The 130,037-nt window shown below is 43.0% G+C and overlaps 3 long non-coding RNA genes across 6 annotated transcripts; 2 read left to right on the top strand and 1 right to left on the bottom strand.

The window, feature by feature from the left end:
- The first annotated feature begins 54,265 nt into the window (after positions 1-54,265).
- Positions 54,266-61,612, top strand: LOC129381347 (uncharacterized). The gene is made up of 3 exons (XR_008609542.2): positions 54,266-54,344; positions 54,808-54,886; positions 61,368-61,612. It is a non-coding gene; the product is annotated as an uncharacterized lncRNA (long non-coding RNA).
- Positions 61,613-67,097: 5,485 nt separating this feature from the next.
- Positions 67,098-102,244, top strand: LOC140214226 (uncharacterized). Of its 2 annotated transcripts, XR_011891157.1 has the most exons (3): positions 67,098-68,741; positions 98,698-98,887; positions 100,679-102,244. It is a non-coding gene; the product is annotated as an uncharacterized lncRNA (long non-coding RNA). The 2 variants fall into 2 exon arrangements; XR_011891156.1 differs by lacking the exon at positions 67,098-68,741 and having other exon boundaries at positions 98,364-98,887.
- Positions 102,245-104,570: 2,326 nt separating this feature from the next.
- LOC140214227 (uncharacterized) lies at positions 104,571-129,828 on the bottom strand. 3 transcript variants are annotated; one of them, XR_011891159.1, is made up of 3 exons: positions 128,320-129,828; positions 112,470-112,570; positions 104,571-107,834 (listed from the first exon to the last, which is right to left on the bottom strand). It is a non-coding gene; the product is annotated as an uncharacterized lncRNA (long non-coding RNA). The 3 variants fall into 3 exon arrangements; XR_011891158.1 differs by having other exon boundaries at positions 112,470-112,563; XR_011891160.1 differs by lacking the exon at positions 128,320-129,828 and adding an exon at positions 115,219-115,274 and having other exon boundaries at positions 112,470-112,563.
- Positions 129,829-130,037: the final 209 nt, after the last annotated feature.

Here is a 130,037-nt window from a genome sequence, read left to right as displayed (position 1 = left end):
GTGATAGTAAATTATTTAAGGTGTTCTGGGTCCAGTATTTCTTCTGGGCTTTGGACATCATGGACATTCATTTACAAACAGAAAAAGAAAACGAGAAGCGCCAAAGAAATCACGTCAGTAATAAAAAAACAAGAAACTGAAGCACGAAAGAATGGCAGGAATGACTACGACATACATGGAGTCAACGCTTCTCTCGTGAGCGTCCCCGTATTCTTTTTGCGCTTCAGCGCTACTCATTATGAAACCCAAATGGGGCCGCTCGTAAACCCTGCATAAGGAGAGTTTTTCGTCGAAAATGAACACAATGTGTATACGCACAGCCCTTCTGCATGGCCACTGAGGTGGCGGAGGTGAGTGCGCTGCCCCGCACCGAGCAGACAAAGGCTCCGAAAATGGCTCCACTTCCGTCGGTAGAGGGCCAGACCCTTTTGAACACACCTGTGGGTAGACGTCATGTGCAACGATCAGTACGCGGACGAAAGGGTGGAAAGAAGAAGGCAAAGGGAATGGCAAGACGGTAAAAATCCACGTTAAAAACTGCATGCATTTTGTCCTAAGCGCTATCCTGCGGTGTTACAGTAGCTTGAATGTGTTTATTTTTAGGATTCATTCATTCATTCATTCATTCATTCATTCATTCATTCATTCATTCATTCATTCATTCCATCTGCACACAAGCCCGCAGTGGGCATTACAGTAGGGGCGTTCATACAAGAAATATGCCTGTGTGATAGAAACAACCAAAGTACAAAGCACTGCTATAGTAATGCAGAAAGCTTTAAGACACGCAAAGAAACATTATTAGAGAATAACAATCAAAATCACAATGAAATGAACAAACTCTTATCTGTTTTGTTTGTGATATATTGCTCCCACCCCGTGTCCATTCTGCTCATCAATGTGTCGCGGCGTGAACGAAGGGTGCAAGTCAACGTTTACCTTTCAAGGCTATCGTTGCCCTGATAGCGAGCGCTAGCACCCAAGGCTGTTCTTGTTGTTATTGGCTTTGTAGTTTATTTGTCATTGAGGTTGACCTCAGAACTCCATGCACCATATCAAACTCAAGAAAATACGCACTCTATATAGTGACCTCTCCCTTGACAGTGCCCACTTCCAACTGTAAAACGTCTACAAAAACACGCGTTTCTAATCGTGTTGTAAAACTGCAGTAATTATTCTCCTATCCCAGTCTGCGTATTAATGCGCTGTAACAAGCTGTACAACAATACCTCTCCTTTGAGCAACATGTAAACCATTTCAGCTCGTGATGAACTTACTTATGCCCTTCTCACCGATAAATATTATCCAACAGCAACACTGTCTTTACCCGGCGCGCTCCGTTTCACCTTCAATGGTTTCAAACGCTTGTCATGACTGTGAAACCGCGTATGACAAGTGAAATGCGGCATACTCCCACTTCACTGTGAAATTCGACGCCGTTTGTCATAAGCTTCTGGTCCAAAAACTGCCTCGACATGATTTAGACATCCCTGTGACATTCAAAGACAGTAACTTGGGATTATTTTCCGAGACGAAGAAACAAGCATTATATCAGGCACAGTGCATTCGTCCAGGTAGCGACAGGTGGCGCAACCATTTGTAGTGGTGAGAATGTTTCATGTGACACCGCCGAAATGAAAAGGCGCTCTTGATCTTTGTTCGGGACAGTTGAGTGTGATAACGTTTCCCCAGCGAAATGAAAAGCTACTACTGTATACCCTTTCTCCAACACAATAGCTACTTGGCAAGGAACAGCGCTATATATCCTTATGTTAAGCGCGGTTATAACACAACTAGACGTTATCTGTCGGCATTATGTCTCTTGTAATTCATAATTACGAAGGAACAGATTAAGTGGGGTAAACAAGAATCGTACCATTAAACAAAGCTCACCACCAAACGTCACCTTCATGTTAAAATGTGAGCACAAAAATATAGGTCGTTTTATTCAGAAAAGTCACTACAAGGAAAGCCACTAAAAAAAAAAAGCCGCCAAATACAGCCTACTCTCAAACGAAGAAAATATGGGGTACTTACCATCGTACGCAAGAGTTCCCTCATACTGGCGGGCATTCCAGCCGAAGTGCGTGAAGTCAATCACTTGTCCCGGTGGCGCGAAGCATACTTGCGCGTGGTCTCCGTTTCGCTCGAAACGGTAACGCACGTGAACCGAAGTCAGGTCAAGTAGTGGCTCTGGAAAACGAAATTGGGAACGCCGATGTTGCGTACGCACTCCAGTTTTGCGCAGTCCCAAACGAGAGCAGCCGATATGCTGCGACAATTGTTCTTGCTGAATTTACAAGAAACAGGTTGCTTCTTTGAATAAGTGCTCTGACAGCGGCATGGCGCCGTACTTGTCATACAAACTTAAGAAATTCAAGGCTCACCTTGAATACGTTGGCTTACAAAGCGGTAGCTTCCTCTATAAGTGCGTAGGCTCCCGTAACTGAATCAAGAATATGAAAAATGAAAGCAGTTATTTATATTACCGTGGGAAGCGATTCGTTTTAGCAGAAAGTTTCAGAAATAGCGTACCCAAGAGGCTTTGCGTAAAGGCAAAAGCTCAAAGGCCATTATAGCCCGTTTGCGTTCTTTTGTAACCCTCACGGTTCGCGTTCCTATTCAAGTTGGATGCGTAAAAACTAAAACTACCTAATATTTCAAGTCCAATATGCCAGAACTTATTGTGGTCTCACAGTTTGTGCTTACAGTATGTATTCTCGTTACAGACCGACTACAGGTTTGCAGCTGCAACGTGCGTTCTTAACTTATTCAACATCCACCCGCGAAAAACGCCGATTGACTGGTTGGTTAGCTGGTTGGTTTTCCTCTACGTGTGGCTCATGCTCACAGTGGGGGTTTGATCAAGAATTGCTTGAGTTAGAAAAATAATTAGTCGAGTCACGAGAGAAACACTAACGAGAAATAGGCTCTTCCTGTGTTTATCGTCTACCCTGTTAGCATAACCCCCCCCCCCCCCCTTTCCTGCCCCGATTTGTGCGCAGGAATACTATAGTACAATCAAATCTCGATAGTGCTAGGAATTACAATGAAGCAGAGGCTCCGGATGGTTGGTGCAGCACAGTTATTTTTGAACCAGCATTTAGATGAAGCAGAAGGACAAAAATATTTTCCAGGTCTAGCACACATTTTCAAATCTACGGGAGGCGAAGCTTTCGTGGAGCGCGTAATTAAATGATGTAAATTTTCCCATTTCCCACCTGCGTCGTTGGCGTACAGGAAACTGGCTAGCGCACTTGTGCTTTCGCGCACTCTGCCTTGGCAATGTATTAGTGTGTTATATTGCTTTGTATTTCTTTATTTCTTATGAATTTTAAATGCACCGCCCACTTCCTGGCCATTCCTCATTGCTGTGTCATATTATGTAAATCATATCATCATGAACTTGCGATAATTGTCTCAAAGAGCTGATTGTCGTGACGCGATATATGTGCCGCCCGCTTCATGGCCGAAGCCCCGTGTCGGGTATGTGCCATATTATATGAAAACTATTATTGTCATCATCCTAAACACGCAGCAATCAGTTGGCACGACAAAGGTATACGTGCAAGCGGCGCCTACAATAACGAAGACAAAATCAGCCGGGACACTTTAGCCTGCTTACATGTGGGAATCGGAAAGCATTATACCGTTTGTAGGCCTCAGAACGTCATGAACGCACTCATTTTATGCACTCATGACGTGGCGCCACCTCCTCCCCATTGGTTGCGCCTTCACGTGCCCAGTGACGCACGCATTAGGCCACACCTTTAGTCAGCCAGAACCGCGGAGCCGCCGTTGGCGTCGGATAAGCCTGCGCGTCTCACATCGCGCAGGTCCGGGCTCGATTCCCCACCCAGACCGAGATGTACCAAATTTATGCACATATTTTCTTTTGCATGTTTCCCGATTGCGCGCGCTCTTTTGAGTCCTCGAGTTCCCAAGGTATTGCATATACAGTCTTTGAAATGCGAGCGCGGCTGTGGCGTCATGCGTGCATACAGGCAAATACAGCAGTCTACACTTGGTGTGTGTGTGCGCGTAATTACAGTATCTGATGGGGCTTTGTGGTGCGATACGCACCACCCTACCTGTACGTCTTGACCCCGTTTCGCCACGATCCCCGGTAACTTCCTGCATCCTCGTCTCGTTGGAAGGCAACTGTGCGATGGGTTCTGTTCCACGGAGACAGTCGGAGGTCGTGGATTGCGGCAACGCAGATGGCTGAGTCCTGTGTCCAAGAGCCAGTACATTGCATTGTGACGGATGGCGTCATTTACCGGCGTTTTCGTATGCAGTCTTTTTTCCTATACACGTCTACTTTCAAACAAGGCATTCGTTACCTGTCCTTTGTTCTGATCCATCACTCAGAGCAATATTTGGCTTACTATTTGCTACCGCTCTTGTATACATGAGCGTAATTTCACGTGCCTGTTCTGTTTGACAGTCTTGCCGCTGTCACGATATTCGTTGTACTATCGATATCAAATGAAACGTGACCAGCGGAGCGCCAAACTGTAGGTAAAGTACGTGCCGTTCAGTCATCAACATTGACAGGCGCGCACTTCCGTCTCGACTGCCCTACGCGATGATATTCCCTGTATACTTTGGTACTTTAGTTTCTGTTCTGGTTCTCGTTTATGTGAAAGCGAAAGAAGATGGCGGTGCAGTAATGATGACTACACAACCTTGCATCGTTATTCATTTGACGCCGTTATAGCACATACGGTTTTGCCGCACCGGGCCATATTACTTGCCCTATACTGCGATATTTTAGCTTCCGTTCTTTCTTTCGATTATTTTTTCCCTCCCTTTCAAATAAGAGAGAGCCAGAACAGAAACGAAAAGGGGGAGCATCATCGCGCAGTGCGTTCAAACCGCATGAGCGCGCCTGCCGATGGTGATGACGGACGGTGCGCGCTATACCTTCACTTACGCTGTGCGCTGTTCACGTTTCCTTCGACGCCGACAGGACATCGGACCTTCATATGACACGTTGTGGTTTTTATTTGGCACTTTGAATTATTCTGTTTAAGCGGCATTTCATTTTTAATATGAGCTCTGGGGCTTCAGGATTCCGCGGACTGCCAAACGACTCAATGTTTCGGTTCCTAAGTGATATTAAGGCAAAATGTTCCTTCGGAGCGAAAGTCATGCAAGTTTATTTGGTCAACTCATGTAAGCTACTGGTTTTATGAAACGTGAAGTATTACTCGCTAAAATTGAAGGTAATATAAAACGGGGACGGCAGCGCACTAATTGGTTAGAGGGGATTCTTCAGGCTACAGGCAGGCGTTTCAGGGAGCTTCTAAAACGTTAGAGCGTTAAACACTCAAAAGAACCTTAACAAATAAAGACCTTAATACTTTAAAAATAACTTTTAAATTTCACTATGCGCAATGGCGTTTGCATATTATCGGCTTATTGCACGCTGGTTGCGATATATTGTGACCCTTCGTGTAACCACTGTGCCCTACAGACACCTGCTCGTGCTCTAGGAGTGTTCGTGTTGAAGTAACATCTAAAACGGCAACGTGTCCCCATTACGCAGCTGTCAGAAAATTACACCTACAGCGAAGTAGAATACAAGTAATTACTAAAATAATAGCTATGTCTTTGTCTGGTTGAGCTCTGCAGCACCAGGTGGCGCTACCAACCTGGCCACTCGCCATTATGCCTCCGCTAATCGGATAAGCTGCAAACGTCATTGCGTATACAGGAATGCCGGACATGCTAAAGCTCTCTAATATCTTTGCTAACGGTTTTTGCATTTGCTGTCGTATTCACTTATTTGTTGCATTTTGTCTTCCTCTGTAAATTTGTTATGAACTTTGTTATGAGCTAATTTTGCTTTGAAACGTATGTGTTTGTGGAGCTTTTGCTATAGGCGTTAAATATCCGCAGGTGGTCTGTTATTCCCGAGATCATTACTGCGCTTCTTGCGACTTGAGCTCTGAATCAGAATGCTAGAAACCACCAATCAATGAATTAGGTTTTTCGCCATGGCTTGCAATTCTTTTAAATTGTTACTGATGTAGTGTGATTCTTTTAATGAGAATAAATTAAACTACACAGGTGTTTATGAGGCAAGCCGTTGTGTAGAGCTCCGGATCATTTTTGGACTAAAGTTACTGTATATGCTACTGTGTATGCTACCTTTGGTAGCATACACAGTAACTCTATTTTGGACCAGCTAGTGTTCTTTACCGTGTACCGAATGCATTCGGTACACGCTAAAGCATTCGGTACAGGCATTTCGGTACACGCATTCGGTACACGCATGCATTCGGTACACGCATTTTTGCCTTCCGCCCCAATCGTAATGCCGGGCTTTTCCTTTATAGCGATACGTTATCCATAACGTATGTAGAGTTATTGCTTCTCCAGATGAAGGTTTTCGTAATTCATTCATTAGGCGGATACCACGGGTGCTCCTATATAAATTATGAGAAAAATCGTGAGTGCTTCATCGCGTTATTTATGCTCTCGCCATGGAAACTTGGGCAGCAAGAACGTTATAAATGTGGCGAGCTGTTTGTCCGACACTTGTTTTCTTTCTTCTTTTACAGTTGTGGGTCAGACATTATCACGTGTCAGCATGTGTCAGACATTATCACTCATGAACATTCATTCATTCATTCATTCATTCATTCATTCATTCATTCATTCATTCATTCATTCATTCATTCTTTATTTACAACATATTTTACAATATACGAAAGCATTAATGGACCCATAGCCATTGGCTAGTCCTGGGTCCACATGAAAAGGCGATGAAAAGGCGATGGAAATACTTACGTATGTGTACGTCTCGGTGCCGTATAGCTTGCGGTCCAGCGGGCAAATTTGCGGACACGTCACCCTAAAGAATGAGGGGTGCGGGGAAGGACAAAAAAGAAAATAAACGTTCACTCGCAAAATCACACAAATTCACGCACCCGACAGACGGTCTCCACGTCTTACCCTCTTATACCAGGCAGGCATGTATACGTTTGCTATGCTGCAAAATGCCGTACGGCAAACGAACACCCTTACAGCATTTGATTAGCCGCTTCAGGAAGGCATCGCTTCGCAGAGATCGCAACATATGCGTTGAATGTGGTTATTTCTTACATTTTTTTTTTCGTCTGCCCTTTGATTTTCCTACTCGGGCGGAGTAGCCTGTAGGCGAAGACGTTTACGCCACAAACGTGTCTGCTTTCAAATGGAGTGATATGTCTCCTTCTCTCGCTCTCTCTGTCTCTCTCTTTATTATATATATATTGGAAGTGATTACTTTAACTGAAAATATATCTTTTGCCACATGGCACGTTTCCTCGGCTAATGGCAGCAGAGTGCCCGTGTGCTGTACATTTGGTGCACCTTATAGACGCGGCGGTCGAAATTTCCGAAGTCTCCACGCTAGGCCGTGCCTCATCGTCAGATCATGGTTTTGGCACCTAAACCTCCAGAATTTTCAACTAACGACAGAGTAGGTCATCACACTGGGATGAAGACGAAGTAGTGGTAATTCACTGTTAAACGCAGCGACATCGCGGAAGTTACATAACTTGTCTTCAGCCCTATAAAAAAACATTACGTTTGCACGTAATCGCCGATTAAAAAAAAATTGCGGTGTTACCTTTACGCTGCCATAACACCTAACAACGACAAAAATAACATGTTTTTTTTTTCATTTACAAAAATATATCATTGCAAGAGTGCATCGAGAAACTCGCGAAGCAAAGTAATTATTTCGCTTATCAGTTGTGTTGCACTTTTATGCCGTGGTGAGTTCAGCTTTCTTGGCCATTTTTCTCTGATACGCGTGATCCGTGCGATTATGACCAACGTTCTCTCCACGACGTTCCACGTACGTTGGCTCAAAGCCTTGAGGGCGAACCTTAAACTTGACCTCATTGTACGCCAATACAAGTCAAATGTGGAAATGCTCCCGCAAAAGAATTGTTCGAAGCAATTTCACTGCAACTTGTCGCGTCTGAAAGGTAAAACCCAAATTCATTGTTCCTCAGAGGACGAATTTCGATGTTCTAAATTCACTGATGGCCATTATAACATCCAAATTTCAAAGCGTATTTGGCCCTTGCGCCATTAAACATCAAGCATTCATTCATTCAAATTTCAAAACTAAAAGAAAATGGCTTTCAACAGCATTCTGCCTCGGCAACAAAGTTATGAATCATCGCAATGTGCTCCTTACAGAGTGAATCAAAGAATACCAGCACGCATATCTATAACATGGGTGAAAATTCGACTCTACTGACGTGAACATTATGAAAGCACTATTCAAAGAACTGCTGTTTGAGTATGTTCCTCCGGCACGTGGTACATGGAAATGGTAGTTCTTGTGAACTAATATTGTATTATCCACCCTGCATGGACTTCGTGTCCGCAGTACGTATAAAATAAATAAATAAATAAATAAATAAATAAATAAATAAATAAATAAATAAATAAATAAACATCAGTTTTACCCGCTTCAGACAGTCTAATGTGCCTTTCTGCTCTTTTCTTTTTACATATCATTTCGATTTTAATCTTGATGCTACCGGATATTGAGCCCAATGCACGAGACAGTTTTTGTTTATTTCCGAATTTCCTCAAATTCTTTCATATGCGTTCCGAGTTGGAGCGACAGAAAAATGAAAAAATTGTCGAATTGAATACAATTAAATAGCGTATATTTTATTTTTTTTTTGCTCCTGGAAGTAAGCAAACAAATAAGTTAACCCAAAAAGAAGGTGCTACAAATATTTTTTGTTACTACCATAAACGCAATGCCCTATTCTCCCATAGTGATCAGTTCGTAAATTGGTAAGAACTCAAGCACAAGGCAACAACCCTTTTGATACAGATGGAGGGGCGCGTGTAGAAAACTTTTGCCATAAATAGTTTCGATAATCTTCGTAGTAGCGTATATTCGATCGTAACCGAAGTTGTCAAATATCTGATTCCCCCCTCCCCCAAATAGAATGCTTCAAACAAAAAAAAGCAGCGTGTGACTCATACTTCACATTTCTAGCATTCGTCACCACACCCTTGCATTCCGACAGCACTAAAATTCGGAGCTTGTTTTGCTTTACAAAGGCGAGACATTTCATTTATATTATTTCCTCATTAGTTCAATGACCACCTAAAGAGAATATAGGCAGACATCAAGCAGAACACTACTGGCAGTGTTCTTTGATAAAGTTGACAAAGGGCTGTACTAACAGTTTAGACGGCCTCATTTCTATTCCGTGTTACGTGTTGGTCTTCAGCTTTGCCTATTTGTCAGAAAATCTGGAATTTCTTTTTTTTTTTTTTACCTTTGCCTATTGCGCAGAAAACTTGAAAGTTTCTCGCACGCCATCAGCTCAGTAATATTCGGCTCACTGTGCGTTGGAACAAATGAAGTTTAAAAAAAGATTATTATCTCAATATCACCCACATTCCGTGTGCTGTCTACTTGACGCATCATGTCGTGTCGACACAAGCGAAGACTATACTGCCTGCGCCGTTTTAGGACAACGGATATTCTTCACCTCCTACGATGCTAATTTTTGGAATATCGAGGATAGTGCGTTGTCAACTTTGTACAAGCACTAAGGAATACCAGACGCCAACACTATATCTTCGGCTACGGGGAATATGATTTGTGTGTATGCATGGAACCAAGAGAACATATTCTTACCAGCAAACGTGACCAAAATCGCAGTTCGAAGCAATAGCGTCGGTGTCGCAGGCAATCCTTTTTGCAGTGCCTATAATAGAAAGTAAGTTATTATGACCGCTTCCACCTTTTTCATTTTCTTTCATCGTCTTTTTTATCTGGCCATTAGCTTGCATTACGCTTAGAGACGCAGAGTTTAAATTATTGACCCAAGAAAAGAAAAAGAAAGCAAGGTGCTACGGAAGCAGGCTTTGATTGTGTAAGTTGCGATTACTGGGGATCGCGGTATTAAGACAGGTATCGTTTATTCTTGCTTTTACCTCGATGCTCTTATTCACTCCGGACTCAAGAATCCATTCCTTTGTCACAACGGTTTGGCATGTCTTGATAGTTTACTCGCAAGTTGTGGTGCTCAAATGACATTTCGCGAGGTCTCGGTACGTTTCGTGCGAGCGTGTGAGCGTATGATAGAGAGAGAATAATTGACAAGGCAGGATTTCCTCTTCTTTGTCCATCTTTCTCTTATCAGGTGACATGCACAGGGATAACGACACCTTATCGCGAACGTACGTCCAGACACCTGGCGCAAAGTCTGTTATATGAGGGCAGTAACTTGTACGAGTACACCGTGAAGACATGCCATAGCGTACTCACAAAGAGATAATTGAGCGCGCAGGGTAGAAGATAGCCAAGGGAGGAACGAGTGAATGGGACAAACTCTGTTTACTTGTTTCAGCCTTGGTATTTGTCCTAATTCTGCGAATAATAATTTTCAACATTTCAATACAAACCAACGAGCCCAACAATGAGTAATCGCCTCATATACCAACTAGCTGCCGAGATTCCCGCGCGGCTATTGGCAAGGCTCGTTTTTGCAGTTTGCTGCCGTGACTTATCAATATAGTTATTTTGCTGCTGCAGCATACCTTATGAGGAGCTCGAACACAGGCATACAATCAGCTTCTTCTGTTAAATAGGTCACCCACGTATGCGGTTAGTATGTAGTTATTACGCCTGTCTTTATCAGTCAACTGCATGCGCATCGCGTACAAGATGAACGTGTAATGTGACCAGCGTTTTCATCTTCAGAACATCAAAAACGAAATTTTACGTTTTCTAGTGCTTCGTCCTACCTCACGTTTCGCAACAAGATGTCGTGTTATGGTACCGATTGCTCAATATAACACTCGGTTTCGCTACTCGCTTGTTTGTTAAAAAAAATTGCAGCGAAGTTTCCTTTGTCCGCGCATGTCGCCGAGTCCACATGACACGCTCAAGGGGCGACAGCTTTAGAGCAGCGAAAAACCGATCTCGAAGGCGATGCTTTGCTCCACTACAGCAGCCGAAACCAAACGGTGACATCATGGCCGCCATTTTTGGTACTCCGCCTATGGCGGGCGTACGCAAATGAAGATAACGTCGTTTTGGTTTTCTCTCTTTTCTTTCGTTTTTGCCACACCACGTAAGTAATGGCGCTGACTAGCATGCTGAAAGATGTTAGGCTGGCAAAGCCACATTGCACCGAAATTTGAGCGAGAACAACGCAGGGGTACGTGAAATATATTTGAGGTTCTTACGGTAAGAACGCAAGTCATTATACGTTCGTTTCGGTAAATACCTCTTTTCATCTTACATTGCCGATCACTGGCCCATTGGTGGCATTTTGTACTCACTTTTGCTATCGCCATTAGACCCACCTTGCACTTGCAGAGAATACTTCACTTGGCGTATGGGGACAAATATAGACTAGCGTCTTTCTAGGGCCCAGGAACAGAAGTGGAGACGCAATCCGAGTCACGCAGACGCTGCTGTTATACTTTCGCCAATCGGGCGAGAGCATCCCTGTGCCCCTGTGATTGGTTCTTATGATTGGCGCTAACCATCTCCCACTGCAACAAACCTATATAAGCAAAGCTAGGAACTGGTGTCCACTGTCTCTAACTAGTGCAAACATCTCTTACAGCGCGTACATCGTTGTTTCGGTCCATCTGTCTATGCACGCGCTGTAAGTGATGTTTGCAATGGAATACCAACTAGCCCATACCCAAACACTGTCTCTAACTAGGCCAGGTGGGCGTAGAAATGGCGAACGCATCATTCGGTCTCGTCATAGTCGCAAATATAGTTTCACGTCCAAAGTGACTGACATATTCAGGTCGCGAACAATCAGTAAATACCTTACTGCGGCGCTTTTCTATCTGGAGGCGAAACTACGCCGCGTTCCTGACTTGGCAACAGTAAAAATATTTTGGAAGCCGACTCTACGTCTGCACTCCGTCTCACAAGTATTTCGCAGCAATACCGAAGGTACCATAGGCGAACACAGGCATTATCCTTGCGCAGCGGAATAGGCCGGGTGTTTCTGCAATGGCTGCTGAATATTCCCCAAGAAAGCGAGCACTCAAGATAAAAATTTGATTTTTGACAAACAGGATTATTGAGAACAGAGGGCACCTGCAAACAGATTAGTTGTTCTAATTTTCTTGCTAATTAGATAGATACACTGTGTAATCTAATTAATTAGCGCCGTTACGTGGCTACTGACAATGAGTTTGTAGCTACTGACAAAGTGATCTCGTATCCGTTTTCAAGCCGCACCAAAAGTCATTCCCCTAGGCCCTTCACTACGAGAAAGTTTTTCACTTTCTCGCTGGGAAACTGAAACGGAACCCTGCTTGAGCAGCGCACAAGAAGACGTCTACAAGAAACGGCAGCTGCTGGGCTCTTCTCGCGTCTCCCGGTCGACGCTGCGGGCACCGAACCATCTTTCTCATTTCGACGGGCTAATTATGGCTCGTGTCCTGCCCTTGGATTTCGTCGGCAGTAGAGACCATCGGCCATCAGATATCATTCCCAAGCCAGTTGATAACCTAAACAGCCACAAAGGGTCTGAATATCAGTTTATCAGAAGTGGCAGGCATGGGGGGCGAAAAAGAAAATCGCTTTAGAAAAAAACCAAGGAGCTCATACTAGTTTAGGCAGACCTTTAGGCAATTAAGTGAGGACAAGCACCTATATAGTCTGCCAGGGTTCGTCTTGGGGCACATCGATGATATGCGGTGAGGGAGGCGCCCACCTCGAGCCGTAATCACTACGTCGAAATAACAAAGGTTCTTCATTTCACTTGGCGCTGACCGTCAGACTTCAGACGACGTCAACAGCTGAAGTCTCTCGTACACGTGGCTGTCTCTGTGTCTCATCAAGCGCTCAGTTTGTTTCCCAACGAAAGAGTGCGAAACATTCTCGTACTGCAACTCGTCTTTGTTGCTTAGTGGTTATGGTGTTGGGCTGCTAAGGTTGAGGTCGCGGGATCGATTCCCGACCACGGCGGCCGCATTTCGTTGAGGGTGAAATGCGAAAACACCCGTGTACTTAGATTTAGGTGCACGTTAAAGAACCCCGGGTGGTCGAAGTTTCCAGAGTCCCACACTACGTCGTGCCTACTAATGAAATCGCGATTTTTTACGCAGAATTCCATAATTTAACTTTTCGTGCTGCAGGGTCTAGGAGAAGCAAACCTTAGCGTGATTTGAAACCTGTTATGCGATCGCGTCGTCAGTAACCAGAAATTGTGCAGTAGCAACGTAAGTGCGCAAATTAATTAGATGCATTTCACTAATTAGCGAGAAAATTGCATAACTTAGCCAGTTTCCTAGTGTCTGCTGCTCCTGATAATCTGGTTCGTAAAAAAAACGAATTTTTATATCGAGTGTTCTCTCTTTAGAAATTGTTGACAGTCTTCGCAGAAACACCCGATAGTTCCAGGTATAACTACGGTTAATGAGGGGATCAGGGAATATTGCTTTTACTTCGTTCACGATACCTTACAGCAATACCTTACATTTTAGGACCTTCGCGCATTCACGCCGTATACCGTGAATTACTGTGGTGGTTAACGCCGGTAAGAACCTAGCCAGCCTAACCGTGATTATACGTAACAATATGGCAGCGCTCATATCACACCGATCGCCCGCTTCGGTCCCAATTTGCGCTCATTACGAGCTCTCAGCCCAGAGAGCAACAAAATTATCCAACGCACATGTTGGAATCTACATGGCGCGAAGCTTTCTAAATGCTATAAACTAAATGCTATAAATTTGCCCAGTTAGCTGCATCGTCCTTAGGGTAAAGAAAACTGGCGCGCATGGGCTCTCACTTAACCGTGCTACGAAATGTGACAAACCTTATGTTCGTTTGTTTGTTTGTTTGTTTGTTTGTTTGTTTGTTTGTTTGTTTGTTTGTTTGTTTGTTTGTTTGTTTGTTCGTTTGTGGGTATGTGGCATAATACGGAAGTCCATCATATAACCGACATGCTTACATGCTTCTTGGCCGATTCTTTACCGTGGGTATACGCCATAGTATTCAAATCATAATCGTGAACACGCGGTGATCTTGAAGCGATAGTTGGCGTTGTTACAGTATGCACCACCCAAAAAGGCCACTTCCTGGTAAATGTCCTATTGGGGGCATGCGCCATTGCACCTCCTCTCATTGATTTTGCGCCATTGTATGAATATACAATGGCTCAAACAATATACAATTTCATCCTGTAGACACGCTTCTTGATCGCTCTCGTTGTGGGTATGTCGCAGGTAATCATAATCATCATACAGACGCGGCGATCGTCTCAAAGAGCTTCTTGGCCGCACTGCGTGTACCGCTATCATCTTGGCCAATCGATCGTTGTGGGTACATGCCCATAGCATGATAAATCGTCGTCATAATCAAACGGTACCTTTAGTGAAATTCCGCGAAGTATTTGTTTTACTGTTGCAGATGCTGCATTTAGAACTCACATGTTTGTGAGAAGTGCGTTCGCGTCGAAGGCATTCTAATCTAATATATATACTTGCGTTAAAAAAAAAAAAAAGAATCGCTGTTCCCACTTTGTGAGGACCCATTTTCAAATGTGACTTGGTAGAAGCAGTAACGCTGTGTAAACGCTGGAGTACGCTTATAGTGCATCTGTTGGCAAATTCTCATAGTAAGCGCAACAGTTGTGCGGCTGATGATACTCACGGGAGGAAAATTTTCAGAACATCAGGTCAGTAATATAAATAAACTTATTAATATATTTTTTCTAGTGCGGCCCTGCAACGTGCAATTGAAGGAACGCATTGAATTAATCGAACACGCGCGTGATGGCTTTACATTCCGCGTTCAAATAGTTCAAAACACAATTTCGTGCGATGCTTGGTCAACTTAGACATATCGAAACACATGGTCTACGGAGCCTTACACGGAACTACGGAACGCTAAATGCGCACTCTCGATGCGCGATGCAGATGGCGACACATCGTCTGCGGTATATCCGCGACATGAGTAGTCATTACTGAACCGTCTAGAGGTAGCGTGAGTAAACTGGATGCGTAACGCCATTTGTTTTTCTTTCTTTCTTTCCTCTTCTCTCGAGTCCGGTGTTCATTCTTATAAGAAGGTAAGACACGATTACTCGCACTTACCCTGACTCCCACTCGGCGTCACGCACACCACAAAAGCGATTAGCAGGTAACCACCCGGTGCCACACGTGTCCCATGCATGGGCGTTGAGGAAAGGGGCCCCGGGAAGCGAGGTAATCCTTCCGAAACCACTCAGCGCGTTGTCCCGATGGGCGCACAGAAATTTCCAGACGCGGTTATTCGGTGACAATTGATGTCGTCCGCATGGCGGCCGCGGCCAAGCCTTCGCCTTGCAAAGGGTCCTGTCGTGATTGCGAGCGTGCTCCACTTCCGGCGGCACAAGCAGGCGTTTGCGCGGATGTTGCCTCCGTCGCGAGGAACGGATACGCCGGGTGGAGGGTAGAGTCCGCGTGGTGACATCCCGGAAGCAACCGTCGCCCGAAGTCTGACTCCACGAGGGTTTGTGATCTCGAGGGCCTGCCACCGTGGCACGCCTTCCAAGAAGGAATCAAATATAGACCGTCTCTCTGGTATTGCCCAAAGTGTTTCTACGTGCTTGGCGTCCAAGTGTTACCTTGTGCGCTGTGTTTTGGTATCACAGAGAGAGAAAGAGAGAGAGAAATTACAGATGATGAACAGAGAGATTCACCAGAATTACTGCCCGTTGGCTAATCTGCACTGGCCGCCTGGCTAAGGGTAAGAAAGATGAGGAGAAAATAGGAAAGCGAAATGTGAAGAAACGTCTGTCCGCACAAACACAGTGAACGCACCTGACAGGGACTATGCTAGTCCTGACGCTCTTATATATACACTAGTGCCTTTAAGAGCCATTTGGGCTGACGATTCCTCGGATGAAGGTTCAAAAAAAAATTCTGTTTTCCGTAATGGGGTAAGGTTGTCAAGTTTGTCGGCCGTGGTGCTGCGGACTTTTCTCCGTGCAGTGAAACCAAAGCAAACAGCACAAAAAGTACGCAGTCGTCTCCTTGCGCCCGGAAACTTTGCATTCTGAACTTCTCGCCATTCCGATTCTGGAAGTTTGGTTTATCTTTGGAAAGGCACTAGGAGTGAGGCACAAGGCGAAGAAGGGAGACACAGGACACGTGTGTCCTTTCTTCTTTCTTCTGCTAAATGATGTTTTGGAACAACTTAAGAGTAACGTACAGTTGGCCACAAAGGTTTACGTGACATGCAGATTCCAAGATAAACTTCAACGTCTCTGTTGGTACATTCCACTGGTTTCTACCGCCCTAAAACTCTGTTTGCAGTGAGGCGGAAAGCTTTCGAGGCTTGAACTAGTGAAAACCTGTCCCAGCCGAACGTGCTATGTGCTCCCTAGCACGTACTATGGCTGCTCCCAGGAGGCCACACTTTATTGTACAAACGGTTCCTTGTACGAGCCATCGTCGTTGGTCGCTGATCATGTATTGCTTTGAGGTTGGGAAACTCCCAGAGTCACTAATTCACGCGCACGGAGAGTACTTAGTCGTCAGCGTGCGCTACCCATTTTCAACGGACCATGCAAATCCAATGGTCCATTATACTGTCTTTTTTTAAGCTTTGCAATTTTGTATGCCAGAAATGACGGCAAAACGAAACAGGAGCCGCGATAGCTGTCTTTAAATTCCCACACCACCTTGTCAATAACGTCGTATATGTTTAGAACGTTGCCTCGGAAGTGATTGTGATTGAAGCAAGATTACGCCGTGTTCGAAAGGAAGCGAAAGGTTTACGTGGCAACTTTTCATTAGCCATACCGCATAAAGACCCTACTGAAATGCTACGCCAAAATGTCTAAAAATCTGCGCTCCGCAATAATATCACTGGCGCTGCAGTTTGGGTGCGAAATTCCGAAATGAAAGTCGGGCCTTCAATTCCGCTGCTAAAGCCTAATCTTCTGCTGAAGAAATTTAAACGCAATATTAAAATAACATTCGGTTATAGAGCCCTAAGCTATATTATTGTATCTATTTGGTGCCTTTTTAAACCACTTCAACCTATAATTATTCAACAGTACCGACATTTGTAACATTCCCTTTGTGAACCGCCATTTCATTTTTGAACAGCAATTGCCGATCGAGACGGCCAGGCAAACCCTACCCGTAACTAGAACTTTAACCTGGTAATTCCCAAACATAGCTTCACATCAAATAAAGTTAGACCAACATGTTCGCCTTTATTTCTAGTCATGGATAATATATTCGTACAATAGAAATGTTATGGCAGCTCAAACATAAATGTTATATTAATTCATTAATTTTGCACGCTTTTGTGAATTGTACACAGCCAAAACTTCACTCCATTCTGAATATAAAAAACACTATTACAGGCTTTGCTTTAAGTTTCCCGCGCCTAATTTGGAATTTTCAGGTATAGAACCCCAGGTCATCAGGCCCAGTTTTACAAACCACCACGAGCCGCTTTTCGATATGGCTGTTACTCCTGTCGAGACCTTGGTTGAGCTCCTTTTAACTCAGCCGAGCCTTTCTGATATGTAGCCTTGATACGTAGCCGCCTTGACCATTGCATGGTCAAGGCTGCTGGATCAAAAAAAAAAAGTTCCGGCCTAAGCGGGCTGCGATTAAATCGAACTTCTTTTCGTAATCTAGCAGTTTAGTCGACATTGGCATGATCACTTTTCGAAAAACAATTAAAGTGAACAAAAGAAATCATTGTTGCCGAAATATAGGTGGTACTAACTACCACTAAGTTAGCGGGAAGCAAGGACTTAATATTGTGTTTCCACTGCCAACAACAACGCACTATGTTTCTTGAATGAACAATAAAGCGAAATTGACACTGAAACCAGCGCCAATCCCCAACTCGTGGGTACGGGCCATATATTGAGGCGAAGACAACAAAAACAACAATGAGAGTGAGCGGCGTCTGCCGCAGTTACACTCGAGGCCGTTTGGCTGGCCCGAGCAGCGCTAGCTGACGAAGCTGGGACGCATGGTTTTCCACGGGTGATCCTGGCACTTCTTCGAATCCGATCCCCGACAACCGTCCTCCACCGGTGGCACCTTGGTGGATGACACAATTCTCGCGCGCGCGTTAAGCGGCAAAATTTCCTTTTTAATCAGATTGGCTTGTAGACTGGTATCCCCGCCAGACCCAAAATTAAACAACAGACAAGCAGTCGCGTGGAGACGACTACAAACTTATACATATCCGCACCCGGTTATGGCGAACCACATGTTCCCCGAGGCCAGGAGCGATAAATGTTATCTTTGTGGGGCGAGAGGGACCCTCGACCACATAATATGGGAATGTCCGTACTCTCCCGGGGGAACGCACAAACTTGGTAGTAGAGACACCTGGGAGACCCTGCTGAGCAGCTCGGACTCTGAGCTCCAGCTCCGGCTCGTCCAACTGGCTGAATAGGCTGCTGGGACCCAAGACCTCCCAGCCTGCATCTGAGGCGGCGGCACTCGCCCCCTGACCTGCGTGTCGGGGGGTGGGTAGATCACCTTATCTGTTGGACATTAAAGTTTATTCTATCTAATCAATCGCGGTGGCATTGCCAACGAACCGATCGACGAACCACAATTTCGGCACGTGCGCTGCAAGTGTGCGAGCGAGGAAGAAAACGCGATCACGCGCTACCCGTAATAAAGAAGAAGAAGACGGCAGTCAAGATGGCTGCCAGCTGGATGTCTCCCCGTCTGTCCTCCGTCGCCTGCCTCCTGCTGGCGCTGACACTGACTCCTCGTAAGTGACTTGAAAGCTTTCACTGGGTCTCGCAGTTGCGATTCAATACACACGATCTCCGGGAGAGAGCAGAGTGAAAAAGACAGAGCATAGATGACGCGAGAATCGAGCAACCCTTACAGTAAAGGCAGCGAAGCCAAATAAGCTAGTTTTCGCGTCCTTCGATAGTAGAAGGGTGTCAAGCCAGGGCACTGGAAACGCTTTTCGCTCTGTCCGACCTCAGTGCTTCTTTATTATCCTCTGCTTCTGACGCTTGTTCCTGCATGAAGGGTCAGCTGATGCTCTGTAACTCGGGAATAGCGTGAAACGCCGGGACTGAGAAAGACAACACCTTGGAGCATGCGTTACCTTTCTTGTCGCATCGTTTCACGCTGTTCCGAGTTATCAGCAATGCACCAAGCTCAATTTTCAACCCTTCTGCTCTGTTCACTGCGTCTGGGCTTCTTCAGTACCACACACGCTAGCGGTTGCCGTCGCCAAACGAGCCGGAGCTGGTAAAGAAGGTCCGGACAGGACTACTGACAGCCCAACAGTTGCTCGTGGTGGTTAGCCAAAATAGGCCTAATGACCCGGGTGCTATTTTGGTGTCGATCTTCGTCATGTTGCCTTTCCTTGTTTCCTATATCTCCATTCATTTTATCATATTGCCGAATTCGGCCGCGTTTCCGTGTTGAGCCAGTCAGAGCTGGCCACATGGCGAGTTCGACAGTGTGGCGGAATTCGACAGACCACATCGTCAACTAATTTGCACCCTTAATTATGAAAAACGGTGTACACTTCTGTATAATTGTCACCTTTACAGCCTTTTTGGGTGTAAAGGCTTGAGTTAGAGACAGGTTTACACCGTTATTTACGTTTGAGGGCGTAACTTATTTTACAGTGCAGCGTAGCACCCTTGGCGCCCCATGAGTGGACGCGACGCCGCTAACGAACCGGAAAGGCGGGGCTATCTACGAACGAGGCAGAGCCATCGTTTAGAGTATCGCGTTCGTCTATAACAGTGTAGATTTGGTGTGATGTCAAATAGCGATGTCGAGACGTCATACTTTGCATCTGAAGCCTAGATACTTGGAACTGTTGGTGGTTCACGGCTAAAATCAGCGCGAGAAACAGACAAATGAAGGCTGTTCAATCGACCTCTGTGCGCGGAGCAGCCTTTGCTAATTCGTTCAACTTACATTCGAGGGCACTAAAAGCGCAGCGCGTTAGCAGGCCGTCACTTGGTATTTTTAAAATGTCGTGCACCTTAAAAAAACTGGAAAAGATCAAACAGGGCCGTTATCTTATCATAAATGAAATAATTTGATGTTTAAGCACGAGCATTAACACTTTTCTATTAAATATTTTTTCATGGAGGTTAACATTTGAAAAGTTAACTAAGCAATCTTTGTTAATTAGCCGGCTTAGCGGATTGGAATATATAATACCATGACGTATACTCCATATGGCTCAGGACAATACCAACGCAATTCGACATGCGTAGCGCCTCTGTTTCTTTTTTTAATACTTGCCCAAGTTAGCTAAAACACCCTGTATATACACGCAATAGTTTCTCTGGAAAGCGATGAGAAATTTCCAAAATAGTATTTTTTTTTTTTTTTTGAATTTGAGTTGTCTCTTCTTAAAACTGTGACCGGACGCCAACGACATTGGTTACTGAACGCGACGGCACTCTTGGAAGTCATGCATCAATGTGCCACTCCATTCACCGGGACTGAGCTGGTTTACACGAGGCATTTCCACCCGTGCCAGCTGGAAACGAGAAAGAATTTGCGGTGTCGTTCGAAGAAAACTACGCAGAAGCGCATTCAACGCAATTTCAGGCAATGCACTATTATATACAAGCAAAATTACTCTCGCTGCTCCAATTTTTTTTTTTTTTTTTTTTTTACATGACAGCACACACTAGGTGCCCTGTTTCACCGTCGAGCGACGCCACATGTAATTTTTTACACAACTTTCAGAGCCAGGACCGGGTGCCCGTCTGGTTGACCACCCTGCCTTTCCTGTCCTTGCTCTGTCTCTTTCTCTTTCTCTTAATCTCTCTCTCTCTCTATCTCTCTCTCTCTCTCTCTCTCTCTCTGAGAGCCAGAATAAAACGAGTAATTCCTTGTTAAGAAGATACAAGCATGCTCGCTTACTTTCATCAACTGCGGCATCCACTGCGACGTCTCTCGAAGTGGCCGGTGTCGGTTTGGGGCGCTAATTCAACCCCGTAAATCAATGAATCCATCAATCAATCAATCAATCAATCAATCAGTCACGAAGGGGGAAGTAAATATACATCGGTGCCGACTTTTCCATAATGCACGGGAATGCTTCTCTCGAGGACAAACGTTTTGTCGTTGTTCTCATCTCGGAGCGGCCGGGCCTGTAATCATTTCCAGCCGGGACCGTGCAGGCGCCGCCCAGGCGTTGACCTGCTCGGTGTGCAACTCGGTCTTCGACGAGGACTGCATCACCTCGCCGCAGAATTACGTCAAGGAGTGCGTGCCGCCTCCGCAGTACAACAACAGCGATCACCCGCCCTTTTGCCGGAAGAGCGCGCTCGTGGGCAAGTGGACCATTTTTTTTTTTTTTTGCGATATGGGGAAGGAACGTCGCGCTGTCATATGACGACACTATATGACACCGCTGCACACCCTTCCCTTCGTAATTTTCAATGGTTAGATTGCTTGACGCTGAACGGACGATACATCGTTGGTAGTAGTGCTATCACCGGGTTAGAGACGACCGATCAAGCTGGCAATTGCCACCGGAAAAACCACAAAACGCCTGCCTGCAGCTAAGAAAGGAGTGGGGAAGAAGCAGAAATGAAAGACAGAAAGAAGGCAAGAAAGAAAAATACGTGATACGCCACAAAGGCTAAAGCTAGGATAAAAAAACTAAGTATGACATTAATGGGTAAAAAAAGAAACATCACAAAAATGACCAGCCCCTAAAGGAACGCGAAATAGAAGAGAGGACACAGGCCTTCTTATTTATTAAATACAGCTGTCAATATCAGAATATGACTTCTACTTTATGGTGCTGTGAACTGCGCGATCTTTTAGTTAATAAATGATCATTAAAGGACAAGTCCTCGGAGGATTTGGGCTGAACACCACATTGAAGTGAAGCATGTGATGATCACGTGGGTTAAACGATTTTATACCTCCGAAAGCATAGTATACTCTAGCCCCATCGAAATTAATTTGGATATAGTCTGCAGACTTGAAGACAACGGCCAATATTCAATATACCACATATAGCCCAAACTAATACTTCTTGGCGCATCTTGTCTACGTGTAGCCTTTATACCTGCTAAAGTCTATAGTACGTCTAAAACTCCAAAAAGCGCACACAACATTGCGCATGAAGGAAAGTTAGAACGGTTTTTTCGCCGTTATTTCTGGCCGTGGAGAGTACATTCATACAAAAAAAAAACAATTTAGTAAGAATAGTACGTACGATGCAATGAAATGTTTGTCGAGTGAATAATTTAGAAATTAGCTTCCTGATCCACCCACAACTAAAACCTTGTACCACCGCATCAAACAACGTTACTATGGGGCTTGCACTAACATTCGTGTGCCTAAACACCAATTTAGCGGAGTCAACTCGACCGTATCAAAAGTCCTTCGTAGAACTATGCCAATGTGAGAAACTGATAAGATCATAGAGAGGTGGTATCAGCGAGTTCACGCGCCGTATACTGAAGCACTAAGGGTCTGCATGCTAGCAGTTTCTTAATGATAATTCATCATCGACGCCCGGGTCATGCGGCCGCTTCGAGGCCGTCGCGCAGGCTGCGTTGCTGGGCCACGCCGTAACCTTCCATTGCCGCTGCCGTACAAAAACACCTCCAATGTGAAGCCAGTCAAATTGGGCATGAGAAACAAATATGACGGGATTGCTGGCAAAAAAAAAAAGCTATTCAAAGAAGTTGATGCATATGCGAGTGAGGTATCCGGAAGATGACTTTAATTATATAATCATTGATAACTATATATTCGGCACTCCAGCGCAGCTTGCGCTGCTGGCTGAACTTTGATCGCCATTTCGTACCTAGCGTGCCGTTGCACGCCGGTCCTTCACCTTCGCAAGAAGACGCCTGCAAAACCCTCCTTATCGCTGAATAATGGCGTTCTCGGCGATGCTGGATTAAAGAAGGCAAAGGAGTCAGCCTCAAGCCCGTAAAAACTTTTTTTGTTTTGTTTCGTAAGGGACACTCCATTCGCTGCATGTCTTGTTGCGCAGTGTACAAGCCCGAAATGCCACTGCGGGTGTCGCGCTCCTGCGGCTACCTCAAGGACAAGCACAATAAGGACTGCCATGGTGTTTACCCAACGGGCATGTTCCTCGAGGTGTGCCAGTGCTTCACGGATGCATGCAACGCGGCGCCATCGTCATTGCCCTTCGGCGCCGGCGCCATCTGGCGGACGTGGTGGTGGCCAGCCGTGACCGTCATCTTAGCGCTGTTTCGGTGACGCCGAGTAAAACAGCGCGGCCCCCGTGTCAGTGTCGTTGAGTTCTTTGCACGGACGTAACAACTCGGTTGACGGCACGGCGACGATGACGCGAGAAAGGCCTCGTTGCTCGTCCCATTATTTGCGCTGTTCGCAACGTCGACTGCAAAACAAGCATCCCAACTTCGCGCTCTCGTCCCGCTGGTCAGAAATGTGTGCAGTTGTGAATGAAAAGTCGCAGTTTCGCCCAAAAGACGGAAGCATTGATTGCGATAACAATGTATTACCCAAGTGCACGAGGTAAGATTCGTAGTTATCTTTCTTTTTTTTTGGTCATGTAGTTTCATTAAACATTCGCCTGCTAATTAGATAGCATGGTGTTAAGCGCGCACAAGCAAGTATGAACCGATCTCACCCTATGAATGTGAAGCCACGCTGTCCATTCGCTGTGGCAGAAAGCTAAGTGTTATCACGACGTTGGCATTATGAAAGTTAACTTTTTGCTGTCTCTCCCGTGAACAAGTTTTATCACATTTAACGGCTCTGCTTTGCGAAGATTAGTTTGGTGGTATATACTACTCGTTCATAACAAGTTCACCCTAAGTGAAATTTTGTTGCCGTGGGCCTTTAAACGTACCCGTTAGCGTGTCTTTTTCAAACCTGAGAACACACTGACATGAGTGCAATGTTATAGTACGATTAACGCACGAATATGAGCAACCCAGCAGGTTGAATTCCTTTGTTTATTAATGCCACATAGAGCGCTGTCGGCTTGTTCGTCTTGATTGTACGTATGCACCACCTTCAAGTTTGCAAACAAGAAACCTGTGACGTCGCTAGCGCGCTGGCTCATTGGGAGAGTAAAAAAAAAAACTTTTTGTGATTTCTCGTTAAGCCTTTTCAATTCATGGCCACAGTAATGTGTACCTGAGTTCTTTTTATTTTCCCTGCACGAGAATAAAAGGCTGGGGACAATTAAAACCACACGTGCCTCGCAGAACCAGCTGGTTTGCGGTAGGCAGATACCTCCGTAACGTCATGACCTGGACGAGCTCCATAAGGGCCCTGGCAACGCCTTTCTTCTAAGCCTCAATAACGCACTGTAGTGCCCGAATAATGAACGAATGCAGGTGACCATGAACTGCATTGAATTGTCTGTTTTTATAATAGACGCAATCAGAAGTTGGCATATAAGAAAAGAAGAAAAACTGCGACAGTCCTTTTTTGTATTTTCTAGCATGCTCGAAGCCACGGAAAAGTCTCGCGAATTTTCCAGTTTTTTCTCTAGTAATTAGGTTTGGTGGCTGTGAATGGACGCAAGATGGCAATGGACGGCGGGAGAAGGTTCGAATTTTTTTGTCCACGGCCATCCAGCCGTCCAGCAAGCCATCGTTTACGCTAAACAGCACAACCTCCCGCTTCGTCCCGTTGACAGAGCGCCCACTAAGTTTCGTCGGCGAACGGTGCAGCATCCGCTCGCTAGCTCAAGGGATGTCATTAGTGGCGGTAGACCCTTCACAAGAAGAGCCGCAAGCTAAAAAGAGCTCGTTGCCATCTTGACGTTCAACAATCGCCGTCGAAGAGTTTCCACACAACCGCAGCTATAGGTGCGGGTCCCGCAAGCAGCACCTGGACCGTGAATCCTGAGGCTCGGCCACAAGTCTCTCGTCGGCGCCCAGAAACACCACGCAACAGGATGCCACCGAGGAGCGCAGCGCGCCGTCGCGGTGCCTCAGCGACATTGCCATCGCGTCCGAGACTCCAACGAGCGCCTTGGGGTCGTACCAGAACACTCCCCTAAATTATGGCGCCGAGAAATCGGCCATTGATTTAGCGGCGGCGAAAATATAAACAGTGACCTGCCGCGATCCTCGGGACCCGTACTACGCAGCCAAATTGGTCAGGTGTGCTCGGAGCTCACGCCGTTGACGCGCATGCGTGTCGTTACAGAATCCTTGTCATGGAGAGAGCTCGACAAACGACGCGTTTACGGTAATCCACGTGACTCGTAAAGTCTGAGTAGGGTGCGTAACTCCGTGTCAGTAACTGGCTTCAGCTTTTTCTTGTAGCCAGAACTCATTCCCGTATCGTACTATCCAGTTTTATTTTCTTGCCCCAAATTAACGAGCCTGGTCAATTCACCGATTGAAACTTGCATGATACCTCCCACCTTGTAGGGCACCCTGCGGACGTAACCGTGTAACGACCAGAACACCTCTGGTGGCATAACATATGTTGGTCTATAACTCGCATCCTTGAAGCGAACGGGTGCAAGACTGTGAAATATAGCCTGAATTACACACTTATTCACTTTTAAGGGTGTATTTTACAGTGTTAATGGCAGGGTTGTACTGGTATCGTTGTTAGGTTTATTGTTCACTCTTCCGTAGTCCGCGATCACAGAAAAACTGTAGTGTGCTTGGTTGCAACTGTGCTTACCAAAATTCGCTCGACGAAAATGGTCACCGGTTCGCAGAGAAGCAATATTAAATAGAAGTACGTGTTTTAGATGCGACGTATGTCGTGTCGGCAAAGATATGCTGCATTCCTTTCAATTTTTTCTTGAATTTGCTTCTCGTGCAATGTCGTCAACCGCTCAGAACTGCCTTGTAAAACTGTATAATGTGTGAGACCATCACATTTTCGCATGGCGTTCTGTTGACCATATTTAATTAGCGCATCGCTTTTCTTTCACTTGCGCAGTCCAGGATGGACTAACTGGCACACTATTTAGAGGGGCTGTGCGGCGACGATGGCTACGATATGGCCCCAAAGTAGCGCGCGTCACTGTGTTGAAACAAAGCGCTGCATGAGCGGAGGTTTGTCTGTCTGCGGCGGCTGCTCTGAATCGCACCCGCACGTCATCCACGCGCTGCCTCTTGCTATCTGCCGATTAGCGAGACAGACGCGTCCCACTTCGCTTCGTGCGGAACGTGCCGCACGAGATAGATTGTCCGCGCCAGCCAATATATCGTGAAATAAAGACACGTGTAGAGCTGGTGTCAAATTTCGCATTAGGGAGTATTGTAATCGTTGGTGCATTATTTTTATTGCTCCGTTATAGTGTTCTAAACGTGATACTCTTTTTTATTTCATTTGTGATTTTCAAGAATATAAAATGTACGGGATAAATGGAAGATCCACTTCCTGCAGTTATTATAGTTTACCTTTTGTCTATTAAATGCAGGCCTCATAAAATCGGGGCGGCGCTCATCGAGAAAAACAATTTCGCATTTAGCTAGCAGGTTCTGAGCGACGCTGCCTCCTAAATATGGACGCATTTTCCAATTTAAAGTATTTGTACAAAGTTCTATAATAGAATAAAATACGAACACGATAAATATTCCCTACAAAGGGCCTTTCCTATTACTTATCTAGAGGTAGAAAATCCACATTGATAGCGTGTTGACAGTACAGTGCCCCTGACCGCTGTATATAAAATAGGTTTTGCATGAGCATTTTATCAGTCACTTTAAGTAGCCTGTTAGGTGTGGCGGCAAGTAAAACCAATATATAGCTGTATATTTTAACTATGCAATGGGAGTTCTTTTTCTGATAAATAGCTGCATTTAAAATTATCAAGCTGAGCTTCGTATAGAATATTTTTTTTTTTTCTGCATCGACCTTTCAGCCAACAAGATAGGGATGGAAGGAAAGTTGCTGAACAGCTGAAACACGCACTATTTTCCTCGATCAGTGCTTCGACGGACCATTACAGGAACTCTGCAGCAGCCACGTCGTTTATAATGTCAGGTTGTAGTGACGGCGAAGAAGCAGAACATGGAACTACAACGGGGATTCACAAAACTAATGTCTTATTAGGCGAATCTACGGCCTCAATAACGCGCTACGCTCGGACAAAACGATTGAATTTTCGGCTTTTGTGTGCCCAAAGCACGATTTGATTATGAGGCACGCCATAGTGGTTGACTTCGGATTAATTCTGATCACCAGGCGATCATTAACGTGACCCCTAGCGCATGGTACACGGGCGTTTTTGCATTTCGCGCACATCAAAGTGCGGCCGTCGCGGCCGGGACTTGATCCCGCGACCTCGTGCTTGGCAGTTGGCTAAATGATATTGACGGGCACATGGATTTTTTTTTCTGCGGGTCAAGTGTGTCGGTTATTTATACACGACTTGTCGAAGATGCCAGCGTAATATCTGGTGCTCGCGTGCTTTCCAGAACGTACAGCGCTATTCGCGTCGCGTACGCATTCTGAATACACACGATTAGGCGATAAAGTAGACAGCTGAGAGAATCGGCTAGAACAACTGGGAATCTTCTGATACGTGCACGCGCGTCTCGAGTCGTTCGATAACATTTAACAGTTCTTAGCCGGTGACCGGAAAAAGATATGCAAGAACGCGTGTCAATAGAATCGACGGTGATCCAATCTCAACACTCGCCCTTCACGTTAACAAGCTATTCTCTACCAATTTTTTTTTCAGACGTGCAAATAGGTTGAATACTACGTTAACCCTCACTACCGCGTCCGCCCACCAACAACATATTATATCACGTATAGGTTGGGCATCTTAAGGCGTGTGACTAGGCGTGGTAATTGGGAAAAGGACACAGCGCGAAAAAGACAGGGAGACCAGAGAGCCACATGCACACAGCGCTGACTTAAAACAGTTTATGCAAGAAGCCATGAAGGAATAAATATATACGGTGCTACCATGCGCAATATGTGGATGATGGGAAAAAAACGTGGAGCATCATTTGCTGTGCTGATAATGATAGCCACGTGCCTTCAGAGCATGCGGAATGCTTGCCATTCAAACCTTGTCAAGATACGCCATTTCCCGAGATGAAAGTTCAATCGAAAGAGAACTGACGCACGAGTTATCAAACTTCCTATTGAAATCTGCCTCAGTAATTTCCCGTGTCAGCTGTGAACTATGTTTAGCCAGCACTTCGCTTTTTTTCCATGTAGGGCTTATCTCGGTGGTCGCGGCAATGGATACCGAGATGGCCTTGTACTGTGTTGTACACATTGTTATGGTGCTCCCTGAGACGCTCATTTAAGCACCTTTCTGTCTGTCCCACGTACTTTTTTCGACAACAGAGAGAAATCACGTACACCACGCCAGTGATGCAGGGCACCAAATCCTTCCTGTCTTTCACAGTGCAACGGACACGCCTGGCTTCGAAAGGAAACTTGAAAAGCTTTGCTAGTTTTTCCGGAGCGGAAAAAAGCCACCGCAACACCAGCGTGTTCCCCTACCATCTTCAGTTTGTGGGACCCATCATGCATATATGCTCATGTATATACTATATATATATAATATATACATCATGTACATATTATCATAACTAGTATATATCCATCGTGTATACAATTCACGGCTTCATGAACAAACTGTTGTAGGTCATCGCTCTGTGCCTGTCGCTCTCTCGTGTCCCTGTCTTTTTTACACTGGGTCCGTTTTTCAATGAATCACCAACAAGACCAAGCTTCCACTCTAAGCACGCGTACTAGTATGAACGTTACACTAATTGTTTCTGTTTCATAAGCGAGTTCAAGGCATGAGTGCATTCTTCTGCGTTTTCGTGTGAGCTCACTCGGGTTATTATTACAACGAGCATCTTGCATCAATACAATCACTTAGAGTGCGAAGGTTAATTGAGCCAAACGAAGTTTCTCTATCGAAAAGAGCACATCAATATTATATCAATTCTAAATGCTTCACGAAAGGAACAAATATTTCTTTGTTTGCGTAGCTATTCCAAACACACCGCTTATTCTATGCATAAAGTCGTAAAGTCGGGCAATTTTCCCTGCACCTTAGAAGGAAGGTCGAGCTCGGCTCGAGTTGGACTGAGCGGGCTGCAGAGACCGCGGCGGCCGCGCATTGCTCACAAGCTCTTCGCTCAGCTCGCTCTAGCGGGCAGAGCGACGCCCTTTCCCTTTTTCCTCCTTTCACTGGCGAGACCGATGCAGTGCGAGCGCAACGGTGCGAGCATCGCAGCTTCGGCAACGGCGTCCGTCTTTCAGCGATGCGGTGATGGGCACGTTTTTGCGCTTTGGTTGCGTGCCCGCAATGCCCGCCGTGAACCACGTCGACGCGTAGCAAATTTCCAACGGCTTCAAGTTTCGCTGAGGCATGGCTACGATGTGCGCCGCACTTCCAGGTGCCACGGAAACCACCGAGCCTAATGGTATGTTGGTTGCGTTGCGATCTCTGTAGTCCCGTGCTTGGTTAATTCTTCATAGTTCTCTTGTAATTTGTAAAAGTTTAGTTCTTGTCACATTTAAGACAGACCAAACAGCTTGAAGGCGACCGCACCCTTAACGCCAATCGTTTGCTTCTGCAAGAACATCTTAATTTTCGTAGCCAACATTATGTTGATGCCATTCTTGTTCTCACCACTACTGATTTGTAAGGCGCAGTAGTTGTATTCATTAGCCAGAAGATCAGCACATGAGGTCAGCTCTGCATGTTAAATGTAGGCTGCTGGGTGCTAGCTATCGATATTTTTTCGTTTGTGTGAATACTAGGTACATTCAGGCTCTGGTCATATCTTTTACAGAACAGTCGTATTTTTTGGCGACTTTGAAGAGTGTATGTGGCCGTGCCAACTTCTTGGCTGGAGACTGTACTACAAATCAATGGTTTTGGCCATGAATGTCGTAGCCTAAACCAACACATATTGCACGACGTTATTGACAAGTTCACGTCACGACATACGCGTGTAGTTCAAGCATGCATGGTGACACATTCTCGTTTAGCTCATCAAAAAAAATGCTCCTAAACGATTACACCGAGTTGTAAAAAATAGGAACCGCGTTAGTGCCTTCTTACAACGTCTTGCAGTGTCTTCATTTCATCGCCAATATTCAAAACGAATCTCTTGCCACGCTTACATTCTTTCCACAAAACGACATAGGTTTGTTAGTAAGTCTCCACGATTTCTGACTTCCGAAAGTCGGGACTGATTCAGATAGTTTGCCCCCTAGGCTCTGCTCTCAGTGTGTCGGACCATAAGTTGATGTTCTAATACTTGGCTTAACTCTGGCGGGTCACTCTGCAATTGATCATGAAAGGGTATATCATTGTTAGCTGCCGATATGCAACATTGTGCTTGCGAACACAAGTCACCTTTCTCGTATTTTATTGGGCTAAAATGGCGAAGGCTTCCAATTCTAGCAGGACGCCAGTGCGAAGCCTGCACCATGTTTTGCTGGCGATTTCGTATCGGAAGGCATGACCGCGCGCACCGTTTATCTCGCGTTCGCTGTGCAAGGATGCGATTAAGTGACAGGTCAGCGATGATTTCGCTTTCTTCAGTATGCGTTTTGCTATCATGGACCACTGCGCGCTTTCGTTCCACAAGCGAGCGAGACCGGCCGTTAGCGTGATTTGCGCCGCCGACACCTGCATCGCTGCCTTATTAATTTCTCTGCGGCAGCGCAGGCAGACTACTCCCTCTCCAAAAAGCCATACCTTAACCAGACTTACCCAGATAGCGAGAAATCTTCGAACACTATAGAATGGGCAGTAGAACCCTCCCTCCCCCCCTTAGATCTCTCACAAAGAAGAAGTAATGTGGCAAAAACTGCAAACGGGTACGTTCCCAAACCCGTATATCCTACACAAATGGCATCCTCAGGTGCACTCTTCCAAATCCAAAAACTGTGAAGGCCTAGCGACCCTAAATTACAAGCTCTGGGCTTGCCCAGCGCTAACCGGTCTACATGGGAACAAAGAGTCATGGGAATCCTTCCTCCGTAGCCAGAAAGAACAAGCCCAAAAACAAGCCATCGGTCAAACCCAGGCCGCCGCCCGAAGCCAACTGATTCCGGCCGACGTCTAGGGGGAGCTAGACGGTGAAAGGGGGAGCTGCGTCTCACCCCGATCAGCCATACTTTCTGACGGATGCAAATAAAGTGCTTCCTCTTTCTCGGCGGCAGAGCCAGAGATTACAAGAATGATAGGTCACGCCGCACTTTCAAGAGCAATGTTTTCGCGGTGCGCGAGCCTTCTGTCACGGGAGCTTTTTACGGCGAAGGTGTCTATGGCGACCCTCCGGAAAAATCATGGCGGCGAACAGAAGACGCCTTGCGGCCAAGCCAGCTTTCTCGCGTATCCTCTGTGGCTCTCAATGTAATATAGACATCTTGGAAAAAATACTGTTATTGACCCCTAAGACGGCTCTATATTGCGCCTAGTTTCATTTACTTGTTTTGATTAGTTCACAGTGAAGTTGTAAACGTTACAGAATTACCGTCTGCTGTCAATACGTCGGCATCTACGGGAGGCAAATGGACAGCCTCATTTTTGTCTGTTAAAATAAGAGTGTAGTCCTTCCAAGTTTCGTTCAGCTAATTAGCTAAGTATGCTCAATCGCAAATTACAAGCAAACGCGTTTTACTTCGTGCACTTCTTTGGCCTTCGCCCCGGTCATCGCATATCGTCGCTTACGTCGAGGCTCGGTTTAACGGTCACCTGCGTCTAAACGACGCTCGTCGCAGCTGCGTCTACAACACCTGCGTCTTTAGAGCGGCATCGTACAAGCACTTCCGCGGTAGCTTTGTTAAAAATTCTGTGTTACCTACCCCTGCGGCGTGCGCTAAACAGCTGGGCTGGTCATCCTCCTTCACAAAGTGGAACTGCTCACGATTCCTTTAGCAGGTTTTTTTTAAGCGAAGCAACCTTAAGCTGGTTTTGCGGCAAGACCCGTTACTCGCTTCACCGGTTATTCGAATTCGAAGACCAGATAACCGGACTAATCGGTTAGGCCGTCTCTTTGTTTGGTTATAGTATTCTTGCATTTATATTTCCGGGCATTCGTTTTCCTTTACGTGGCACCGAAGTTCTTTGAAAACCTGTACTCCATGGTGCGAAGTTCAACAAGAAAGCGACGAAATACTTCCAGCGTATGTCAGCCCTGCGCGTCGGTTTGAGCAGCCTGCCTTTGAAAGCCACTTGCAGAGCGAAAGCTTCCGGGAGAAAGTTATAGCTGTCTTCGCCTTCACGTCACCAACAGCATTCTTCAACTCGCCACTGCCATTATTTGAAGCGATATGGCGCCCCTGTCTCCATTGTTCGCCCGGTGAGGAAGGCGCATGTGATGAAACTAGAGCCTGAGTGCACAGTTTATTTCATTTACTACGGTTCGTATAGAGAAATTTCCCAGATTTTTTTTTCTTAACTGCGACGGCCAGCAGAGATCCGTGTCTGCTAGTTTGACAGCACTATACTTCTCAATCCCGGGTACAGAGGCCTCCATTATGAGCAACCATTTTATCACAACTCATTTGGGCAAATTGGTTTTTCAATCATGCAAGCTACTGTGAGTGCAATTGCATTTGCTGAGACAGTGTTGTATGCATCCAATTTGACCCCTTTCCGAGATATGTGTGAACAGCAGTGCGTTGACATTCGATCGCGTTTTTTTTTTTTTTTTTTCACGGTAAATAATTTGTCCAAATTTGTATATAAATCGTTTAAGTTATTGTCAGCAGATGTTTCTTTGCAGGCGGCTTAATGCATGCGTCGACATTCAGGTTTTCAGAGAAGCGAGGCAATAGGAGCGCGTTGCGGTTTTAATTGGCTATAAGCTGATGTTTTTTACCACAACTGATACGGGCAAATTGGTTTTTCAATCAGGTAAGTCACCGTGAGTGTAATTGCGTTTTCTGAGGCAGTGTTGTATGCATCCAATTTTAGCTTTTCAGAGATTTGAGTGAACAGCAGTGTGTTGAGATTCGAACAGGCTATAGCTTCGCTTTTTTTTACGGTACCTATTTTGTCCAAATTCCCCTATCAATCGTTTAACTTAGTGTCAGGATATCTTGATTTGCGGGTGGCGTAATGTATGCGTTGAAATTCAGCTTATCAGTAAAGTGAGGGAACAGGAGTGCGTTTATGCTTTAATGGGCTATAGGCTGATGTACTTTAGCACAACTCATACCGGCAAATTGGTTTTTCAATTATCTAAGTTAACGTGAGTACAATTGCATTTTCCGAGACAGTGTTTGCATCCAATTTGACCCCTTTCCGAAATATGGGTAAACAGCAGTGCGTTGAGATTCGAACAGGCTATAGTTATGCGTTTTTTTCCGCGGTAACTAATTTGTCCAAATTCGTTTATCAATCGTTTACGTTTACTCCAACCCACACTGCGCGAAATATCGCAAGACTTCCTGTTTATAATACAGCACCCTACATCGCCTCACTGCTTCGCATTATGGGCGAAACTGCCATTTGTTTCTTTTTTATTTATAAACTTCTTTCGAAACATTATGCAATTCCCGCGATGGCTGCCGGAGGACACCGGTGAACATCGCCAGTTATGATAACCATTGCAGTAGTGAGCTCATAATAGCTATCTATGTAAAGTAAAAGATGTCATGCTTTGCTTTATTAGCTAAAGTGCAAAACAGTTGAAGAATGCATGTATTTCCTTCAATTCACATATTCCATAAGCGACTGGAGCTCAGACTTTCTCTTCAGTGATCTTCGTTTTAAATTCGACGTTCACGTGTATCTTGCTGTCCCTAGTCTCAGCTTGAGCGAAATGGTTGGTACGCTCCGTCTGGGAGGGATAATCCAAGTAGCGACAAACGAGCAATGGAGCTGGCAACGTGACACTAATCCATTCAGCTATCGCTAGAGGGCTGCATGACTGCAGTAGGTGTGATGCAGCCTCAGTTTGTAGGCATACGTTGATGTTAAATTTGTAGGCATGAATATATAGTCCACTGGTCACTGTTGAGTATATATACTCTATGAAAAGCTTTCACCCTAATACAACAATAATAAACAATAATCGTCATCTGCTAGTGATGCCTGTCTCGCTACTTTTCAGCCAGACCTCGTGCCCTGTGCGCCGTTCCATTCACGCAAGAACGAGACGCTCGTATAAGCACGACATGGAATTCTTGACAGGAAAGTAGAAAGCGCAGAGTTTTAAAGAAATGAAATGCAAGGAAGAAGAGATGGTGATTATTGTTTGGGGACAACTTAAGCCCCAAATGAGGACAGTGTATAGATTGGGGGACATTGCCAAAAAGTAGATCAGGAAATCGCAAGGCGCAGGTTGAGCTCGGCTCACACAAAGCCGGAGCGACTGGAGATCTCTGGGAGAGCTCTTCGTCCCAAGGTGGACATAAATCGCCTAGTGATTATCATTGCGATGAAACACAAACGAACACAGATACTTCAAATGAAGCTAGCATGGAAAACTACTTGTGCAATGCGGGAAAATGCTAAATGTTGCGCTGAATAATGAACAAGCAGGTACAACTTTAATAAACGGAGATTGGGGCTTGTTGATGCGGTAGCACCCGGGAAGCTTATAATTAATCGCAAGAAGCCAATTGAATTGACTGTGGGAGGCAGTCATCGACATTCATGCTGGTTATCAGCAGTCGTCATAAAATGTATGGTCCCTGGAACCAACGTTTCGACAGGGGGACTTTTTTGTTTATCAGACTATGGACAAGCGCTCTTACCAAAACCTTGGTTCAAGCCGTGAGGCGTCTCTGGTTTGACCATTGTTGATCACTTCAAGTCCCCATTTGCGTGCGATATTCTGTCTTGCTTGACATTCGTGGTGGCGGGCCCCATAAATAGTTTGACAGCGCGAGTAGACAGACCGATCAGCAGTTATGAGAAACAGGTGTGTTCTCGGTAACATATAACAGAATCATGCCTATTTATAGCACATTTTCATACCCCTCTGTGTACGCTCCGCTTAAAGCACATAAAAAAATTGAGCACGGTCTAACTTTAAAAGTTGTTGATGAAACTCTTATAATGAAGCGATTATGTGTCGCAGCAGCGCAGACAACCTCTTGTGAAGTAGAAGTGACGCAAGCAGCCTGAGTAATTTTTCCCCTTTCCTTTTCATTCTAGCCTGGAGTATTGTCATGGCGGCTGCTGCGCCAGTACAAGTGAAATTTACTTGTGTAGTCTTCATACGTATATACGTATAACATCTGTCTGCGCCTAGATAATTTGACTATCTACGGTATTCAACAAACACCAAAAGACGGCTATGTATGGACCATTTGCATTTTCTTGGAAATTCATGGTTGTCGCAAGCTTCTGCTGTTTTATTTTCTCTAAAATTGGTATAAACGTGCGTCAAAAAAAGAATGAATGAAAAAAAGAAACGCTATGAAAAAGAAAAAAAAACTTGGAGAAGCACCAGAGGCAGGCGTTAACGCAGCTCAACATGTGCAACAGCATTCCTTATTATTCGAGTTCCTCAGTCAGTTTATGTTCCCAAGGTGAAGTTGGGCGCACACACCGTACAAGCGAACTTTACTGGGTCCAAGCACACCTGAAACAAAGAAAGCAAACACAGTGCGCGTTACGAACCGGCAAAAACAAACCAGATTTTGGCTTGCTGAAAGCAATAACTGTGCGTTTATTTTCCTTGTATGTGCCCTTTATTTTTGGAAGGTATATAGCTGCGGGCGGTTAGGACAGTAGTTAAAATGAACAGCTTAGAATTGTCCTGACTTTTTTGGTTCTTTCGGGGTGTTTTCGTGTTTGGTCAGCGGTGGATGGTCGGCGGTCGGACTCCGCAAAGAAATGGTTCGTTCACTCGTTCGTTCGATCATCGCCCATAGTTTCTGCACAATGTTTTCTTTTCTTTAATTTACTTCGCAGAGCACCGTGACCCCTCCGGTATAACGATTCCGCAATGTAGGTTATCTTACGGACAGACAATCGGGGGAAACGAAGCAGGTTTTTCCATCGTCCCTAGCGATTAGCTATCCATGCAGGTGTCTGACAGTGGCCCTATCACCACAATTAGCCTATGAGTAAAAAGAGCTGCACGTAACTGTTTGCAAAATAATTAATTGTGCACCCTCCGGAATTCACACTGCGAAGCGCTGTGTTTTCTGTACAGAGGGACACAGCACTCCCTTAATCACGCAGCTTCCTCCACGTTGAAAATATGCGTGTGTTAGCTGTCGGAAGAATTATAGAAATGCAACAAAACGATACGCAAGCTACACAGAGACGTTCATGACATTTCTGATGACCCTCGTCTTGCTTCCAGCAGTGAGTGCCGTGCAATAGTTTAGTTCCTTGAGGGTCATAATCCCTTAATTTCCACCGAATATATTTACAGTTACCTTAGCTTAAGGACTTTAGAACTGTAATTATGTAATTTCTAGAATAGTTAGAATCAAAGTGAGTGAGACCAAAACCGGTGTGATTCAAGGATTCATTTTGCTCGATTGTAGTCCTTACCATTCAGATCTCACGACCGATCGATCGTAGTCATAATGGAGGTGGAATCCCGCTTGGGCCAACGGCGAAACGCGAAAAAAGGCAATAATTGAAATGGCCCATTAATTACATTTGAGCGGCTCGGGGCCTGCACTGATTGCACATCTGTTTCATGAAAACGGTAGGCATTTGGTCACCGCGACGCCAATAGTTTCGTTTTCCCGCCGTTTGGTGAAATCAGTGACGGCCCAAGTGCTTGCCAATCAGCAGCACCACTTTTGCTTATAAGAGAAGTTTTCTGAAATACGCAAGCATATGTCGTCTGTCCCTTTGTTTTTCAAGAGAGTCAACATGACATCTGAGAGAAGTAGCAGTCTCAACTGCCTTAAGCAAGACGATTTCATTGTTGTGGCATCGTAAGCTTTACGGCAAGTGCGAAGGCAGCTCAGCTTTTGACATGCGCCATTTTGCTCAGTTTTCTTTAGTTTCTCGGGCAGCGTATAGTAATAAGGACCGTTTGGCGTTGGGCGGTACAAGGCAACGAAGAAAATAAGGGCTCCCGATATTTACATATGCTGCAAAAAGACTGCATGTGAAAACAAAATGGCGTTTAAATGAAAAAGATAAAGGTACCCCACCCTTGTCGAATTACATACTGTGCTGTCAGCGGCACGAGTATCCCAGCACTCCCAGTCCAAGCGGACGAACCGGCAACAGGACTGTGTGCAGTCTTTGGTAAGCTGAGACTGTCGTCGTTCTCCGCTGGATAGAAATTATAGGTTCACAATATCAGCCAAGCCTCGCGCCGGTACGCAAACATGTGCCACCAAATCTGCTGATCACATCATTAGCGGAAAAATAGTTTCAGCGCTTTGTGCTCGCACGTGTGAAATCTGGTAGCGGGGAATAACATATCTCACCATGGCTATTACTGTGCCTCACTGGCGTACGTGCGCTTTCGCTGGAGTTGAATTCGGTTCGTGGGGTGAGGTATTATGGGCGCACCACACATACGCCCCGGTTTACATAAAGTGACGCATCAGCTTTTCTGGGAGGCGTACTACCGGTCTCCTTATGTTTCACGAGTGCTAGCGCGTCCCTAACGGAGCTATGCGGAGCACTTACGCACATGGGAATGCGACCGCGCCGGGACTGTGTTGATACAGCGCCAGCAATGCCTCCGCTAAAAGTCGATGAAACGATTTGAATACCGGCCCCGGAGCATTAGTGGCTGTGGCTATGGATATGGCTTAGCACGAGGTTTTTAGTCTGCAGCAAGTTTTTAAAAATTGCCTGTGGCAGACAACACAATTGTAACCTTGATTCAATTGGCTCGATGAGCGGGCTATTACTTGTACGAGAAATAAACACGCTTAATTCATTAAGTAACATATTCGGCTTATTAGCTCTTTAATTAATTACAGCACATATTTCAGTTTACGAATTATGCCGGGTGAGTTCACAAGGGGTATCCACTCGGACCGTACTCTCAGTACTGCAGCAGTTTCGAGATAATTTTCAATGTGTCGAACGAAATCCATTGGCGTTCGCGTTACTTTTTTTATTTACCTTTTGAGAAAGGCTACCCGCCGTGGTTGCTCAGTGGCTATGGTGCTGGGCTGCTGAGTACGAGGTTGCGGGATCGAATCACGGCCACGGCGGCCGCATTTCGATGGGGGCGAAGTGCGAGAACACCCGTGTACTTAGATTTAGGTGCACGTTAAAGAACCTCAGGTGGTTGAAATTTCCGGAGTCCTCCACTACGGCGTGCCTCATAATCAGAAAGTGTTTTTTTTTTTTTTTTTTTGGCACGTAAAACCCCATGATTTTTCTTTAGAAAGGTTGTTTTATGTGTTGAAGCAGAAAGACGCGCTAGGCACACCGGTCGATGGCGGCGCCCGTCTTGAAACGTCATCGCAGAAGCGACTACGATTCTCCCATTGTTTTTCTATACGGACGTCGCACTGCCCCGTTGCACTAGACCATACCTCAAATAAAGTCAGGCCCGTCGGAGACGGAAATCGCGCCTAGCCCACAGATTCATCGCTCAGCTTGTCTTATCAGCAAGCAACGCCCTTTCCCTTTTTCCCTGCTTTCACCGCCGAGACTGACGCAGTGCAAGCATCGCAGCTTAAACAATGGCGTCTGTCTTTACGCGGTGCGGTCGTGTGCATATTTTGCGCCGTGGTGGTGGGCCCGTTGGATTCCCGTGAACCGAGTCAACACGTGTAGAATTCGCAAGAAATTTGACTTGGAACCCTAGACGTGGCTACGACGTATGCAGCACTTCCACGCGCTACGGACCGAGGTGCCTTTGAGAACAATCACCGAGCACCGAAGACGTAATGGTAGGGTGACTGCTTCGTGATCTCCGCTATCGTGTGCTTCATTGCCCTTTTATAGTTCGCTTAATTATGGTAAATCACATCTCAGTGTAGTTCTTGTCACCTTTAACACCACTTTAGGGTACCTTACGCGTGGAAGCAGCTTGAAAACGACCGTACTCTTAACGTCGATGGCTTGCTCCTGCAAGAATGTGATGTTACTTTTTGTAGCAGGCTTCATGTTGATGCCTTTTTTGTTCTCGCCACTACTGAGTCGTGTGGAGCAGTTTTCTCCGTCCGCCGGAAGGTCAGCGTATAAGTTCAGCACTGCATTTTCAATATAGGCTGATGGGGCCTAGCTATCAATTTTGCTCCTGAATGTTAGGTGCTAAGGGAGTTGTCATGTGCGCCCGCTGAGCGGCTAGTCTCTTTGGGGACGTTGAAGGGTTTATATTCACGTCGCCCAGAAAAACGACAGCCTCATAAACAGATTGTTGTCTTGGCACGTAAATATAGCAGGGTTCTTTAATGTCTATTCACGTTGGTAGGACGATACATTTACGTGAAACTGTAAGGCTTCGGCGAGATCTTTAATCCTTGGCTAACCTTTGGTGGATGGGCGGATCGGTTCCTAATCGAGCACGAAAGCGTAAAGAATCGGATGCCAATTTACAAAAGCATGTGTGAACGCGATCAGATTTCTGGTGGGATTCCATAAGCAAGAGCGGGGAACCCTTCAAGAGGGACGTTAGCGCAAAGCCTTCGCCGCCACGTCTGATAGCTTGCCCAAGGGCACTGCGCATCGCAAGGCATCGTTGCGTGAGCCGGTGATGTCGTTTGCACTGCAATACTGCGCTAAGTGACAAGGTAGTGGTGGTCTCAGTTTTTCAAGTCGGCTAGTCGCTATCACGATTCGTTCTTTCGGCAAGCGAGCCAGACCGATAGTCGGCGTGACTTTGTGTAAGTCGCCTCTTCACCAAATTATAAGTGGCATAACGATACGTGAAAACCATTAGTTGTTCACGCGGCACGTGTGAGAGCGAAGTTTTCGAGGAGCACAATGCTGTCGTCCCTGTCCTTTTTTTTTGTATGCTTTCTTTTTGAAGTACTGTCAGCGGCAAAAGTTTGCGGGATCTGAAATGCCTGACGGAGCGACTCAAAACTGCATTGCTGCGCCGTCTGCCGTCTCACATCGTGGTGCGGAGGCTACAGGCACTTCTGCGCCAGGGGCGCTTTGCGCATGCGTGTCCTTTCTCGCTCCTCGCTTCCACGCGATGCGCTTTTGACGCTTGCGGCAATCGCTGCAGCGCCGAGTCACCATTGCCGCATGTTTGCTTAGGCTGTTGCGATGGATTATGGAGCTGCCGGGCGTCTTCTGCGCAGCACGCAACAAGGACACGCGCGCACACGAACGACAATTTTACAGCCAAGCTGCATATAGCTACCCTCCAGTGGTGGTTGATGCCCGTACGTCTACGCGTCGCGTTTCACAAAAAAAAAGTTTCGTCTCTAGTTTCTCGCGAATGCTCTGTAGCTCTAAATCTAATTTAGGTATCTTGAAAAAAAAAAATCGAACACAAATTGCCCTCTCAGACGGCCCTATCATTACGTGCAGTTTCATTAGTTAGTTCACAGTGAAGTTGTAATTATTGTGGAATTACCGTCTGCCGTGGGGTGGTACTTATAATAACATATACACAGATGCGTCGACTGAGGCAAAACACAGCAGCTTCTCAGCTCGTCCTTCTTCAGAGAGTGGAAGGGCTGATTATTTTTTTTTTTTTTTTTTTCAAAGCCCAAAACGCGCCATGGTTGCTTAGTGGCTATGGTGTTGGAATGTGAAGCTCGAGTCGCAGGATCGAATCCCGGCCACGGAGGCCGCATATCGATGGGGGCGAAATGCGAAAACACCCGTGTACTTAGATTTAGGTGCACCTTAAAGATCTCCAGGTGGTCCAAATTTCGGTAGTCCCCCACTACGGCGTGCCTCATAACCAGAAAGTTGTTTTGGCACGTAAAAGTCCATTATTAAATTTAAAAAGTCAAAAGTTAGTCTTCGTCGTCTGCTTGGTGCGCTTGCCCCATATGAAGATGATCGAGACTAGCCCAACTGTATATCGGCTTTATTGAAATACATTTGTAGTTTTCCTATGTCTTGTATAAATTATGGTTTGAATGCGTATGTGCAAAGACTGAGCGCAAATCACGCATTGTGCACTGTGCGTATAAAATACGTTGAATTCTCGACTAGCGCTTTCCTACTCTGACGGTATTTGTTTCGTGCCTTCCAAGGTCGGTTGCTTACCTGGACCAGAAAGAGACAAGGCCTGCTTGCTCCTGCGTGACGTCAGCAGACAGATTTCATGGGAGCCGTCGACTGAGCATGCAAGTTTTCGGAAGCAGTGGTTTGCTGTTTATTACTTTTTTTTACGCTGGATGACAAAGCAAAACCTTACGCTGATTTAAGCGCTGAGCGTAGTGATATTAGATATTAATTAAGCCATGTACCAACAAACGATTGAGGACCTTAACAGAGAGTGTAAGACTGGTGTTAATTATTATGCATAAGACAAAGATAATTATCAATTGCCGCGCAAGGTAAAATAGTTCAGGAACGCCAGCCATCCTCTGGAGTCTTTGGAGGAGTACGTTTACCTAGGTCAGTTACAGAGATCCCTGATCATGAGAAGGAAATATACAGAATAAAAATGGGTTGGAGCGCATACGGCAGACATTTTCAGATCCTGACTGGAAGTTTACCATTATTACTGATATGAAAATTGTATAATCGGTGCATTTTACCGGTGCTTACATGCGGGGCACAAAACATGGAGGCTGGCAAAGAAGCTTGAGAACAAGTTAAGGACCGCGCAAGGAGCGATGGAACGAAGGTTGCTAGGCCTAACGATAAGGGACAGAAAGAGAGCGGTGTTGATCAGAGAGTAAACGGGGATAGTCAGTAATATAATTGACATTAAGAGAAAAAGATTGAGCTAGGCAGGTCATGTAATGTGTAGGTTAGATAACCAGTAGATTAGGGTTACAGAATGGGTGCCAAGAGACGGCAAGCGCAGTCGAGGACGGCAAAAGACTAGGTGGGGCAATGAAATGAGGAAATTCGCAGGCGCTAGTTGGAATTGGTTGGCGCAGGACAGGGGTAATTGGAGATCGCAGGGAGTGGCCTGTGTGCTGCAGTGGATATGAAATAGCAAGATGATGATGATGATGATGATGATGAAGCCATGTCAAGCCAATTTTAATGTATTGAGAGGGAACGGCCGTCATCGCTCGACTCGCGCGAATACACCCACTTGCCAGAGTCACAGCAGGCTGCACACAGTTGTCCGATTGTTCAGGCAGAGCAGTCTCACGCTAGAAAAACGTTGAAGGGCACGAAGTGCACGAACACGCTGTACGAACAGGTAAACACATCGGAGCGGCACATCTTCAGCACATTTTAAGGAACACGGCAGACATAAGTTATATAACCGTTAAAAAAATACCCCTAACCAAAAGTGGTCTAAGCCTCACCCATGCCCCATGTATCCCACTAAGGCAAGAACAATAAACCAAAGACAATGACCTTACATGACATTGGTTTGGTATTCACGTTTTGCCGAACACAGACACAATTTCATTTTTATTTTAGACTCAAACGTTGTTAAAAGCGAATTATTGTTTCTTGTGAACGTTTCGTTTGCCCTGTATTTGCTCCAAAGTGTGACTGAAAGGTTATAGGTCACGGCCAAGTGGATTGAAGTGGGACTACAACTGACTAATTTGTACTGCAGAAAATATTCACTGTCGCGATTGAATGAAGGGTGCAAAGGAAAAACTGCTACTTGCCTTTCCCTATTAGCGATTGTTTGCGATGTTGGTGTGATCTAACCGCGTGTGTTTAGGCTTTAGATTATGACACACACACAGCTTGATCATAGCTACATCACAAGTAATCTAGTTTTTACGCGTATGTGGTGCACTGAATTACTACTCGTTCGCGTTCCATAGCAATATACGCATTTTTTAGACGTTTCTTATAACTGCGCGAAAAAAACGAGGACACAAGAAAGAAACACACAACACCACGAGCGCAGACTGCCAACTGTTGATTTTCGGAAAGCAAGCAACATACATATTTCATTCGGGAACCTGTTCACGTGTCCGAATTGTCATTCTCGTGTGTGCCGATAAACATAAAAAGGTAAAATATTATCTGCTGGGTACCAGCGTAGCCCAAGATTACGACATGCGATCACCGAAATAACCGTGAGCAGTTCTTGCAGCATTATCAAGAAAGGGAGATGTAAAAAAAAAAGACGGAAGAAAAACAGTAAGAGACCTCGAGTATGTGAAGGAAACGGATATGTCACTTAATAAATAACCTGTGTAAAGGTGTAGGATGAGGCCATAAAATCGTTTGAAGAAAGCAAAAAGGCAAAAACAACAACCAGAAAACAACATAACAAACGGGGAACATCACACCGATCACCAAATGTGACAATGACGTTATGAAAGCATGAAGGCTCAAAGTATGCCTTAATAAAAGCAACCACGGAAAGTGGGGGTGACGGCGACTATTGTATTTACAAACGTGGCTGTGAAAAATGTGAGAACTGGTGAAAAAACCAACGCTCGGTGGCATTCGCAGCACAAAACACCTACAACGAAATATGCATGAGCGCGCCATCTGTCTCGTTGCTTTCAGAAAGAGTCAACTTTCTGGAATATGCCTTTTAAAAAATTCCTTTTGGCGGTTTAAGGTTTTTTTTTTCTTTTGGTTTTGTTTGTTGTAGGTGTTTCGTGCCAAGCGTTAGTTTTTGTCACCAGATTTCACTCTTTCCACAGCCACGTTTGTAAATTCAATAGTCGCCGTCACCCCCATTTTCCATGGTTGTTTTCATTAGGACATATTTTGAGGCTTCATGCTTTCATGACGTCATTGCCACGTTTGTTGATTGGTGTGATATTCCCCGTTTGTTGTTATGTTGTTCTTAGTTTTCTTAGCCTTTTTGCTTTCTTCAAACTATTTTATGCCCTCATCCTTCGCCTTTAACCGGTTATTTGTTAAGTGACATGTCCGTTTCCTGTCCGAGGACGACGCAACGAGCTATGGAAAGAAGAATGATAGGTGTACCGTTAAGGGATAAGAAAAGAGCAGATTGGGTGAGGGAGCAAACGCGGGTAAATGACATCTTAGTTGAAATCAAGAAAAAGAAATGGGCATGGGCCGGACATGTAATGAGGAGGGAAGGTAACCGATGGTCATTAAGGGTTACGGACTGGATTCCAAGGGAAGGGAAGCGTAGTAGGGGGCGGCAGAAAGTTAGGTGGGCGGATGACATTAAGACGTTTGCAGGGACAACATGGCCACAATTAGTACATGACCGGGGTAGCTGGAGAAGTATGGGAGAGGCCTTTGCCCTGCAGTGGGCGTAACTAGGCTGATGATGATGATGATGATGATGATGATGATGATGATGATGATGATGATGATGATGATGATGATGTCCGTTTCCTTCACATACTCGCGGTCTCTTCCTGTTTTTCTTCCGGTGTTCTTTTTAATGTTACCTCTCCTTTTCTTGATTATGGTGCAAGAATGGCGCACGGTTATTTCGGTGATCGCTTGTCGCAATCTTGGACTGCACTGTTACCCAGCAGATAAACTTTTACGTTTTTATGCTCATCGGCACATGTGAGAGTGACAATGCGGACACGTGCGCAGCTTCCCGAATGAAATATATGTACATTGCTTGCTTTAAAAAATAAACAGTTGGCAGTCTGCGCTTGTGGTTTGGTGTGTTTTTTTCTTGTCCTCATTTATTTCGCGCACTTATAAGAAACATCTAAAGCTATGAACCAACTAGCCCGCCAGAACGTCCTACTACCTATATACGCAACACGGACGAGCAGAGCAGGAAAAACTAGTCCCTTCTAATGGCATATGCGGTACTGCTATATCAGGCATCTCTTTTTATCCGGAAAACTGACATATCATGGTCACTGTAGTTCTTTCAGATAAGGTACATGGCTTGGCGAACATTTGCAGCAAGAAGAAATTCATCTATTTAAATGACATATGCAAATAACCTTCTTAATTAAAAACATTAGGGTGGACGCTGTAATTGAGAAATCGAAGCTGAGGTGTAGGGTCATATCTGCTTAGGTGAAATTCTAAGGGTAGCACCAATTTCAAGATATCCGTCCTCAAAATCCTTGACGTTTAAGTTTAGATTTATTTACTTACAGATTTCTTGCGTCGCCGTAGTGGCGTTACTGTGTGGGCGCGGGCGGGTATACAAAATCAACATAGTTTGTATAAATAGCTGGATAAATTAATGGAATGCATCATGTAACCGCACAAAAACAAGGGACAAAGAAGGAACACACAAGACAGGCGCGGAACTTCAACTAAGATTTACTCCGGGAAATCCCACATTTATACAAGTATCATAATCACACTTGCTAATCATCAAACAGCCATCACTCGACGTTGGCATGCGGGCGTGAGTGCCACAAATTTGCTTGTAAATATTTGAACCCTTTATCGCTCAATGACACTGAAGAGCTGCTTACGCAGCTGCCAGATTGCATTTTTATACAGTAAGCTTCATAGATTTCTCGGCTCAGTTGTGACGCAAACATCTTCAAGACTTTAGTATCGCGGAACCTAGGCGTGCAATTACGACAGTGGCGACAATGGTCAGTCAGTTTGGCACCCCCCGCCAATCCTTCTACTCCTGCGCGGTGCTCCTGCAGTCTGACGTTTAGGCACCGTCCCGTCTGCCCTATGTAGCTATTGCCACAAGAGAGAGGTATCTGGTACACTACCCCTATTCTGCATGGGACGAACCTGTCGACTTGCTTGATACCACATTCATTTCTTTTGTTCTTACCCTGCACCACGTTGCACATACCCGCCAGTGTGTTGAGCGCCGTGAAAACCAACGGTTTAGCCCGATAGGCGGAAGGGTGCAAAAGTTAGTGGCCTGTAGGGTGCAGCCACCTGTTGGCAAAGAGCTTAAACAGGCGAACACACAGCTAACCAAGCAGTAACGAATCGTATTATACTTTGCTGCTGGAGTAAAGTAGACGACACGACGTCACACTATGACGCCGAGTCAGGCAAGGCGGGCGGAGTAGCGCCGACCGCTTGGCTAAAGAGTTGAGGAGAACAAGCGTGGCTAGGGAGAGAGTAACTTGTAATGGGCCACAGATATCTTTATGTGAGGCGCTTCACTTACATTGTGGCGCGTACGTTTTACTGTTGCTGTACCATACCCGTCTGCAAGATGGTCCAAACTGTTTCAGGGACCCTTAAAGGATGTGCTATTCTAATGGCTATATCATCGGGCTCCTGTGCTAGAGGCCCTCTGTTCGAAACCTGCCATCAGACCATTTTAATTGTTATATTTACAAAATATAATATATAGATATACACGTATATGAGGAACATCACCGCGGCCAGTGGTCGCAGAGGTACATATCGGCCCACACTTTCAGGCTCCACAATCTCAGGGATCAGCCCACGGTAAGAGGCTGGGAACATAGCCGATACGGAAAAGTTGTGGTAGCTCGCTAAGAACAGCTATGTCTTTATAAAATGCGGCAGAAAGCATTCTCGGTGACCATCTAAGCCAATGCAAAGCATTTCTCCCCTGCACGTGACGCAAAGCCACAAAGAACTCAAGAACTCAAGCGCTCACCCGACCACCGCCACATGCACGGGCCGCGACACCCCGACGACGTACGATCGGAATCCGAGCCAGTCACAGACTGTACAAGCCGAACCAAATTTCTCTTCGGCAAAGTGCTTTTTGAAATAGGCGTCGGCGTCCCGCAAGTGGCGGGCCTCCGAACGGCGCCGCTCGATGTCGGCAGCCACTTCAGCGGCCGCTCACTCGGCGTGCCGCTGTTCTTCGGCCGCGCGTCGCTTCTACTCCGCGACTGCGTGTGTCTCGTCGGCCCGTGGCTTCACCTCCTGTCTCGTCACGTCGGTACGTCTCGCATACCTCTGTGGTCTCTGCAGAGCCTTTGTTCTTTTACGTGGCTCGTACAGTACTTACGCCCCTACCGTCGAGTGGAGCAAGGACAGGTAGCGCCAAGCGAGTACAGCCAACCCCACCTATAGACTATAGGTGGTGGTGGTGTAGCGGTATGCGAGCTGGCGCTTGGGGGTATGCGCGTATCGGCGAGAAACTCTATGACCTTGCACGTCCTCTCGTTTGACCGTGGCTCCGACTAGGCGAGTAAATGCTCCCCTTTAAGAAACACAAAGGAAAACAAACGCTATGAATTACGGACTAAAAAACTGAGCCACTGCAGTGTGCCACTCAATAACCTCTGTTCACTGTATACTTAACAAATAAATCAAAGTATCGCTCGCGCATGTGTTACCCCTGCATAAAAGCAATATGTAAATAGTTTCCACCAGTGCAGTAGAAGCTCTCCTTCCGAGGACGTTCACCTCTCGAAGACGGTCATGCAGAAGCGGCAATGAGCAGGTAAATGTGTAATACGGTTATTTTTGACACTCGCATTCTGCCAAAATTTCAAACGAATCACCGCGCCTGCGCTCATGCAAACGGCCTGCCTGAATGGCTCAAAACGCCAACATTGCTCAGTTTGGCAGCATTCACAATGGTACCACGGATCAGTGGCCATAGTTTGGAATTGACACAGCTAGTCGATAGGAAACGCAGCGGTCCGTAGAAAATAAACTGATACAGACGGCTGATGCTTTCGGAGCGGACCGGGAGCGTTTCACACGGTTGCATGCGTTCGTCTTTTTTTAGAGGGAATCTTTCTTTACACTTCTCCGAGGTTTGAAGCTCGTCGTCGTTTTCTCATCGGACATAAGTAACTTGGGCCATTGAGTATGTGCTGGATGTTCTCCTGCCGAATGCGCAGCTTGGGCCATCAGGGTATACGTGCTCGAACAAACATTTTGCTGCTGGCTCCTGCCTCGACTGTAGCAGACAACTTGGGTCACTGGTTTTCTATGTACCGCTGGGAATGTGCACGAACAGACAACTCCACGCGCTCAGTATGTGCAACTCGGAATGTGCCTACCGTGTATGTGTCCAGTTTTTGCCCAACTTCCTGGAATGTACGTGCCGAAGTTCCATAAGGAGTATGAAGACTATCTGTTTAGATACGTGTGGCACTTCTAAATACATTCAAGGCTTCAGATATGTGTGGCACTTTCTCGGGCCATTGTGGAATCAGTGGCAATGATTCCGCCGATAACGCTGCTCGCACAGCACATCAAGTAGAGGCGCTGTGCGTCCAATTCCGCTTTCGAGGACAGACGCCGTAAGGCAGCTTCGACACCTGGCACACACTCTCTTACTGACCGAGTGGAATTCGCCAAACTTAAGACTTACGCGACTTCATCGATTAAACCCCTCACTGCAACTCCCACCTCCAGTCGGACTTCCTTCGCATGAAGCTACGCTTCTCTGTCGCCTTTGGTTAGGAGTTGCCCTCACAAAGGCATACTCTACATTAATTGGAGTGACCGGCAGTGCAGCATGCGAGGTTTGAGGCCCCGAAGAAAATATCGACCAGCTGCTGTGCCACTGTCCACGATATGCCCCAGAAAGACAAGAACTTGCTAACGCTCTCCAAAAACTGGGCAATGGGCCGCTTTCTGTGCAGGTGCTGCTGGAACACTGCCCCCAGCGCTCGCTCGTCCGCCCATGAAGCGGTGAAGGCGCTTTTGTGCTTCTTGAGGACGATGTGTTTGGACGTCTGTGACTATTAATGCAATTTCTATTAAACCACACGCGTCAGTGAACTCACCGCTAATTTCCTTCTTTCCTTCCTTCCTCGCCCTGTCGTCTTTGTTTTCCCCTTTCCTATTCCCCGGTGTAGGCTAGCCAACCGGACGTTATTCTGGTTAACCTCCCTGCCTGCTGCTTTTCTCTTTCCTCCTCCTGTGGCACTTCTCTGTGTATACACCTTTCATCAATACTCTTCGCGCATCATGCACCGCCTTAGTTCGTACTCGTGACGCTGAGAGCTAAAATGTACTGGCGACCAGAGTATACACCCTTCATCATTTGTTCGTACTCGTGAGGATGAGAGCTAAAATGTACTGGCGACCAGGCTGCCCCGCTGTCAACCGCTGCTGCTGCTAACTCGATAGCTCATCAAAAGCGCTTTGTCTCATCTGCATCGAAACACTGCGTGGGATATCTGTGTGTTCTTTCGTCTGCTACTTCGTGATTAGGGGTTAAAGCGTAACACTAATATAGTATTGTTATCGTTTGTTAATCACCATTCCCGTGGCCGGCTGGCAAGAAACGCTGGTAGTCGCGGGGGTGGGAGGTGGCCAGGTTGGCTCTTGGCGCGGGATTCACGCGTTTCTCACGTCAAAGAGTTGGTGTGCCACCGGGTGGTACTGCTGGTATCTGTCCGGCCTCCTCAACAGGGAGAGATATATGGGCAGGTCGCGGGGCCGGACTGAAGCGCAGAAGCACGGTATCGGAATCCCGGGATACGAAGGGCTCCCAGCAGTTCCATCTTTTAGCAGCCGTTCTTTCGATCACGTCACAGTGACTTAGCTCTCGTACTTCCAGTCTCACGATCGACCTGTTAAAATGCCGCTCTTCGAGGGAATTGTAGGTTGCGAATGTTTTGCCTGCTCTCAGTCTGTTGCGAGACTAGAATTTCGGTATAGGAACAGGAACCCGCTACCCAACGTTCCGGATTTTGCAGAAGCATCTCATTAAATGGCTTTATTCCCGAAGTTGATTGGCAGGCGGCAATGCATAGATTGGGTTTGTCTACGCTACAACTTGGTAAGCATGCTGAAGCTTGATGGATTTTTTTAGTCTTCTGGTTTGCAACGGGTCAGTTGAGATTGCGTTTTCTCGTGTGTAGGCTGCGCCCAGAACTTACAGCAGGGCGCATTGATCCGGAAAGCTCAGACGAATGATTTATCAGACTAAAAAAAAAAGAAATATAGCGTGAGAAAACTCACGTGGAAAGCCGACTTAGAAGTGCAGAGAGCATTTTATGTAAACGTCGCGTCGCGTAACACATTGAATGTGACGTCCGCGAGGTCCCTAAGCATATGACGAATTTATAGCCTTGTCACACAGGCATGTTGAATCGCGATCGCGTACGATGCGGGTCGGGTCCTTCTGTACGGGCACTTTTCGACGACGATTTTGCACCATCCGCATCCAGTCGATCGCGATTTGTATTGCTGTCGTCTGCACCGTCGTGCTGTGAGCTTAGCGAACTCGACCCGGATTGCTGGACCACGCAGCGGCAACCATTCATGTTCGCGATGGAAAATTTGATCTGGATCGGGCTTGATCGCGATCGGGAGTGCCCGTGTTGCATTGGTATTCAAGAGCGGCCGAAGCCAAAGCGATTCAAAAACTCCCCTCGCAACACAACTTGCGTATTCAAGATGTCACACAGTACGGTCCGGATCCTTTTGACGAATGGGCTATACATGTAATCTTACACCTGTGCTAAGGCGCTCAAGTGCTTGCAATTTGCTACTGCAGAAATGTTACCGACGTCCACGCAGCCCGCACGCGCTGTCGTGCAAACAAGAAAACACCCAATGTGTGTCGCGGCGCAAATAACGGCGCTCGAGAAGACACGTCGAAGTAGAGCTGCAGCGGCATTCTCGCCGTCACGGTGAACTGCCATGGCTGAGCTGCAAGGTGAAGCAACAACGCTATCGCGAATAACAGCTGCCATTCAGGAAAAAGGCAAAAACCTTGGCATTCTATATTCAAGCGCTCCGAGTCCTGTTGTCGGAGCAGTCGTCGAGAGTGAAGTGTTTCCCACAACGTCATCGCAGCATAGCGTCGCCGTAACTTAGGCAGCCTAGGCCACTGCAAGCTGTCGTCTCTGCGAACGCCCGTCACACCGTCGCGTCCGCATGTTTTCCCGGCAGCGTCGGGTGCTTTCGTTACGCGAAATATCGGACGTTGACAGCAGTCCCGTGGTTATACATCTGCGATTTCCTCCTCCGAGAGCGAGTTGCACGTTCGGCTTGCGCGCTTGTCCTCTACCTATGGGTTCGTGACACGCCGGATCTGCCCGACTCAGCTTAGGGGTGGAGGCGACCAGCCGAAAGTACGATTACCCACCGGTTCATCGCTGAGCTCACTTTATCAGTAGAGCAACGCTCTTTCCCCCTTTTTTTTTCTTTCCCCGGCAAAACGGACACAGTGCGAATCTTTGAGCATCGCAGATTTGAAATGGCGTCTGTCTGTCCGCGATGCGGTGGTGTGCATGTTTTTCGTGGTGGTTGCGTGCCCACTGGCCTGCCGTGAACCACGTCGACACGTAGAGAATTCACAAAGGCTTTGACTTGAAGTGTCCCTGAGATGTGACTACGACGTATGCTGCACTTCCAGGCGCCACGGAGTGATGTGCCTTTGAGAATAATTACCGAGCACGCAAGACCTACTGTTATGGGGTAACTACTTCGTGATCTCCGCTATTGCGTGCTTCATTAATATTTCATAGTTCCCTTGTATTATGGTAAACGACAGCTCAGTATAGTTCTTGTCACCTTTAACAACACTATAGGTTTCCTTAAGAGCGCAGCCGCCTTCAACCTGCTGGTACTTTTAACGCCGATGGCATGCTTCTGCAGGAAAGTGATGCTAATTTTCGTAGGAGACTATGTTCGTGCCTTTGTTGTTCTCACAACTGCTGGCTCGTGTGACGCCGTTATTTTCTCCGTTCACCGGGAGGTCAGCACATGAGTTCAGCACTGAATTATCAACGTAGGCTGACGAGTGTTATCTCCATTCAGTTTTCGTGTGGATGTTAAGCGCGTTTGGTTCTTCTGATACGTTCTCCTGCCGAGCTGTCTGATTCCTTGGCGACTTTGAAAGGTTTCTGTTTCCGACCCAACTTCGTCATTGGAGACTGCAAACGTGTTCTTAATTCAGGGCGAGAAATCAATAGTCCTGCACTCTTAAAGAAGTTTCCACCCTTTGTAGCTTGTGACACAGCAATAATCATCTGCCTTGGTTGCGTTTCCGTTCTTGAAAACACTGCATTTGCTACTTTCCTGTCGAGGATATTGTGTCACGCTGATTACGCACATACCTGGAAATACCGGGTGTGCTGCACTAAAGAAAACAGATGCGCGCAAGGCATGACGCATTTGCTATGGCGTAGTTACTAGCGCTTGGGACACAAGCCCCGAAGGGTGCAAACTTTTTTTATGAGTGTGGTCATGAATACCATAGCCTATGGGCCAGAACGTTTCGCGTGACGTTGTTTTGACAAAAGCGTCACCGCGTGCGCGTGTAGTTCAAGCATGCATGGCGACACATTCTCATTTGGCCCATTGAGAAAAGGAAACGCTCGAAATACGCGTACACTGAGTTAGAACAAACAGGAACCGCGGTAATATCTTTTTATGGCCTCTCACAGTGTCCTCATTTCATCTTCAATTTTCAAAACAAATTAGTTTCTTCTTGGCGCATTTGCAGTGGTTCCACAGAACGACTGCAAATGGGCCATAGTGAAGCGGTAGTGAGGCTTCACCGCTTCTAACTTCCGAAAGCAGTGACTCGTATTCGCATAGGCGTCTATTCCAGTTGTCAGGCCGTAAATTCAAGAATTATCTGGTTAAACTGTGGTGCATGGCTTTGTAATTGATCACAAAAGTGTATAGCATACTTAGCTGCCCCTTTACAACAATGGTGTCGGGGGATGGGCGAACAACTGGTTCAGAAGCATTATTAATCAACTAGCGTTAACGCATAAGTGCAGATGAGAAGCATCAGGTGCACATGCAGAAATACATAAAAAATTGTTTTCCTATCTTATGTAAACAAATACGTAAACTAATTTGTAGATAGCAGGTAGCTAACAGATTTCATTCAAGCGGATGCATTGCATGCAACTGTAATACTTCTTAACGTTGCATGTGCACAAATGCTCACGCAATCCTACATAGAGATTGAGGGCTACATGCATTTGAGATTTTTCGACTGCTTGCATGTACATGCATGGTTTTCCCTGTACAGTTCCCTAGGTATGTTCGCATATGCATGCTGGATGCAATAAAATTCTATAGACATTTCGAGTAGACTGCATATTAGAAACCCCAGCAGCGAGTGTTTATATATAATTGAAACACAGTTGGCAATATATGGTTTGTATAACTTCTATATAGGCAGTCCATCCCGGTTATTTTAACCAACCTTAAAAAACACACAGTGCAAGATATACTATTATAAAAAGACCTACAGTTAAGATCTCTGACGGCTGGACACCATAGGTCTTAAATTCGGATCTTACTGCACCGTCTCTTTTTACATTATTCTTCGTTGAACATCTTCAGTAAATTTGTTAGCTGGGACGCCCTGTATCCGCAGTAGTGGATAAATAGTGTAAGGCTAATGTCTATAGATTAGCTATAGACTGGTCTACAGGAATTGTCCGTAGACAGTCTGTGGACTTATGGCCTTGCACTTAAAAAGTGTGAGTCTATAGGCTGTCTGCAGACTGTCTATAGATTAATGAAAATTCACGTTTGTTGGCAAATAAATGTCAGCAGAATGTCTATAGTGAAAAGTGCATAGGATGATACAGTTCTATTTTTCTAGACTGAAGTCTATGGAATGTCTATGGACAAATGTCTTTAGTCTAGACATTTGCTTAGAGATTTTATAGACTTCAGTCATGTTCTACTTTTGTGGACTGATGTTATAAAATCTCTATAAGCTAATGTTTGTAGACTATCTATAGACATTTGTCTATAGACATTCCATACACTTCAGTCTAGAAAAATAGAACTGTATAACCGTACACACTTTTATCTACAGACATTCTGCAGACAATTGTCTACAAACGCGAATTTTCATTAATCTATAGACAGTCTACAGAGCGTCTGTAGACTCCGAATTTTCATAGACTAGTTTACAAAAAATGTAAGGCCATAAGTCCACAGACTCTCATAGACTTGTCTAAAGAAATGTTTATGGACGGTCTATAGACTTAATAGACCAATGTCTATAGACTTTCTATAGACTTTCTATAAGACTTTCTGTAAGGGGTACCTACTCCCGTACCGGCGAGTGGAGCAAGTAGAGGAGGCGCCAAGCGAGTACAGCCAACACCACTAGGGACTAGGCATGCATTAGATGTCGGGGTGAGGTTCTTCTACGGATAGAAATAATGGTATAGCAAGACACAACACCTGACAATGAGCACAAGTCCACAAGGTTAAAACGAGCTGCCCTGCAATTGACAAAATAAAAACACAATCACCCATTAATTACCATCAATGCACCGGGGTTCAAGCCGAATACAGAACAGCGTCACCCTCTTCGTTTTTGTATCGCACCTTGCCGCAACATGTGGCCCACGAGGCTTTTTGCGTCGTGGGCTACAATCCTCGTAGAACACAATACTTTGTTGCTTTCGAAGTGAAATAATTGCGCTCAATGAACGTTTCATGTAGTGTTTATGTGATATATGACTTTGGCCAATTTTTCCTGAAATCATTCTTTACCCCTGTTTTCGAGGTTGTGACCTGGTGGCCAGCTGTTCCAGCTGCTTGGTGTCTCGATGCCCACCCTGTGGATCTGGTGGCCAGCTAATCTAGCGACATGGTAACTCGATTCCTGCCCTGCGGACCTAGTGGCCAGCTTTTCTTCAGGCCTCCTAGGTTGCTGGTCAGAAAATCGCGTGTGCGCTCAGGATTCAAAGGTGGCAATATGATTTTTTTTGTAATAATTTCTTTATCGAAAAGACATGTTGGACGCGTTTCTCGTAAGTATTCGCAAAATCAGCGTTTGTGTTAACCTCTTTCCTTTCGCGCTGTTTGATTTCTAATATTTCCTTGTAATTAAAGATTGTACTCGCTGCAATAATGGGCGATGTAGCCTGAAACGATATCGCAGGTTGCTGTCGCGTTGGCTGCCATTTTGCCTTCACAGTGCATGTGATTACGCGAAAGAGTGCTCACTTGCTTTCGTGAATACCTTCAGTCTATGACGCCAAAACACAACACGTGCCGCGTTTTTGAAGACACTACGAAGTATCTGGATTAATGCTGGCGACTCGTTTATGTAGGACATCACCGTGGCTTCTGGTGGAAACAACGCGGGGACGGACGGCCGGCCGTGCCAAGTTCCGCTTCATAGCATACGAGGTGAGCACAATCGTTTCTGCTGATTTCGAAGGGAACTAATTACGCTCAAAGAACTTTTCGCGTAGCCCCTGATCGACATGTTCATTCGGCTAATTTTTGCTGTAAAATGTTTTTATGTCCTGCTCGTGAAGTCGCCGTATCGACCGTTAAACAAATGCACCACAGCTACCAGTACACTGCAGCACGCCACTGAATTCAATGTATCCGCTTTATATTATTATATTATATTATTATATTATTATGATACCGCTTATTATAGTATCCGGACAGGCCGCCATTGGAATATGAACCTGGCAACGTTTAACGCTAGAACGTTATCTAGTGAGGCGAGTCTAGCAGTTCTATTGGAAGAATTAGAGGGCAGTAAATGGGATATAATAGGGCTCAGTGAAGTTAGGAGGCCAAAAGAAGTATATACAGTGCTCAGAAGCGGGCACGCCTGTGCTACCGGGGCTTAACGGAGAGACGAGAACTAGGAGTCGGATTCCTGATTAATAAGAATATAGCTGGTAACATACAGGAATTCTATAGCATTAACGAGAGTGTGGCATGTCTTGTTCTGAAACTTAATAAGAGGTACAAAATGAAGGTTGTACAGGTCTACGCTCCTACATCCAGTCATGATGACCAGGAAGTCGAAAGCTTCTATGAAGACGTGGAATCGGCGATGGGTAGAGTGAAAACAAAATACACTATACTGATGGGCGATTTCAATGCCAAGGTAGGCAAGAAGCCGGTTGGAGACAAGGCAGTGGGGGAATACGGCATAGGCTCTAGGAATAGCAGGGGAGAGTTATTAGTAGAGTTTGCGGAACAGAATAATATGCGGATAATGAATACCTTCTTCCGCAAGCGGGATAGACGAAAGTGGACGTGGAGGAGCCCGAACGGCGAGACTAGAAATGAAATAGACCTAATACTCTGCGCTAACCCTGGCATCATACAAGATGTGGACGTGCTCGGTAAGGTGCGCTGCAGTGACCACAGGATGGTAAGAACTCGAATTAGCCTAGACTTGAGGAGGGAACGGAAGAAACTGGTACATAAGAAGCCGATCAATGAGTTAGCGGTAAGAGGGAAAATAGAGGAATTCCAGATCAAGCTACAGAACAGGTATTCGGCTTTAACTCAGGAAGAGGACCTTAGTGTTGAAGCAATGAACGACAATCTTGTGGGCATCATTAAGGAGTGTGCAATAGAAGTCGGCGGTTACTCTGTTAGACAGGATACCAGTAAGCTATCGCAGGAGACGAAAGATCTGATCAAGAAACGCCAGTGTATGAAAGCCTCTAACCCTACAGCTAGAATAGAACTGGCAGAACTTTCGAAGTTAATCAACAAGTGTAAGACAGCTGACATAAGGAAGTATAATATGGATAGAATTGAACAAGCTCTCAGGAACGGAGGAAGCCTAAAAGCAGAGAAGAAGAAACTAGGAATTGGCAAGAATCAGATGTATGCGTTAAGAGACAAAGCCGGCAATATCATTACTAATATGGATGAGATAGTTCAAGTGGCTGAGGAGTTCTATAGAGATTTATACAGTACGAGTGGAACCCACGATGATAATGGAAGAGAGAATAGTCTAGAGGAATTCGAAATCCCACAAGTAACGCCGGAAGAAGCAAGGAAAGCCTTGGGAGCTATGCAAAGGGGGAAGGCAGCTGGGGAGGATCAGGTAACAGCAGATTTGTTGAAGGACAGTGGGCAGATTGTTCTAGAAAAACTGGCCACCCTGTATACACAATGCCTCATGACCTCGAGCGTACCGGAATCTTGGAAGAACGCTAACATAATCCTAATCCATAAGAAAGGCGACGCCAAAGACTTGAAAAATTATAGACTGATCAGCTTACTGTCCGTTGCCTACAAAGTATTTACTAAGGTAATTGCAAATAGAATCAGGAACACCTTAGACTTCCGTCAACCAAAGGACCAGGCAGGATTCCGTAAAGGCTACTCAACAATAGACCATATTCACACTATCAATCAGGTGATAGAGAAATGTGCGGAATATAACCAACCCTTATATATAGCCTTCATTGATTACGAAAAAGCATTTGATTCAGTCGAAACCTCAGCAGTCATGAAGGCACTACGGAATCAGGGTGTAGATGAGCCATATGTAAAGATACTGGAAGATATCTATAGCGGTTCCACAGCCACCGTAATCCTCCACAAAGAAAGCAACAAAATCCCATTAAAGAAAGGCGTCAGACAGGGAGATACGATATCTCCAATGCTATTCACAGCATGTTTACAGGAGGTATTCAGAGACCTGGATTGGGAAAAATTGGGGATAAGAGTAAATGGATAATACCTTAGTAACTTGCGCTTCGCTGATGATATTGCCTTGCTTAGTAACTCAGGGGACCAACTGCAATGCATGCTCACTGACCTGGAGAGGCAGAGCAGAAGGGTGGGACTAAAAATTAATCTGCAGAAAACTAAAATAATGTTTAACAGTCTCGGAAAGCAACAGCAGTTTACGATAGGTAGCGAGGCGCTGGAAGTGGTAAGGGAATACATCTACTTAGGACAGGTAGTGACTGCTGATCCGGATCATGAGAGTGAAATAATCAGAAGAATAAGAATGGGCTGGGGTGCGTTTGGCAGGCATTCTGAGATCATGAACAGCAGGTTGCCATTATCCCTCAAGAGAAAAGCTTATAACAGCTGTGTCTTACCAGTACTCACGTACGGGGCAGAAACCTGGAGGCTTACGAAAAGGGTTCTACTTAAATTGAGGACGACGCAACGAGCTATGGAAAGGAGAATGATAGGTGTAACATTAAGGGATAAGAAAAGAGCAGATTGGGTGAGGGCACAAACGCGCGTTAATGACATCTTAGTTGAAATCAAGAAAAAGAAATGGGCATGGGCAGGACATGTAATGAGGAGGGAAGATAACCGATGGTCATTAAGGGTTACGGACTAGATTCCGAGGGAAGGGAAGCGTAGCAGGGGGCGACAGAAAGTTAGGTGGGCAGCTGAGATTAGTAAGTTTGGAGGGTCAACATGGCCACAATTAGTACATGACCGGGGCAGCTGGAGAAGTATGGGAGAGGCCTTTGCCCTGCAGTAGGCGTAACCAGGCTGATTATTATTATTATTATTATTATTATTATTATTATTATTATTATTATTATTATTATTATTATTATTATTATTATTATTATTATTATTATGAACCTGCTCGTTCCTTGAAAGGGCAGTCAATGACTACTGCAGAAAACTTTTACGTTTGTCGACGTTTGGCCCATTTTTGTTGTCTTTTGTCGTGTCGCCATCAGGGGCAAACGTGCCGAGTGAGGGATACGCGAAGAACAAAAATGTTTCTCTCTCCCGCCGGGGTTGCTTAGTGGTTATGCCGTTCGGCTGCTAAGCACGAGGTCGCGGAATCGAATTCCTGCCTCGGCGACCGCATTGCGATGGGGGCGAATGGCGACAAAACCTACGTACTTAGATTTAGAGGCTGGTGAAGGAACTTCACGTGGTCGAGATTATTCCGTAGTCCCCCTCTACGTCGCGACTCATAATCAGATCGTGGTTTCGGCACGTAAAAGCCCGTACTTTTTAAAAATTGTGCCTAACTAGAATTTATACCCAGATAGAACGGACATGCCGGAATGTATTTGAAGGGAAATTTGTTTATTTAGATGCTATGCAACTAACCACGGTGCTTATAATTGCTTGATTTAATCTGTGCGATGAGAGAATTCACGCAATGTTTATGCATAACCTTCAATTCGTACAATTATATTTGTGCGCTCATTGTTCAGAAGCACCTTAGAAATGCACACACCAAATCATGTGGTGATATTTCTGCGTAGCGATATCACGAGGACGAAGGTGATGTGTGAGGCTTATCGAGGAATGTGTGCTGATGACAGGGGTATGCACAGATATATATAGAGAGATCTGCAATCACGCGTATTCGGGACCTATTGGGGGCAGTTGTAATCTTGAAAGAATGTGCGTAGACGGTCACCGAGGGTCATGCAACTTCTGCTGTGGCGGCTACGGGCTTATGTCCGCGAGTGTCCTTGAAGAGCGACCTTACACTTCTGGAAAAAATTTCTTCGGCATTGGCCAACGCACCTTGTTAAAATGAGAAATAGTGGCGTTTCCCATGCCTATGATCCGTTATTAGGAAGACCAGCGTTATAAGTTAATTCAATATGAGAAACATGTCTGTCATCTACTCTGAGCCAACTCCTAATGCAATAGAGAAACTACCTCCACACTTGCGCACGACGAAAAAAAAAATGGTATCTCTCTTCTAAAGTATTTATCGATTTATTTGGTTATTGCCCAAGATGAGCGCGTCGATTAATCTAATTAACCATAACCATCAGGCTACTAATGTCATCTTCCAGCGATTTTCATAACCCTTGTCATGCACCAGCTGATTCAATGTTATGTCTACGAACTTTCTCACTTGATCACAGCACCTAATTCCCTGCCGTTGTCGACAGCGCTTCCTTTTCCTTGGCGTTCATCCTGAAACTCTAATGCAACTTGTGTTATCTGCCCTAGGCATTACATGGTTCGTAAACTCTATATTTTACTCTTAATGTCAACTATAGTGTCGGCGACCCCTGTTTGCTCTCTAATCCACATCGCTGTCTTCCTGTCTCTGAGCGTTACGCCTAGCATTTTTCTCAAAGTTATTCGTTAATCCCGAAGTGTATGCTCCATATATTGGGACCTTTAGAAAGCTGTGATCGTACGGCTTTCAAGGAAGGCGGTAAGCTGCCGGTCATTATATGGTAATTCGTACCTTATGGAATCCAACCGATTTTATTTTCCTGCAAGTTAGGTTAGCATGATTAGTCAACATAGCTAGGCTATCAAATATTACCTTAATGTTATGCCTTCAACCTCACTCTTACACTCAGTCGGCTCAGTCAAACCATAGCACACATGCTTCACTTTACTTACGAATTTGCCATTCATCATCATCATCATCAGCCTGTTTTATGTCCACTGCAGGACGAAGGCCCCTTCCTGCGATCTCCAATTGCCCCTGTCCGACGCCAACTGATTCCAACTAGCGCCCGCGAATTTCCTCATTTCATCACTCCATCTAGTCTTCTGCCGTCCTCGACTGCGTTTCCCTTCTCTTGGTACCCATTCTGTAACTCTAATGGTCCAACGCTTATCTAACCGGCGCATTACATGACATGCCCAGCTCAATTTTTTTTCTCTTGATCTCAATAAGAATATCATCTATACCCGTTTGCTCTCTGATCCGAACCGTTCACTTTGTCTCTTAACGTTATGCCTAGCAATTGTCATTCCATCGCTCTTTGCGCGGTTCCCATTATAGACATATTACTCAGCGCAATGATATAGACGTTATAATTTCGGCAACAATAGTCTGGTAAGGTTATTTTATCCAGCAATTGATCCTTTTAGCAAAACAATCACAAGCACCGCCACCCTTACGTTGCGTTAGCGGAAGGTGAAATCTGACACTAGACACTCAATCATCAGGCATCACGTAGGCAAATTTGCACGCTGCGTTAAGGTAACGTCAAATGAGCATCAGCCAAATGTCAGAAGAACATCATGTTGGCCTCCACCTTCCATAAATAGTCATCACCGAGAATTCTATGAAAGTCACAGCCTGCATATTCGTAATATTAGCGAAGGCGAAAGCTGTACTTCAGGCGAAAGACTATGGCACTTAGGATTGTCATGTGTTAGCATCCCATGCGTTCGGTTGTCTTCCGTCAGGAATTGCGGTATCATGGCCTTTACGGAATCTGGGCCTAGGTCCTTTTACACAAGCTACCATTCTGCGCTTTGTTCCTGTGTTTTCCTTTTTCGCACTGATGAGACAAATTATTTTTGCTTTTTACGGAATTATTCATTTGTCGGACCTAAGCACTTTGTTTGTGTGTTTTGCTTGCGTTCGCCTGTTTTTGTACGCGACCGAGATACTTTCTGGCACTTTGACAAGCTGACTATCTTCACGCAAGGCAAAGAACAGTGCCGGCCATTTACATAATTGAGTCCGGTGCCGAGTCTCGCAAAATCTAGCGAAACTATCTCCATAAGTGGTCACCACAGAATACACGCCTGCTTTTGCAAGATGACGAAAAAAGAGAAGGCATGCTAGCGGTGGCCGGCACGAACGGGGTCTGCTGTCCTGTCGTTTTTATAACTAGATTGTACCTGACGCAGTCATAGTAAACGCCACAAGATAAACGCCACAAGTGTCGATGTATTTCTAACTCAAATGAGACCGCTTGTTTATATGCCTAACCTACTCGGGCCAAGCTGACTATACTAACTCAAATGAGAAGAGCCGAATGACCTAATGAGTCCTAATGTCCTTATACATATCTTTTTTCAATAGGTCATGGCTGTGGTTACGGTGTCAAGAACAGAACCCGAAGGCATCGCGTCCTCATTTCTTTCACCGTGTTTCTCACATACCCGTGCCATGTCTCTTTTTCAACGGTGCCATCAGCGAACGGGAGGAGATCGAACCGATCGTGGCGAGTACCCATCCCTCAAGCGAAGGCGATGCTGGCGTTTCGTGCATCGTCACCGGGACCGGTGTGGGAGGCCGCACTGTGACCGACTCTACTAGCAAGGCCACCAAGACGATCGCATCAAAGACGTGTCTTCTTGCGTCTTGATCTTTCCGTAGCCTTTCGCTCTACAAAGGTAATTACCTAAAAAATTATTTTACGCTCAATAAACTTAAGTAAACAAGCATTCCTTATAACCCTTAGCAATAAAGCGTAAAAAAAACAATAATAAGTGGCTATCGTTAGCGCACCGACAATTATGCCACCTCTTCTATGGTACAACGGAAAAGAAATGCAATCTGGGTAAATTGCAACTTATTCAGCGAAGTATCGCTTGAGGAAAAATCAAATGGCAGACGTGCGTTGAGTCAGAATGGAAAGTTCATTGAAAAAATTATAACGGTTTTGTCATAAGCGTCAGACGTCTGAGCAAACGTGTAATGTAAATGAAGATGTATTTTTTTTTTTTCAAGCTTGTGAGCCCCTAATGTAACGCCTTCAAGCACAGCGGAAAAATTTATCAATAAAGAATAAAGAGAAAGGGCGACCAAAGCAAGGAATGCGATTTAAAAATAATATTACACGAGGTATAGGAATCATAGATGCAGTGGCTGTATGAACTGAAGTAAACGTCAGCTAAATAAAAAGAGCTGTTGTGCTAGGGGTCCTCTGTTTGAAACTTGCCACTGGCCAATTTCACTTATGCTTATTAATTAAAGCCAACGCCCTTTCTTAGCGATTAAGTGATAGGATACGTGCATTTGCAGGGGAACTGCAGTCAGCGTCCAGTTCGAGCCTTTGAGAGAATTGAGTGAACAGGAGTTACCTGAGCTTCTAAGGGCAATAGGGTGATATTGTTTTTCTGCGAAAAGTAATTTGGGAAAATTCGTTTATCAATTATTCAAGTCAGTGTCAGTATACTTACATTTGCAGGGAGAGCGATGTATGCGTCGAATTTGAGCTTCTCAGAAAATTCAGTCGATAGGATTGTGGTGAGGCACTAACAGTCTACAGGCTGGCGTGTTTCGCACCGTAACTTGAGCAAATTCGTTTACTAATCATATATGTTAGTGGCAGTATTCATGCAATGGCAGGAGTAATGAAGTCATCGTCCAAGTTGAGCATTTCAGAGAATTGAGTCAACAGAAGCTACCTGAGCTTCTAAGGGCACTGTAGGGTGATATTTCTTCTGGGAAAGTAATTAGAGCAAATTCGTTTATCAATTATTCAAGTCACTGTCAGTATACGTACATTTGCAGGGAGAGTGATGTATGCGTCGAATTTGAGCTTTTCAGAGAATTCAGTCAATAGGAATGTGGTGAGGTAGTAACGGTATACAGGCTGGCGTGTTTTGCACTATAACTTATTTGAGCAAATTCGTTTACTAATCATATAACTTAGTGGCAGTATTTGTGGAATAGCAGGAGTAATTAAGTAAGCGTCCAGTTTGAGCATTTCATAGAATTGAGTGAACAGGAGTTACCTGAGCTTCTAAGGGCGCCATAGGGTATTTTTTTCTGCGAAAAGTAATTTGGGCAAATTTGTCTGTCAATTAGGCAAGTATGTTTCAGTACACGTACATTTGCATGGAGAGTGACGAATGCGTCGAAATCGAGCTTTTCAGAGAATTCAGTCAATAGGAATGCGGTGAGGTACTAATTGACTATAGGCTGGCGTTTTTCCAGCAATATTTTAGTTGAGCAAATTCGTTTACTAATCATATAATTTAGTAGCAGTATTCGTGCAATTCAAGAAGTAATGAAGTAAGCGTCCAGTTTAAGCCTTTCAGAGAATTGAGTGAAGAGGAGTTACCTGAGCTTCTAAGGGAAATAGGGTGATATTGCTTTTTTGAAAAAAGTCATTTGGACAAATTCGTTTATCGATTATTCAAGTCAGTGTCAGTATACGTACATTTGCTGGGAGGGTAATGTATGCGTCGAATTTGAGCTTTTGACAGAATTCAGTCAATATGAATGCGGTGAAGTACTATCTACAGGCTGGCGTTTTTTCCGCTGTAGCTAAGTTGAGCAAATTTGTTTACTGATCCTATAACTTTGTGGCAGTATTCATGTAATTGCAGGAGTAATGAAGTAAGCGTCCAGTTTGAGCCTCTCAGATAATTGAGTGAACAGGAGTTAGCTGGGCTACTAAGCGCGCTATAGGGAGATACTTTGTTTTCTGCGAGATGTAATTTCGGCAGGGTCGTTAATCCAATAGGCAAGTTAGTTACAGTATACGTAAATTTGCAGGAAGAGTGGTTTTATGCGTTGCTTTTGTGCTTTTCAAAGAATTCGGTCTATAGGAATGCGATAAGGTACTAATTGTCTACGGGCTGGCGTATTTTCCGCAATATGTTACTTCAGCAAATTCGTTTGCTAATCATACAAGTTAGAGGCAGTATTCGTGCAATTACAGAAGTAGTGAAGCGTCAAGTTTGAGCGTTTCAGTGAAATGAGTGAGCAGCAATACGCTGAGCTTCTAAGGTGTTATAGCCTGATGTTTTTTTCTGCGAAAAGTAAATTGGGCAAGTTGGTTTATCACTTAGGCAAATTAGTGTCAGCATACGTACATTTGCAGGGAAAGTGTTGTGTGCGTGGAACTTGAGCTTTTCTCAGAATTCAGTCAACAGAAATGCGGTGAAGTACTAACTGTCTACAGGCTGGCGTGTTTACCGCTATAAATAAGCTGAGCAAAATTCGTTTTCTAATTATATGATTCAGTGGCAGTATTCGTGGAAATACAGGAATAGTGATGTAGGCGTCCAGTTTGAGCCTTTGAGAGAATTGATTGTGCTGTATTACACTGAGCTTCTAAGGGGCCAATAGGCAAATTTTTTTTTCTGCGAAAAGTAATTTTGGGCAAATTCTTTTATCAATTAGGCAAGTTAGTGTCAGTGCACGTACATTTGCAGGGAGAGTGAGGTATGCCTGGAATTTCAGCTTTTCACAGAATTCAGTCAATAGGAATGCGGTGAGGTACTAATTTTCTACTGGCTGGCATTTTTGCCGCTATAACCTACTTCAGGAAATCGGATTACTAATCATACGTAGTGGCAGTATTCGTGCAATTGCAGGAGTAATGAAGTTATCGTACAGTTTAGCCTTTGAGAGAGTTGAGCGAACATGAGTACCCGGGCATCTAAAGGGGCTATAGGCTGATATTTTTCTGCGACAAGTTTTTTGGGCAAATTCGTTTATCCATTGCGCAAGTTAGTGTCGGTACACGTACATTTGCAGGGAGAGTGATGTATTCGTCGAATGTGAGCTTTTCAGAGAATTCAGGCAACAGTAATGCTGTGAGGTACTAATGTCTAAAGGCTGTCGCTTTCCCGTTATAGCTTTCTTGAGCAAATTCCTTTACTAATGATACAAGTTACTGGCAGTATTTCTGCAATTGCAGGAGTAATGAACGAAGCGTCCAGTTTGGGCCCTTCAGGGAATTAAAGGGAGCGGATTAGGCTGAGCTTCTAAGGGTGCTGTGGGCAGATCTTTTTTCTTCGAACAGTAATTTAGGCACATTCGCTTATCCGTTAGGCAAGTTAGTGTCAGTATTCGTACCTTTCTAGGGACAGTGATGTATGTGCGGAACTTGAGCTTTTCAGAGAATTCAATCAATAGGAATGCGCTGACGTACTGACTGTCTATATGCTGGCGCTTTTTCCGCTAACACTAAGTTGAGCAAGTTCATTTACCAATCACGTATGTTAGTGCCAGTATGCGTGCAATTTCAGGAGAAATGAAGTCAGCGTCATGTTTGAGCCTTTCGGAGAATTTAGCAGATAGGAGTATGCTGGAGCGTCTAAGAGGGATATAGGCTGATCTTATTTTCTCCGGTAAATAATTTTGGTAAATTCGTTTATCAACTGTGCAAATCGGTGTCAGGATTCGTAGATTGTCAGGGAGAGTGATGGATGTGTGGAATTTTTGCTTTTCAGGAAATTAGGTCAATTCGATTGCGGTGATGTACTGTCGACGGGCTGGCGTTTTTTCCGCTATAGCTATGTTGAGGAAACTCGCCTAGAAATCATATAATTTAGTGACAGTATTCGTGACATTGTAGGAGTAGTGAAGTAAGTTTCCAGTGTTTACCTGTCGGAGAACTGGGTGAACAGGAGTATCCCGAGCTTAGAACGGAGCTAACACATTTGAGCTGATGTACTAACATACCATTAAAGGCAGATTTTTTCCGTGTATAGTTCATTTACGCAAATTCGTTTATTATTCAAGTACCTTAGTGTCTATAAGCGGGCATTTGCAGCGGCAGTGATGGATGGGTTTGAATTTGAGCATCACATTGAACTGTGCTAACACGGCTGAGCTGCGGTTCTAACATACTTTTAAAGGCAGGTGTTATTTCCTCTATTAAGTTTTTGTGCAAATTCGTTTATTAATCAAGTATGTTAGTGTCTTTAAACGTGCATTTGCTCGGGGAGTGATGGATGGATAGAGTTTCAGCTTCACATAGGAATTTAGCTAACACTCTTGAGCTGAGGTACTTACATGCCATTATGAACTGATGTTTTTTCCTCTATAAGGTATTTGCGCAACTTCGTTTATTAATCAAGTAAGTTTCTCTGTGAACAGGAATTTGCAGGGCGAGTGATGGATGTGTGGAACTTGATGTTCACATAGAACTATACTATAATAGGCTGATGTTTTCTACCGTTTTAAATTATTTGCGCAGATTCGTTCATTAATCAAGAAAGTGTCTGTAAGCGTGCATTTGCAGAGGCAGTGATTGGTGGATCGAATTTGAGCGTGACATAGATCTGAGCTAACACTACTGAGCATAGGTTTTAACATATTAATATAGGCTGAAGGTTTTTCCGCTATAATTTATTTTTCACAAATTCGTTTTTATTCAAGCAAGTTAATGTCTGTAAACGGGCATTTGCAGGATCAGTAATGGATCGATCGAACTTGAGCGTGACTGAGATCTCAGCTTACATCAATGTGGGCAGGTTCTAACATATTATTACAGGCTGATGTTTTTTCCGCTATAATTTATTTGCAGAAATTAATTTATTAATCAAGTAAGTTTCCGTGTAAGCGGGAGATTTGCTGGGGAAGCGTTGGATGGGTCGAATTAGAGCTTCACAAAGAACTAACTATGCTATTATACGCTGATGTTTTCTTCCGTTTTAAGTTATTTGCGCAAATTCCTTCATTAATCAAGTATGTTACTCTGTGTAAGCGTGCATTTGTAGGAGCAGTGATGGATAGCTCGAATTTGAGCTTCGCATAGAACTGAGCTAACACGACTGAGCTGAGGTTCTAACGTACTATTATAGGCCGGTGTTTTTTCCCTCTATAATTTATTAGCGCAATTTCCTTTATAAATCAAGTATATTACTGGCTGTAAGCGTGTATTTGCATGAGCAGTGATGGATGGGTCGAATTTAACTTCACATAAAACTATTCTATTGTAGGCTCGTGTTTTTGTCCGGTAGAATTAGTTTGCACAAATTTGTTAATTAACCAAATAAGTTAATATCTTTAAACATGCTTTGCAAGGGTTTTTGTCCACTGTTAGTTATTTGCCCAAATTGGTTTATTAATGAAGTAAGTGGGTCTAAGCGGGAATTCGCAGGGGGAGTGATGAATTGGTGGAACTTGAGCCTCACATAGAACTGTACTATTATAGGCTGATGTTTTTGTGCCGCTACACTTTATTTGTACGAATTCGTTTATTAATCTAGTAAGGTAGTGCCTATAAGCGTGCGTTACCAAGGGGAATTATGGATGGTTCGTATTTGAGCTTCACATAGAACTATACTTTTAGAGGCTGATGCGTTCTTCCGCTATAATTTATTTGGGTAATTTCGTTCAATAATCAAATAAGTTAGTGTGCTTAAGCGTGCATTTGCAGGGGCGGTGATGGATGGATCGAATTCGAGCATCACATAGAACTGAGCCAACACGACTGAGATGAGGTTCTAACATGCTATATGCTTATGCGTTTTCCCGCAATATGTAATTTGCGCAAAATCGCTTCATAATCATGTATTTATTGTCTTTGAGCGTGCGTTCAAACGGTGGCATGGATGCATCAAGTTTCAGCTTCAGAGAAAAATAAGTTAGCACGATTACGCAGAGGTTCTATGGGGTATAGACTGATGTTCTTTCCTCGAACAGAAATTTCTGCATATTCGTTTGATTTTAACGGATGTTAGTGTCATCATACGGGCTTTTGCAGGGGGAGTGATAGATGCGTTGAAGTTGAGGTTTTCAGAGATTTGGGTCAGGCGACGTGGCTGAGGTTCTGTTGGGCTCTGTTTAGTTTTTTTTTTTTTCGAGATTAGTAATTTTTGCAAATTTATATAATAGTCATGTAACTTAGTAACTCCGTACGTGTGTTTGCAGGAGCAGTGATGGGTACGTCGAGATTAAGCTTTTCATGGAGGTGATTTACCACAAATGAGCTGGTTGCAGTTTTCCGCGACAACTAATTTCTTGAAACTCACTTAATAATCGTGTAGTTAACTTCTGTATATGTGCATGTGCAGCGGGAGTGAAATATGGTTGAAATTTGAGCTTTATATATAAGTAGTCCCGACAGCGCAGACGTTCTATCGGGCTATAGACATACGTTCTTTCCGCGATGATGTACTTCGCATATTCGTTAAATATTGGTGCAAGTTTGTATACGCGCATTTGCAGGGGTAGTGATGGATGGTTCGAATTTAGGCTTTACGGTGAAGTTAGTTAACACGACGTCGCAGAGGTTCTGACATGCTGTAGGCTGGTGTTTCTTCTGCGAATTGATGTATCTGTCATTTACGTGTCTGCACACGTGCATTTTTAGGGGTCGTGAAGGATGCGTTGAGTTTGAGTGTTACAGAGAACTGAGTTAGCACGACGTAGCGTAGGTTCTAACGGGCTAAATGCTTTTATTTTGCTCTATAAGTAATTTGCGCAAATGGATTTAATAACCGTATAAGTTAGTTTCTGTATAGGTGCATTTGTGCCAGCGATAGTAATAATGCTCATGTAGTGTCCATATAAATGTTACCGCAATTAAAAGAAAAGGTATGGCGGAATCTGAGAACAAGTTCGAGTTTGATGCTGACTAGGCTAGCAACCCAGTGTCTCGTATCATGAAATGTTTTTCCCGTTCCTGTCACATACGCAAACCGCGTTTTCTTTTGTTTGCTTTCGTCCATCGCTGCCGAGAACGGCCGGCACGACATGGACCCAGTCGTGTCGTGCACTCATCTGCTGGCCGAGGACGATGCCGGATTTTCTGGCTTCGTCACCAGGTGAAGCGTAGGAGGCAGCACCGGAGGCAGCTGTACGAGTCAGAGCAACAAGGTAAGCTCATCGAGCAGTTTTCTTGCGTCGTAATTTTTCCAATACCTCTCGCTCTGCACGGTGAATTGCCTGTAAAATTATTTCGGTAGCTCTATACTCGAGCAGCCCAGCGTCACAAGGTCGACTGCGGTGTGCAAAGTGTACTGCAAAGACCGTTATGCATCATTTTTTGTTTAATTCTTCCTTTTTAATGTGTTTTGTCGTTTCTTCCCGCTATCACTCGCTTTTTTTCTCTGGCTGGAGTGCTATAGTTCGCACTGATCCATCAGTCCTAATAGTGAGAATAAACTGCTTATTGGCTCCTATTCCATCATTTGTGCTTTTAATAAGCTTTACTTCGAAACTTGCAATATAATCACAGAAATTTCGGTATTGTTTCGAGTATACTGGGATGTGAAGACCTCTTTATATTCATGGAGAGAACGGCAGTTCCTCGTTCGAGAACTATTCTGAAAGTATTCGATATTCAATTCGTTTCGCTTTTGACACCATTCGATTCGTATTTGATGCAGTTTTGTAATATTGCACTCATACACCCTCAGCAAAATTGAAATACAAGCAAAATAGTGAATGTGAGTAATTACGGTGGGCGTTATGATGGTCCTCAAAGGATAGCAGGCGCCCAGCGTGCTCGATCAAAGTTCGTGCAAGAACGCCTTGTGACTGGTGCGCCATTTGCTTTCAGTGGCGGTGGTTTTCAGAGGCACATAATTTAATAGCGGGAAGCAACGTAGGCGTTCTGTTGTAGTCAGAGGGCTTCCTGAATCTCAGACAAAGTATGCCCCTGTAGGTCCAGTATTGAAGCAGGTCCCGTCGCTTGCCGTCGTACAACATGCGGCCAGTCGATGTAATCGCCACAAGACTAAGGAAGAAGGAAGATAGCTGCTATGAATGCCATTCAGATAGAAAAGTCTCATGACATGGAGGCTTTGTGTAAAACTGGTGCAACGTGATTTGATCGTTTAATCACAGCCGCAGCCTCATCTGCGTCTGTGATCCAGTGAGGTGGTCAGCTTTCATTGCATATTCGCCAACACAGTTGGCGGCATATTACCACAATATCCCGAATTTGAGCTTCACAAAGGACTGCGCTAACACAATCGAGCTGAGGTTCTAACATAGCTGATGTTTTTTTTTCTCTATAATTTATTTGCGCAAATTCGTTTATGAACCAAGTTAGTGTGTGTAAGCATTTGCAGGGGGAGTGATGGATGGGTCGAACTTGATCTTCACATAGAACTATACTATTGTAGGCTGGCGTTTTTGTCCGCTATAAGATATTTGCGCAAGTTCCTTTATCAATCAAGTAAGTATGTGTGAACATCCTTTGCGGGGGGATTCATGAATGGCGGGGGTTTGAGCTTCACATAGAACTATACTATTGTGGGCTGTTTTTATCCGCTATAAGTTCTTTCCGCAGATTTGTTTATTATTCAAGTAAGTATCTGTAAACGTGCATTTACAGGGGAAGTGATAGATGGGTGGTATTTGAGCTTGACACAGAACTATACTATATTAGGCTGATGTTCTTTCCCCTATAATTTACTTGCGCAAATTCGTTTATTAATCAGTTAAGCTAGTATCTGTAGACATGCTTTGCAGAAGTGATCGATGGGTGGTATTTGAGCTTCACATCCAACTATACTATTATAGGCTGATGTTCCTTCCCCTATAATTTACTTGCGCAAATTCGTTTATTAATGAGTTAAGCTAGTATCTGTAAACATGATTTGCAGGGGAAATGATGGATGGGTGGTAATTGAGCTTCACAATAACTTTACTATAATAGGCTGATGTTCTTTCCCCTATAATTTACTTGCGCACATTCGTTTATTAATCAGTTAAGCTAGTATATGTAAGCATGCTTTGCAGGGGCAGTGATGGATGGATGTAATTCAAGCTTCACATTGAACTATACTATTATGGGCTGATGTTCTTTCCCCGGTAATTTACTTGCGCAAATTCGTTTATTGATCAGTTAAGCTAGTATCTGTAAACATGCTTTGCAGGGCAAGTGATGGAGGGGTGGTATTCGAGCTTCACATAGAACTATAATATTATAGGCTGATGTTTTTGTCCGCTATAAGATATTTGCGCAAGTTCCTTTATCAATCAAGTATGTATCTGTGAACATGCTTTGCGGGGGGATTCATGAATGGGGGAGTTTGAGCTTCCCATAGAACTATACTATTATAGGCTGAGGATTTATTCCATTATAAATTATTTACCGAAATTCGTTCATTAATCAAGTAAGTTAGTTCCTCTAAGCGGGCATTTACCGGGGGAGTGATGCCTGGGTCGAACTTGAGCTTCACATAACACTGAGCTAACACGACTGAGCTGAGGTTCTTACATACCCGTATAGGGTAACGTATTTTCGTTTGGCTATAAGGTATTTACGCAAACTTGTTTACGAATCAAGTTAGCGTCTCTAACGAGTTGCACGGGGAGTCATGAATGGGTCGAATGTGTGCTTCACATAGAACTATACTATTGTTGGCTGGTGTTTTTGTCCGTTATAAATTATTTGCGCAGATTTGTTTATTATTCAAGTAAGTATCTGTACACGTGCATCTACAGGAGAAGTGATGGATGGCTGGTATTTGAGCTTCATATTGAAATATACTATTATAAGCTGACGTTCTTTCCCCTATAATTTACTTGCGCAAATTCGTTTAATAATCAGTTAAGCTAGTATCTGTAAATATGCTTTGCAGGGGAAGTGTTGGATGGACGGTATTCGAGCTTCACATAGAACTGTACTATTATAGGCTGATGATCCTTCCCCTGTAATTTCGTTGTGCAAATTCGTTTATTAATCAGTTAAGCTAGTATCTGTAAACATGCTTTGCAGGTGAAGTGATGGACGGGTGGTAATTGAGCTTCACTTAGAACTATACTATTATAGGCTGATGTTCTTTCCCCTTCAATTTATTTGCGCAAATTCGTTAATAATCAGTTAAGCTAGTACCTGTAAACATGGTTTGCAGGGGAAGTGATGGCTGGGTGGTATTTGAGCTTCACATAGAACTATACTATTATAGGCTGATGTTCTTTCCCCTATAATTTACTTGCGCAAATTCGTTTATTAATCAGTTAAGCTAGTATCTGTAAACATGCTTTGCAGGGGCAGTGATGGATGGGTGGTATTTGAGCTTCACATAGAACTATACTAAATTAGGCTGATGTTCCTTCCTCTATAGTTTACTTGTGCAAATTCGTTTATTAATCAGTCAAGCTAGTATCTGTAAACATGCTTTGCAGGGGAAGTGATGGATGGGTGGTATTTGAGCTTCACTTAGAATTATACTATTATAGGCTGATGTTCTTTCCCCTATAATTTGCACAAATTCGTTTATTAATCAGTTAAGCTAGTATCTGTAAACATGCTTTGCAGTGGCAGTGATGGATGTGTGGAACTTGAGCTTCACATGGAACTATACTATTATAGGCTGATGTTCTTTCCCCTATAATTTACTTGCGCAAATTCGTTAATAATCAGTTAAGCTAGTATCTGTAAACATGCTTTGCAGGGGAAGTGATGGGTGGGTGGTATTTGAGCTTCACATAGAACTATACTATCATAGGCTGATGTTCTTTTCCCTATAATTTCCTTGCCCAAATTCGTTTAATAATCAGTTAAGCTAGTATCTGTAAACATGCTTTCCAGAGGAAGTGTTGGATGGGTGGAAATTGAGTTTCACTTAGAACTATACTATTATAGGCTGATGTTCTTTCCCCTATAATTTATTTGCCCAAATTCGTTTATTAATCAGTTAAGCTAGTATCTGTAAACATGCTTTGCAGGGGCAGTGATGGATGTGTGGAACTTGAGCTTCACATGGAACTATACTATTATAGGTATGATGTTCTTTCCCCTATAGTTTACATGTGCAAATTTGTTTATTAATCAGTCGAGCTAGTATCTGTAAGCATGCTTTGCAGGGGAAGTGATGGATGGGTGATATTTGAGCTCCACTTAGAACTATACTATTAAAGGCTGATGCTCTTTCCCCTATAATTTATTTGCGCAAAATCGTTTATTAATCAGTTAAGCTAGTATCGGTAAACATGCTTTGCAGGGGCAGTGATGGATGGGTGGAACTTGAGCTTCACATGTAACTATACTATTATAGGCTGATGTTCTTTGCCCTATAATTTATTTGCGCAAATTCGTTTATTAATCAGTTAAGCAGGTATCGGTGAGCATGCTTCGCAGGGGTGGCGATGGATGGGTGGAACTTGAGCTTCACATGTAACTATACTATTATAGGCTGATGTTCTTTCCCCTATTATTTATTTGCGCAAATTCGTTTATTAATCAGGTAAGCTAGTATCGGTAAACATGCTTTGCAGGGGATAGGATGGATGGGTGGTATTTGAGCTTCACATAGAACTATACTATTATAGGCTGATGTTCTTTCCCCTTTAATTTACTTGCGCAGATTCGTTTATTAATCAGTTAAGCTAGTATCTGTAAACATGCTTTGCAGGGGCAATGATGGATGGGTGGCATTTGAGCTTCACATAGAACTATACTATAATAGGCTGATGTTCCTTCCTCTATAGTTTACTTGTGCAAATTCGTTTATTAATCAGTCAAGCTAGTATCTGTAAGCATGCTTTGAAGGGGAAGTGATGGATGGGTGGTATTTCAGCTTCACTTAGAACTATAATATTATAGGCTGATGGTCTTTCCCCCATAATTTGCGCAAATTCGTTTATTAATCAGTTAAGCTAGTATCTGTAAACATGCTTTGCAGGGGCAGTGATGGATGTGTGGAACTTGAGCTTCACATGGAAATATACTATTATAGGCTGACGTCTTTCCCCTATAATTTACTTGCGCAAATTCGTTAATAATCAGTTAAGCTAGTATCTGTAAACATGCTTTGCAGGGGAAGTGATGGGTGGGTGGTATTTGAGCTTCACATAGAACTATACTATTATAGGCTGATGTTCTTTTCCCTATAATTTACTTGCGCAAATTCGTTTAATAATCAGTAAAGCTAGTATCTGTAAACATGCTTTGAAGGGGAAGTGTTGGATGGGTGGAAATTGAGTTTCACTTAGAACTATACTATTATAGGGTGATGTTCTTTCCCCTATAATTTATTTGCGCAAATTCGTTTCTTAATCAGTTAAGCTAGTATCTGTAAACATGCTTTGCAGGGGCAGTGATGGATGTGTGGAACTTGAGCTTCACATGGAACTATACTATTATAGGCTGATTTTCTTTCCCCTATAGTTTACTTGTGCAAATTCGTTTATTAATCAGTCGAGCTAGTATCTGTAAACATGCTTTGCAGGGGAAGTGATGGATGGGTGGTATTTGAGCTTCACTTAGAACTATACTATTATAGGCTGATGTTCTTTCCCCTATAATTTTTTTGCGCAAATTCGTTTATTAATCAGTTAAGCTAGTATCGCTAAACATGCTTTGCAGGGGCGGTGATGGATGGGTGGAACTTGAACTTCACATGTAACTATACTATTTTAGGCTGATGTTCTTTCCCCTATTATTTATTTGCGCAAATTCGTTTATTAATCAGTTAAGCTGATATCTGTAAACATGCTTTGCAGGGGATGTGATGGATGGGTGGTATTTGAGCTTCACATAGAACTATACTATTATAGGGTGATGTTCATTCCCCTATAATTTACTTGCGCAAATTCGATTATTAATCAGTTAAGCTAGTACCTGTAAACATGCTTTGCAGGGGAAGTGATGGATGGGTGGTATTTGAGATTCACATAGAAATATGCTATTATAGGCTGATATTCTTTCCCCTATAATTTACTTGCAAATTCGTTTATTAATCAGTTAAGCTAGTATCTGTAAACATGCCTTGCAGGGGCAGTGATGGATATGTGGAACTTGAGCTTCACATGGAACTGTACTATTATAGGCTGATGTTCTTTCCCCTATAATTTACTTGCGCAAATTCGTTAATAATCAGTTAAGCTAGTATCTGCAAACATGCTTTGCAGGGGAAGTAACGGATGGGTGGTATTTGAGCTTCACATAGATCTGTACTATTATGGGCTGATGTTCATTCCCCTATAATTTACTCGCGCAAATTCGTTTATTAATCAGTTAAGCTAGTACCTGTAAACATGCTTTGCAGGGGCAGTGATGGATGTGTGGAACTTGAGCTTCACATGGAACTATACTATTATAGGCTGATTTTCTTTCCCCTATAGTTTACTTGTGCAAATTCGTTTATTAATCAGTCGAGCTAGTATCTGTAAACATGCTTTGCAGGGGAAGTGATGGATGGGTGGTATTTGAGCTTCACTTAGAACTATACTAATATAGGCTAATGTTCTTTCCCCTATAATTTATTTGCGCAAATTCGTTTATTAATCAGTTAAGCTAGTATCTGTAAACATGCCTTGCAGGGGCAGTGATGGATATGTGGAACTTGAACTACACATGGAACTATACTATAATAGGCTGATGTTCATTCCCCTATAATTTACTTATGCAAATTCGTTTATTAATCAGTTAAGCTAGTATCTGTAAACATGCTTTGCAGGGGAAGTGATGGATGGACGGTATTTGAGCTTCACATAGAACAGTACTATTATAGGCTGATGTTCCTTCCCCTGTAATTTAGTTGTGCAAATTCGTTTATTAATCAGTTAAGCTAGTATCTGTAAACATGCTTTCCAGAGGAAGTGTTGGATGGGTGGAAATTGAGTTTCACTTAGAACTATACTATTATAGGCTGATGTTCTTTCCCCTATAATTTATTTGCGCAAATTCGTTTATTAATCAGTTAAGCTAGTATCTGTAAACATGCTTTGCAGGGGCAGTGATGGATGTGTGGAACTTGAGCTTCACATGGAACTATACTATTATAGGTATGATGTTCTTTCCCCTATAGTTTACATGTGCAAATTTGTTTATTAATCAGTCGAGCTAGTATCTGTAAGCATGCTTTGCAGGCGAAGTGATGGATGGGTGATATTTGAGCTCCACTTAGAACTATACTATTAAAGGCTGATGCTCTTTCCCCTATAATTTATTTGCGCAAATTCGTTTATTAATCAGTTAAGCTAGTATCGGTAAACATGCTTTGCAGGGGCAGTGATGGATGGGTGGAACTTGAGCTTCACATGTAACTATACTATTATAGGCTGATGTTCTTTGCCCTATAATTTATTTGCGCAAATTCGTTTATTAATCAGTTAAGCTGGTATCGGTTAACATGCTTTGCAGGGGTGGCGATGGATGGGTGGAACTTGAGCTTCACATGTAACTATACTATTATAGGCTGATGTTCTTTCCCCTATTATTTATTTGCGCAAATTCGTTTATTAATCAGGTAAGCTAGTATCGGTAAACATGCTTTGCAGGGGAAGTGATGGATGGGTGGTATTTGAGCTTCACATAGAACTATACTTTTATAGGCTGATGTTCTTTCCCCTAAAATTTACTTGCGCAAATTCGTTTACTATTCAGTTAAGCTAGTTTCTGTAAACATGCTTTGCAGGGGCAGTGATGGAGGGGTGGAATTTGAGCTTCACATAGAACTACACTATAATAGGCTGATGCTCTTTCCCCTATAATTTACTTGCGCGAATTCGTTTATTAATCAGTTAAGTTAGTATATGTAAACATGCTTTGCAGGGGCAGTGATGGAGGGGTGGAATTTGAGCTTCACATGGAACTATACTATTATAGGCTGACGCTCTTTCCCCTATAATTTACTTGCGCGAATTCGTTTAATAATCAGTTAAGCTAGTATCTGTAAACATGCTTCGCAGGGGATGTGATGGATGGGTTATATTGGAGCTTCACATAGAACTACACTATAATAGGCTGATGTTTTTCCCCTATAGTTTACTTGTGCAAATTCGTTTATTAATCAGTTAAGCTAGTATCTGTTAACATGCTTTGCAGGGGAAGTGATGGACGGGTGGTATTTGAGCTTCACATAGAACTACACTATTATAGAATGATGTTTTTTTCGCTATAATTTACTTGCGCAAATTCGTTTATTAAACAGTTAAGCTAGTATCTGTAAACATGCTTTGCAGGGGAAGTGACGAATGGGTGGTATTTGAGCTTCACATAGAACTATACTATTATAGGCTGATGTTCTTTACCCTATAATTTACTTGTGCAAATTCGTTTATTAATCAGCTAAGCTAGTATCTGTAAACATGCTTTGCAGGGCAAGTGATAGATGGGTGGTATTTGAGCTTCACATAGAACTATACTACTACAGGCTGATGTTCTTTCCCCTATAATTTACTTTCGCGAGTTCGTTTATTAATCAGTTAAGCTAGTATCTGTAAACATGCTTTGCAGGGCCAGTGATGGAGGGGTGGAATTTGAGCTTCACATGGAACTATACTATTATAGGCTGATGCTCTTTCCCCTATAATTTACTTGCGCGAATTCGTTTATTATTCAGTTAAGCTAGTATCTGTAAACATGCTTCGCAGGGGATGTGAGGGATGGGTGATATTTGAGCTTCACATAGAACTACACTATAATTTCCTGATGTTTTTCCCCTATAGTTTACTTGTGCAAATTCGTTTATTAATGAGTTAAGCTAGTATCTGTACACATGCTTTGCAGGGGATGTGATGGATGGGTGGTATTTGAGCTTCACATAGAACTACACTATTATAAGCTGATGTTTTTTCCGCCAAAATTTACTTGCGCAAATTCGTTTATTAATCAGTTAAGCTAGTATCTGTAAACTTGCTTTGCAGGGGCGGTGATGGATGTGTGGAACTTGAGCTTCACGTGGCACTATACTATTATAGGCTGTTTGTTCTTTCCCCTATAATTTACTTGTGCAAATTCGTTAAATAATTAGTTAAGCTAGTATCTGTAAACATGCTTTCCAGAGGAAGTGTTGGATGGGTGCAAATTGAGTTTCACTTAGAACTATACTATTATAGGCTGATGTTCTTTCCCCTATAATTTATTTGCGCAAATTCGTTTATTAATCAGTTAAGCTAGTATCTGTAAACATGCTTTGCAGGGGCAGTGATGGATGTGTGGAACTTGAGCTTCACATGGAACTATACTATTATAGGTATGATGTTCTTTCCCCTATAATTTACATGTGCAAATTTGTTTATTAATCAGTCGAGCTAGTATCTGTAAGCATGCTTTGCAGGGGAAGTGATGGATGGGTGATATTTGAGCTCCACTTAGCACTATACTAATAAAGGCTGATGCTCTTTCCCCTATAATTTATTTGCGCAAATTCGTTTATTAAACAGTTAAGCTAGTATCGGTAAACATGCTTTGCAGGGGCAGTGATGGATGGGTGGAACTTGAGCTTCACATGTAACTATACTATTATAGGCTGATGTTCTTTGCCCTATAATTTATTTGCGCAAATTCGTTTATTAATCAGTTAAGCTGGTATCGGTGAACATGCTTTGCAGGGGATAGGATGGATGGGTGGAACTTGAGCTTCACATAGAACTATACTATTATAGGCTGATGTTTTTTCCCCTATAATTTACGTGCGCAAATTCGTTAATAATCAGTTAAGCTAGTATCTGTAAACATGCTTTGCAGGGGCAGTGATGGATGTGTGGAACTTGAGCTTCACATGGAAATATACTATTATAGGCTGATTTTCTTTCCCCTATAGTTTACTTGTGCAAATTCGTTTATTAATCAGTCGAGCTAGTATCTGTAAACATGCTTTGCAGGGGAAGTGATGGATGGGTGGTATTTGAGCTTCACTTAGAACTATACTATTATAGGCTGATGTTCTTTCCCCTATAATTTACTTGTGCAAATTCGTTTATTAATCAGCTAAGCTAGTATCTGTAAACATGCTTTGCAGGGCAAGTGATAGATGGGTGGTATTTGAGCTTCACATAGAACTATACTACTACAGGCTGATGTTCTTTCCCCTATAATTTACTTTCGCGAGTTCGTTTATTAATCAGTTAAGCTAGTATCTGTAAACATGCTTTGCAGGGGCAGTGATGGAGGGGTGGAATTTGAGCTTCACATGGAACTACACTATTATAGGCTGATGCTCTTTCCCCTATAATTTACTTGCGCGAATTCGTTTATTATTCAGGTAAGCTAGTATCTGTAAACATGCTTCGCAGGGGATGTGAGGGATGGGTGATATTTGAGCTTCACATAGAACTACACTATAATGGCCTGATGTTTTTCCCCTATAGTTTACTTGTGCAAATTCGTTAATAATCAGTTAAGCTAGTATCGGTAAACATGCTTTGCAGGGGATAGGATGGATGGGTGGTATTTGAGCTTCACATGGAACTATACTATTATAAGATGATGTTCTTTCCCCTATAATTTACTTTCGCAGATTCGTTTATTAATCAGTTAAGCTAGTATCTGTAAACATGCTTTGCAGGGGCAATGATGGATAGGTGGCATTTGAGCTTCACATAGAACTATACTATAATAGGCTGATGTTCCTTCCTCTATAGTTTACTTGTGCAAATTCGTTTATTAATCAGTCAAGCTAGTATCTGTAAGCATGCTTTGAAGGGGAAGTGATGGATGGGTGGTATTTCAGCTTCACTTAGAACTATACTATTATAGGCTGATGGTCTTTGCCCCATAATTTGCGCAAATTCGTTTATTAATCAGTTAAGCTAGTATCTGTAAACATGCTTTGCAGGGGCAGTGATGGATGTGTGGAACTTGAGCTTCACATGGAAATATACTATTATAGGCTGATGTCTTTCCCCTATAATTTACTTGCGCAAATTCGTTAATAATCAGTTAAGCTAGTATCTGTAAACATGCTTTGCAGGGGAAGTGATGGGTGGGTGGTATTTGAGCTTCACATAGAACTATACTATTATAGACTGATGTTCTTTTCCCTATAATTTACTTGCGCAAATTCGTTTAATAATCAGTAAAGCTAGTATCTGTAAACATCCTTTGAAGGGGAAGTGTTGGATGGGTGGAAATTGAGTTTCACTTAGAACTATACTATTATAGGGTGATGTTCTTTCCCCTATAATTTATTTGCGCAGATTCGTTTCTTAATCAGTTAAGCTAGTATCTGTAAACATGCTTTGCAGGGGCAGTGATGGATGTGTGGAACTTGAGCTTCACATGGAACTATACTATTATAGGCTGATTTTCTTTCCCCTATTATTTACTTGTGCAAATTCGTTTATTAATCAGTCGAGCTAGTATCTGTAAACATGCTTTGCAGGGGAAGTGATGGATGGGTAGTATTTGAGCTTCACATAGAACTATACTATTATAGGCTGATGTTCTTTCGCCTATAATTTACTTCCGCGAATTCGTTCATTAATCCGTTAAGTTAGTATCTGTAAACATGCTTTGCAGGGGCAGTTATGGATGTGTGGAACTTGAGCTTCACATGGAACTATACTATTATAGGCTGATGTTCTTTCCCCTATAGTTTACTTGTGCAAATTCGTTTATTAATCAGTCGAGCTAGTATCTGCAAACATGCTTTGCAGGGGAAGTGATGGATGGGTGGTATTTGAGCTTCACTTAGAACTCTACTATTATAGGCTGATGTTCTTTCCCCTATAATTTGCACAAATTCGTTTATTAATCAGTTAAGCTAGTATCTGTAAACATGCTTTGCAGTGGCAGTGATGGATGTGTGGAACTTGAGCTTCACATGGAACTATACTATTATAGGCTGATGTTCTTTCCCCTATAATTTACTTGCGCAAATTCGTTAATAATCAGTTAAGCTAGTATCTGTAAACATGCTTTGCAGGGGAGGTGATGGGTGGGTGGTATTTGAGCTTCACATAGAACTATACTATCATAGGCTGATGTTCTTTTCCCTATAATTTCCTTGCCCAAATTCGTTTAATAATCAGTTAAGCTAGAATCTGTAAACATGCTTTCCAGAGGAAGTGTTGGATGGGTGGGAATTGAGTTTCACTTAGAACTATACTATTATAGGCTGACGTTCTTTCCCCTATAATTTATTTGCGCAAATTCGTTTATTAATCAGTTAAGCTAGTATCTGTAAACATGCTTTGCAGGGGCAGTGATGGATGTGTCGAACTTGAGCTTCACATGGAACTATACTATTATAGGTATGATGTTCTTTCCCCTATAGTTTACATGTGCAAATTTGTTTATTAATCAGTCGAGCTAGTATCTGTAAGCATGCTTTGCAGGGGAAGTGAGGGATGGGTGATATTTGAGCTCCACTTAGAACTATACTATTAAAGGCTGATGCTCTTTCCCCTATAATTTATTTGCGCAAATTCGTTTATTAATCAGTTAAGCTAGTATCGGTAAACATGCTTTGCAGGGGCAGTGATGGATGGGTGGAACTTGAGCTTCACATGTAACTATACTATTATAGGCTGATGTTCTTTGCCCTATAATTTATTTGTGCAAATTCGTTTATTAATCAGTTAAGCTGGTATCGGTGAACATGCTTTGCAGGGGTGGCGATGGATGGGTGGAACTTGAGCTTCACATGTAACTATACTATTATAGGCTGATGTTCTTTCCCCTATTATTTATTTGCGCAAATTCGTTTATTAATCAGGTAAGCTAGTATCGGTAAACATGCTTTGCAGGGGATAGGATGGATGGGTGGTATTTGAGCTTCACATAGAACTATACTATTGTAGGCTGATGTTCTTTCCCCTATAATTTACGTGCGCAAATTCGTTTATTAATCAGTTAAGCTAGTATCTGTAAACATGCTTTGCAGGGGAAGTGACGAATGGGTGGTATTTGAGCTTCACATAGAACTATACTATTATAGACTGATGTTCTTTACCCTATAATTTACTTGCGCAGATTCGTTTATTAATCAGTTAAGCTAGTATCTGTAAACATGCTTTGCAGGGGCAATGATGGATGGGTGGCATTTGAGCTTCACATAGAACTATACTATAATAGGCTGATGTTCCTTCCTCTATAGTTTACTTGTGCAAATTCGTTTATTAATCAGTCAAGCTAGTATCTGTAAGCATGCTTTGCAGGGGCAGTGATGGATGTGTGGAACTTGAGCTTCACATGGAACTATACTATTATAGGCTGATGGTCTTTCCCCCATAATTTGCGCAAATTCGTTTATTAATCAGTTAAGCTAGTATCTGTAAACATGCTTCGCAGGGGATGTGAGGGATGGGTGATATTTGAGCTTCACATAGAACTACACTATAATGGCCTGATGTTTTTCCCCTATAGTTTACTTGTGCAAATTCGTTTATTAATCAGTCGAGCTAGTATCTGTACACATGCTTTGCAGGGGATGTGATGGATGGGTGGTATTTGAGCTTCACATAGAACTACACTATTATAAGCTGATGTTTTTTCCGCCAAAATTTACTTGCGCAAATTCGTTTATTAATCAGTTAAGCTAGTATCTGTAAACATGCCTTGCAGGGGCAGTGATGGATATGTGGAACTTGAGCTTCACATGGAACTATACTATTATAGGCTGATGTTCTTTCCCCTATAATTTATTTGCGCAAATTCGTTTATTAATCAGTTAAGCTAGTATCTGTAAACATGCTTTGCAGGGGAAGTGATGGATGGGTGGTATTTGAGCTTCACATAGAACTATACTATTATAGGCTGATGTTCTTTCCCCTTTAATTTACTTGCGCAAAATCGTTCATTATTCCGTTAAGCTAGTATCTGTAAACATGCTTTGCAGGGGCAGTTATGGATGTGTGGAACTTGAGCTTCACATGGAACTATACTATTATAGGCTGATGTTCTTTCCCCTATAGTTTACTTGTGCAAATTCGTTTATTAATCAGTCGAGCTAGTATCTGCAAACATGCTTTGCAGGGGAAGTGATGGATGGGTGGTATTTGAGCTTCACTTAGAACTATACTATTATAGGCTGATGTTCTTTCCCCGATAATTTACTTGCGCAAATTAGTTTATTAATCAGTTCAGCTAGTATTTGTAAACATGCTATGCATGGACAGTGATGGATGGGTGGAATTTGAGCTTCACATGGAACTATACCATTATAGGCTGATGTTCTTTCGCCTATATTTACTTGCGCAAATTCGTTTATTAATCAGTTAGGCTAGTGTCTGTAAACATGCTTTGCAGGGGAAGTGATGGATGGGTGGTATTTGAGCTTCACATAGAACTACACTAATATAGGCTGATATTCTTTCCCCTAAAATTTACTTGCGCAAATTCGTTTACTATTCAGTTAAGCTAGTTTCTGTAAACATGCTTTGCAGGGGCAGTGATGGAGGGGTGGAATTTGAGCTTCACATAGAACTACACTATAATAGGCTGATGCTCTTTCCCCTATAATTTACTTGCGCGAATTCGTTTATTAATCAGTTAAGTTAGTATATGTAAACATGCTTTGCAGGGGCAGTGATGGAGGGGTGGAATTTGAGCTTCACATGGAACTATACTATTATAGGCTGACGCTCTTTCCCCTATAATTTACTTGCGCGAATTCGTTTAATAATCAGTTAAGCTAGTATCTGTAAACATGCTTCGCAGGGGATGTGATGGATGGGTGATATTGGAGCTTCACATAGAACTACACTATAATAGGCTGATGTTTTTTCCCCTATAGTTTACTTGTGCAAATTCGTTTATTAATCAGTTAAGCTAGTATCTGTAAACATGCTTTGCAGGGGAAGTGATGGACGGGTGGTATTTGAGCTTCACATAGAACTACACTATTATAGAATGATGTTCTTTACCCTATAATTTACTTGTGCAAATTCGTTTATTAATCAGCTAAGCTAGTATCTGTAAACATGCTTTGCAGGGCAAGTGATAGATGGGTGGTATTTGAGCTTCACATAGAACTATACTACTACAGGCTGATGTTCTTTCCCCTATAATTTACTTTCGCGAGTTCGTTTATTAATCAGTTAAGCTAGTATCTGTAAACATGCTTTGCAGGGGCAGTGATGGAGGGGTGGAATTTGAGCTTCACATGGAACTATACTATTATAGGCTGATGCTCTTTCCCCTATAATTTACTTGCGCGAATTCGTTTATTATTCAGTTAAGCTAGTATCTGTAAACATGCTTCGCAGGGGATGTGAGGGATGGGTGATATTTGAGCTTCACATAGAACTACACTATAATGGCCTGATGTTTTTCCCCTATAGTTTACTTGTGCAAATTCGTTTATTAATGAGTTAAGCCAGTATCTGTACACATGCTTTGCAGGGGATGTGATGGATGGGTGGTATTTGAGCTTCACATAGAACTACACTATTATAAGCTGATGTTTTTTCCGCCAAAATTTACTTGCGCAAATTCGTTTATTAATCATTTAAGCTAGTATCTGTAAACTTGCTTTGCAGGGGCGGTGATGGATGTGTGGAACTTGAGCTTCACGTGGCACTATACTATTATAGGCTGATGTTCTTTCCCCTATAATTTACTTGTGCAAATTCGTTAAATAATTAGTTAAGCTAGTATCTGTAAACATGCTTTCCAGAGGAAGTGTTGGATGGGTGCAAATTGAGTTTCACTTAGAACTATACTATTATAGGCTGATGTTCTTTCCCCTATAATTTATTTGCGCAAATTCGTTTATTAATCAGTTAAGCTAGTATCTGTAAACATGCTTTGCAGGGGCAGTGATGGATGTGTGGAACTTGAGCTTCACATGGAACTATACTATTATAGGTATGATGTTCTTTCCCCTATAGTTTACATGTGCAAATTTGTTTATTAATCAGTCGAGCTAGTATCTGTAAGCATGCTTTGCAGGGGAAGTGATGGATGGGTGATATTTGAGCTCCACTTAGAACTATACTATTAAAGGCTGATGCTCTTTCCCCTATAATTTATTTGCGCAAATTCGTTTATTAAACAGTTAAGCTAGTATCGGTAAACATGCTTTGCAGGGGCAGTGATGGATGGGTGGAACTTGAGCTTCACATGTAACTATACTATTATAGGCTGATGTTCTTTGCCCTGTAATTTATTTGCGCAAATTCGTTTATTAATCAGTTAAGCTGGTATCGGTGAACATGCTTTGCAGGGGTGGCGATGGATGGGTGGAACTTGAGCTTCACATGTAACTATACTATTATAGGCTGATGTTCTTTCCCCTATTATTTATTTGCGCAAATTCGTTTATTAATCAGGTAAGCTAGTATCGGTAAACATGCTTTGCAGGGGATAGGATGGATGGGTGGTATTTGAGCTTCACATAGAACTATACTATTATAGGCTGATGTTCTTTCCCCTATAATTTACGTGCGCAAATTCGTTAATAATCAGTTAAGCTAGTATCGGTAAACATGCTTTGCAGGGGATAGGATGGATGGGTGGTATTTGAGCTTCACATAGAACTATACTATTATAGGCTGATGTTCTTTCCCCTATAATTTACTTTCGCAGATTCGTTTATTAATCAGTTAAGCTAGTATCTGTAAACATGCTTTGCAGGGGCAATGATGGATGGGTGGCATTTGAGCTTCACATAGAACTATACTATAATAGGCTGATGTTCCTTCCTCTATAGTTTACTTGTGCAAATTGGTTTATTAATCAGTCAAGCTAGTATCTGTAAGCATGCTTTGAAGGGGAAGTGATGGATGGGTGGTATTTCAGCTTCACTTAGAACTATACTATTATAGGCTGATGGTCTTTCCCCCATAATTTGCGCAAATTCGTTTATTAATCAGTTAAGCTAGTATCTGTAAACATGCTTTGCAGGGGCAGTGATGGATGTGTGGAACTTGAGCTTCACATGGAAATATACTATTATAGGCTGATTTTCTTTCCCCTATAGTTTACTTGTGCAAATTCGTTTATTAATCAGTCGAGCTAGTATCTGTAAACATGCTTTGCAGGGGAAGTGATGGATGGGTGGTATTTGAGCTTCACTTAGAACTATACTATTATAGGCTGATGTTCTTTCCCCTATAATTTACTTGCGCGAATTCGTTAATAATCAGTTAAGCTAGTATCTGCAAACATGCTTTGCAGGGGAAGTGACGGATGGGTGGTATTTGAGCTTCACATAGATCTGTACTATTATGGGCTGATGTTCATTCCCCTATAATTTACTTGCGCAAATTCGTTTATTAATCAGTTAAGCTAGTACCTGTAAACATGCTTTGCAGGGGCAGTGATGGATGTGTGGAACTTGAGCTTCACATGGAACTATACTATTATAGGCTGATTTTCTTTCCCCTATAGTTTACTTGTGCAAATTCGTTTATTAATCAGTCGAGCTAGTATCGGTAAACATGCTTTGCAGGGGAAGTGATGGATGGGTGGTATTTGAGCTTCACTTAGAACTATACTAATATAGGCTGATGTTCTTTCCCCTATAATTTATTTGCGCAAATTCTTTTATTAATCAGTTAAGCTAGTATCTGTAAACATGCCTTGCAGGGGCAGTGATGGATATGTGGAACTTGAGCTTCACATGGAACTATACTATTATAGGCTGATGTTTTTTTCCCCTATAATTTACTTGCGCAAATTCGTTAATAATCAGTTAAGCTAGTATCTGCAAACATGCTTTGCAGGGGAAGTGACGGATGGGTGGTATTTGAGCTTCACATAGAACTATACTATTATGGGCTGATATTCTTTCCCCTATAATTTACTTGCGCAAATTCATTTATTAATCAGTTAAGCTAGTATCTGTAAACATGCTTTGCAGGGGATGTGATGGACGGGTGGTACTTGAGCTTCACATAGAACTACACTATAATAGGCTGATGTTCCTTCCCCTATAGTTTACTTGTGCAAATTCGTTTATTAATCAGTTAAGCTAGTATCTGTAAACATGCTTTGCAGGGGAAGTGATGGATGGGTGGTATTTGAGCTTCACATAGAACTATACTATTATAGGCTGATGTTCTTTCCCCTATAATTTACTTGCGCAAATTCGTTCATTAATCCGTTAAGCTAGTATCTGTAAACATGCTTTGCAGGGGCAGTTATGGATGTGTGGAACTTGAGCTTCACATGGAACGATACTATTATAGGCTGATGTTCTTTCCCCTATTGTTTACTTGTGCAAATTCGTTTATTAATCAGTCGAGCTAGTATCTTCAAACATGCTTTGCAGGGGAAGTGATGGATGGGTGGTATTTGAGCTTCACATAGAACTACACTAATATAGGCTGATATTCTTTCCCCTAAAATTTACTTGCGCGAATTCGTTTATTAATCAGTTAAGTTAGTATATGTAAACATGCTTTGCAGGGGCAGTGATGGAGGGGTGGAATTTGAGCTTCACATGGAACTATACTATTATAGGCTGACGCTCTTTCCCCTATAATTTACTTGCGCGAATTCGTTTAATAATCAGTTAAGCTAGTATCTGTAAACATGCTTCGCAGGGGATGTGATGGATGGGTGATATTGGAGCTTCACATAGAACTACACTATAATAGGCTGATGTTTTTCCCCTATAGTTTACTTGTGCAAATTCGTTTATTAATCAGTTAAGCTAGTATCTGTAAACATGCTTTGCAGGGGAAGTGATGGACGGGTGGTATTTGAGCTTCACATAGAACTACACTATTATAGAACGATGTTTTTTTCGCTATAATTTACTTGCGCAAATTCGTTTATTAATCAGTTAAGCTAGTATCTGTAAACATGCTTTGCAGGGGAAGTGACGAATGGGTGGTATTTGAGCTTCACATAGAACTATACTATTATAGGCTGATGTTCTTTACCCTATAATTTACTTGTGCAAATTCGTTTATTAATCAGCTAAGCTAGTATCTGTAAACATGCTTTGCAGGGCAAGTGATAGATGGGTGGTATTTGAGCTTCACATAGAACTATACTACTACAGGCTGATGTTCTTTCCCCTATAATTTACTTTCGCGAGTTCGTTTATTAATCAGTTAAGCTAGTATCTGTAAACATGCTTTGCAGGGGCAGTGATGGAGGGGTGGAATTTGAGCTTCACATGGAACTATACTATTATAGGCTGATGCTCTTTCCCCTATAATTTACTTGCGCGAATTCGTTTATTATTCAGTTAAGCTAGTATCTGTAAACATGCTTCGCAGGGGATGTGAGGGATGGGTGATATTTGAGCTTCACATAGAACTACACTATAATGGCCTGATGTTTTTCCCCTATAGTTTACTTGTGCAAATTCGTTTATTAATGAGTTAAGCTAGTATCTGTACACATGCTTTGCAGGGGATGTGATGGATGGGTGGTATTTGAGCTTCACATAGAACTACACTATTATAAGCTGATGTTTTTTCCGCCAAAATTTACTTGCGCAAATTCGTTTATTAATCAGTTAAGCTAGTATCTGTAAACTTGCTTTGCAGGGGCGGTGATGGATGTGTGGAACTTGAGCTTCACGTGGCACTATACTATTATAGGCTGATGTTCTTTCCCCTATAATTTACTTGTGCAAATTCGTTAAATAATTAGTTAAGCTAGTATCTGTAAACATGCTTTCCAGGGGAAGTGTTGGATGGGTGCAAATTGAGTTTCACTTAGAACTATACTATTATAGGCTGATGTTCTTTCCCCTATAATTTATTTGCGCAAATTCGTTTATTAATCAGTTAAGCTAGTATCTGTAAACATGCTTTGCAGGGGCAGTGATGGATGTGTGGAACTTGAGCTTCACATGGAACTATGCTATTATAGGTATGATGTTCTTTCCCCTATAATTTACATGTGCAAATTTGTTTATTAATCAGTCGAGCTAGTATCTGTAAGCATGCTTTGCAGGGGAAGTGATGGATGGGTGATATTTGAGCTCCACTTAGCACTATACTATTAAAGGCTGATGCTCTTTCCCCTATAATTTATTTGCGCAAATTCGTTTATTAAACAGTTAAGCTAGTATCGGTAAACATGCTTTGCAGGGGCAGTGATGGATGGGTGGAACTTGAGCTTCACATGTAACTATACTATTATAGGCTGATGTTCTTTGCCCTATAATTTATTTGCGCAAATTCGTTTATTAATCAGTTAAGCTGGTATCGGTGAACATGCTTTGCAGGGGATAGGATGGATGGGTGGAACTTGAGCTTCACATAGAACTATACTATTATAGGCTGATGTTTTTTCCCCTATAATTTACGTGCGCAAATTCGTTAATAATCAGTTAAGCTAGTATCGGTAAACACGCTTTGCAGGGGATAGGATGGATGGGTGGTATTTGAGCTTCACATTATACTATTATAGGCTGATGTTCTTTCCCCTATAATTTACTTTCGCAGATTCGTTTATTAATCAGTTATGCTAGTATCTGTAAACATGCTTTGCAGGGGCAATGATGGATAGGTGGCATTTGAGCTTCACATAGAACTATACTATAATAGGCTGATGTTCCTTCCTCTATAGTTTACTTGTGCAAATTCGTTTATTAATCAGTCAAGCTAGTATCTGTAAGCATGCTTTGAAGGGGAAGTGATGGATGGGTGGTATTTCAGCTTCACTTAGAACTATACTATTATAGGCTGATGGTCTTTCCCCCATAATTTGCGCAAATTCGTTTATTAATCAGTTAAGCTAGTATCTGTAAACATGCTTTGCAGGGGCAGTGATGGATGTGTGGAACTTGAGCTTCACATGGAAATATACTATTATAGGCTGATTTTCTTTCCCCTATAGTTTACTTGTGCAAATTCGTTTATTAATCAGTCGAGCTAGTATCTGTAAACATGCTTTGCAGGGGAAGTGATGGATGGGTGGTATTTGAGCTTCACTTAGAACTATACTATTATAGGCTGATGTTCTTTCCCCTATAATTTACTTGCGCGAATTCGTTAATAATCAGTTAAGCTAGTATCTGCAAACATGCTTTGCAGGGGAAGTGACGAATGGGTGGTATTTGAGCTTCACATAGAACTATACTATTATAGGCTGATGTTCTTTACCCTATAATTTACTTGTGCAAATTCGTTTATTAATCAGCTAAGCTAGTATCTGTAAACATGCTTTGCAGGGCAAGTGATAGATGGGTGGTATTTGAGCTTCACATAGAACTATACTACTACAGGCTGATGTTCTTTCCCCTATAATTTACTTTCGCGAGTTCGTTTATTAATCAGTTAAGCTAGTATCTGTAAACATGCTTTGCAGTGGCAGTGATGGAGGGGTGGAATTTGAGCTTCACATGGAACTATACTATTATAGGCTGATGCTCTTTCCCCTATAATTTACTTGCGCGAATTAGTTTATTATTCAGTTAAGCTAGTATCTGTAAACATGCTTCGCAGGGGATGTGAGGGATGGGTGATATTTTGAGCTTCACATAGAACTACACTATAATGGCCTGATGTTTTTCCCCTATAGTTTACTTGTGCAAATTCGTTTATTAATGAGTTAAGCTAGTATCTGTACACATGCTTTGCAGGGGATGTGATGGATGGGTGGTATTTGAGCTTCACATAGAACTACACTATTATAAGCTGATGTTTTTTCGGCCAAAATTTACTTGCGCAAATTCGTTTATTATTCAGTTAAGCTAGTATCTGTAAACTTGCTTTGCAGGGGCGGTGATGGATGTGTGGAACTTGAGCTTCACGTGGCACTATACTATTATAGGCTGATGTTCTTTCCCCTATAATTTACTTGTGCAAATTCGTTAAATAATTAGTTAAGCTAGTATCTGTAAACATGCTTTCCAGAGGAAGTGTTGGATGGGTGCAAATTGAGTTTCACTTAGAACTATACTATTATAGGCTGATGTTCTTTCCCCTATAATTTATTTGCGCAAATTCGTTTATTAATCAGTTAAGCTAGTATCTGTAAACATGCTTTGCAGGGGCAGTGATGGATGTGTGGAACTTGAGCTTCACATGGAACTATACTATTATAGGTATGATGTTCTTTCCCCTATAGTTTACATGTGCAAATTTGTTTATTAATCAGTCGAGCTAGTATCTGTAAGCATGCTTTGCAGGGGAAGTGATGGATGGGTGATATTTGAGCTCCACTTAGCACTATACTATTAAAGGCTGATGCTCTTTCCCCTATAATTTATTTGCGCAAATTCGTTTATTAAACAGTTAAGCTAGTATCGGTAAACATGCTTTGCAGGGGCAGTGATGGATGGGTGGAACTTGAGCTTCACATGTAACTATACTATTATAGGCTGATGTTCTTTGCCCTATAATTTATTTGCGCAAATTCGTTTATTAATCAGTTAAGCTGGTATCGGTGAACATCCTTTGCAGGGGTGGCGATGGATGGGTGGAACTTGAGCTTCACATGTAACTATACTATTATAGGCTGATGTTCTTTCCCCTATTATTTATTTGCGCAAATTCGTTTATTAATCAGGTAAGCTAGTATCGGTAAACATGCTTTGCAGGGGATAGGATGGATGGGTGGTATTTTAGCTTCACATAGAACTATACTATTATAGCCTGATGTTCTTTCCCCTATAATTTACGTGCGCAAATTCGTTAATAATCAGTTAAGCTAGTATCGGTAAACATGCTTTGCAGGGGATAGGATGGATGGGTGGTATTTGAGCTTCACATAGAACTATACTATTATAGGATGATGTTCTTTCCCCTATAATTTACTTTCGCAGATTCGTTTATTAATCAGTTAAGCTAGTATCTGTAAACATGCTTTGCAGGGGCAATGATGGATAGGTGGCATTTGAGCTTCACATAGAACTATACTATAATAGGCTGATGTTCCTTCCTCTATAGTTTACTTGTGCAAATTCGTTTATTAATCAGTCAAGCTACTATCTGTAAGCATGCTTTGAAGGGGAAGTGATGGATGGGTGGTATTTCAGCTTCACTTAGAACTATACTATTATAGGCTGATGGTCTTTCCCCCATAATTTGCGCAAATTCGTTTAATAATCAGTTAAGCTAGTATCTGTAAACATGCTTTGCAGGGGCAGTGATGGATGTGTGGAACTTGAGCTTCACATGGAAATATACTATTATAGGCTGATTTTCTTTCCCCTATAGTATACTTGTGCAAATTCGTTTATTAATCAGTCGAGCTAGTATCTGTAAACATGCTTTGCAGGGGAAGTGATGGATGGGTGGTATTTGAGCTTCACTTAGAACTATACTATTATAGGCTGATGTTCTTTCCCCTATAATTTACTTGCGCGAATTCGTTAATAATCATTTAAGCTAGTATCTGCAAACATGCTTTGCAGGGGAAGTGACGGATGGGTGGTATTTGAGCTTCACATAGATCTGTACTATTATGGGCTGATGTTCATTCCCCTATAATTTACTTGCGCAAATTCGTTTATTAATCAGTTAAGCTAGTACCTGTAAACATGCTTTGCAGGGGCAGTGATGGATGTGTGGAACTTGAGCTTCACATGGAACTATACTATTATAGGCTGATGTTTTTTCCCCTATAATTTACCTGCGCAAATTCGTTAATAATCAGTTAAGCTAGTATCTGCAAACATGCTTTGCAGGGGAAGTGACGGATGGGTGGTATTTGAGCTTCACATAGAACTATACTATTATGGGCTGATATTCTTTCCCCTATAATTTACTTGCGCAAATTCATTTATTAATCAGTTAAGCTAGTATCTGTAAACATGCTTTGCAGGGGATGTGATGGACGGGTGGTACTTGAGCTTCACATAGAACTACACTATAATAGGCTGATATTCCTTCCCCTATAGTTTACTTGTGCAAATTCGTTTATTAATCAGTTAAGCTAGTATCTGTAAACATGCTTTGCAGGGGAAGTGATGGATGGGTGGTATTTGAGCTTCACATAGAACTATACTATTATAAACTGATGTTCTTTCCCCTATTATTTACTCGCGCAAATTCGTTCATTAATCCGTTAAGCTAGTATCTGTAAACATGCTTTGCAGGGGCAGTTATGGATGTGTGGAACTTGAGCTTCACATGGAACGATACTATTATAGGCTGATGTTCTTTCCCCTATTGTTTACTTGTGCAAATTCGTTTATTAATCAGTTAAGCTAGTATCTGTAAACATGCTTTGCAGGGGAAGTGATGGATGGGTGGTATTTGAGCTTCACATAGAACTATACTATTATAAACTGATGTTCTTTCCCCTATTATTTACTCGCGCAAATTCGTTCATTAATCCGTTAAGCTAGTATCTGTAAACATGCTTTGCAGGGGCAGTTATGGATGTGTGGAACTTGAGCTTCACATGGAACGATACTATTATAGGCTGATGTTCTTTCCCCTATTGTTTACTTGTGCAAATTCGTTTATTAATCAGTCGAGCTAGTATCTGCAAACATGCTTTGCAGGGGAAGTGATGGATGGGTGGTATTTGAGCTTCACTTAGAACTATACTATTATAGGCTGATGTTCTTTCCCCGATAATTTACTTGCGCAAATTAGTTTATTAATCAGTTCAGCTAGTATTTGTAAACATGCTATGCATGGGCAGTGATGGATGGGTGGAATTTGACCTTCACATGGAACTATACCATTATAGGCTGATGTTCTTTCGCCTATATTTACTTGCGCAAATTCGTTTATTAATCAGTTAGGCTAGTATCTGTAAACATGCTTTGCAGGGGAAGTGATGGATGGGTGGTATTTGAGCTTCACATAGAACTACACTAATATAGGCTGATATTCTTCCCCCTAAAATTTACTTGCGCAAATTCGTTTATTATTCAGTTAAGCTAGTTTCTGTAAACATGCTTTGCAGGGGCAGTGATGGAGGGGTGGAATTTGAGCTTCACATAGGACTACACTATAATAGGCTGATGCTCTTTCCCCTATAATTTACTTGCGCGAATTCGTTTATTAATCAGTTAAGTTAGTATATGTAAACATGCTTTGCAGGGGCAGTGATGGAGGGGTGGAATTTGAGCTTCACATGGAACTATACTATTATAGGCTGACGCTCTTTCCCCTATAATTTACTTGCGCGAATTCGTTTAATAATCAGTTAAGCTAGTATCTGTAAACATGCTTCGCAGGGGATGTGATGGATGGGTGATATTGGAGCTTCACATAGAACTACACTATAATAGGCTGATGTTTTTCCCCTATAGTTTACTTGTGCAAATTCGTTTATTAATCAGTTAAGCTAGTATCTGTAAACATGCTTTGCAGGGGAAGTGATGGACGGGTGGTATTTGAGCTTCACATAGAACTACACTATTATAGAATGATGTTTTTTTCGCTATAATTTACTTGCGCAAATTCGTTTATTAATCAGTTAAGCTAGTATCTGTAAACATGCTTTGCAGGGGAAGTGACGGATGGGTGGTATTTGAGCTTCACATAGAACTATACTATTATAGGCTGATGTTCTTTCCCCTATAATTTACTTGTGCAAATTCGTTTATTAATCAGCTAAGCTAGTATCTGTAAACATGCTTTGCAGGGCAAGTGATAGATGGGTGGTATTTGAGCTTCACATAGAACTATACTACTACAGGCTGATGTTCTTTCCCCTATAATTTACTTTCGCGAGTTCGTTTATTAATCAGTTAAGCTAGTATCTGTAAACATGCTTTGCAGGGGCAGTGATGGAGAGGTGGAATTTGAGCTTCACATGGAACTATACTATTATAGGCTGATGCTCTTTCCCCTATAATTTACTTGCGCGAATTCGTTTATTATTCAGTTAAGCTAGTATCTGTAAACATGCTTCGCAGGGGATGTGAGGGATGGGTGATATTTGAGCTTCACATAGATCTGTACTATTATGGGCTGATGTTCATTCCCCTATAATTTACTTGCGCAAATTCGTTTATTAATCAGTTAAGCTAGTACCTGTAAACATGCTTTGCAGGGGCAGTGATGGATGTGTGGAACTTGAGCTTCACATGGAACTATACTATTATAGGCTGATTTTCTTTCCCTATAGTTTACTTGTGCAAATTCGTTTATTAATCAGTCGAGCTAGTATCTGTAAACATGCTTTGCAGGGGAAGTGATGGATGGGTGGTATTTGAGCTTCACTTAGAACTATACTAATATAGGCTGATGTTCTTTCCCCTATAATTTATTTGCGCAAATTCGTTTATTAATCAGTTAAGCTAGTATCTGTAAACATGCCTTGCAGGGGCAGTGATGGATGTGTGGAACTTGAGCTTCACATAGAACTATAGTATTATAGGCTGATGTTCTTTCCCCTATAATTTACTTGCGCAAATTCGTTTAATAATCAGTTAAGCTAGTATCTGTAAACATGCTTTGCAGGGGAAGTGTCAGGGGGGTGGAAATTTAGCTTCACATAGAACTATACTATTATAGGCTGATGTTCTTTCTCCTATAATTTACTTATGCAAATTCGTTTATTAATCAGTTAAGCTAGTATCTGTAAACATGCTTTGCAGGGGAAGTGATATATGGGTGGTATTTGAGCTTCACATAGAACTATACTATCAAAGGCTGATGTTCTTTTCCCTATAAGTTACTTGCGCAAATTCGTTTAGTTATCAGTTAAGCTGGTATCTGTAAACATGCTTTGCAGGGGCAGTGATGGATGGGTGGTATTTGAGCTTCACATAGAACTATACTACTATAGGCTGATGTTCCTTCCCCTAAAATTTACTTCTGCAAATTCGTTTATTATTCAGGTAAGCTAGTTCTGTAAACATGCTTTGCAGGGGAAGTGATGGATGGGTGCTAATTGAGCTTCACTTAGAACTATACTATTATAGGCTGATGTTCTTTCCTCTTTAATTTATTTGCGCAAATTCGTTTATTAGGAAATGCGATAGAGCACATTTGCGCTAATATTTAAAGGGCTAACGCGTTTTGCTCCTAACGGGGAAACTAATTTGCGCGAATTCGTTTTTTCATTGTTTAAATAATTGTCTGAAAAAGGGGACTTCAGGGTGAGAATGATCTATGCGTTGATTCGGTGCTGTTAGCGAAAATGATAAAGAGGTGGGGTTAATATTCTAAAGGGCTAGAGGCTTCTCCTTCTTACGTGGCAAATTATTTGTGGAAATTCGTTTGCTAGTCGAGTAAATAATTTGCTCAGAAAGTAACTTTCGGGTGGGATTGATCTATGCGTTGAATCTGAGCTGTTAGGAAAAGCCTTAGAACACAGTGGCGCTAATATTCTAAAGGGCTAACGCGTTCTGGTTCTAACGGGGAAATTAATTTGCGCAAATTCGTTTTGTCATCGCTTAAATAATTGTCCGAAAAAGGGGACTTGAGGGTGAGAATGATCTATACGTTGATTCGGTGCTGTTAGGAAAAGTGATAGAGGTCGCGTTAATATTCTAAAGGGCTACAGGCTTCTCCTTTTTACGTGACAAATTATATGTGGAAATTCGTTTGTTAGTCGAGTAAATGATTTTCTCAGAAAGTGACTTTCAGGTGGGATTGCTCTATGCGTTGAATCTGAGCTGTTAGGAAAAGCGATAGAACACATTGGCGCTAATATTCTAAAGGGCTAATGCGTTCTGCTCCTAACGGGGAAACTAATTTGCGCAAATTCGTTTTGTCATCGCTTAAATAATTGTCTGAAAAAGGGGACTTGAGGGTGAGAATGATCTATGCGTTGATTTGGCGCTGTTAGGAAAAGTGATAGAGGTCGCGTTAATATTCTAAAGGGCTAGAGGCTTCTCCTTTTTACGTGACAACTTATTTGTGGAAATTCGTTTGTTAGTCGAGTAAATAATTTTCTCAGAAAGTGACTTTCGGGTGTGATTGATCTATGCGTTGAATCTGAGCTGTTAGGAATAGCGATAGAACACATTGGCGCTAATATTCTAAAGGGCTAATGGGTTCTGCTCCTAACGGGGAAACTAATTTGCGCAAATTAGTTTTTTCATCGCTTAAATAATTGTTTGAAAAAGGGACTTTCAGGTGGGAATAATTTATGCGTTGAATCTGAGCTGTTAGGAAAAGTGATAAAAGAATATTCTAAAGGCTATAGGCGTATGCTTTTAAAGGGGAAGCCAATTTATGCTATTTCGTTTATTCGTCGCCTAAATAATTATCAGTAAAAGTTTATTTGCTGGGGGAATGATCTATGCTGTCAATCTTAGTTGTTAGAAGTTATAAAGCAAATGGAGAGATTATTCTAAAGGGCTATAGCACTCTGCTTTTAACACGGAAAGTAATTTCTGCAAATTCGTTTTTTTTTATCGCGTAAGTAATTTTCAGTGAAATTGCATTTACTGGAGGAATGATTTATGCGTTGAATCTGATCTGTTAGAATAATCTCTCCACCGTGTTTTAAAGCTTCAAAGGGGCTATGAGCTTCTTGTTTTAACGCAGAAAGTTATTTACAGAAATTCGGTTATTCATCGAATAAATAATTGTCAGTAATAGATAATTTCCTGGGGAATGATCTATGCGTTGAATCTGAGACGATGGAACATTTAAAGTAAGCGGAGATATTATTCTATAAGGGCTATAGGCTTCTGGCTTTAACGTGGAAAGTAACTCATGGAAATTTGTTTTGTTTTTTATCGAGTAAGTTATTGTCAGTAAAAGTGCATTTGCTGGTGGAATGATCTATGCTTTTAATCTGAGCTGTTAGAAGTTATAAAACACGGCGGAGAAAATATTCTCAAGTGTTGTAGGCCTCTGCTTTTAACGCGGAAAGTAACTTACGCAGAATCGTTTATTCGTCACGCAAATAATTGTCATTAAAAACGCATTTACTTGTGGAATGATGTATGTATTGAATTTAGCTGTGAGAAATTATAAAATAAGGCGGAGAGAATATTTAAATGCTTATAGGCTTTTGCTTTTAACGCGGAAAGTAATTTACGCAAATCGTTAATTCATCGCGTTAATCATTGTCAATAAAATTTATTTCCAGGGGGAATGATCTATGCGTTGAATCTGAGCTGTTTGATTTTATAAAGCAACCGGAGAAATTATTTTAAAGGCTATATGCTTCTGATGTTAAAGTGCAATGTAATGTACACAAACAAGTTTATTCATCACGTGATGAAATGTCAGTAAAAGTGTACTAACGATATCCCCAGTAGACTTTCTCTTCTTTTAATCTTTCCGTCCCCTTTTCCCTTTCCCCAGTGTAGGGTAGCCAACCGGGCTCAGTCCTGGTTAACCTCCCTACCTTTCCTTTATCATTTGCTCTCTCTCTCTCTTAAGGGGGAATGACATTCACTCATGAATAAATGAGTGACATCGCATGTCATCTGACTTCTCCGTCTGTGAATTATTCTTTCGATAAAAGTCGTCCAGCTAGGTTTAATTGTTTAATTTTAGCCCTAGCTTTATGGGAGCATGTGCTGCCGTCAACTTTCTTTGCCTATCCGCCAACGCAGTTGGCAGTATATTAAAGTAGTGTGCCTGTCGACACGGCTGTTTACTGCAGACGGCGATCCACCTCGCGTCGTTATGGTGAAGATGTCATAGTTGGGTCGATGGACCGTCATGATGACGATGCCCGCCCTGGTGGCCTGTTGGACAAAATCAATTTAGGACGTCAGTCAAAAATGGGTTGGTTTAGCAAGGCTACATCTGCATGAAGGATATAAACATCACTGAAGTTAAATATCATCAGCAGCAGGCATCATCATCAGTAGACATGTCGCCCGGAAATTCAATCCAATAGGCATTGGGAAGTGCATTTAGCAGTTAAGAGTAGGCGAGAACATATGGTGCCATTTATTTTCATGGAATGCCACTGACAGTTTTGCACAGAGGTCGGGGGTTTGCTTCGCATTGAGTCATGTCGTATAAAGAACAGCGGATAGGTCGTTTTCATAGACTGCCCACAGCCGTCACACCTATTACCTGGTGTATTGTAGGGGCAAAGTTGTTTCAAATGTTTCATGCTGGTTATGCTATATAACACTACTAACGACTGCAAAAGGTTTTGACAGTCATGTCAAAGACAAACCTAAAGGTAAGGCTCTTTTGCACTAGCTTTTACATGGACCCATGCTGTAGTGCTTGCAGGCCATATAGTACCCCTGTGGTAATCCGTTGTTTATTGAAATAAAGGAATGAACGGCACAAACTTACTCCTGATTGCTCTCTAATGGGGCTGTAACTGTTTAGCCTGGTCAATTGTTCAATAAACTCAGAAAGACGAGTACATGTCATTCTCACTGTTGCATTGGCATCATCCCAGGTCGACCTGACTTCTTTGGCAGCGAGGTGAACATCTCCTGCAGCATGCTCATGTCAAGCCACATGTAGCAGCTGCGAGCAACGTACGTGACACAGTGTTCATGCCACTGGCAAGGCTGCAGCACACTCTGTTGTCCTCGCGCAGCCGGATGCTCCATTTTGGATGTCGGTTGGCCAGGATGTCCAGCAAGGTTGAACCTTCTTGCTCAGCATTTCTAAGTGCAAAAGTATATTGTTTAATTGACCCGGCCGCTGATATTTGCAGATGTGTACGTTTTGCTACATTTTCACATTTCATGTCAGCGATGCACCATTTCTACATTCCACACTAACAATCAACGACCTGTGGATGTAGATGTCAATGTAAACAAATGCACCGCTTTGGCTAATCCGACACGCAAGGCTGCGCGCTAAGACTTATTCAATATGCGTGAGGTCTAAAATATGTGTAAAAATTATACAAAGAGAGTTTCAACTGCTGAAATCAGCGACAACAAACTCTAAGGCAGCCGCGTCCGCAGACGGAACTCGGCACGCCTTCAACAGCCGCATTGCTGGCACGAGAGAGCCCTCAGGCTTGCTCATCCGGTGGTCGATGATTGCGACGTGGCTTCCAGGTACGACATTGCTACCATGAAGAAGCCAGCCGCGATCGACGAAACGCCTAACCGACGCAGACTCAACATGGGTGCAGCTGCACAAATCGAAGGGCGAAAGCCCCGGCTCCCTTCCAAAGCGTTGCCAGCGGCATGCGACAGAGCGCAGCACAGAAAAGTGAAAAAGTCTGATTAGAAACGAACGCATGCTGTAAACTACTTTTCCTTGGTGAGCTGAACATTTTCGGTCTAATCCTGAGCTTCGGAATAATTTGCTAGTACTGAAACGAGTAAATCACAATTGGGGGCAGCATCAGCGTAGTTTCAAACGTGAACAATTCTGAAAATACTCGGACATATCATCCCGTTCCCAAGTTCACCTGCATTTGTTTATGCGATTTGAATGAAGACACCAAAACCTACACTAGAGACAATTGCTACATGCTTAAACAGAGGCTACATAGCAATTATATTCCGTGTACCTACCTCACCAGAAATTCAATTCCGTTATTTTCTGATCAGGTTTGTATTTATGCTGATGGTGCAGTGGTTCAGAATTAAAATCTAGTTAAAGCCCATTGGCTAAACTTAGGCCCTCAAGTTAACAGTACGTAATTGCGGGTCTGCGTATGAAGCATCTCCTTCAGCTAGCTTAATGTGAGCCTTGCAATTGGAGCAGATAAGAAGCACTCGTTTCTGTATCGGAATTCATACTCCGCCGATTCATTACTTGGACTCGTGCTTTTGACACACACTGGCTCGCTTCACAAATGAGCAGCGTGCCACTGACAGGTTCCTATTTGAAATATTCAGTTCTTTGGCATTATTAAGGCGGGCCATGAAATAGCGTATATATTCTGGCTGGAATTGTCCCCTATGTAGCACGTGGGTAGATCTGTGCTTTTGAAACGAAACGCCAACTAGATGCATGCGCAACAGCACGAGAACGTTGTGGCGTTCAAAAGTTTAGATAATGTCCAGTCGTCTAGTTTATATGAGCTCTGTTGTGTATTCGCTTGACTAAGAGCATTGATATTGTATTATTTTTCGTACATAGCCAATATATGTATGTTTCTTTCAGTACTCGTCACCATATTACTAACCACGTAAAGCCCCCTTACATATTGATCCGATCAGCAGCCTGTTAGATACTGCAAATAAATAAAAAATTAAATACATAAATAAAATGGACTATAATTGGGCTATATGCTGCGTCAGCGGCGCTAGGAAGCAGGGTCTGTAAATTTCGCCCTCCCACTTTTCGTAGCACCAACTTGGCATCGAACAGTATGCGAATTTCTGACAACTGAAACGCGCGGCAATCATTTATTTCTGCCTGAAGGAGTTGCCAGCCCACTCAATTTTTTCTTTATTTTTTTGTTACAGTTCCAGAGCAGCGTGCTCACCGGAAGTTCTCCGGAGGATCCGGATGCTCACCGGAGGATCTCCCCACCACGGACTTCGGAGAATCCCTCGATCTGAAGCAACCTGGTGCGCGAGCCACCGAGCAGCCATGACCCAGACTGGAGAGGTTCAGCTCGAACGCCAGGTTTCGAACTTGCGTCAGAGCGGCCACTTTCACTGTCACGACGACGTGGCCATTCGCACCGTTGCTGAAAATTACGACAAGCGCTTGGTTCCGCACACACAAAAATAAAGTCTGAAAACACCGCAGGCCAAAAGGCCAGAAGACGACGGCGACGTGTAACGCCCATGACGTGCAAGATGTCTTACACTTCACGTACCACGACTCGAACTAATAAGTGTTTACGGGGTACGTCCTGGGTAGCTTGAGGTGAGTTACGGGCGGGTCTTCGAAATAGAGCACCGATAGCACGGCGGCTTACCGAGTTATATAGTTGGTAAGGGGGGAGGGGGAGGGGAAGATAAGGAGTGGAATGTTGGTGGAGTGCATGGCTAGCTGAAATAACGAAGAACCCACGTACGACTGCAAAATTAGCCGGAGACTTTCGCGGTGGCGTATGTTATTCGCCTACTGTTATTCAATAAGCGAAGAGCTTTGTTCAGGATCCTTTTAACCCTGCAATGCATAACGCGCCATCCGATTGCTGCGCCGTTCGAGACTGAATTTCAAATTTCTGCACGTGAAACAGAAGTAGCGACATACATTCCTAAGTTGTTCACGTGTGAAACTCGGCTGCAATGTAACTACTAGCTGCAGTGCTCGTTATGTTTGCTGAAGCTATCTTCAGTATAAGTATGCGCTCCATGACGAGAAATCAAGTTGTACGTATTTCGTGTAGAACGCTGTTTGGGCATTGCAGGGTTTAATGCGCCCAAATACGTTTGGTGTCTGTGTTGTTGGATGCTCTGAACAGCGAACTCTTCAAAGTACTTGAAAAACTGCAGCAATGGATAACGAAGCCTGAAAGGACACCACACCACACCACACTACTATAAAATTTTGAGTTCATCTGGGAGGCATACCGCAGGTTGAGTAAAATAGACGTCGGGATAATTTATCACTCTGAACTGGCGCCTGTGTTGTGTAGCAGGCAAACTTACGCGTGACATTAGCATGTTAAGCAATCGCCGTATAAGAATGAAAACGCTTGTTGAGCATCGGAAGTACTTTCGGGCTGTTCTGTAGTTTTTCCGCGTACTTTTCTCTCGCGTTCCACAATCTTCGCGAACAGCCGTGCGCCGTGCTTATTAGCCGGAGGCTTCCGTTAAGCTGTTCCAAACATACCTCTAGAATGGATTTCGTTGTTTCTCGCACAGATACAGCCTTCTGGGTTTAAGATCTCCAGGACTTCGGAATTGCCACTAAGAATTTGTGATAGTATGTGTTTTCCCCTGCCAGCGTTACTTTCTATTCCCGGCACCTGTCGTTCTAGTAATGAATTCGATGTCATATTTGTGAGAAATTTGCACTTCCGGCGTCATGTGCGCGCATGTATACGGCGTAAATTAAGGTGAGAATGTTCAGTTTTTGATCGTCCCTCAATTTTGTTTTTTTACAGGGCCGGAGGAATGCTTTTACTGGTGTACGAATGGTTAAGAGCTTCGAAATAAAGTTACGGTCTGTGGAATTAACGCCCGTACGTGTCTGGTCTCTCTTCGCTAGCATTTTCTTTCAGCGTGGACAAGCGTCCGAGTGTCGCCAGTCAATCGACAAGTAATTCTGTCAAAGGGGGACGTGGGTCTTCTCATAAAACGAATTCAACAGCTTGCTATAACCGCTCCTCCCAGTGCTACTAAACCGGGTCAAGGATTCAAATAACTACAGCGTGTTCAGTGACGCCGGATACAGTTCCGCTACGCTGCTGCAAAGTGTACGCAGAGTGTAGCGTAATGTGCACATGAGCACGCGGATAGAGCATGTGGTATGTTGTCGGCAGAACGAACTGTGTGGCCAGCTAGGCAGCAATAGCGGCCCAGCTGGCCAAGCTACTGGTCGACAAATAAACAGCGTTTGATGTGCCGTTCCGGTAGTCGAGCGGCTTGAGTGTTGATCTCGTATCCTTCAGGACGGCAGTTCGAATCCCGGTGCTTGCATCGCTGAAAAAAAAAAAGGCAGCGATGCCGGGGCTCAAAGTGCCATCCATGAAGGTTCGAGGTGGACCGTTAAGGCTGGGTCTCGGACCCCAGAGGACCTCCTGCATCGTAGTACCGGCGTACGCATGGCCAGTGCGCGGATTGAAGGCGGACGTCGGCACAACGACACAGGTGACCCCCTGGGATCTACGTCGCCGTGCAGCTGGCTGGCGGAACTGGGAGTTCCGGCACCCAGCTGTGCTCTCGGCCGCCGGAATGTGGCGGATAAGAGGGAGTTTTGTGTCATGGTGCACACTATTTCCTCTCGCTATCCCCCGGGTATCCTAAGAGGGTGGATACCTGCTGCTTTTGTGGGAAGTGCGAAGCGCACCCCCACGCGAAGCGCACCGCAAGGAGAACGGCGACGAAGACTCCGTTCTCGTAACACCCCCAGAAGACGACCACGTAACACCCCAAGAGGCAACCTACCTGTAAAAGACCCCAAAACTCCCCCCGAGACTAAAGACCAAAACCCCCCCTAGAGAAAGCGACGACCCGGCCCACCTCTAAGAGACCCGACCCCCCTCCCCGTAGAGAAAGCGACGACTCGGCCCACCTCTAAGAGACCAGCCCCCCCCCCCCGATCTTTTGCCGCGCGACCTCTATAGAGGTCGGCCCCTCTTGCGGCAAAAGAGCGAAGGGGGGGCTGGTGTCTTAGAGGTAGGCCGGGTCGGCTTTCTCTAGGGGTAGGGGGGTTGGGTCTCTTAGAGGTGGGCCGGGTCGTCGCTTTCTCTAGGGGGCTTTTGGTCTTTGGTCTAGGGGGGAGTTTTCGGGTCTTTTACAGGTAGGTTGCCTCTTGGGGTGTTACGTGGTCGTCTTCTGGGGGTGTTACGAGAACGGAGTCTTCGTCGCCGTTCTCCTTGCGGTGCGCTTCGCGTGGGGGTGCGCTTCGCACTTCCCACAAAAGCAGCAGGTATCCACCCTCTTAGGATACCCGGGGGATAGCGAGAGGAAATACTGTGCACCATGACACAAAACTCCCTCTTATCCGCCACATTCCGGCGGCCGAGAGCACAGCTGGGTGCCGGAACTCCCAGTTCCGCCAGCCAGCTGCACGGCGACGTAGATCCCAGGGGGTCACCTGTGTCGTTGTGCCGACGTCCGCACCGCCTTCAATCCGCGCACTGGCCATGCGTACGCCGGTACTACGATGCAGGAGGTCCTCTGGGGTCCGAGACCCAGCCTTAACGGTCCACCTCGAACCTTCATGGATGGCACTTTGAGCCCCGGCATCGCTGCCTTTTTTTTTTTCAGCGATGCAAGCACCGGGATTCGAACTGCCGTCCTGAAGGATACGAGATCAACACTCAAGCCGCTCGACTACCGGAACGGCACACCGAACACCGTTTTTTTCTCGACCAGTAGCTTGGCCAGCTAGGCCGTTGTCGCCGCCCATGCTCTCACAGTTCGTTCTGCTGACGAGACAAGACGTGCTCCACCCCGCTCTGGCCATGCTTATGCGCACAGGAAGCCGCCAGTCACGCTGGCTGCGCGGTGACGCTACACTGTTCGTCGTCGACTTTGCCGCGGCGTGGATTAACAGCGTCTTGCCTCTAATGCACTAGAACAATTACATACGCTTGACTGGTGCCATTTTGTCCACGCTGAAAGAAAAATGATGTAAACGGCAACGTAAGTACGCATGCGTTATATTGTAGGTAGTGAACGCATCTTTCGTATGCGAGACATTCGTGAGGAAAACAAAGTCAGACTGGACACGCACGGCGTTAATTCAAGGCAAGTTTATTTCGAAGCCAGTAAACGTTCTTACACGAGGCAAACCATTTTTCTGGTTGTGTGAAACAGCGTGCGCGCGCGCGCACGCTCAAACACTACATTGACATCAGCTCTGCAAGAGCGGAAAGGCGGTAGCTGTTCTAGAAAAGATGATCATTTTAGACGCAGAACATATGGGAAATCTTTAAGGAAGCCTTTGGAATGAACAGCTGTACGCTTGTGCTTAGCCGGAGGATAGGGCACCCGAGAAATGCACGCTGTAGAACTACAATAGAGCACGAAACTATCAGACCGTTTTAGAAGAGAGTTTGCAGACTTACGTACGTTAAACGTAATCGGATTTGTGGGACGTCACGCTGTGCATCCTTTGAAGACTGTCAGTTTACCGCACGGGAACACATACGTAAGGACTCCACACAACAGACCGCCGTCTGGTGCCTCGTGCCGAACGTATCCACGCCAAGACGACCCACTAGCAAATACCTCGCCGTTGCTATGCCGACGAGTCTGGTTAGGCCTACCGACGCCGGAATCGCCGGCTGATCTCTGAAATTGCACGCGCAATGCGCTAACGTTTCAGGCGAGTTCAGAGGAAGCGCAAACTGTTTTGTAGCTACTGGCGACAAAAGAGTCTCAGAGAGCGGTTATCAGAACATACGCTGAAGCTGGAGCATGTTCGACGCTACTAAGCGTACGCAGACGTTCGAACCAGAAACTCGTTAAATACCGTACGCTATCAAGCGCACGCAAACCGCAGAACCCCCCTAACGTTCAGAACGTGTGAAGGGTCTGCGATATTTCTTCACCTGCGTAATGCTATTGTTCGGTTGCAAACGCTAAACTGAAACGGTCAATCGAAGCATCTCTAACCCTGAACGACGATTGCTTAGCTCGCGCATAATGCCAGTGGCACGGTTAACTGTACCGGCTACACAATCGACAGGCACCAGTTGAGGCGCGCGCTTCATAAGTCATCGCGTAATTTTTTTTCAGCGTACTCATCCTGTGGCGAGTCCTCAAGATTCGCTGTGAATAGCATTATAAGTAACGTGTCCGACCAGGCTTCGTTGTCCGTTAACGAGACCGCTGGTTGCGGAAGTCTCCAAATACTTACTTTGCAGAGTTCGCTGTTCAAAGCACACAACACTAACGCGAATACTATTAGGGAGTAGTTAACCCTGTAATGCCGAAACACATTTCTACATCAAAGAAAATTCCTAGAATTTCCTCTATTTCTCGTCTTGGAGGACACATTTGTACTGAGAATAAGTTCAGCAAGCACTCGTTTGTAATTAGATTCGAACCTAATCACAACAGCCACATGGCTCCAACGCATTCACGAATTTCCAATTCAGTGAAGGCACCGCTTGACTTCAGTGAAGGAAGAAAACAGGCTAGCTTCGGGATGTTCAACGGATCTCTTCCCTCCTCCTCCTCCTCCTGTCATCAATGAGGTAATTGAGAAATCTGCAGAGTACGAGCACCCACTCTACAATGCTTTCATTCATTATGACTGCTGGTGTCTCTAAGCAATCAAACGCATTTTCACAGAAGTATTGCGTAATCAAGAAGTACATATGGCATATGTGAATATCTTCGGAAATATCTAAAAGGATTCCTCAGCTACCTTTTTTCTCCACAAGTAGAAAGGTACGTATAGAGAAAGTAGTGAAGAAGACGCAAACTCTCCAATGGTATTCACTGCCTGCTTCAAAGTACTGAAGCTAACAAAATATGATGGACTAGGAGAGGTTTAACGGCGAACATCTCAGCAACCTTCGGTTTGCAGACTACGTCCTGTTAAGCAGCACTGGGGAGGATATACAAATGATTGAGGGCCTTAACAGAAAGTCTAATGGTGCAGTTGGATTAATATCAGAAGGAAAAATGGTCAATAGCCTGGCAAGGGAACAAAAGTTCCGGATTGCCAATCAACCTCTAGGCTGTGTGAAGGAGTCCATTTACCTAGGCCAGAAGTCGCAAGAGACACTGATCAAGACAAAGAAATTTACAGAAGACAAAGAATAAGTTGGAGTCCGTACGGCAAGCATTGCCAGATCCTGATTGGGAGAAAAAGTCACTATCACTAAAACAGAAACACTATCGCAGAAAAAGTCTACAATCACTGCATTCTACTGGTGCCAACATATGAGGCCGAAACATGGAGGTTGACTAAGAAGCTCGAGAACAAGACCGCGAAAAGAGCAATGGGACCAATAACGTTAGGCGTAATGTTCAGAGACAGGTGAAAAGCGCTGTGGATTAGAGGGTAAACAGAGATACCCGCTATTGTAATCGACACAAAGAGAAAGGAATGGAGCTGGGTAGGCTATGCAATGCGTAGGATTGATAATCGGCGGAGCGTTAGCGTTACAAAATGGGCGCTAAGAAAACGGAAGCGCAGTCGAGCTGAGATGAGAAAATTCGCAGGCGCAAGTTGGAAGTAGTTGGCACAGGACAGCCGTAATGGGAGATCGCTGGGAGAGGCCTTCGTCATGTAGTGGACATAAAAATGCCCTGATTGTGAATTAATACGACTACTTCTGTTCCACGTGCGCAAATTTAAATTACGAAGCCTCAAACGCGCACTATACAGAATCTGCGTTGTGCAATACAGGGTTAAAAGGGTGCAGAAACACCTTTGCGACTGGGTGAAGAACACATTGCGCGAATACGCTCCCGTGAACATCGCATTTTGCCGTCGTGCGTGGTTTTCCGCTCTTTGGGCCATTCATGCCATCCACCAACGTTTCGCTCCTCGCGTTTCCTCTGCCATCACCAACAGGGTAACTCCGTAAGCCTGTGTTACCGAAGCTCTATTTCAATGACCCGCCCTAACATCTCCTGAGGCTACCGAAGGTCTACCCCGCAAATACTCATTAGTTAGACTCGTGGTACGAAAGCGCGAGTTGTCTTGCACGTCATCGGCGCTGAACGCCGCCATCGTCGTCGTCTTCTGGCCTTGTGGCCAGCGCTGTTTTGAGTCTTTATTTTTGTGTATGTGTGTGCGTAACCAGGCGTTTGTCGGGATTTCCAGCAATGGTGTTGATTGCCTCGTTGTCGTGACGATAGATGTGGCCACTCTGACGCCGGTTCGATACTTGACGTTCGAGCTGAACTTCTCCAGCCTGGGTCAGCGGCTGTTCGGCGGTCCGGCAGCAAGTTGCTCCCGATCGAGGGATTGTGGTTCCAAGTCCGTGGTGGGGAGGTCCTCGCCATCATCGCCACTGACGATGAGCACGTTGCTCTGAACGTGAAAAAATAATTATTAGAGGGCTGCGAACACCTTCAGGCAGAAAAAAATTGATCGCGGCCTGTTTTCCTCAGTCTTCAGGATTTTGCCTACTGTTCGATAGACAGTAGGTGCTATGAACAATGGGAAGAGGAAATTTACGGACCCTGGTTCCTAGCGCAGGTCACAGTGCGTCGATCATGGATATAAGATAATAGAAAAATATATTATTAACCTATTTATTTATGTATCTATTTATTAATGTACAGTACCTAACAGGCTACTCATCGACACAGTGAAAGGTACCTTTTTATTGTTAATGACAACGTGTGGTTACAAGTCCCCCCCAAAAAAGAAAACGTATGATTCAACATGTACGGTAAAAAACAGTGATATTCAAGATACAACACATCATAACTTTCAAAAAATTTAGAAAGAACGTGGCCTAAACTGTCTACGAGGAAATACTTATCACAATGCACATCGCCAAGCAAGGATACAAATGGCAGCGTTCATAGAACCTGGACGAAGAGCCATTATCTAAACCTTCGAACGCCGCAAAGTTCTCGCGCGAGACCACGTGACGTTCGGTGACATGCACGCAGCGCAACCCACATGCTCCATGCGGGAGAATTCTAGCCTGGAAATATGAGTCATTTTATGCGCCATCCTATTAATAGCATATAACTTAGAATATTTCAAATATTGAGATGTCAATGGCATACTACTGCTTTGTGAGGGTAGCCAAAGTTTGTAAAAAGCACGAGTCCTAGTGATGAATCGGCCCAGTATGTGGATTGTGATACTGAAACGAGTGCTTTTTATCTCCTCCGACTGCAAGGCACACATCAAGCTAGCTTAACGATAGGCACTCCAAGAATTCCATGCTGTTGACATGAAGGCCTAATTTTTTGCAATTCGGCTGCATTTCCCATTTTTTTATTTATTTTTTTATTTTATTTAGAAAACACCCTACAGGCCCTGTCGGGCATTGAGTAAGGGGGGCAATGTAACAAAGGACTGTTAAGTACAATGGAAACAACTCAAAAATAAACCTAAGACAACTGTACAGTGGCTGAACTAAAAAACAAAACAAAGCATAGCATGATCAAGCATAGCAGATATATAAAAGAAAGGAGATTATGTAAAAAGCACGCACAGGCGTTCACGAAATATTTTACAATCAGTTATCGTGACGATATCATCGGGAAGACCATTCCAATGGGATATGGCACGAGGTACAGCAGATAAATTGAAAGCTGTGGTTTTACCGAAAATGCGCTTGAAGCTAAAATGATTATGTAATCTTGAGGACGTACGGACGGGGGTTTCGAGGGGTAATATGTATGGTTTATCGGAATGAACGTATTTGTGTAATAGACAGAGCAAAGCAATCTTGCGGCGGATGTCTAGGGGCTGTAAAGAAATATCGAGCTTGATCTGCGTTATACTTGACTTTCGATCAAAATTCCGAGTTATATAACGGGCAGCTCTGTTCTGGATGCGTTCCAGCATGGTTATTAAGTATTCTTGGTGTGGTGACCACACAGCGGATGCAAATTCTAATTGCGGGCGTACGAATGTCAGGTATGCTAATTTACGCACGTCATCAGATGAATTTTGCAAGTTGCGCCTCAGAAAGCCAAGGGTTTTAGATGCGGTTGCGCAAATTGTAGTGATATGCGGAGACCAAGAAAGGTTACTAGTCAGGTTTACACCAAGGTATTTGTAGGTAGTGGTACGTGACAGATTCGTGTTATTTATGATGTATGTGAATATGGAGCTAGTGCGCTTGCGTGAGAACGATATAATATTACATTTGGAAGGGTTAAGAGACATTTTCCAAGTATTACACCAGTCGGTAATAATGTGAAGGTCATGCTGCAAGGCGGTATGGTCGTTAGTGGAATTAATTGGTCGGTAAACAACGCAGTCGTCGGCGAACAGTCGTACGCAGGAGGAAATGTTTGAAGGTAGGTCGTTAATAAATATTAGGAAAAGCAGAGGCCCCAACACACTCCCCTGTGGTACACCAGAGGTGACCTCAGTGATAGGAGAAGGACAATCGTTAACAACGGTAAATTGGCGACGAAGCGATAAAAAGTTTCTAAGCCAAGAAAGGGTTAGTGAGTCGATACCTAGATGAGATATTTTAGAAATGAGCCGGCAATGGGCAACGCGATCAAATGCTTTTGAAAAGTCCAGGAAAATGGCGTCTATTTGTTGACTGTTGTTCATACTGCTGTGTAGATCGGTGGTAAACTCTAGTAACAAGATAGACCTTTCCTGAAGCCATGCTGTTTCTGAAAAAAAAAGTTATTTTTTCCTAGGTGCGTGTAAATGTGCGAGGCGATTATGTGTTCGAATAGTTTGCATGACACAGATGTTAGCGATATTGGGCGATAGTCTTCAGGCCTATGTCTATCTCCAGTTTTAAAAATGGGGACAACCTTCGCAATCTTCCAGTCAACCGGCAAGACACCAGATGACAAGGACTGCTTGAAGATATGATACAGAATGATACTTGAAGTAGATACTGTGTTTTTTAATAGCTTAGTGTTAATATTGTCAATACCACAGGCAGATGTGGTTTTAAGTCCGTTAATGAGGCTAACAATGCCTTCAGTTGAAATATTTATGGGTGCCATAAATGGGTAATCGTAATCCGGAACCACTGGAATATCGGAATGGTCTTCCCTTGTAAAAACAGAAGAAAAATATGCATTAAATAGTGATGAACATTCCCCGTCAGAAAGAGGTTGTTGTTTGTCGTCTAGCAGAGAAATATCAGAAGTGTGACCGGGTGTTAACGTTTGCCAAAATTTTCGCGGTTTAGTCTTCAGGAGAGAAGGTAAGTCGTGAGCGAAGTACTTGTCTTTAGAAGTGCGTAAGGCTAAAGTGTACTCACTAAGGAAACTTTTGTACTTGCTCCACGAGGACTCGCTTGCACGATTTATAGCATTGCGGTACAGACGTTTTTTTTTATTACGTAGTGTTCGAAGTTTTTTATAGAACCGTGGTTTAGACTTGTCGTTCGCTGCCGAAACGTACGGAATATATTTGTCTGCAAGAGCGAGTAATTTGTCTTTGTAAAGTACCCAGTTTTCGTTAACGGAGCGTTGGGGAAAAGAGGGCAAGAATGAATCACTGAGAAATAACTGAAGTTCAGTGTTGATGGAAACGTAGTTAGCTTTGTTGTAATCCCGAATTTTTTTATATTGAAACCCAGTAAATAACATGGGTATTCGGAGCGTCAGCTGAAGCAGCTTATGGTCACTAAAACCATCAGAAATTAGCACAGGACACACGGTTTCAGGTGCGGTAGTTAGTGCCAAATCTAAAAGGTTGTTGTCACGGGTGGGTTGATTAATTACCTGTGAAAGATTTAAGTCCAAGGTTAATTCAATGAAATCGGTTGCGTGCTTGCACGACGATGACAAGCATGGCCAATTGATTTGGGGAAAATTGAAATCGCCAAGCAGATAAACATAACTAGTTGAACATTTCCGCATGGCAGTAACAATGCTTTCGCGTAGTTTATCAACAAATGGAAGGGACAATTCAGGGGGGCGGTAACAGACACCAACTAATATGTTTCCACAAATGGTTTGACAGGCAGCCCAGATAATCTCAAGTGATGAGGAGGTGTCAACTTCATAAGAAGAAATCCTTTTATTTATTGCAAGCAAGACACCACCGCCCTTTTTATCATTGCGGTCATGCCGATAAATGCTGAATATGTCACTTTCTATAAAAATTTCGCTATCTGAAACATCTTCGTGCAGCCATGTTTCTGTTACAGCTAAAATGTCGGGATTGCTATCTTCTACAAAGGAACAAAATATATCGCGTTTATTTAGTATGCTGCGTATGTTAGTGTACGATATTGTGAGCAAGCGAGATGAGTCAGTATAACCGCTGTACCATCAGCGTAAACAGCAACGTGACCAGAAAATAATCCATCGGAATGCCTGTAGCGTAACCTGGCATTCTACTGTGTTACATGTTGCTCTCGGTGAGCAGCAGTATGAGGAAAATGAAACAAATTGTTTCTCGAAACAACTCCATTCAGAATAGTTTCCCACCATTCTGACACAAACTGTGCAAATTGACTTGTGTCAGAATGTCCGTCACCTACAGCTAAAGTGGCTCAGGCCAACGTCTTTCTAATTCCAGTTTGACGACAAAAGGTGTACACGTCACATAATATCAATAAAAGGTTGTACAATAGCATTGGATACTTAATATTCGAGGGAAAACATCGTTTTTTATCCCCTTTGGCAAAATTAGGTTCTCAAAGGCGGTATAATTAGGCTCGTACAGCTACATAGCCTGGTTCATTGAGTAACTTCACTTGTATATGCCTAATAAGGCTGCGGGGAAAAATGCAACAGTACTCTTGCTCGAATAGTATATTTGATCACAGATTTGCGAATTTGAAACTACTCGAGAAATATTGGAAAAATACTGTACTCAGAAAGTTTGACAATTTGATTAGACGACTGAATTGAATCGAAAAATACCCAAGTTGTTATTAAATATTTTCAAATATTCGCCCACCCTCAATACCGCGTGAATTCATACCAATCAGTCATACCGATCACACTGCTATTCTAAATGTCCAGAGGCAACGGTTCGCACGTATCTCACCTTTGTGGATGTCACGGAGATTTCAGTTTACAACAAATACGTCAACTGCTTCCTTCAGCGCGACATACAGCTTCCTGCCTGCTCCGCAACAAGCCTGCAAACTATTTCATTTTAATCAACACAGCATTCAAACTCCCCCAATATATAATAGGCAAATCCACTTTGCATTCCTGTCACATACTCCATCATTGCTAATCCACGCCTCACATCTACTGCGCTTGGACAGTAATGACCGTCCCAGGGCTGAGCGTGCTTCTCACTGAATTCTTCAGTGATATTGACTGCGCTGCATTTAGGTTCAATGCTTCACTGAAATTCCCTATCCAACACCATGGTTGTCGTGTACTTTCCTTCGTTGTTGCTAACCCACACTGGAAATGAATGTACACCTGCACTGCAGCCTATCCCCAGCCTGTGCCATTTCTCTGGCCGCTTCACCAACTACATTAATATGTAAGTGAAGAGTGAATCCATAAATATTGAGTTCGCAATATTCTATATTTCCTTGTTTGTACAATTTAAGATGTTCTAAATTTGCAGCATTTCAAAAGCCGTGGCAACGGCTTTGTTAACTAGAGTAAAGGACCTTGAAGAGGAGCCCGGTTCAGTAGAATTTTTGGATGTTATAAACAATGGCTTACAATTGAGTTTGCAGAAAAACTAACCACGGAAAATATACCTGAGTACATCCTCAAGGTGCCCTTTCTGATTGATAATTACGGCGAGAACAAATGGCCAGGTAGGGCAAGCAACAGAGATGGTCACAGGTAGAAAAACGCAGTATTGAAGCACAAAATTACAGTTTGTGCAGAATGGCCGAAGCAATGCACTCAATGATAGCGTTATTCCACAACGGACACAACAACAAAAGTCATGTGACAGCATATTTCTTTTCTACCTGAACTATGTCGCCACACTTGACGGTTAAAAATATGCAAGGTTTGAGTTTCGTTGAACATTCGGCGATATCCAAATGCATAGAAGTTAGGCGCCACCAACATATTCATTTGACAATTGCGTGGACGCACATGTAACAGCTTCTGTAAATCCAAATACAGCGACACTAACCAAACACACCACTTTACGAAAAAAAAAATTTTCGTGGAAAAAACCGTAAGCCTATAGCCCGCTAGAATGCCTTTCCAGCCCTGTTCTCTCTTCTCTAAAAAGTTGTAACGGGACGAAAATGTCATTTAGCCCGTTAGGATGTCTGCCCAGCCGTCTGTGTATTTAACTAAAAAGCTGCACCTGGATACACATGACAACTTCTGCAAATTCAAATATACTGACACTAATTAAAGGGAATACAAATATTTAGAAAAATATTGCCGAGGTGAAGCATAGCTTAATAAAGGTTGTTAGAATATACGCCCAGCCCCGTTCTGACTACTCTAAAAACTTTACTGGAAGGGCACATCATTTCCACTGAAAATACCCGTATACCAAGACTAATTAAAGCGAAGAATACTGGAATTTACGGAAAATCATTGTCGAGGAAAAACATCAGCCCATAGCCCGCTTGAAATTCTGCCCAGCCCTCCTTGTATATAGCTAAAAAGCTGCACCCGGACAGGCCTGACGACCTCTGAAAATCCACATACATTGACAATATTTAAAAGCAACACAAAAATTTAGGAAAATATTGCGGAGGTAAAGCATAGCTTATTGAAGGTTCTTAGAATGTACGGCCAGCCCTCTTCTGACTTCTCTAAATACTTTACTGGAAGGACATATCATTACCAGTGCAAATACCCGTATACCAACACTAATTAAAGCGAAGGACACTGGAATTTGCGAAAAATCATTGTCGAGGAAAAACATGAGCCTTTAGCTAGCTTGAAAGTCTGCCCAGCCCTCCTTGTATTTAACTAAAGAACTGTACTTGGACAGATTTGACGACGTCTGCTAATTCACATACATTGACCCTAATTAAAGGCAATACAAAAATTTAGGAAAGATATTGCGGTGGTAAAGCATAGCTTATTAAAGGTTCTTAGAATGTTCGCCCAGCCCTCTTTTCACTTCTCTAAATACTTTTCTGGAAGGACATATCATTACCACTGCAAATACCTGTATACCAACACTAATTAAAGCGAAGGATACTGGAATTTGCGCAAAATCATTGTCGAGGAAAAACACGAGCCTATAGCCCGCGTGAAAGTATGCCCAGCCCTCCTTGTATTTAACTAAAGAACTGTACTTGGACAGACCTGACGACGTCTGCAAGTTCACATACATTCACCCTAATTAAAGGCAATACAAAAATTTAGGAATAATATTGCGGTGGTAAAGCATAGCTTATTAAAGGTTGTTAGAATGTACACCCAGCCCTGTTCTGACTTTTCTGAATACTTTTCTGGAAGGACATATCATTACCACTGCAAATACCCATACACCAACAGTAAATAAAGCGAAGGATACTGGAATTTACGGAAACTTATTGTCGAGGAAAAACATGAGCCTACAGCCCGCTTGAAAGTCTGCCCAACCCTCCTTGTATTTAACTAAAGAACTGTACGTGGACAGACCTGACGACGTCTGCTAATTCACATACATTGACCCTAATTAAAGGCAATAGAAAAATTTAGGAATAATATTGCGGTGGTAAAGCATAGCTTATTTAATGTTGTTAGAATGTGCGCCCAGCCCTGTTCTGACTTCTCTAAATACTTTACTGGAAGGACATATCATTACCACGGCAAACACCCATATACCAACACTAATTAAAGCGAAGGACACTGAAATTTACGGAAAATTATTGTCGAGGAAAAACATGAGCCTACAGCCCGCTTGAAAGTCTGCCCAGCCCTCCTTGTATTTAACTAAAGAACTGTACGTGGACAGACCTGACGACGTCTGCTAATTCACATACATTGACCCTAATTAAAGGCAATACAAAAATTTAGGGAAAATATTGCCGAGATAAAACATAGTTTAATAAATGTTGTTAGAATGTACGCCCAACCCTCTTCTGACTTCTCTAAATACTTTACTGGAAGGACATATCATTACCACTGCAAATACCCGTATACCAAGACTAATTGAAGCGAAGGACACTGGAATTTACGGAAAATTATTGTGGAGGAAAAACATGAGCCTATAGCCCGCTTGAAAGTCTGCCCAACCCTCCTTGTATTTAACTAAAGAGCTGTACGTGGACAGACCTGACGACGTCTGCTAATTCACATACATTGACCCTAATTAAAGGCAATACAAAAATTTAGGGAAAATATTGCCGAGGTAAAACATAGCTTACTAAATGATGTTAGAATGTACGCCCAACCCTGTTCTGACTTCTCTAAATACTTTACTGGAAGGACATATCATTACCACGGCAAACACCCATATACCAACACTAATTAAAGCGAAGGACACTGAAATTTACGGATAATTATTGTGGAGGAAAAACATGAGCCTACAGCCCGCTTGAAAGTCTGCCCAACCCTCCTTGTATTTAACTAAAGAACTGTACGTGGACAGACCTGACGACGTCTGCTAATTCACATACATTGACCCTAATTAAAGGCAATACAAAAATTTAGGGAAAATATTGCCGAGGTAAAACACAGTTTACTAAACGTTGTTAGAATGTACGCCCAACCCTGTTCTGACTTCTCTAAATCCTTTACTGGAAGGACATATCATTACTACGACAAACACCCATATATCAACACTAATTAAAGCGAAGGACACTGAAATTTACGGAAAATTATTGTGGAGGAAAAACATGAGCCTACAGCCCGCTTGAAAGTCTGCCCAGCCCTCCTTGTATTTAACTAAAGAACTGTACATGGACAGACCTGACGACGTCTGCTAATTCACATACATTGACCCTAATTAAAGGCAATAATTTAGGGAAAATATTGCCGAGATAAAACATAGCTTATTAAAGGTTGTTAGAATGTACGCCCAGCCCTATTCTGACTTTTCTAAATACTTTTCTGGAAGGACATATCATTACCACTGCAAATACCCATACACCAACAGTAAATAAAGCGAAGGATACTGGAATTTATGCAAAATCATTGTCGAGGAAAAACATGAGCCTACAGCCCGCTTGAAAGTCTGCCCAGCCCTCCTTGTATTTAACTAAAGAGCTGTACGTGGACAGACCTGACGACGTCTGCTAATTCACATACATTGACCCTAATTAAAGGCAATACAAAAATTTAGGGAAAATATTGCCGAGGTAAAACATAGTTTACTAAATGCTGTTAGAATGTACGCCCAACCCTCTTCTGACTTCTCTAAATACTTTACTGGAAGGACATATCATTACCACTGCAAATACCCGTATGCCAAGACTAATTGAAGCGAAGGACACTGGAATTTACGAAAAATTATTGTCGAGGAAAAACATGATCATACAGCCCGCTTGAAAGTCTGCCCAGCCCTCCTTGTATTTAACTAAAGAGCTGTACGTGGACAGACCTGACGACGTCTGCAAATTCACATACATTGACCCTAATTAAAGGGAATACAAGAATTTAGGAATAATATTGCGGAGGTAAAGGATAGCTTATCAAAGGTTGTTAAAATGTACGACCAGCCCTTTTCTGACTTCTCTAAATACTTCACTGGAAGGGCACATCATTTCCACTGAAAATACCCGTATACCAAGACTAATTAAAGCGAAGAATACTGGAACTTACGCGATATCCTTGTCGAGAAAAAACATGAGCCTATAGCCCGCTAGAATGTCTGCCCATCCCTGCTTGTATTTAACTAAAAAGCTGCACCTGGACAGGCCTGACGACTTCTGAAAATTTACATACATTCACCCTAATTAAAGGCAATACAAAAATTTAGGAATAATATTGCGGTGGTAAAGCATAGCTTATTAAAGGTTGTTAGAATGTACGCCCAGCCCTATTCTGACTTCTCTAAATTCTTTACTGGAAGGACATATCATTACCACTGCAAATACCCATATACACACACTAATTAAAGCGAAGGATACTGGAATTTGCGAAAAATCATTGTCGAGGAAAAACATGAGCCTTTAGCTAGCTTGAAAGTCTGCACAGCCCTCCTTGTATTTAACTAAAGAACTGTACTTGGACAGATTTGACGACGTCTGCAAGTTCATACATTCACCCTAATTAAAGGCAATACAAAAATTTAGGAATAATATTGCGGTGGTAAAGCATAGCTTATTAAAGTTGTTAGAATGTACGCCCAGCCCTGTTCTGACTTTTCTAAATACTTTTCTGGAAGGACATATCATTACCACTGCAAATACCCATACACCAACAGTAAATAAAGCGAAGGATACTGGAATTTATGCAAAATCATTGTGGAGGAAAAACATGAGCCTATAGCCCGCTAGAATGTCTGCCCAACCCTCCTTGTATTTAACTAAAGAGCTGTACGTGGACAGACCTGACGACGTCTGCAAATTCACATACATTGACCCTAATTAAAGGCAATACAAAAATTTAGGAAAGATATTGCGGTGGTAAAGCATAGCTTATTAAAGGTTGTTAGAATATACGCCCAGCCCTCTTTTCACTTCTCTAAATACTTTTCTGGAAGGACATATCATTACCACTGCAAATACCTGTATACCAACACTAATTAAAGCGAAGGACACTGGAATTTCTGCAAAATCATTGTGGAGGAAAAACATGAGCCTATAGCCCGCTAGAATGTCTGCCCAACCCTCCTTGTATTTAACTAAAGAGCTGTACGTGGCCAGACCTGACGACGTCTGCAAGTTCACATACATTCACCCTAATTAAAGGCAATACAAAAATTTAGGAACAATATTGCGGTGGTAAAGCATAGCTTATTAAAGGTTGGTAGAATGTACGCCCAGCCATGTTCTGACTTCTCTAAATACTTTACTGGAAGGACATATCATTACCACGGCAAACACCCATATAGCAAGGCTAATTGAAGCGAAGGACACTGGAATTTACGGAAAATTATTGTGGAGGAAAAACATGAGCCTATAGCCCGCTTGAAAGTCTGCCCAACCCTCCTTGTATTTAACTAAAGAGCTGTACGTGGACAGACCTGACGACGTCTGCTAATTCACATACATTGACCCTAATTAAAGGCAATACAAAAATTTAGGGAAAATATTGCCGAGGTAAAACATAGTTTACTAAATGTTGTTAGAATGTACGCCCAACCCTGTTCTGACTTCTCTAAATACTTTACTGGAAGGACATATCATTACCACGGCAAACACCCATATACCAACACTAATTAAAGCGAAGGACACTGAAATTTACGGAAAATTATTGTGGAGGAAAAACATGAGCCTACAGCCCGCTTGAAAGTCTGCCCAGCCCTCCTTGTATTTAACTAAAGAGCTGTACGTGGACAGACCTGACGACGTCTGCTAATTCACATACATTGACCCTAATTAAAGGCAATACAAAAATTTAGGGAAAATATTGCCGAGGTAAAACAGTTTACTAAATGTTGTTAGAATGTACGCCCAACCCTCTTCTGACTTCTCTAAATACTTTACTGGAAGGACATATCATTACCACTGCAAATACCCGTATACCAAGACTAATTGAAGCGAAGGACACTGGAATTTACGGAAAATTATTGTGGAGGAAAAACATGAGCCTACAGCCCGCTTGAAAGTCTGCCCAGCCCTCCTTGTATTTAACTAAAGAACTGTACGTGGACAGACCTGACGACGTCTGCTAATTCACATACATTGACCCTATTTAAGGCAATACAAAAATTTAGGGAAAATATTGCCGAGGTAAAACATAGTTTACTAAATGTTGTTAGAATTTACGCCCAACCCTCTTCTGACTTCTCTAAATACTTTACTGGAAGGACATATCATTACCACTGCAAATACCCGTATACCAAGACTAATTGAAGTGAAGGACACTGGAATTTACGGAAAATTATTGTGGAGGAAAAACATGAGCCTACAGCCCGCTTGAAAGTCTGCCCAGCCCTCCTTGTATTTAACTAAAGAACTGTACGTGGACAGACCTGACGACGTCTGCTAATTCACATACATTGACCCTATTTAAGGCAATACAAAAATTTAGGGAAAATATTGCCGAGGTAAAACATAGTTTACTAAATGTTGTTAGAATTTACGCCCAGCCCTATTCTGACTTCTCTAAATGCTTTACTGGAAGGACATATCATTACCAGTGCAAATACGCGTATACCAACACTAATTAATGCGAAGGACACTGGAATTTGCGAAAAATCATTGTCGAGGAAAAACATGAGCCTATAGCCCGCTAGAATGTCTGCCCAACCCTCCTTGTATTTAGCTAAAGAGCTGTACGTGGACAGACCTGACGACGTCTGCAAGTTCACATACATTCACCCTAATTAAAGGCAATACAAGAATTTAGGAATAATATTGCGGTGGCAAAGCATAGCTTATTAAAGGTTGTTAGAATGTACGCCCAGCCATGTTCTGACTTTTCTAAATACTTTTCTGGAAGGACATATTACCACTGCAAAAACCCATACACCAACAGTAAATAAAGCGAAGGATACTGGAATTTATGCCAAATCATTGTGGAGGAAAAACATGAGCCTACAGCCCACTAGAATGTCTGCCCAACCCTCCTTGTATTTAACTAAAGAGCTGTACGTGGACAGACCTGACGACGTCTGCAAATTCACATACATTGACCCTAATTAAAGGCAATACAAAAATTTAGGAAAAATATTGCGGTGGTAAAGCATAGCTTATTAAAGGTTGTTAGAATATACGCCCAGCTCTCTTTTCACTTCTCTAAATACTTTTCTGGAAGGACATATCATTACCACTGCAAATACCTGTATACCAACACTAATTAAAGCGAAGGACACTGGAATTTATGCAAAATCATTGTGGAGGAAAAACATGAGCCTATAGCCCGCTAGAATGTCTGCCCAACCCTCCTTGTATTTAACTAAAGAGCTGTACGTGGACAGACCTGACGACGTCTGCAAGTTCACATACATTCACCCTAATTAAAGGCAATACAAAAATTTAGGAATAATATTGCGGTGGTAAAGCATAGCTTATTAAAGGTTGGTAGAATGTACGCCTAGCCATGTTCTGACTTTTCTAAATACTTTTCTGGAAGGACATATCATTACCACTGCAAATACCCATACACCAACAGTAAATAAAGCGAAGGATACTGGAATTTATGCAAAATTATTGTCGAGGAAAAACATGAGCCTACAGCCCGCTTGAAAGTCTGCCCAGCCCTCCTTGTATTTAACTAAAGAGCTGTACGTGGACAGACCTGACGACGTCTGCTAATTCACATACATTGACCCTAATTAAAGGCAATACAAACATTTAGGGAAAATATTGCCGAGGTAAAACATAGTTTACTAAATGTTGTTAGAATGTACGCCCAACCCTCTTTTGACTTCTCTAAATAGTTTACTGGAAGGACATATCATTACCACTGCAAATACCCGTATACCAAGACTAATTGAAGCGAAGGACACTGGAATTTACGGAAAATTATTGTGGAGGAAAAACATGAGCCTATAGGCCGCTTGAAAGTCTGCCCAACCCTCCTTGTATTTAACTAAAGAGCTGTACGTGGACAGACCTGACGACGTCTGCTAATTCACATACATTGACCCTAATTAAAGGCAATACAAAAATTTAGGGAAAATATTGCCGAGGTAAAACATAGTTTACTAAATGTTGTTAGAATGTACGCCCAACCCTCTTCTGACTTCTCTAAATACTTTACTGGAAGGACATATCATTACCACTGCAAATACCCGTATACCAAGACTAATTGAAGCGAAGGACACTGGAATTTACGGAAAATTATTGTGGAGGAAAAACATAAGCCTATAGGCCGCTTGAAAGTCTGCCCAACCCTCCTTGTATTTAACTAAAGAGCTGTACGTGGACAGACCTGACGACGTCTGCTAATTCACATACATTGACCCTAATTAAAGGCAATACAAAAATTTAGGGAAAATATTGCCTAGGTAAAACATAGTTTACTAAATGTTGTTAGAATGTACGCCCAACCCTCTTCTGACTTCTCTAAATACTTTACTGGAAGGACATATCATTACCACTGCAAATACCCGTATACCAAGACTAATTGAAGCGAAGGACACTGGAATTTACGGAAAATTATTGTGGAGGAAAAACATGAGCCTACAGCCCGCTTGAAAGTCTGCCCAGCCCTCCTTGTATTTAACTAAAGAACTGTACGTGGACAGACCTGACGACATCTGCTAATTCACATACATTGACCCTAATTAAAGGCAATACAAAAATTTAGGGAAAATATTGCCGAGGTAAAACACAGTTTACTAAATGTTGTTAGAATGTACGCCCAACCCTCTTCTGACTTCTCTAAATACTTTACTGGAAGGACATATCATTACCACTGCAAATACCCGTATACCAAGACTAATTGAAGCGAAGGACACTGGAATTTACGGAAAATTATTGTGGAGGAAAAACATGAGCCTATAGCCCGCTTGAAAGTCTGCCCAACCCTCCTTGTATTTAACTAAAGAGCTGTACGTGGACAGACCTGACGACGTCTGCTAATTCACATACATTGACCCTAATTAAAGGCAATACAAAAATTTAGGGAAAATATTGCCGAGGTAAAACATAGTTTACTAAATGTTGTTAGAATGTACGCCCAACCCTGTTCTGACTTCTCTAAATCCTTTACTGGAAGGACATATCATTACCACGGCAAACACCCATATACCAACACTAATTAAAGCGAAGGACACTGAAATTTACGGAAAATTAGTGTGGAGGAAAAACATGAGCCTACAGCCCGCTTGAAAGTCTGCCCAGCCCTCCTTGTATTTAACTAAAGAACTGTACGTGGACAGACCTGACGACGTCTGCTAATTCACATACATTGACCCTAATTAAAGGCAATAATTTAGGGAAAATATTGCCGAGGTAAAACATAGTTTACTAAATGTTGTTAGAATGTACGCCCAACCCTCTTCTGACTTCTCTAAATACTTTACTGGAAGGACATATCATTACCACTGCAAATACCCGTATACCAAGACTAATTGAAGCGAAGGACACTGGAATTTACGGAAAATTATTGTCGAGGAAAAACATGATCCTACAGCCCGCTTGAAAGTCTGCCCAGCCCTCCTTGTATTTAACTAAAGAGCTGTACGTGGACAGACCTGACGACGTCTGCAAATTCACATACATTGACCCTAATTAAAGGCAATACAAGAATTTAGGAATAATATTGCGGAGGTAAAGGATAGCTTATCAAATGTTGTTAAAATGTATGACCAGCCCTTTTCTGACTTCTCTAAATACTTCACAGGAAGGACATATCATTACCACGGCAAACACCCGTATGCCAACACTAATTAAAGCGAAGGATACTGGAATTTATGCAAAATCATTGTCGAGGAAAAACATGAGCCTATAGCCCGCTAGAATATCTGCCCAACCCTCCTTGTATTTAACTAAAGAGCTCTACTTGGACAGACCTGACGACGTCTGCAAGTTCACATACATTCACCCTAATTAAAGGCAATACAAAAATTTAGGAATAATATTGCTGTGGTAAAGCATAGCTTATTAAAGGTTGTTAGAATGTACGCCCAGCCCTATTCTGACTTCTCTAAATACTTTACTCTAAGGACATATCATTACCACTGCAAATACCCATATACCAACACTAAATAAAGCGAAGGATACTGCAATTTACGCAAAATCATTGTTGAGGAAAAACATGAGCATATAGCCCGCTTGAAAGTCTGTCCAGCCCTCTTTGTATTTAACTAAACAGCTGTACTTGGACAGACCTGACGACGTCTGCACGTTCACATACATTCACCCTAATTAAAGGCAATAGAAAAATTTAGGAATAATATTGCGGTGGTAAAGCATAGCTTATTAAAGGTTGTTAGAATGTATGCCCAGCCCTGTTCTGACTTTTCTAAATACTTTTCTGGAAGGACATATCATTACCACTGCAAATACCCATACACCAACCGTAAATAAAGCGAAGGATACTGGAATTTATGCAAAATCATTGTGGAGGAAAAACATGAGCCTATAGCCCGCTAGAATGTCTGCCCAGCCCTCCTTGTATTCAACTAAAAAGCTGCACCTGGGCAGACTTGACGACTTCTGCAAATTCACATACATTGACACTAATTAAAGGCACTACAAAAATTTAGGAAATATATTGCCTAGGTAAAGCTTTGCTTAATAAAGGTTGTTAGAATGTACCCATGCCCCCTTCTGACTTCTCTAAATTCTTTACTGGAAGGACATATCATTACCACTGCAAATACCCATATACCAACACTAATTAAAGCGAAGGACACTGGAATTTACGGAAAATTATTGTCGAGGAAAAACATGAGCCTACAGCCCGCTTGAAAGTCTGCCCAGCCCTCCGTGTATTTAGCTAAAAAGCTGCACCTGGACAGGTCTGACGACCTCTGAAAATTCACATACATTGACACTAATTAAAGGCAATACAAAAATTTAGGAAAGATATCGCCGAGGTAAAGCATAGCTTATTAAAGGTTGTTAGAATGTACGCCCAGCCCTATTCTGACTTCTCTAAATACTTTACTGTAAGGACATATCATTACCACTGCAAATACCCATATACCAACACTAATTAAAGCGAAGGATACTGCAATTTACGCAAAATCATTGTGGAGGAAAAGCATGAGCCTATAGCCCGATAGAATGTCTGCCCAGGCCTCCTTGTATTTAGCTAGAAATCTACACCTGGACAGATTTGACGACCTCTAAAAATTCACATACATTGACACTAATTAAAGGCAATACAGAAATTTAGGAAAATATTGCGGAGGTAAAGCATAGCTTATTGAAGGTTGTTAGAATGTACGGCCAGCCCTCTTCTGACTTCTCTAAATACTTTACTGGAAGGACATATCATTACCACTGCAAATACCCGTATACCAACACTAATTAAAGCGAAGGACTCTGGAATTTACGGAAAATCATTGTCGAAGAAAAATATGAGCCTATAGTCCGCTTGAAAGTCTGCCTAGCCCTCCTTCTATTTAACTAAAGAGCTGTACTTGGACAGGCCTGACGACTTCTGCAAATTTACATACACTGACCTTAATTAAAGGAAATACAAAAATTTAGGAATAATATTGCGGAGGTAAAGCATAGCTTATTAAAGGTTGTTAGAATGTACGCCCAGCCCTGTTCTGACTTCTCTAAAAACTTTACTGGAAGGACACATAATTTCTACTGAAAATACTCGTATACCAACACTAATTAAAGCGAACAATACTGGAATTTACGCAAAATCATTGTCGAGAAATAACATGAGCCTATAGCCCGCTTGAAAGTGTGCCCAGCCCCCCTTGTATTTAACTAAAGAGCTGTACTTGGACAGCTTGGACAGATCTTCAAGCCCTATCGACTTCCCCGGTTTGGGTAGGAGGGTGGGACTAAAAATAATCTGCAGAAAACTAAAGTAATGTTTAACAGTCTCGGAAGGGAACAGCAGTTTACGATACGTAGCGAGGCACTGGAAGTGGTAAGGGAATACATCTACTTAGGGCAGGTAGTGACCACGGATCCGGATCATGATACTGAAATAGCCAGAAGAATAAGAATGGGCTGGGGTGCGTTTGGCAGGCATTCTCAAATCATGAACAGCAGGTTGCCACTATCCCTCAAGAGGAAAGTATATAACAGCTGCGTCTTACCAGTACTCACCTACGGGGCAGAAACCTGGAGGCTTACGAAAAGGGTTCTGCTGAAATTGAGGACGACGCAACGAGCTATGGAAAGAAGAATGATAGGTGTAACGTTAAGGGATAAGAAAAGAGCAGATTGGATGAGGGAACACACGCGAGTTAATGACATCTTAGTTGAAATCAAGAAAAAGAAATGGGCATGGGCAGTACAAGTAATGAGGAGGGAAGATAACCGATGGTCATTAAGGGTTACGGACTGGATTATAAGGGAAGGGAAGCGTAGCAGGGGGCGGCAGAAAGTTAGGTGGGCGGATGAGATTAAGAAGTTTGCAGGGACAACATGGCCATGATTAGTACATGACCGGAGTAGTTGGAGAAGTATGGGAGAGGCCTTTGGCCTGCATTGGGCGTAACCAGGATGATGATGATGATGATGTGCACATATACGTAAACTAAATAAACGATCTATAAACGAATTTGAACAAATTAGTTCCAGCGCAAAAGACGCAAGGCCATAGCCTGTTGGAATCTAAATATCTGAAAAGCTCAACTTGGATGCATACAACACTACCCCAGCAAACGCAATTACACTCACAGTGAATTCCATGATTGAAAAACCCAATTTCCTCAAACGAGTTTTTCTGGTAAAAGACATCAGCCTACAGCCCATTAGAACCTCGACGCGCTCTTGTTCCCTCACTTCTCTGAAAACCTGAATATCGACCCATATAGTAAGGGCCTTGCATATGCACATATACGGAAACTAAATTAAACGATTTATGAACGAATTTGGACAAATTGGTTGCAGCGGAAAAAAACGAAAGGCTATATAGCCTGTTCGAATTTCAACGCACAGCTGTTGACTCAAATCTCTGAAAAGCTAAAATTGTCTGCATGCAACACTGCCTCAGCAAACACAATTACACTCTCGGTAACTTACATGATTGAAAAACCAGCTTGTCCAAATGAGTTGTGGGAAAAATATCTCAGCCTAAAGCCCATTAGAACTTCGACGCGAGCTCGTTCCCTCACTTCTATGAAAACCTGAATATCGACGCATACATTAAGCCCCTTGCATATTCATATATATATATATATATATATATATATATATATATATATAAAAGCTAACATAACCGATTGATAAATAAATTTGGACAAATTAGTTACCACGGAAAAAAATTCAAGGCTGTAGCCGGTTCTAATCTCAATGCATTGGTGTTCCCACAAATTTCTGAAAAGCTCAAATTGTATCTATACAACGCTGCCTCAGCAAATGTAACTGCACTCACGGTAACTTAAGTGCTTGAAAAACCAATTTGTCCAATGAGCTGTGGTAAAAAACATCAGCCTATAGCCCATTAGAACCTCGACGCCCTCCCTTTCCTTCACTTCTCTGAAAAGCTGAATTACGACGCATACATTATGGCCCCTGCAAATGAACATATGCTGACACTAACTTAAACGATTTATTACCGAATTTGGACAAATTGGTTACCGCCGAATTCCTACGCATACATTAAGCCCCTTGCATATGCACATATACTGAAACTAACATAAACGATTGATAAACGAATTTGTACAAATTATTTGCCGCTTAAAAAAACGCAAGGCCGGTTCGAATCTCAACACATTGCTATTCACACAAGTCTTTGAAAAGCTCGAAGTGTATCCTTACAACCCTGCCACAGCAAACAGAATTACACTCTCGGTAACTTATATGATTGAAAAACCAATTTGTCCAAATGAGTTGTTGTGGTGAAAAACGTCCGCCCACTAGGACCTCGACGCCTCCCTTACCCCCACTTTTCTGAAAAGCTGAATTGCGACGAACACATTATGGCCCCTGCAAATGAACATATGCTGACAATTACTCAAACGAATTATTAACGAATTCGGACAAATTAGTTACCGCTGAAAAAAAACGCTAAATTTCTACGCACACATTAAGCCCCTTATATATGCACATATACTAAAGCTAACATAAACGATTGATAAACGAATCTGCACAAATTAGTTACCGCTGAAAAAAAAACGCAAGGCTATAGCCTGTTTGATCTCATCGCATTGCTCTTCACACAAATCTCTGAAAAGCTCACAATGGATGCATACAGCAGTGCTTAGCAAACGAAATTACACTCACGGTACCTTGCACGGTTGAAAAAAACCACTTTCCGCAAGTGAGTTGTTGTGTAAAAAATCATCAGCCTATAGCCCATTAGAACATCGACGCGCTCCCATTCCCCCACTTCTCTGAAAAGCTGAATTACGACGCATACATTATGGCGCCTGCAAATCACATATACTGACACTAACCTAAACGATTTATTAACGAATTTGGAAAAATTAGTTACCGCGGAATAAAACGCAAGGCAACGCACTGCTGTTCACACATATCTCTGAAAAGCTCAAACTGTATGCATACAACACTGCCTCAGCGAACGCAATTACACTCTCGGTAACTTACGTAATTGAAAAACCAGTTTGCGCAAATGAGTTGTGGTAAAAAACATCAGCCTATATAGCCCATTAGAACCTCTACTCGCTCCTGTTCTCTCACTTCTATGAAAACCTGAATCTGGACGCATACATTAACCCCTTGCATATGCACACAAAATAAAACTAACTAAAACGAATGATACGCGAATTTGGACAAATTAGTTACTGCGGAAAGAAACGCACGGCTATAGCCTGTTCGCATCTCAACGCATAGCTATTCAAAAAAATTATGAAAAGCTCAAAGTATATCCATACAACACTGTCTCAGCAAACGCAGTTACATTCACGGTAACTTACATGATTGAAAAACCAGTTTGCCCAATTGAGTGGTGGTAAAAAACATCAGCCTATAGCCCATTAGAACCTCGACTCGCTCCTTTTCCCTCACTTCTATGAGAACCTGAACATCGACGCATGCATTAAGCCCCCTGCAAATGAACATATGCTGATACTAACTTTCACGTTTGATAAACGCATTTGCACAAATGAGTTATCGCGTGAAAAAACATCTGTCTACAGGCTGTTCGAATCTCAACGCAATCCTGTTCACTGAAATCGCGTTATTAAATCCAAAAGTATTCGAGTTTGCTTGTGTGAAATCGTTTGATACGCATTTATGTTGGCAGTGTGAAAGGCTATGGAAAGATCACGACGCAACACGTCACGTCTCCGACGCGCTCACCTGGCTGGCTTGACTTTTGCTGTCCGACCCAGTGCTGCCTCCCAGGTTTGACGTCACGATGACGCACGCAGGGCCAGCATCGTCTTTGCTCCCGCACGTGCATGCAGGATACGAACATGTTGATCTCGTGCCATTCGTTCCGTGTGAAAAAAAAAAAAGACAATGCTCACGTACGTGAAAAGCGCGAAGATGGCGTGAAGAAAAAAGGTCATTCAAGAGCGGCACATACCAGCTATTAGTGACACGTGTTAGTCTGAAGGTTGGTAGCGAACCCTGTTCCATCGGCACAGCCGCCTGATGCTCTACACGTTAGGCCTTGGACACAGCAAAATATGCAAGATTGCCATTGATTTGATGACTGTTTCTTGGTTGAGGCCGTGTCGGGCTGGTTCGCCACTTGCAGCACAGAGGACAACACTCCTTGGTACTGGACTCCCATCTCTGTAACGAAAGGATTCGCATTACGTTATGGTTAGGGCGCGTAAGCTTATGCGGTCCGCTTTGTGGCACGTTCTCAATGGAACGACAGGAGGACATAGATTTACAGACCGGTCGGCGAACATCTGTGCTGGTGCACATTTTTAGTGACGCTGGACCTGCGAGAACAGAAACACGCCGGAGTAGACATGCACCTCGCGTACATTAGGTTTCACTCTTCTCGTGCGTGCTTAGATTTTCACATTCAACGACGTTATCATAGTTTACATAAGACACGGCCAAGCGGGTGTTTAAGTGTTGAAGCGCTTGGCCGACGTGCGTGCGTGCGTGCGTGTTAGCCGCCTGTCAAATTTTTTGCTCGAAATACAACCGTTCAGTTGATTTCAGTTTGCAGTTAAAAGTGTTACAGAAGCCTTTATAACGGGCAAGTAAGTTCATGTTAAACGGTTCCCGTTTAGCTTTCCCGTTTGGGCTCGTTTGGGCAATGCTCATGATAACTGCTGTAAGATTCATGGATTATGATAATCAGTTTTTTTTTATATTTCTTTTTGGAGGTGAACTTTCGTAAGTACGATATAATTAGTGGGAAAAAATGTGGGGAAGCTCTCTGTGGGTACTTTAGTGATCTAATTTCAGACAAGTTTGTATTATCAACAGCAGTTATTAAGCCGTTTCTTTTTTTTTTTTTTTTTAGAAGACCTTTAGTATATGAAGGTGGGTAAGGTAGTAGATTAGAACGGAAGCGTGAGAACAGAGGGTAATAATTACTGATGTCGACGTGCAAAACTTTCGCCTCTGGTGAATGAAGCAGGTAAGAAAAAGCATGATCAATAAGTGTGCCGTGCCATTAGAGACTTCGCGTGCGGGAACGTCAATTAATCGTATCCGTAGCTACGGGAAAAACTTGTACAGTTAATACAGATGGATAATGCTTCATCGAGTAAATTAGTATTTATAACACCCATTATAACAACATCTTTATTTCCTAGTGATACAGTATGTAATATATGACCAAGATTGGTACAGAATTCGTAGACTGACCATGACGGAGAACTGTAAATGCAGCCAAATATAAATTCTTGCTGTTCTGAGCAAGAAAGCAGTTACTCAATTGAATCCAAGCAGATTCACAATTAGTAACGCTTAAGGATAGGTCATGTTTTCTTCGATAAGCAATATTGGAAGAAACATATATGGCTGCACCACCATGACTGCTCGTTAATCTATTGCAGTATTCCGACTTATAGTTCGCGAAGCAACACATTTTTGTCGTCGTCAGA

The sequence above is a fragment of the Dermacentor andersoni genome, chromosome 11, assembly GCF_023375885.2.
Source record: "Dermacentor andersoni chromosome 11, qqDerAnde1_hic_scaffold, whole genome shotgun sequence".
NCBI lineage: Eukaryota > Metazoa > Arthropoda > Arachnida > Ixodida > Ixodidae > Dermacentor > Dermacentor andersoni.
Note: the sequence above shows the minus strand (reverse complement) of the source record. Positions and strands in the feature narration are given on the sequence as shown.